This window comes from Rhinolophus sinicus, chromosome 14 (assembly GCF_057876585.1).
Source record: "Rhinolophus sinicus isolate RSI-liver-muscle chromosome 14, RSI-T2T, whole genome shotgun sequence".
NCBI lineage: Eukaryota > Metazoa > Chordata > Mammalia > Chiroptera > Rhinolophidae > Rhinolophus > Rhinolophus sinicus.
Window position 1 is genome coordinate 177,489,559 of NC_142514.1, and position 133,991 is coordinate 177,623,549.

General features: G+C 49.2%; 6 protein-coding genes and 2 long non-coding RNA genes across 29 annotated transcripts; 3 read left to right on the plus strand and 5 right to left on the minus strand.

The window, feature by feature from the left end:
- Positions 1 to 541: 541 nt before the first annotated feature.
- On the minus strand, positions 542 to 10,581 carry LOC141572465 (uncharacterized). Its single transcript, XR_012497815.2, has 3 exons — positions 7,682 to 10,581; positions 3,525 to 3,614; positions 542 to 1,927 (listed from the first exon to the last, which is right to left on the minus strand). It is a non-coding gene; the product is annotated as an uncharacterized LOC141572465 (long non-coding RNA).
- Positions 10,582 to 13,801: 3,220 nt separating this feature from the next.
- On the plus strand, positions 13,802 to 28,970 carry RTN4RL2 (reticulon 4 receptor like 2). Its single transcript, XM_019715424.3, has 3 exons — positions 13,802 to 14,216; positions 19,892 to 20,373; positions 27,619 to 28,970. The coding sequence occupies exons 1-3, from the start codon at positions 14,186 to 14,188 to the stop codon at positions 28,366 to 28,368; spliced, it is 1,263 nt and encodes a 420-aa protein (XP_019570983.3). The 5' UTR covers positions 13,802 to 14,185; the 3' UTR covers positions 28,369 to 28,970.
- A 6,648-nt stretch (positions 28,971 to 35,618) lies between these two features.
- Positions 35,619 to 60,780, minus strand: SLC43A1 (solute carrier family 43 member 1). Of its 5 annotated transcripts, none has more exons than XM_019715405.3 (15): positions 60,641 to 60,780; positions 59,196 to 59,362; positions 50,932 to 51,109; positions 50,767 to 50,822; positions 50,561 to 50,637; positions 48,051 to 48,143; positions 45,929 to 46,062; positions 44,826 to 45,001; positions 43,527 to 43,673; positions 43,400 to 43,435; positions 43,041 to 43,191; positions 40,921 to 41,062; positions 40,618 to 40,691; positions 38,575 to 38,698; positions 35,619 to 36,322 (listed from the first exon to the last, which is right to left on the minus strand). In XM_019715405.3, the coding sequence occupies exons 2-15, from the start codon at positions 59,347 to 59,349 to the stop codon at positions 36,182 to 36,184; spliced, it is 1,683 nt and encodes a 560-aa protein (XP_019570964.3). In that variant the 5' UTR covers positions 59,350 to 59,362; positions 60,641 to 60,780; the 3' UTR covers positions 35,619 to 36,181. The 5 variants fall into 5 exon arrangements, with proteins under 5 accessions (XP_019570964.3, XP_019570967.3, XP_088645718.1 ...); XM_019715408.3 differs by lacking the exon at positions 60,641 to 60,780 and adding an exon at positions 60,027 to 60,160; XM_074336407.2 differs by lacking the exon at positions 35,619 to 36,322 and adding an exon at positions 37,627 to 38,266.
- Positions 60,781 to 60,835: 55 nt separating this feature from the next.
- Positions 60,836 to 86,234, plus strand: SMTNL1 (smoothelin like 1). Of its 5 annotated transcripts, none has more exons than XM_074336409.2 (10): positions 60,836 to 60,975; positions 61,110 to 62,609; positions 63,041 to 63,289; positions 79,905 to 80,557; positions 80,816 to 80,948; positions 81,061 to 81,112; positions 82,180 to 82,335; positions 82,538 to 82,652; positions 82,784 to 82,935; positions 85,936 to 86,234. In XM_074336409.2, exons 4-10 carry the CDS (start codon positions 79,907 to 79,909, stop codon positions 86,078 to 86,080), a joined length of 1,404 nt encoding a protein of 467 aa, XP_074192510.2. In that variant the 5' UTR covers positions 60,836 to 60,975; positions 61,110 to 62,609; positions 63,041 to 63,289; positions 79,905 to 79,906; the 3' UTR covers positions 86,081 to 86,234. The 5 variants fall into 5 exon arrangements, with proteins under 5 accessions (XP_074192510.2, XP_074192511.2, XP_019570970.3 ...); XM_074336410.2 differs by having other exon boundaries at positions 60,837 to 60,975; positions 62,435 to 62,609; XM_074336411.2 differs by having other exon boundaries at positions 60,842 to 60,975; positions 62,044 to 62,609.
- LOC109436667 (uncharacterized) lies at positions 64,234 to 66,926 on the minus strand. Its single transcript, XR_002136142.3, has 2 exons — positions 65,319 to 66,926; positions 64,234 to 65,091 (listed from the first exon to the last, which is right to left on the minus strand). It is a non-coding gene; the product is annotated as an uncharacterized LOC109436667 (long non-coding RNA).
- On the minus strand, positions 68,098 to 73,775 carry TIMM10 (translocase of inner mitochondrial membrane 10). 3 transcript variants are annotated; one of them, XM_019715416.3, is made up of 3 exons: positions 73,624 to 73,775; positions 69,641 to 69,753; positions 68,098 to 68,533 (listed from the first exon to the last, which is right to left on the minus strand). In XM_019715416.3, exons 2-3 carry the CDS (start codon positions 69,709 to 69,711, stop codon positions 68,332 to 68,334), a joined length of 273 nt encoding a protein of 90 aa, XP_019570975.1. In that variant the 5' UTR covers positions 69,712 to 69,753; positions 73,624 to 73,775; the 3' UTR covers positions 68,098 to 68,331. The 3 variants fall into 3 exon arrangements, with proteins under 3 accessions (XP_019570975.1, XP_019570973.1, XP_019570976.1); XM_019715414.3 differs by lacking the exon at positions 73,624 to 73,775 and adding an exon at positions 70,242 to 70,397; XM_019715417.3 differs by lacking the exon at positions 73,624 to 73,775 and adding an exon at positions 70,098 to 70,219.
- Positions 86,235 to 87,268: 1,034 nt separating the features above from the next.
- Positions 87,269 to 98,403, minus strand: UBE2L6 (ubiquitin conjugating enzyme E2 L6). 11 transcript variants are annotated; one of them, XM_088789593.1, is made up of 5 exons: positions 97,671 to 98,084; positions 93,369 to 93,464; positions 92,226 to 92,259; positions 89,545 to 89,731; positions 87,269 to 88,150 (listed from the first exon to the last, which is right to left on the minus strand). In XM_088789593.1, exons 1-5 carry the CDS (start codon positions 97,922 to 97,924, stop codon positions 87,999 to 88,001), a joined length of 723 nt encoding a protein of 240 aa, XP_088645719.1. In that variant the 5' UTR covers positions 97,925 to 98,084; the 3' UTR covers positions 87,269 to 87,998. The 11 variants fall into 11 exon arrangements, 8 of the variants coding, with proteins under 8 accessions (XP_088645719.1, XP_074192514.2, XP_088645720.1 ...); XM_074336413.2 differs by lacking the exon at positions 97,671 to 98,084 and adding an exon at positions 97,527 to 97,654; XM_088789594.1 differs by lacking the exon at positions 97,671 to 98,084 and adding an exon at positions 97,527 to 97,624 and having other exon boundaries at positions 93,369 to 93,562.
- A 19,551-nt stretch (positions 98,404 to 117,954) lies between these two features.
- Positions 117,955 to 127,957, plus strand: SERPING1 (serpin family G member 1). 2 transcript variants are annotated; one of them, XM_019715418.3, is made up of 8 exons: positions 117,955 to 118,038; positions 118,515 to 118,592; positions 120,119 to 120,617; positions 122,132 to 122,266; positions 123,712 to 123,915; positions 124,087 to 124,226; positions 126,315 to 126,534; positions 127,442 to 127,957. In XM_019715418.3, exons 2-8 carry the CDS (start codon positions 118,539 to 118,541, stop codon positions 127,693 to 127,695), a joined length of 1,506 nt encoding a protein of 501 aa, XP_019570977.3. In that variant the 5' UTR covers positions 117,955 to 118,038; positions 118,515 to 118,538; the 3' UTR covers positions 127,696 to 127,957. The 2 variants fall into 2 exon arrangements, with proteins under 2 accessions (XP_019570977.3, XP_019570978.3); XM_019715419.3 differs by having other exon boundaries at positions 117,957 to 118,038; positions 120,134 to 120,617.
- The last annotated feature ends 6,034 nt before the right edge of the window (positions 127,958 to 133,991 follow it).

A 133,991-nucleotide genomic window follows, 5' to 3' on the forward strand; every position in this document is an offset into this window, starting at 1 on the left:
GACACCAGAATCCAATTTGCAACTCCCTTGCAGTTTTACTGGTGACGCATAAAGCCCCAGGCAGAGTCCGAGAGTCCAGAGTCCGGAGATAACATTATCTTAAAACAGACCAGACCCCAGGAAGCGATGTCAGCCCTGGGACCTGCCTGACCGACTCCCCTTCTCCCTTGTTGTTCTTGTGTACCTACAAACCTTCTGACTGGTTTAGGAACAGGGAGATGGCCTTTGGACAGGAGCCCACCACCCTCCCAGAGTGCCGGCATTCTGAATAAACCTGCTTTTCTTTCTACCAACCTGGTCCCTCGATTTCTAACTTTTTAAAGCAGCAGGCAGCCAGACCTTAGCACGGTGTCACTCTCTCTGTCCTCTTTGGTCTCACAGCATAGCTTTCCATACCACACGTTGGGCATCTCTTATACTACCATGACGGTGTTTCCTCCCCAGCTTCCCCGTGAGAGCTCAGCTGTTGTGATTAGGGAAATGACCTACAGCAAACAAACTCACAAGAGACTGATTGATAAACCTGAAATGCAATTTCTTAATTTACACTGAGAAATGAAACCACCCAGCAGACAGGAATCCTGAGGTTGACTGGCCAGCACAATCTCTTTCAGGAAGGATTGACTTTGGGGAAAGGAAATCAATACCAGGAGGTTCTTTGTTCAGTACAAAGTCAGAGTCAAGGGAATTGAAGGGTTGACACTTAGGTGAATCCTGACACCCCTCTGTGAAGCCTGCTACCTGCCAAGAGGCTGAAATAGCCAAAGCAGGGGCCATATGGGTGTCCTCTTCTCTGGATAACGCCCGCTTTTTCTAGATCCTATGAAGATCCTTTCTGGCTGCATGTATCATGACGGTGGTTGGCCTTTTTGTTTGCTTTTTGTTTAGATTAATTTCTGCATATTTGATAGACCTGAAAGGCAATTTCCCATCAGGATCCACTGAAGGAGAATCAGTATGTAGTAGCTGGACCGCCCTGGGCAGAGCCTTCACCCCCATGTTATCATTTCATCTTCACACTGCCTTGCTGTCCTGCGGGAGACCCTGCTCGCTGGGCCATTTGTCATGCAGGGCGGCATGCGGAGTCTCTGGTCCTGCTCCCCACGCAAGAACACAGGATATGGTGAGGCCAAATAGGAACACCCACGGAGCCATAGGTAGGGGAGTCATACCACTATGGTCTCACTGGAGGCTGGATTCACACGCCATGTGACCTGCTATCCGCTTTTCTGCCAACGGACAGGCTCCCCATTTGCTAGCTGCAATCCGCCTCTGCAGTCCGCAATCCACACTCCGCTGCTTGCTTGCTCAGCCACCATCTTCTTGCTGGCCCCCATTTTTCTGCTAGTGTATCCATGGCAGTTATATTAGTGGCCAATGGGTCACTAGTTGCAGCTGATGGCCAACTAGCCACAGCTGATGGCCATCCAATCACAGTTGATGGCCATTTACTACCCGAGTGAGCACCTTTCCATGGAGGGCGAGGGCCTGGAAACCGCATTCCTGGTTCTGTCCCCACACTTGCAGTGGAGGGATGGCAGACGGTGAAAACGTGGAAGCCAGACTGCCTGGGTTTGAATGCCAGTAGGTCGTTTCCTGATCTCAAAATTGAAGATAATACTAGCACCCACCTCATCATTTTTCAAAAGAATTCAATGAGTTAATATGCATAAAGTGCTTAGAACAGTGTCTGGCATCTGGTGAGCACTCAATACTTGTTAGTGATGATTAATAATTCATTTATAGATGAAAAAACTGAAGCCCAGGGAGATGAAAAGTCAACGAAGATCATACAGCCAGAAAGTGGTGAAGATATAATTCCAAATCAAACTGGCTTCCTTCAAGTGCCGTGGTCTTTCCTCAAACCAGCTTCTTATCTGTTATCCTTCGCAAAAACCCCAAGGAGAGCTTGTTTAAAAATGCAGATCTGCACCCACCCGATGGGTAACAAAACAAAACAAAAATTATCAGTTTCAGGTGGGTAAAATTTTAAAGGATGGAAATAACTAGGTCTAAGGATGCAGAACAACTGGAGGGAGAAAGTAGGAATAGCCACTTTGGAAACGTGTTTGGCAGTTTCGAATTCAGTTAAACAAACACCTACAATACTAGCCAGGTTCAACCAGGGGAGCAGAGCCACTGTTTGTATGGATCTGGCAGGGGATTGAGCTGGTTCAACAGTCTCACAAGGCGACGGATGTCTTTGCTTCCCAACTTCCTCAGCTCAGGCAGTGAGGAGTGAAAGTGAATGGAACTTATGGAGATCAAGAATAGGCCAGTTTGAACTGGAGTGGAGGAGAGGGAGGCGGAAGGGGGGGGAAGAACAGGCTGGACCCCACAAGCCTCCCTAGAACCCCACCAGGATAAACTGAATCCTTGAAACTCATGTCAGTTTTTCTTGCCTCTGTCACTGATGATGGGAGTGTTTTGCAGAAGCCAGGATTTTTTACCACCAAATTGAACAAACACACACTTGTCTGGGGAGGGGGTGCGGGCAGGAGAAGCCAAAGGAGGAACCAGCTGCTTCTTGCCAATATCGCGAGGCAGTTGATTAGCCACGAGGTGTCTGAGTCACAAAAATGGCTGCTGCTTCTCTTCTGCCCTCGAGCCCCACGTGGCCCACCCTAATCAGAAACACTTGAGAAAGGGAATGCAGCCTAGCCAAGCTGGTACTTCCTACAAAGCCACCACACCTACCCTATGATCATGCCGTTCCACCCTAGGTATTTGCCCCAGAGAAGTAGGTGCATATATTCACCAAAAGACATCTACAGGCATGAACAGCCTTTGGGGTGCCTTTGAAGTATGTACAACTTGATCTGGATGGAAGTTACACAGCCTTATTCATATGTAAAAATTCACCGGACTATGCACTTAGGGTTCGTGCCCTTTATTATATGTATGTTATACCTTCATTTAAAATGAAATGCAGGTTCCTGGGCTCCACCCTCACACATATCTGATGATTTTGACACAGTTCAGGTACCATGCTGGGGGAAAACTCTGGCCTGAGCCCCATTTCTTCTTGAATGTGCTCCCCATTCTACATAGTCAGTCATTCCTGAATTCACCCTAAAACCAACGTTTTCAAGGAGAAAGAACACCCAACTTTAATGTTACTTCTCTGAGACTTGAAAAAGCTAATGCCAGTTCCAAAAGTGACCCTGACCGTGGGATTTAGACAAAGCTCCATCGTAGTCACGGTGTTGGAAGGTAGGTTAACAATCTCTGAAATTGAATTGCTTTCGGTTTTTCGATGCCAACGAGCTTACTGGTTTCCCACTTTCACGGATCATTCCTTTGGGAACTGCTAGGAATTGGCACTGCTCTGTTTTCATAATACTTTCCCACATCCCAAACACAACTCAGCCGCCCTCTCCTGGTGTGAACAGACCAAGCGCAGCCATCCCGTCTTGAGAGGCTGAGTCTTTTAGGCACTAGAGGCTCTGCAAGAAAGCTCTTGAAGGTCATCGTAAGAGTCTGCACAGCTTGAAATGACCATAATTCCCTTAACACGGACGTACCTGTGGAGGAGAGGACGGCACCAACGTGTAGCCCTTTCCCAGCCTGTTTCCATCCCTCATAGCTGAACAGGGGCTGTGGGGTGCTGCTTCCTGGTGGAGGAAAAGGAAGAGAGAGAACACTCACGCGTATTTACACTGTTCTCTACAATTTGCCACACACGGCACTTCCCCAGACGCTCCCTGATCACCTGCCCCACCAGCCAGGAGGAATACAGACAGAGCCCTTGGGGAACGGTTAGGCTTCAGAGTCTCCAGGAAGAAGCCGCTATCTCCCCGCTTGTAACTGCAGCGATGTTATCAGCTGTTCATCAGCCCACACCTGATAGGTATCTGGGCTCAGACTAAGTGACTGGGCTCAGGCCCATCTCCTGAGTAGCGGAGAGAGGCAGGGGTGGGGCAGTGACACCCAGACTCCATTTTGCAATTGGAGGCCTGAGGCTTCTGGAAGAGCAGACCAGGCTGAGTGTATTTTCTGCGCAGTCTTACAAGTCAGCCACAGACCCTCCTTTCCATCTGTCCAAGCCAGGGAGCCAGGGCAGCCGTAGGGCCTGCACTGAGGGGTAAGGACGCTGCCTGTGCTCTTGCCTCCCTCACAGGTCTCCTCCAGCCCTCGCTGCCCTCCATCCACTGTGGCTGCTGGGGCTACTTGTAACTGACCTGCCTCATCCTACAACTTGAGCACTTCAGAGTCGGGGCTCATCATAGTTTTCCCCCGAGGGTCAGCCTTTAAGCCCTATTAAGGTGGGAAGGAGAGACCTGGAGACAAATCTGAAAACAAAGAGGTCCAAAGCAAGTGATGGGATTGGAGGAATGCTGACAAAAGGGGCTCCAAGAAGCAGGGCTGGTGTCTGGAAAGGGCAACTGGAGGGAACTGACCCCACTGAGCTCTGTGTGTGGCTCTGTCGACACCTGGTCATGCTGACGGATTGGGAACACTCAGGATCTGGGGCGTCTGCAGGTTCCCTGTGATTGGGGACTGGGAGGGCCCAGAGCTGTGAAGGATCTAGGGCAGGTTACAAGACTCTGGAGTGAAAATGATCATACAGGAGTTGGGATTAAGGCTGCCTCACACCTGGGGGGAGTGCCTGGGAGGCTGGAAACTAATCCTGAGGCAAGACTGGGGTTGCTTGGGGCCACTCGTGGGAGCACTGGCTTAACAAACACTTTTGAGACAGAAGCAAAGTCGGGGCTACTTTTGACCTAGTCCTGAGTCACTTATCCTGAGGCCTCAAGACAGGGAACTTCAAGAAAATGGCAAGAACAAAAATGCCTTGGGACTTTTCCTAAAGAGCGCAATACAGTAAGCACAGAACCCTTCCCCTCTCAGCCAGGACAGGAGACAGCTGGCAGGAAGGGGCAGTGAGCATCAGCAGAAGACACACACACAGGACACCCTGGCCCGGTGTATCTGGGAGGGCTTTGCCCTGAAGGGGTTCAGAACAGGCCTCCTCACGTTGTGCCACTTTGACACGTGGATTACTCTGAGCTGAAGGCAGTGGAGACCCTGTGGGCTCATGAGAAACTTTCACCTTTCCCTTAAAGAATTTAAATTGGTGGCCTTGCCCATAATAAGAGTTATCACCAGAAATAACTGTTTGTGAGCTATCTGTAGGACATGGAAAACTTCTAACTGCTGGACCTCTGCTCTTCTTCTTGTCCTGCTTCCTCCCTTCTGAAGCCCTGGGTTCCTTACTTCATCCTTGGCTCAAAATGCTGTAAATACCCCATTTTAACTTTCTGACTCTGAACCTCGTATGTATGTGGGGTTCCCATATGTATGTATGTAATTAAATTTGGTAATTTTCTCTTGTTTGTCTGTCTCATGTCAACTTAATTATTAGACCAGCCCGAAGAATCTAGAAGGGTAGAGAAAAATGTCTTCCATCCCCACAGTTCCCACTAAGTCTACAGAATTGAGGCTTAGGAGTCAAAGGTCCTTATGATCTTTGTCCAAGGACAGGGTGGCCACCCCTCACCCACAAGCCTCCCTTGGGCTCTGAGACACTCTCCCTGTGTGTCCTTGAATGCATCCCTCCTCTGCTGAGCCCCTCCTAAGCTGGAAAAGAGGAATGCAACTGCACTGAGCTCCCTCCGGGGGATGAGAGCATTGAGTGAGATTTGGAAACCCTGGCTCTGAATCTGCCTAGCACCATCCTCACACCCTCCACCACCATCATCATCACCATCCCCAGGAAACAAGCACTTGGCAGACAGCTGCCAGTCACTGCTAAACTTTCAGCCCCTGGCCCCGTGCTTGGCCCCCCGGTTGTCATTTACTAAATCAGTAAAGAGATCAATGAATCTCTTGATTCCTTGGATGAATGAATGAATGACCTTCCTTTAGCTATATTTACTATCCAGCTAAGACACTGTTACCTGGACCTAGGGGGCCGTGACGGTCGGTCGTTGTGGTTGACCCCTCTTCCTACACATCTCTTCTCCCTCCCCACTGTTCAGCAGTACATAATGTGGCTCAGGGTCTGATCCCATCTGCAGGGCTGCCCTGAGGAGTCCAAGATACTCATGGAGGTATCATGCTCCTTGCCAGAGACTGATTCAGGAAATCCCACTTAAGTCAGTCGATGTATATCATCCTCCAGGGGACAATTATTTGTCTCAAGTGGGGTTTGATCTACGACTTTTATCCCATGACTGGGAAAGGCTTGCTTTTTCCTCCTGAACATGGACATGGAGGCATGCTTCACCAGTGTGGGTGGGGGGTTCTATAACTTGCACCCCAAAGCACTGTAACTGATGAGGGCATTCCTTCTACTCCCACAGGTTTGACCTCCCACAGTCAACTTTTTTTCCCTTTTTGCCAAGGTCGTAGAGGGGTCTCCCCACTGTCCTGTCCCATCTCTATGTACCATCCAGTACCAGCTTCTTCACTTTCAAGACCACCCTGTGAGGTATATATTATCCCCATCTTACAAACAGGGAGATAAAGCCCTAGAGAGGTGATGTAACTCGGGCTCAGCGAAGCTACTGAAATCAACCTGCCTTGGAAGCCATCACCAGGTGCTGGTGGGAGAAGGGAGAGGGTAAAATCTTTCACTGAGAAAAGATCAAGAGAGAGGGTCCCCAGATCCTGCACATGCTGTGGAATCTGGCATCTCGACTCCCCTCACCTGGATCCACCAGCAGCCTGGGGAGTCCCCATTTCTTAGGTGGGTCTTGCCTGAGGCAGGACATTCCTCTTTTTTTAATTTTAAATTTTAAATTATTAAAGAGGTAATACATGCACAGTGTTTTTTAAAAATAAAAAATAAAAACAGTACAAAAGGTTACAGAGTAAAAAATAAGTCTCCTTTGATCTGGGGCAGAGCCTGGGGTGGCTGTGTGGGCAAGGAGGCAGGGAGAGCTCTACTACTCACACCCCCAAGCCCCTAGAATTACTCTGAGACTTCAGTACAGTGTGCTGGCTGGATAAACACTCCGGCAAAACCAGCACCACCACAACCCCACACCACTGCCATCTCAATCAGAGTCCTTCCAATACAAAATTCTGGGCAGCTACTGTTACCTGTATTGTTTATGTCCTTTCAGAGACTGCCTATGCATGTATCAGTATATGTGTATATTTCATCCCACAGGGTTTTGACACAAATAGTAATATACTACTACATTGTTCTGCATCTTGCTTTGTCAACTTAGTATCTTTGATGTTCTTCCACATAAGAAGGTACAGACCTTCATTCTTTTTAACGGCTGTTTATGGCTGTACTAAACTTTATATAACTAATCCCCTACTGACGATATTTAGGTTGTGTCTACTATATCATACGCTGCTACGAGCAAGGCTGCATTAACTATAAATCCACAGATGTCTTTCTGTACAAGAACAACTGCAGGATAATTTCCTAAAAGAGCGAATTTGGGGGTCAGCGAGCATGTGCATTTTAAATTTAATAGCTGTTGTCAAATTGTCTTTCAAAGTGGTGGTACCAATTAAGACCCTCACCCATAATGAATGAGTGCCTCTTTTCCCCATTCCCTGGAGAGGCAAGAAATTCATAGGCTCACTTTGCAGGGCATTGAGGAGGGCGCTGTTGGCGTTATAGACCCCTCATCATTTGTAAAGCCGAGGACCCGAGTGGTAAGATGAAGAACTCTGGGGTCAAACAGGACTAGACTTGAATCCGGGCTCTGTTACTTACCCACCGTGGGACTTGAGCAAATGCCTTAACCCCTGTCATTGAAACGTCAGTTTCCTGACATATAAAGTAGCAATTAAAAATCATATCCATGGAGTGGCCGGTTAGCTCAGTTGATTAGAGTGCGGTGCTCTTAACAACAAGGTTGCTGGTTCGATCCTCACATGGGCCACTGTGAGCTGCACCCTCCACAACTAGGTTGAAGCAACTACTTGACTTGGAGCAGATGGGTCCTGGAATAACACACTTAAAATAAATAAAAGTTAAAAAAAAAAAGTCAAGGTCATGAAAAACTAATTTAAAAAAAATCATATCCATTTCACATGGTCTCTATAAGGAATCAATCAAAGCTTTAGTTATGCAAAATGAGTAAGTTCTAGAGATCTGCCGTACATTGTTGTGCCAATAGATAATAATTCTGCACTGCACCTTTAAAAATCTGTCGGGCAGATGACTCAATGGGTCATACAAAGTTAAAGAAAACATGGACCCTGCCCTCAGCAGATTTACAGTATAGTGAGGCGATGAGGTTCTCTTTCACTGAGAAGGGAACTCCAGCAGATACAACCCAACTTTCTAATACACCTCTAGGGAGCCAAAATTCTAACTTTTGGTCAAGACTGTCATGGAGCGTCATAAAAGAAGGAAGTATTCACATGTCCCTGGATTCAGAGCCTGGCTCTACAGCTCCCTGGCCATGTCACCTTTGATGAGGTCATTTGTAGGGCTGGGGTACAAATGAAGGAGCTGTCACCATAGGCTGGGAGCTTTCTCCTCTACACCAGTCATAAGGTACCTCTTGCCTCCTACCACACCGGCATTGCTCTTTTGTATTGTTCAACGGAACCTGATGTTGGAAAGCTAGGTTCAGGTTTAGAATGAATGACCTGACTCCTTGGAGGTCTATACAGAAATACAGCCATCGCCTGTTCTCTTGCCAAACATGGCTCCATTCCAAACAACAAGGGGTCTCGTGTACCTAAATAGGAATATCCCACCCACATGTCCAAGCTTCAGTCACACCGTCTCCAAACAGCTGCCCCTCAGCCATCCTTTGGCCAGGAGGTGCACGCACTGGCCGAAAGGTAAGCGGGAGAGGACGCACACACAGGCCCTGGAAATACACTTGGACCATTTGAGCAAGAGAATCCCGTGTCCTGGATCTCCCAAAGTGTCATCTAGAAGGGGAATGCAGGCTCCCAGAGGGCACATCCCCTTGGTCGTAGGGACTTTTCACCCCATGGAGGGACGCTGGCTGGAGGAAGACCATAGCAAAACCCTCTGAAGTACGGGACCCAGGCGAAGATCCTTCTTGTCTAGATGTCAGAGCAGTAGTACCTCTCTGAGTTTATTGCTCCATCTGTACAAAGGGGGTATTAATAGACCTTCCCCCATAGAGGTGCTCTGAATGTTAAATGAGTCAATACAAGCAAGTTCATAACACGAAGGAAGGGGTTAATAAATGCTAGTTATTTTCGTAAAGAATATAAATGGACAGAGACTCTACAAACTAAGCTGGGAAGGAGAAAGCATCTTCTGACACCCTTGCTCTTTCAACTAATCTAGTTTAGGTTTTCTTCCCTATTTTAGAAAGGACCTGGAAAGGAGCCATGTCCCCATCAAGCTGAGCAAAGTAGGACATGGAACTCACTGAGAGAAAGGTTCTGGTGACAAGTGTAGGGCCAGCCTCTTTCCCCTCCCTCCAAGTATTCAGTCACTGTCAGGCTCAAGGGCAAGGCTGGTGGCCAATGGGAGGGTTGAGGAGCCCAGAGTCGGGTCTGGGGGATCCCTAGAAATTCTGCTCTTTCCCTGGGATCCTCATCACACCCTCAGCATTGGGAAGGTGGGGGCACCATGGGATCTAGCTGAGATGCTCCATTTTTGGTAGCTTCCAATTCCAGAGCCACAGAGAAACAAGGATGGCACAAAGTCATGACTTTATGAGATTTTTAAGAGAGTCAAATCCAAGGTGTTCCTTTCAGTGACGGGGAACCTGAGCCCACAGAAGAGAGAGGCCTATCCCTGGTTACACAGCCATTCAGAGGCAGCATCCAGGCTAGAACTCAAGACTTCTAATTCAGTGGGGGGATTGTTGTCATCACACTGGGCAGCCTGGTCTGTGCCAGGGGAAGGTGGAGAAGTGGAGGCCAGCAGAGGGGTCAGACACATGCAGGGTAGAAAGTTATAACTAAGAACTGACTCCCAGAATCAGCTCTGCCACTCACGACTTATGAGACCTCAGGTCATAAGTGTGCTTTCTGGCCCTGGATTACATCATCTATTTCTGCAGGTGTTGTTAAGCTAAAGGAGGAAATCAGTAATATTATTACTGTTTATTGAGCACAGGGTCAGCTATTCTTTCATGCTTTACCTCATTGAATCCTCAAACAACCCTATGGGCTGGGAACCAGTATTGCCTGCATTCCATTTTTGGGATGAGAAAACCGGGGCTTAGAAAAGTGAAACACCTTGACAAAGGTCATCTAGCTAGTGAGCAGCAGAGCCAGACCATGAACCTGAAAAGCCTGTGCTCCTGACCATTGAGCAACCCCACGTGGTACACGAACTGCCAGGTGTCCTACACATGAGGTTGCCAAATAGGGGGAGAAAAGTTCTGTGGACTCACTACGTGGGGTCCCCCAGAGGGAAGAGGAGCTCCGGGTGTCACGTGGAGAGAAGGGGTGCTTTAAGAAGTGGGAACTTATAGAGGAAGTCAAGACTCCTCTCGTGTGTGCCAACATCATGCTTCTTCAACATGACTTCCTTTCCAAAGCCCATTGTTCTGCACAGACCAGGTCCTCCCCCTTCTCGGGGAAAATCTATCCACCCGCCCGCCCATTTCTGGAGATCCTCGGCTTTCCGTGGGGCTGCAGATCCATACATAGCCACCAGAGGGCGGGCCAGCTCTGTGGCCAAATCCTAAGGACTCAGTACCCGGTCCCTCCCCCGCCCCTCAGCCCCGCCAAGTGTCCAGCCAGGGATGGACTTAGATGCCCTATCGCACAGCCCTCGGTTACCCTTGGCCATCAACCTACTCCCTCAGATCGCAAAACGTCTAACCGCAGAAGTTCAACTCGTGTTCACACACGCTGTCTACTTCTACTGGGATAAAAGATCTTAAGAATTACCACCAAAAGAGTAATGACAACAGCTACCACCACAGACACTGGTCAGAACTTCATTTTACGAAGCCCTTTCTCATAGCTTGAGTGGCTGGAGATTTACCAGAGTCTTATGCGTGAGTGGCATAGTCCCACTGTACAGATGAAGAAACTGAGAAGAAACTTACTTAAGGTCACGTAGAGAACTCTGAGTTTCAAACTCCAGGGAGAGCTCTTTCCAATTCCCCACCTGTCTGGAGGTAGGGGTGGGGGTGGGGGGACTTCAAATGTGATCAGGGAGAGGAAAAGGGGGTCAGAACGATCTACAGGGAAAACCAAATGCGTTGTGGTATTTCCTGTAAACTGAGACCAGCCATCCACCCAGCCACCATCCATCCGTCGCAGAGTGTTCATGGAGCACCTGCTGGAGACACAAAGATGGATGAGAGGAGTCTCCTGTCCTCAAAAAGCTGGCAATCTAGTGTGGGGAACGTGGTGAATCCGCAGGTAATTACAGGAAAACGACGCCTGTATAATAAGGTATGAGTAGAGGGGTTCGTGACCGTCTGGGATACACCCGAGTTGGGGGTGTCCTCTGGGGCTCCCAGGCCTGAAGAAGAGGCTTGAAGCCCAGGACTATTGGCAGAGGCACCCCCTTCCCTGAAGCTCACCCCGGGATGGGGGCTCCCCTCCTAGCTTCGGGTGCCCGCCTGCAGTGGGGGCTCGGGGTTCCCCCACCCCTCTCATATGAGCGCGGGCCGGGGGAGCTGATGACAGCACACCTGAGTCAGTCCGCCGCCCACCCGCCCCTCAGCGTCTGTCTCCGCATCTTGTGATATTTCGCTACCCGGGAGCCAGCCCCACTGCGCTCCGGAGGCAGCTCGGCAAACAAACCCAGCGACAGATTGTGCCGCGGCTCATTCCGGGGAAGGACGCCAAATCCCACCCTGCTACCCTCAAAACTCCCTCCCCGCCACCCTCTCTAGGCCCTCCTTCCAGGCGGGGGCCCTCAGCAGAGTGGGTCCAGGGAAACACAGAGGCCTATTCCTGCCTTCTAGAGATGGGAGGGGAATCGGAGCCCCCCGAGACGTCCCTTTCTGCTTCTACCTCACCTGATCGCGACGAGGGCAGGAAAGGAAATTTAGGGGCTGAGAGGGCATGGGAGCCGGGGAAGGGCAGACGACGGCACCACCAGGGGGCGCCCGAGCGTCAAGGTGCAAGCGGGCCAAGAGCCTGTTAATAGCGTAGAAAGGAAGATAACGGCAGAGAGAGACACGAGACACAGATGGAGAGATAGCGAGGCAGGGAGCCACAGGACAGAAGGGAAGCGACAGAGACAGAGAGACAATGAGAGAGACAGAGAAGATAGTGACAGAAAGAGACACATGCATAAAGGAAGGAAATGACAGGGAGGAAGGGAGGGAGAAGAGATGGAGAGCATAAAATATGAATAAGAGTAGGGGAAGAAATAGAATGAGAACGAGGGAAGAATGAGACTATGGATGGAGCAGAGAATGAATGAGAAAATTACACCAGCATTTATACGGCGCCTACTGTATGCCGGGAGCTGCGTCGGACTCGGGCACAGACTAGAGAGGCGGAGCCAGAGAAAGGCGGCGCCGCAAGGGGTTCCTTTTTTTAGCTTTGGAGACCCACCACCCTGGCTCCCGCGCTTCCGCGGGCGGGGCCGGGCTGCGCGCAGATGGCCCTGGCACACCAGCTGTACGCGCGGTTTCGGCATCACAGCTCGGCCAGCGCCTCTGGGCCAAGGTCCCCGAAGCAGATCCCCCGAGGGCCCCGCGCCTATGCCGCGCCGGGGCAGCCTCCGGACGCTGTGGACTGGGTCCAGGGTGAGCCGCATCGCCACCTTTATCAGAGGACGGTTAGGTCACAGGTCGACTGGTATCCCAACGCCCGCAACTCCCAACACCGCTACGAAGGATGCGAGGGGCCCTGATGAGGCCAGAATGCACTCTTTAAAAGGAAGTAGAGGGAGGCCGCCAGTTATCTCAGTTGGTTAGAGGGCGTAGCTCTTAACAACAAGGTTGCCGGGCGGATCCCCACATGGGCCAGTGTGAGCGGCGCCCTCGCCCTCTACAACTAGATTGAAACAACTACTTGACTTGGAGCCGATGGGTCCTGGAAAAACAAATACATAAAAGTTTTTTTTTAAGGAAATAGAAGCAGCTCACGTGCATCCGTCGCTACCCTCCCCATCCTTGAGTCTTCTATCCCCCCTCGGAAGATGAGATATCCTCTTTAGGACACATCACACATACACATAAAAACGCGCCCACTTACATGCTACCCAAACTTGCACCGGCTCGCAAATGAATCAAAGGGCATACACATACCCGGACACAAGTACCCTGGCCACCCAGCCCCAGGTTGGCTCCACCAAACTCTCACACAGCCTCACATTTCCCACCAGCGCAGACACTCACGCGGGCAGGCACTCGGCGGCCTCAACCATTCGCACACTCGCGTGCCCCTCCTCCCTACTTCCCCGGGTGTATAAAAGATATCGTGCAAGCACTCAAGAGTCACACCTGCACAAGCGTCCTTGAGCGCGCGTGCACGCTTCTATGCACTCCATCTTGCACACACAAACTCTTGCATATACTACTATTCTTATGCGTTGCACACTGTCAGGGCTTGGGGTCTAGGAAAGGAAAGGAGAGCGGAATCTTGGAGCTCTCCCAGGGGAGAGAAATATTGGAGACCTGGACCTTGGCGCCCGGGACGCTGCGAGGAGGGGGAGGTGACCCGAGACCCCATCTCCTGCGGGAAAGTTGGGAGGGGGGACCTGGACACGTCTGCGGCGTTCCTTCACACTACTTCACCCCCTCTGGAAGGGATTTCTCTAGATGCGTGGAGCCGCGAAGGCGATAGGACACAGTCCTCGGGGTTCCCCAAGGAGGGGTGGGGGCCAGAATAGAGGGGGCTAAAGAGCCGCTCCCGCCTCCTGGTGGCCGGGAAAGGGTTAAGTCGGCAAGCTTGGAAGCGAGGGCGGAGCCAGCGAGTGCGGGAAGGAGTGGGGGTGGTTGGGAAGGGCTTCCTCGCTGTCCCCACTCTCCCTCGGCGCGCAGCCGGGGCGCACGGACCCACGGACTGACTGACTCTCGCGCCGCCTGAGCTGCTGGGGGCGCCGACACTCGGCGTCGACCGCCAGCTCCAGCCCTCCCCGCCCCATTGCGCCCCGCCCTGTCCCGTCGGGGCCGATGGCTCCTCCCGAGGCCCGCAGCCCGGGGGGCGCAGGGTAGAGCGCCGCGGCCCTGCCTCACAGCCCGGGGACCCCCGGGCCCTCCCGGAGCCCCGCGGAGTCCCTGCCGTCTGTCTGGCGGGCTCAGGGAGCGAGTGGGAGCGCCCACCCCCCTCGGCCCCCTCCCCCGAGCGTCGAGACAAGATGCTGCCCGGGCTCAGGCGCCTGCTGCAAGGTAGGGAACCCAGACCTCCGAAGGGCTGAGGGCATCCTGGGGAGAGCCGCGAGCCCCGGCCCCCAGAGGGGGAGGGTGGGGCAGCTGTGGGGTGTGGGGATAGCCTGGCGAGGGGGGAAAGGCTCAGCTCCGGGGCCCCGCCCCCCCGGGTCCCCCCCCCAACCCGGGCTGCAGGCTGGAAGAGTGCACCCGGCTCGGAGCCTGCCGGGATGTGCGGGGAGCTCGTGACCGAGGGGGACTCAGGGGGCAGGCGGACCGGGCCCGGAATGGGGGGAGGGAGGCTCAGGTTCCGCTGTCCGGGCTCCACCTGCTCCTGGGGACGCTGAGGACTCGGGCCGGCTGTGGAAGCGCCGACTCAGCAACTCCTAGTGCCCCGTGCCTCAGCACTTTCCAGTCAGCTGGGAGGACAGGGGATGTGGGTAGGGGGCTGTCTGGGAAAGCAGGGGGCGCAGAGGGAAATCCAAATCCCCCCTATTGCACAGATGGAGGGCACGGGAAAGGGGACAGTTCCACAGATTGGGTAACAGCCAAGGGTGTGGGCCAGAGATTGGGGGTGGGGTGCCAAAGGGGTGGGAGGGAAGAGGATAGGAGGGGGCAGACAAAGACAGAGAAAGTGGTTAGGGGAGGAGGGCAGACAGGGAGGGGGAGGAGGAAGAGGAGGAAAGATTCGAGAGGAAAAGCTGGAGAGAAGTGGGACCCAGGTGAGGACCTAGGAAGAGGAAAGGAGAGGGAAGACCAGATTAGTGGAGGGGTGGAATGAAGACTAGAGAGAAGCACACAGAATCTGGGCTTAGGGGTAATGGGAAAGTGCATGAGGGCTAGGACGCTGGAAGGCAAGGCGAGTGAGAAGATCAGAAACCAGAGGGTGGGGATGGTGGATAGTGCTGGAGTGCCAGGAACAAGGGAAGAGGGTCCGGATGAGTGCTAGGGTTGGGAACGGAACCATAGGTGGGAGAGGGGCTGGGGAATGATCAGGGTGGGGATGGGGGCTGGAAAGATAGAAAGGGGAGGAGAAAGAGAAAGGGAGGGGAGAGAGGGACTGGTGGGGGGGGGGGCTTGCTGCCTGGGGATGAGACAAAGAGGCTTCTGGTAGCCACTTCCACGTGGGAAGCCCTCCATTCCCAAAGCACCTGCCAGTCACATCCCTTCTCTCAGGGAGTGGTCGGTGGCCAGACCTGGGGCTCAAGAGCTCAGGGCCTTGTGGGATGGCTGTGAGAGGAAGAGGGGAAGACATGCAAGTGGGGTGGCAGCCTCTGAGGGTGGGCACCCTGGCTGGCTCCATGCTGCCATTTATATCTCTGGGCCCCACGTCGGATCCTGCCACTACCTGCTTATTTTGGGGTGTCACATTCTGGCAGAGTGAGAAGCTGTTTGCAGCAGTCTAAACCTCCGTCACCGTCAGTGCCTCCCCAGGCCCCTGCGTCACCGGCATCGCCACCACCTCCATTCTGCTCCCGGCTCCCACCCCCTCAGCCCCGGCCCCCTCAGCATCTGTCGGTAGGCCCCAGACCTTCCCCATCCTTTTGGGTGTGGAGCTGTTGCTTCTCATCTGGGACCCTGTGCTCCTCCTTCAAAGACAGAGGCCTTGACTCCCTGTCCAGGGAGCACCCTTTCCTGGGGCTATTCTTACCAGCCACTCTGTCCTGTGGGTTCGCACCCTGGCTCCTGCCCTCTACCCTGGGCCCTTCTGCCTCTTCTTCAAGTTTCTTCTTTCACTGGGGCCTCGGAACCGAAGTGTGGCTCCAGGGATGAGAACTTTGTTTCTGAGCATTCAGAGTGATAGCCCAGCGTCCTTGACAATGGTCCCTCAGTGAACAGATACTTTTTGGCTCTGGGTACCTCAGCCTTCTGGGGTGGCATCTCTCCACTCCCTCCCCTGCTCAGTTCTGGCCATATCTTCTGGACACTGGTCATCTCTCCTTGACTCCCAACAGCCCCCACCCCCACCAAGAGTAGCCCCAACCTGGGGCCCAGGAGAGGAAAGTGCAGTGAGCCTGGATCCCTTCCTTGTCTTGACCCTGAACAGCCAAACAGACCCAGAGTCATGGCTAGCCCAAGCCTGTACACTTGGGCACAATTTCTCTTCCCTCTTTACCTAGAGGGCAACGTCTCTCGCACTCGGGTGGTTTCTGTGGATGATATGAGTTCTCCCAAAGAAGGCCAGGGAGTCCCTTCGGACACACGCTTGTCCATTCTGGGTTCTACCTGTAATACTGCATAACCTGAGGCAATTCATTTCCTGTTTCTGAGCCTCCCAACCCTCATCTGCAAACTAGGGGCCATAACATTGATCTTAGAGGGTTTCTGTTATGTTGTATTCTATGCGTAAAGACATATACAAATACAGTGCCTGGCACACAGTAGGTGCATAATAACAGATGGTTTCTGCCCATCTCTGCTGTATTCTCCCCTGCAACTCTAGCCGTTACCTGCTATCTTTAGAAAGAAAAGGAGAAGAGGAAAGGGAAAGGATGGGGTGAGCGGAGAGGTGGGGAAGCTGTTGGGAAGGGCTTTCCTTGGCCCATATAGGAGTGGGGAGATGGCAGGAAGGCTTTGAGAAAAGTATTGAAGACAGACTGTCAGCTTTGTGTCAGGAGACCTGGGCTGCTCACTCAGAAACTGACCTTTCCCCTTTCCAGCCCTCAGTGGTGTTACCTGGGAAATAAGGGGTTTGCTCGGATGGCCACTGAGGTACCCCGCTTCTAGTTCTGATACCCTGTTCATCTGGCCTCAGTCTGCTGCAGATTCACAAAGGGTGGGGGGAGTGGAACCGTGGTCCTGAAGAGAGAGGGAGGACACAGGCCTGAAGGGAAGGAGTGATGATGAAGAGCCCTGAAAAGGAGGGGGTGGGGCGGGGACCGTGGTGAGAAGGAAAAGGGCACAGACTGGGCAGGGAAGGAGGGCGGAGGAGGGAGAGAAAGGCACAGCTCACCAGCCCCTGCTGCCTCAGCCCAGGAGCTCTCCATCCAGGCCTGGGGGCAGAGAAACCCAGAGCCCCCCACCTTCCCCTCCTCCTTGCCTTCAGTGAGAGCCGCAGCCTGAATTATGGATGAGGCTCCTTGGGTTACAGCTGCTTTAAACGGCAGTGAGGGCCAGAAATGGCAACAAAGTCACTGTTACGCAGCAGCTGTCATGGAGGGGCCAGTGCTTGGGGGCCCCTCCTCAAAGAGCCTGCAGGGAACACCATCTCGGGCTTGAGGAGGTGGGCCGTGATGGGGGATATGGTGACAAGCAGGAGAGGGTGTGGGGAAAGAAGAGAGGAGACCCCCTAATGTGGGCAAATAGGGGGCCGGGGAGCTGTGGGTAAGAGATGCTGGCTCCTGCCAAGCTCAGCCTCCAGGCTAGAAGAGACCCTGGTGCCAAGGGAGTGGTCCCTAACTCTGGAGCACTCTGGGATTGCATATCCTTCCCTCTGTCTCTCCTGGGGTACCAGTCAGCCCTAGAGGCTGGGGGAAGAGCTTCAGTCTTCCCCAGGGCTGGCAGCCTTCAGTGCTCACACTCTTGTGAGCTTGTGGATAAGGGGTGGGATTAAGGGATCAGAGAAGGATTTGGCTCCCTCTGGTGCCAAATCCTTGGGGAAGCGAGCTCAGAGGGTGACTCTGCCAGAAAGGGAAGTGCCTGGCTGGGCATCAGGAGACTCCTTTCTAGTCCATGCCCTCTTAACCACTTTGCTGTGTGACCTTGGGCAAGTCACTTGCCCTCTCTGAGCCCCAGTTGTGACCTCAGTAGAACAAGAGCTTGAACCAGATGAACCTGGAGGACATTTCCAGCTCTGAAATCTGTTCTAAGCCCCAAACATCAGCCCTGCTGAAACCCACCCAGGATTCCCTATCTGTTCCAGCACCCCACCCCTGCCAGGTTCAGATAAGGGGTGAGAGACATGCTCCTCCACCCCACGTGGTTCTGAAAAACTCAGGAGGAGAAAGTAATCGTGAAACGCCGCACGGGGGAGGGGTGAGAAGGGCCGAGAAACGCGGAGGTGGTGTGAACGAATGGAACAGCAGCCGCTGTGTCACTGAGTATTACATCACACCCAGCCTACACACGCACGGGGCCGGCACTCACACACACGCGGGGGACAGCCGGCACACGCTCGTGCAGGCCCGTGATGCTCGTGGTGGGGCCCAAAATCGAGGAGCAGGGCGTACCACACGCAGGGAGTATGGGGTCCCCCTACTCTCACCTTTGTGTTCCCCCACAGGAGGAGGCATACCACAGCACCCATGTCTAGATCACACTTGGGATCTGTGGGTGCCACGTGCACAGCCCGGCCTCAGCAGCTCTTCATGTAGTGAGCACCGGGCTCAGACACAGGCATTCACACTCAGCACTTATGGGGCACCGGTACCATGCACAGTCATGGGTCCCTCAGTCTTCCCCCAGGTCTCTGAACCCCAGGGAGCTCCAGAGCTGAGGTCCTTGGGTGCACAGCCCCAGTCTCCCTCCCCTCTGCTTTCATAAGCATAACACACTGCTTGGGGCAGAAAGTGCTCAGTGGATGACTGCTCAGCTTCTGGGGTGCAGGCTCCTCTTCTCCCCAGGCAAACCTGCCAGAAGAAACTCCCAGGACTCATCTGGAAGTCATGATAAAGGGTACAGGTCAAAGCTAGTTCTGGCCCAGACCTTTATCAGCTGCAGTAAGGGCCAGAAGGCCAGGGGCAGGGATGGATGATACCCCCCCCCCAGTACAGAAATACAGGGTCCTAGACACACCTCTTTAGCCCCCTGGCCCTTGGGCCTCCCTGGACTTGCTTCTCCATCTGCATCATAAGAAGGGTGGACCACATCCAACTTCAAAAGTTACCTTGAAAAAAAAAATTTCTAAGTGACATTGAATGAAAAGAGCCTGGGGTGTGGAATGCAGATTCCCTGGTTCTTGCCCAGGAATTTTGATTCTGCACAGGTAGGGCTCAGGAGGCTGCATTCTTTCCGGGACTCCCAGCTGATTCTGTTGCAGGTGACTGGTGGCCCCAGTTAGAGACCCACCGCCCCCTTGTCCCTAACGCCCCTCCTGCATAGAGACTCTGAAGGTGAAAGCTGCAGGAAGGTGTGTGTGGCTTGGGGTGTGGGGGTATGTGGTCACCAGTAGGGTCAGCAAGGCGGGACCCCAGGGCCACCAGCATGGGGCTTGGATTCACAACGGGTCTCAATTTTGTTCTGGCTGTTCTTAAATGGGGGCGATTTTGCTCCCCTGGGACATTTGGCAATGTCTGGAGACATTTTGGTTGTCATAACTAGGGGGAAGGTGTTACTGGCATCTAGTGGGATGCTAGATGCTGCTAAACACCCTAAATAGGACATCATATAGGTCTGTCCCCCACAACAAAGAAGGACCCGCCCAACTCTCAATACCGAGGTTCAGAAGCCTGACAATTAACATGGTCAAACCTACCAGAGTGAAAACAGGAATGAAAAGGCGACCACTCGTGAAACAACTTACAACATATCACAGTGCTTTCTACAGTGTCCTCTTGGCATTTCTTTATTTTTAGTCTACCAGGAGCCTCAAAAAGTGGAAGTGGCCAGGGCCTCTTGCGACTCTGAGGTGCTTCACCCAGAACCCCGCTACCTCGGAGCTTCAGGCTCCTGGCCGTTAGGGGTGGGTGGGCAGGCCCCTGGCTGGCACTCCTGCCCTTGCAGCCCGCCCAGCAAAGCCTCCCCACCTCTCCCTGCAGGTCCCGCCTCCGCCTGCCTCCTGCTGATGCTCCTGGCCCTGCCCCCAGCAGCCCCCAGCTGCCCCATGCTCTGTACCTGCTACTCGTCCCCGCCCACCGTGAGCTGCCAGGCCAACAACTTCTCCTCCGTGCCGCTGTCCCTGCCGCCCAGCACCCAGCGACTCTTCCTTCAGAACAACCTCATCCGCACGCTGCGGCCGGGCACCTTCGGGCCCAACCTGCTCACCCTGTGGCTCTTCTCCAACAACCTCTCCACCATCTACCCGGGCACCTTCCGCCACCTGCAGGCCCTGGAGGAGCTGGACCTCGGGGACAACCGGCACCTGCGCTCTCTGGAGCCCGACACCTTCCAGGGCCTGGAGCGGCTGCAGTCGCTGCATCTGTACCGCTGCCAGCTCAGCAGCCTGCCCGGCAACATCTTCCGCGGCCTGGTCAGCCTGCAGTACCTCTACCTCCAGGAGAACAGCCTGCTCCACCTACAGGTGAGCCGACCACCCGGCGCGCGCGCGCGCGCACGCACACAGGGTCCTCTGCGGCTTTCCTGTCGGCTCCTCTGTCCTGTGTGCGTCCCTCCTCTCTCCCCAGGCCCCCCTTCCTCCCTCAGCATCTCGGCATCTCTCTCCATTTCTCTGTCCTTGTTCTAGGAGGGTCCCTCTCACTTTCTCCCGAGGTTTCTTCTTTATTTTGTCTCTTCTATCTTCCCCTGTCAGTCGGTCTGTCTATGCCTGTTGGGCTCCCTCGCTGCCTCTCTCTCTCTCATTCCCCAACCCGTGTTCCCCCCTCTGCCCCTGTCTGTCTGTCTATCCCTTTCTGTCCCTCTCTCACTAACTTGCCTCCCCCATCTGTCTTCTGCCTCTTCTGTCTGTCTCCCTTCACACACCCACTCCTCACACACCCCCATGTCTGTCTGGGTGTATGTATGTGTTTCTTTCTGTGATCTTCTCCTTTCCCCCTTGTTTGCCTTCAGGGGGGCTCTGCCTTTCCGCTGTCACCCTGGCTTTTCTCACCCACCCCCATGCCTTCCCACTTCAGGGAAAGGTGAGGCAAGAGGGCAGAGCCACTGCAGCTAGGGTCCCACAGACAGTTCCGAGTCTCTCCAACTCACTGGATAATGGGACAAGGGGAAACCCTACCCTTTCTAGATTTCCAGTCCCCAAACCTTTTGTTGTCTCAGTGAAAGGGAAGAAGGGGTGGGGGGAAGGGTAAATAGCTGTTAAATAGCTAAAGAGGGTGCTCTGAAAACGGAAGGAATAACAGTAATTGCTATTTATTGTTATTATTATTGATCTAAATGTTGTTTATTGTTGTTGTTAAGCTGACTGTTTGACAGTCAAGTCCTCCCATTCTATTTCCCCAGGAAGCAATAACACACCCTCCAAACCAGTCTGGGAGAAAACCCTCCCTGGCCTCCACAGCCCCTGGCTGGAAAGAGGCAAGGCTATCCAAATTGTCCCGTCTCCCCACGGAGACCTGGAAAGCACTTCCTCCTCCCACTCGGGTTGGTGCCTAGCTGGTCACCAATGTGCTGATTTGAAAATCAGGTCAGAGTCGATGCTGATAACGATAATAACGATAGCAATAATAATTTAACAAACACGTGTTGTGTACCCACTATGTGCTAGGTGCTGAGAATACAGCAGTTAACACAACAGGCAACTCTCTGCCTTCACAGAGATAGCACTCTAATGGGAGAGACAGGAAGTAAAATACAGCAGTTCTCCCTCATCCACCGGGGTACATTCCAAGACCCCCAGTGGATGTCTGAAATCACAGATAGTATGAAACCCTGTGTGTACTATGTTTTTCCTATGCATACACACCTATGATAAAGTTTAATTCATAAATTAGGCACAGTAAGAGATTAACAATAACTAATAATAAGATAGAACAATTATAACAATATACTGTAATAAAAGTGATGTGAAGACTTTGGGGCCATTATTAAGCAAAATGAGGGTGACTTGAACATAAGCATGATGGCAGTTGATCTGATAACCAACGTGGCTATTAAGTGACTAATGGAAGGGGAGACTGCAGCATGGAGAGTGTGAAGCGTGGACAGTTGAAGCATGGAGTCGCTGCACACTCTGTCTGGGCGGGATATTGCGAGATTTCATTATGCTACTCAGAACAGCATGCAATTTAAAACTTATGAATTATTTCTGGAATTTTTCCATTTAACATTTTCAGACTGTGGTTAACCGCGGGTAACTGAAACCATGGAAAGCAAAACCGTGGATAAGGGAGGGCTACTGCACATAGTATGTTTGAAAAACACGTCATGGTTATTATTGCATCAATAATGATAATAATAGCACAACCACTCAGCAGGTACACTATATGTTGGGCGCTGTTCTAAGGACTTTACAGGTATCAACTCTGCTATTTACAAATGTGTGACATTTTTTGATCCCCTGAGCCTCAGTTTTTCCATCTGTAAAATGGGGGTAGCACCAGCACCTGCCTCCAAGGGATTTCATAAGTGTTGAATGCATGAATAATTTGTAAAGCACTTAGAATAGTGTTTGGCATATGACAAGGACTATATAAATGCTTGTTAAAATACTATTTTAAAAAGAGAAACAAGCCTCATTTAACAGTGGTCTCAGGGAAATGGCCCATCTCGAATCTCATCCTGGAGATTTGGATCAACTTCAAGGATGATGCTGAGGCTATGGGTGGGTACCAGAACACTCCCTCCGTTTTCTTTCCTTCCTAAATTTACCTAGCACCTCATGGTTTCAGAAGCATGCTCAGTCGCCTCATCTCATTTCTACAGCCCTGTTGGGAGATATTTACACCTCCTCACAGTTGAGGATGCTGAGGCTGAGGGTCCCAAGACTTTGTAGATATAAGCAAGGCCTCTGCACATGAAGTCTCTTAAACCATTGTGCATGTAACTGGGGCTCACGTGTTCTCACCATCACGTTGAACCTCACAACAGCCTGGCAACAGGGACAGTTAGGGGCAGTAGGAACATGGAATGAAGTGCCTGAGGCCACACAACCAGGAAGCGCTGGGCGTAGTGAGACGGCGTGGGCTGAGGACCTTTCAGGCCGTTTGCATCACTCTCCTCTAGAGTCTGTCTGGGTGGAGGGGGATGGTCCACACAAGTACAGCAGCGTGGGCTCATTTTGGAAGGCACTTGCTTTCGAGTCTACCAGACATAGGTTCACAACCTGGCTCTTATAATGACTGTGGACGACTTACCAAACCTCTTCCAATCTCCATTGCCTCATCTATAAAATGGCACTCCTGATACTACTTAATAATGACACTGACTAAGAAGTTTTGTGAGGATCCAGATTTGGCACAGAGCCACCCTCACTGTACGGGCGCTATGGTCACTGTTACTACTACTGAGAGTACGACCACTGAGACCCTGGCCTCCTGATCACTCTTAGTTGTTCAGAATGAGAAATCTGGGCTGAGAGGGCCCGAGCTTGAAGCCCTGCTCTGCTATTTGTTGACTTATTTAACTTTAGGCACATTACCTCTCCTCTCTAAACCTCAGTTTCCTCCTCTTTAAAATGGGAATAGTAAAAATACCTTCCACAAAGAATGGCAGTAAAGAGTACATGCGTTTGTGTATATAAGGCACATAGGGCACATAGTACGGTGCTGAATAAGTCATGTCATGATGACCTGATTGTCCATCGACTCTCAGGCCAGGGCCTGGGGATAGGAAAGTCTTGGGCAAAGGGGTCCTCGAGTGGACATTGGGGTTTCCTGCAATGGGAAGTGTTTGTTCTGCACACCCCTAGCATGAAGGGTACAGGGCACCATGGGAAGGAAGCATCTTCTCACCTGGCCCTTCATAGAAAAGAAAGACACAGCCTCTGCCTGTGAACTGCCTGGAGGAACTAGGCTGGGAGATGCCACAGGCAGGTGAAAAAGACATGCGGGCTGGGGTGAGATGCACAGAAGCAGGTGTGACCCACTGTGGAACTGGGCCTGCCCTGAGAAGGGTGCTTCGGAGGAGGCAAGAGGACCACAGCTTTGCAGGATGAGGAGGGTGGAACTGGAAAGGGGGTGGGGTGGAGGTTCTCACAGACTGTCTTCTGTATGCCAGGCACTGGGCCAGGTGGGTTCCTGCATCAGCAGACATTTGTTGACAACCTACTACATGCCAGGCAGTGTTCTGGGTGCCAGGGACTCAGGAGTGAACAAAAACAGTGTCTCTGCTGTCCTGGAGCGAATTCCCTACTTGAGTGGAACCTAGAGTCGCCCGTTCTCCCTTTTAACCATCACAGCAGCCTGCGTGGTATATAAGAGCAGTCTTTATACTCAGGCAGATCTGAGTTTGAATGCCAGCCCCACCTCTGATTTGCTCTGTGGCTTTGGGCAAGTTACTTAACCACTTTAAGCCTCAATGGACCCATCTGTAACATGGGGGAAATGACCTGTATCTTGGGGGTTTGTTATGAAGACTAAGAGAGATGGAAAGTGCTCCGCAGGATGTCTGGTTCAGAGTAAGCATCATTTCCCCCATTTAACAGCTGAGGAAAGTGAGGCACAGTGAAGTTAAGGCACTAGTCCAAGGTCATGCAACTAGTAAGGGGCACAGCCTAGAATTGGCCCAGGTCTGTCTGACTTAAGTGCAGCTGTTCAGAGCGCTGTCTCCAGAGTTCACATCCGCATTCCACCACATGTTAGCTGTTTAACCCTAGGCAGTCGCTTGCCTTCTCTGAGCCTCCCAATCCTAATCTCTGATAGTGGGGGTAACATTATCTGCTTCATAAGGTTGTGACGATCAGGTTACTACATGGGACATGTGTAGCACAGAGCTTGGCCCGTGGTTAAAGCTCAGTAATTCAGCTGCTTGCCAATGCTGACATGAACCATGACGATGGCACCCGGCATAGATTGGTGAGCCCTGTGAGTGGGGGTGCCCGGCACCACCTAGACACTCAATACAGCTTTGTTGAATGAATGAGGTACATGCCAGGACTCACTCACTCATAAATATCAGATGAGGATGGCTCTCAAGTCCCTTGTTTCACAGATAAAAAACAGACTCAGAGAGGTGCCTGGAGCTGCCCACGGTCACACAGTCCAGCAGCTAGTGCCAAAAAAACGAGCTTGGGAGGTTGGAAAGAGGCAAGGTTAAGAACAGGATGCTGTCCGGGGAAAGGGGGCAGGGATGCTGCCTTGAGATTCCATATGGATGCAGAGAGCTGTGAACTGGCTGGGGGAGGTGAGGGAAATGTGGTTTTGGAAATGGAAGAAGATGACTTTAGCAGACGCTCTCAGCCCAGAGGGAGGGGATGATAGGGAGGGTGGTGGGGGAGGGCCAGGGCTGTGAAAGTCAAGAGCTTATTAATGCACAGAGAACAGTTTTAACAGTGGAGAGAGGAGGAAGGAGGATTTGAGAGCTGCAGCCGAGGAAGTGGCAACAGGATCTGGCAACAGCTTGGATGCGGGGAGGGGGAATGGACCCCGAGGCTGAGGCTCAGAGAGGAAAGGGGCAGGACTTTTGCAGAGGGAAAACAGGGAAGGACAGAAGGTTGGAATCAAGAAATTCTGTAGCCCCAAAATTGGGGGTGTGGGCCAATGAGCCTGACTCCCCTAGGGGCTCTGCACCTTTAGTCTTCCCTTCCTAACCTCCCCAAGTCCCAAGGTGCCATTATCTGTGCTTTCCTTCTATGCACCCACCCCCATTTGATCCCCTGACCACGGGGTTTCTGGGTGTGTCCTACTCTTACTGATATTTCATAAAAAAGACAAACCCCAACTAGGAAGGGACTCAGAACCCACTCCCTGGGTGGCCCAGAAAGAGAAGGACAAGGACACCAAGCCAAGTTGGGCCAGGCAAAGGCCACAGAGGTGCAGGGAGCCCGGCAGAGACCGGGGGTGAGCATGAGTGGGGGGTGGCACAGGGGGCCAAGAATGCTGGTGTCAGAGGCAGCCCGAGAAGGTTGAGGGGGACGGATCTCAATGTGGCCAAGAGAAGGGTTCTTGGCAGGCTCAGTTCCTGTAGCGGAGAGGGCGGAAGCCAGATGGGAGGGGGCGAAAACACGCAGGAGCACAGGAAGGTGGAGGCTGTGGGTGTGGGCTGGGAGTCAAGGCCCTCCCCCCACCTGAGAGCCTGTGACCAGGCTCCTGGGTCGGCTGGGGGCATCATGTCCCCACAGGGAAAGGTGGAGAGCCACAACCAGGAAACAGGACCCCAGGGTGAGCAGGCTTGAGTATAGCGAATGCTCACGTCTCTGAGAACCAGACTTCCTGGGCCTACTGACCACCATGATGCCCTGTTTCACTGTGTGAGGACCTCAGTCCTGGGGCTCTGGTGCCCTCTCTGCCAAGCCCTCCCTCTCTCTTGGTCTCAGTGCACACCTCTGCAAAAAGTGGCCTGGGCTGGTGCACCCAGAACACTCACTGCCCTCTAGCTGATCATCGCCACTACTTTGGTGAGCTGCTTAAAATGCTGGTCCTGCCCGTCCCCTCCCACCCACGGAGCATACCCACTCCCCCACACCCACACCCCATCGTTCTGAACCACACAGTCCAGGGTCCTTCCAGCATTAACACTGCCTGATTTGGGGACTCCCCAGGCCCAGACAAGTGGGACAGCCCCTCTAAAGGGGACAGTGATGCAGGAAATCTGGCAGCAGGCTTCCATCCCTCCCCCCCACCCCACCCCCAGCTGCTTCTGGGGGAAGGGGGTGGTGGAGCTGACACGTGGTCCCCTTAATATCCCAGCCTAGGAGCAGAACTTTTGGACCTCTGGGATCTCCTCTGTCCCTCTGTCAGGACAAATGCGATGTCAGTTATCTAGCTGAGTCCCTTTGTCATAATCACCACCATTTCGTGACAGTGATCTATGTGCCCACCAGGTACTGTATTCTTACAGCATGATCTCATCTAACCCTCCCTCAGCCAGCTTGTGGGGGGGTAAGGGGGCGGGTTTCTTTGAGTTACACAGACTGAGGAAACTGAGGCTCTAGGAGGCTCAATGACTTGTCGGAAGTGACACAACTAGGAAGAGGGCAAGGTGGACTGGCACCAGGGCTGTGACTCCTGAGCCTGTGTGCTTCATCCCTGGCCCGGCTCCCGGTGTGCCAGGCACTGTGCCCAACACTTCACCATCTGATCTGTGTGTGGATCATCTTTAATCCTCAGGACAAACCCCTGAGGAGGTATGCTCATCCCCATTTTATAGATGAGGCAACAGGCTTAGTGAGATTAATGGCCAGCACGTAGAATGCCTTCCCCGTGGCAACCTGTTCTAAGCGCCTTAATACATGTTGCTTCACTGAATCTCCACATTTTACAGATGAACAAACTGAGTCACAGGATAGTCAAGGTGGCACAGTCAGTTAATGACAGATCAGGATTTGAAATCAGGAAACCAGTGTGCATGCTTAAACAAACTTCTTCTTCTCCAAGTGCGGTCCTCTGAACAGCAGTCAGCATCACCTGGGATCTTGTAAACACAGACAGATGCTCGGGCCTCACTTGCTGCACACAAACTCTGGTGGCAGCACTGAGGGATCTGCAGGGGATTCTGATGCACCCTAAGTTTAAGAACCACTGACTTCAATTATATTGCTTTTCCCACATTAACTTCTAACTAGGTTTGAGGCAGGATTCAAACCCAGGACTCCGACAAGGACAGGTCAAATACTTTCTCTTCCCCAGCTCTAGGCCCTAGGGGAGAAATCCCCACCTGTCTCACGACCACTCTCTTCTTCTCTCCCCATACTTCTTCCCCCCTTCCCCCCAAGGATGACCTGTTCGCGGACCTGGCCAACCTGAGCCACCTCTTCCTGCACGGGAACCGCCTGCGGTTGCTGACGGAGCACGTGTTCCGCGGCCTGGGCGGCCTGGACCGGCTGCTGCTGCACGGGAACCGGCTGCAGGGCGTGCACCGCGCGGCCTTCCGCGGCCTCAGCCGCCTCACCATCCTCTACCTGTTCAACAACAGCCTGGCCTCGCTGCCTGGCGAGGCGCTGGCCGACCTGCCGGCGCTCGAGTTCCTGCGGCTCAACGCCAACCCCTGGGCGTGCGACTGCCGCGCACGGCCGCTCTGGGCCTGGTTCCAGCGCGCGCGCGTGTCCAGCTCCGACGTGACCTGCGCCACCCCCCCGGAGCGCCAGGGCCGGGACCTGCGCGCGCTCCGGGAGGCCGACTTCCAGACCTGCCCGCCCGCGGCGCCCACGCGGCCCGGCAGCCGCGCCCGCGGCAACAGCTCCTCCAACCACCTGTACGGGGTGGCGGAGGCCGGGGCACCCCCCGCCGACCCCTCCACCCTCTACCGAGACCTGCCCGCTGAAGACCCGCGGGGGCGCCAGGGCGGGGACGCGCCCACTGAGGACGACTACTGGGGGGGCTACGAGGGCGAGGACCAGCGAGGGGAGCAGACGTGCCCCGGCGCCGCCTGCCAGGCGCCCCCGGACTCCCGCGGCCCGGCGCTCTCGGCCGGGCTCCCCACGCCCCTGCTTTGCCTCCTGCTCCTGGCGCCCCACCACCTCTGACTGCGGTGCTGAGACTGCAGAGGCCGGGTGGCCTCCCGCCCCAGCGCCAGCCCCCAGCTGCGGCCGGGCCCAATCCCCCGCCCCTGGCCTTTCCTCTCCCGGCTCCTCTCTCCCCTGGGACCAGGCCACCTCTTCCTGCCACCTGAGCTGCTGGCTTAAGGCAGCTCCAAGAGGGCGTGTCTGGTGGCTCAGCCCGATTCTCCCCAACTCTGGCCATTAATTCGTTCCCATCCCAAAGCTGGGGTGGGGCACACCAGACAGCTGCTGACCCCCTTCTCCCAGTGCCCACAGTGGACTCGAGAGGAGCTCTTGTGTGCAAAACATCTTCCACCAGCAGAGCCTTCGGAAACTCCGGGAAGGGAGCCCCGCCCAGGAGCCCCGTGAATGATGGATGCCGCAGTCGGGCCAGGCTGACCCTAGGCCCCTGCTTCTCCTAGCCCCCCTCAACCTCCCGACACTGGAGGAATACTTTTCTCCTAAGTCTACCCTGGACACTTTTTAGGGTGCCTGAAGAGAACTTTTCTCTCCACGAGGCCCCTGTGTGGTGAAGATCAACAGACATTGTTTGGGGAAAAAATTTATTAAAAATTCTATTATTTTAACTTCTTCTGCAAGAATTGTTGGCTCAGGACCTCAAAAGTGGGAGGAGGGCTTAGAACGATCAGGATTTTAGAGCAGAAGGGTTAGAGAAAAGGGGAGGCCAGTCCCTGCCGGCAAAGCACTTCTTGCTGCTCCCCCCATGACCAGAAGCTGCAGCCTGGGGAAGAGGGGTGTGACCCAGGAGTCCCAGGCAGGCGGAGTGAAACCTGACAGCTAAGATGGGTGCTGACAGCACCTCAGCTCCTCATGGGTCTAGGAGGAGAAGCCAACCCTGAGTTGTCTGGTGCTTGAGGAGCTAAGCCTGGGGAAGGTCTCCAGTCTGGCTGGCTGATGGCTTCCTCCCAGGCCCTGACTCTTCAGGAAAGCAGAGCAGATCCCATGTTCTCCTGCAAGGAGGAGTCACATAGCCATCCATGGTCACAGCCAGTCCAGACATGGCTTTGGGCAAATCTGATCAAGGCACCTCTTCCTCAGGGGAATCAGCTGGACAGCAGAGCAAATACCTCAACAAGCAGAACCTAAGGTTGGATTTCAGCTCACAGTGGGCCCCTCTGCTGAGTGCCCTAGTGCACAGCTGTACATAGCAACCCTGTAGACAAATGATCTCTTTCCCTTGTCTCCTGTGAAACAGAAGGCACCAGGAATGGACCAGATCAGAGAAGCAGTTCTCTAGGAAGGTTAGAGGAGAGACCAAGGAGCGAGGGTGTCCAAGGCAACAAGAATCCCAAGTTGGGGTGCCTTGCTGGCTTGAGGTATGATCAAAAGCTTCATCTTTCCAGTGTCTGGAGGAGAGGCTGGGGAAAGGGAAGAGCTTGGGCTAAGAAGGACCTGGGATGGACGTTAGGGGTGAGTCTCATCAGACAGAAGAAACTGGGGAGAAGTTTCATTGTTTATATTTAGGGTTAAGAATCTAACTTGGGAGATGGGAATGGAAAGAGAGAGGACATGGATTCCAGGGCTCATGGAGGAGGGATGCTGAGATTCTGTGACTCAGGCCAGGCAAGTCAGAAGGATGGTGAGAAGAGGAGGCAGAAAAGGGAAGGCGTCAACATCCAAGGCCTAAGGCAGGTGGACTTTGGATAAAGGTATGGGGCGAATAGGGGATCGTGAAAGCAGCTAGCTAGTCAGGAACCAGGGAGCTCTGAGGCTGGGGTCTCACAGGGACCTATGTCGGGCTGCCCTTGAGAAGGCTAGTGGGTGGGACTAGGGGGTCAGCCAGACAAGAGCTCTGATGGAGGAGGGGCTGCTGCAGCCTGGGCAGGGGGAGGGAGGATGCTGGTAAATCAGCAGCAGGCTGTCCAGGTCACAGAATTATCGTTGTGAAATATTCATGGGCCTTCGGTCTAGATGCTATTTCAGAACAGTGAAAGCAAGAGGAGTGTGTGAGCCTTAGGAAGAAGCCGACAGCGATGCTGCTTCCCACCCCCCACCCCCACCAGCCCAGAGAGACCCACTGGTGCCCATCACGTGCACGCCCATGCTTGCACACTCGCTCACACATATTCCCACAAAGCGGGGCTACAGAGCACGTGCAGGCACTCCAACACCCACAGGTCCCACAAACAGGCAGATGCACCCCAAATACTGACATGCACACGCAGCTGCTCAAACAGGATCCCATACAGAGACCACCCCCAGACATCTCACACATAGATCACCCAGCCTCTCCAAAGCACCCAGATTCACAACCTTGAGCCACACACTCTGAAATTAGAGGGGCTTTCAAGGCCATCCAGTCCAACCCCCGCCAATGTTCTGGGGAAACCAAGGCCCAAAGAGGAGAAGGGACATGTCCAAGACTGCCCATCCCTGGAAAAAACAAAACCCATTCACCTCCTGCATTCTGTGGGTATAACCGCATTCTGCATTCTCTTGTCTGCCTGACACCCAACCTAAATGTAATTAACTCCTCCCTTCTCTAATCTCTTATATCTACTCACATGCCCCATCCCCTCCCAGCCCCAATCTATTCTTTTCCATTCCCCCAGCCACCTAACCTGCTCCATCTCCTCATTACCTCATGCCTAGAACATAGAAGAAAATAGCAATAACCTCCTCTCTGGTTTTCCTGTGTTTAATCTCTCTCTCCCTCCCACCCAGCCTGCCCATGACAGCCAGATTCAGGCTGACCAAAATTTGCATTATGTCATTATGTGACTCAGGAACCTACATGGCTCCCTATTGCCTACAGGTTAAAGATAAAACACCTCTGTAGGCAAAACATCAAAGATCCTTCAGAGTCTGGTACCAATGGCCTTTCTAGCTTTTTCTCTCATGGCCTCATCTCAAACCTCAACTCCCCCTAGAATGATAGTAGTATGCTGGCCATCCATTATTATGCATTTGAAACCTATAACTTACGTTGAACTCTCCCTAAAGTTTCTTAATTGCCCCCAAATTAGGAACCTCTCCCCCTCTCCTCAGATAACAGACTCCAGAGCCCTCTCCCAAGGCCAAAACTGCATTTTTGTGACCTTATCAATGGGGATTCTTTTTTTTGGGGGGGGGGGGATTCTTTTACTGTTTGTCAAAGCTGCGAGAAGAGGCTCAAACGGGCTGCCTCCAAGCAGATGGCTGCCCCCCACTGGCCATCTTGGGAATCACAGCCAGGCTTCAGTTATCCTAAACTAAGAGTGAGCACTACATGGGGACAGGAATGGACGGACACCAGATGACATGGATTATAAACCTTTAAGCCTCCAAGGTTCTTACACTAGGAGTGGGGGGAGCTCCCTTATCCATGAGAGAACCCCTCGCCTATGAAATACAAAGACTTGGGGCTTCCAGGACACTGCTGAAAGGAAATTCACCCACCAGGCTATGAGAGGCCACAAGGCCAGGGACAGTCCAGGTGGCAGGCCCAAGGTCCAGTTGGGGTCAAGTTTCTACATGAATTTTTAATGATTCCAGCCAGACCTGTCAGATGTTCCGAAACCTGAGCATCTCCTTTCATCTCTGTACAGGATGCCCTTCCCCATTCCCATTGCCCCTGGGGAGTGAGGCAGGGAGAGCAGGCCTGGGGCACCTATCTAGCAGCCTCAGGAGAAATGATTGTGGGGAAACAGAAGAATGAATGACTGTGTTATTCTCCCACTTACTGTGTGACATTGAGCAAGCTCCTTAGCCTCTCTGAACATCTGTGTTTCCTTTTACTTTTTTTTTTTTTTATTTGTAACCTGGGGGCAATAGCCTATCTAAATGGAGTTGTTGTAGAAAGTAAGTGCATAGCCCATGGAAAGGTGACCTACATGACTGCGGTTATTATCTTTCCACAAGTCCTGCCTCCCTCCTTCTGTTTTCTTCCAACCCCAGAGGTGCCTCTGCCTCTTTCTTTTGGAGGTGGGAACTTGGGTTGGTTCTGCCATTACCTGCTAAGATCCAAACTGCCCACCCCAAGATTTTCTGGCCTTGCTAGAAACTTCCCATGAGGATAAGGAAGGGAAACAAAGTGAGGCAAGACCGGTGGAGTGAGAAAGAAAGATGGAGCAGCTGGGGAGAGGGGGGAAGCAGGCAGCAGAGAGAGGAAGGGTAAGACCCTGCTCAGAGAGAGAAGAACTAGCTGCAGACTCAGTTTCTTTCTCTTTCTCCTCCCTTCCTCCCTTCTTCCCTTCCTTCCCTCCTTCCTGGCACTTCCTCCACCCCTGGTCCTATCACAGCTGAAGCAGAGATGGCCACACAAAGCAGAGGTCAGGAGCATGCAGGAAGGGTTGGGAGTGGGGGGCTGTTGAAGGAAGCATGCCCAGTCTTTCCAGCCACCAATTAATTCCCTGCAAGGTGTTTCTAAAAACCAGAGCCTTTTACATCTAACTTAGGTGGGAAGCTGCTAAATGCAGCTCCCTGAGCCCCTCAGACCTGCTGAATCAGATCTCTAAGGCGGTCCTGGAATCTGCATTTTAACAAGTGGGGTGGGTTACAAAGCACTCTAAAGGTTGAGAAACACCTCAAAGGTAGGTTGTCCATGGGGGGTGGGGTGGCACAGGAGAAAGCAAAAGGAGAAAAGTTAGACACCCCAACTCACCCTTGATGGAAGTTATAGACAATACTCCTGTGTGGAGAGGGTGATGCCAGGGATGGGGAATAGAGCATGCAAGACACAGAGGGGGAGTGAATGTGACACCCAGGGTAAGCAGCCCCAGAGAAAACAGACACTCGTAGGGCGCAGCCCCCTCCTCGTGGCGATCTGAGAGCCTGAACTTCTGGTCGCTGCATGTGGAGACCCTGGATGAGCCCCACACCTCGTTTCTGGGGAGGAGGGTCAGGGAGGAAACCTCCCAACCCCAGGGACCAGCGGCCCTCTCCGGAGGTTCAACGCACAGATAAATGGATACACACCTGCCCCTCTCTGGCCAGGGCCCTCCAGCCCTCCCCTCGGAACTGGCTCGGTCCCGCACCAGTCTGACCTCCCTCCCTCTACCCCCAACCACCATCCCAGCTCATCTGCATAAAGTTCCAATTAATGCGTTTTCCCCACAGCTATTTAGGATCCCTGAACACGCTCCAAGCTCGGGAGCCCTCTTCCTGCCGCCCCCTCTCCCCTCAGAGTGCGGCCCCATTAACCCACGCGACCCCGGCGGCTCCCTTCGGCCTTGACCCCGCCGGCCTGGAGGCGCCAGGGATCCTAGGGGGTGAGGGGCGCGCCCCAGGGCGGGCGACTGCGCAGCAGTGTCTGTCGTAGGCCAGAGGCCAGGGCAGTTCGAGGAAAAGGCTGGCGCTGTCCCCCTCCCTTCTGGGAAAAGATGGGGAGGGGGGCTTCTCCTGGGAGATTCGGGCCGTCGAAATTCTTGGTTCCTCATCCGCCAGCCCCCGCACCCCTCCTCCTACCGCCACGTACCCTCTCCCCTCCCCAGCCATCTGTTCCATTCGGCGCTGCGACAAACACGGCTCCAGCTCGCTTCCGCCCCTGCCCAGCCCCCTCCCCAAGCTCCCTACCCCGAGCGGGGGAGTGAGGAGACACCAACACCCTCCCCCAGAAAGGCCGAGGTTTCTGCCTGCATCGCCCACCCGGTCCCAAGCCCCAGCTGGGCAGGGGTCAGCACCGAGATCCCCGCCTTGCGTCGCAAGCGTCGGTGGGGCTGGAGGTACCGCTTGAAAGGGTAAGGGTTGGGTAGGGCGTGAGGAGATCTCAAAGGAGGGCAGAGTAAGCCAGTGTAGGAGGCTGGAAGTCGAGACCAAGGCGTGGGGCAGACTCGTGGGTAGGGGATATACACAAGGGTGTGGGGGTTCCCTTCCAGGCTCGCAGCCCCCTTTCACCCCCCCACCCTGTTCCAGCCGTAACCACGCAGCGCCGCCTGCTGGGCACACCACGTCTCCGGAGCACTCGCCGGGCTTCCCCTCGCCCCTTACCCCGAATCTATTGGAATCGCAATTCCATTCTTCGCTCTGCCATTCATCAGTCACGATCAACCTCCACCAGACTTCGGAAAGTCAAGGTCCGGGACAGAGAGCAGAGTGAAACTGGGGCAGGCCCTCTGGGAAACCACCCAACCCGACAGTTGGTGGGTGCTGTCCAATTCTGATCTTTTATTTTGCGCAAAGGGCACTGTGTTGGAAACCAGGAGACTGGGGCTCAGATCTGCTATGACTTTGCCAAGTCTCCAGACCCCTCTGGACATGTTTTTTCATCTGTAAAATGGGTGGGTCAATCTCTTTCATTAACTTCAAAAGAGAGTTTAAAACAAAGGAATACTGTCTTCTAGCTATCTGTAATGCTGTCTTCTAGCGCTAACATTTGGGGGTTTTCCAAGGTTTTTTGGGGGGAGGGTGGGTAAGGCCTTTGACGTCACTCTCATCCCTGAGAGGACAGCCGAGAGCTGGCTGAGAAACTTGGGACCTCCCTTCTGCTCCTGACTGCCCTGGGAAACCTGTAGTTAGGGCTCAGTAGTCAGACGGCCCAAGTTCCAAGTTCAGCTCCACCACTTGCAAGATGTGTCCTTGGTCTTGTGCCCTAACCTCTCAGCATGATGTTAAGGCCCTCTTGGACTATAATTAGGATGAAATGAGATACCTGTAGAGCACAGGCAGGTCCTCAGCAAATGGTAGTGCCCCTTCTTACCCCATCCCTCCATTCTGTGCCTTACACTAGCCTCTAAGGCTTGTGTCCCAGGGACCCAAACAGGTGTAAGAGTGGGATAAATAAGGTATATCTTCCTGGAACGTCCCTTGTCCTCAAAGATGGTGCCATCAATTACCTTGATGAAGGTAATGTTAAAGCCTTATTTTAGTGTTAAAAGTAAATACAAATATAATACAAAGTGAAGCTCAAGTTTTGCATGACATTTTGAGATGAAACAGGAGACTATAAAAAAGTTACTTTCAACAGGCCCCCAGGGATGGTTTGGTAGGAAAGTCTGAGAGTCATCCATTCTTTTTAAAGCATTCTGCCCTGATCTCCTGTATGGAAAAAGGCCAGCCTCCCGGATATACCCCAAACCCTGGGAAATGAGGGGCAGGAACAGAGGGCAGGATCTGGGTGCAGACATTAAGGGCAGGGCACAGTTGAGAACAGGGAGGTGAGCCAACCAGCCAGAGGTGGACAGGCTTGCACTTTCGGCATCCTACGCAAAACCCAGCTGAGCCTGGGTGAAGAAGAGGGGTAGGGGTGTGGGAAGACACCCCCACCCCCTCAAGACACAGAAACACACTAGCCAGTCTCTCACTTCCCTTTTTATTTCCACTAAGATCTGCAAGAAGCAGCACCAGGGAGGGGACCTGCCCTCCGGCCCCTGGAAGGGGCTTACCCCCCCACACCCCATCCAGGACACAGCAAGCACCTCAGGCCCCTTTCCTCTGAGGGGAAGGTTGTTTCATACACACACACACACACACACACACACACACGTATGCACACTCTGGGCATTGAACAGGGACCTCAGGGGAAGCATATTTGCTGATCGCACAAGCCCCCAGGAGGCACCAGGAGGCAGGCCCCTGGGACAAAGCCCAGAGAAAGGGCAGCCTCGCACCCTGGTCTCCTCCAATCTGAGGAGGAAGAGCCCCCATCCTTCTAGCACAGGGGCCGTCTCCAGTCAAGGGGATTTTTTTCTTTTAGGGTGTATTTTTTGCCTTTTAGCAAGTCCCTACAAAAATAGAACTTCTCTTGGTATTTATAAATCCACGGCCCCTGGCTCTGCCTGTGTTACAGGTAGAAAAGCCATATGAGGCATTCCCTTTGGTTGCTCAGGCCTTAGCTGCCTGTTATCCAGGCCTCTCGGCCTCAGAGGTCTACGCTGCCAGGTGACTTCAGGGGGCCCTCCCAGTCAGAGGTGTGCTCCCTCTGGAGCCGGGCACGGTAGTAGAAGAGGTAGGAAGGTAGCAGGAATCCCAGGAGTGAGACTAGCAGGAGGCCCAGATTCACCTTCAGAACAAAGAGAGAGAGAGACAGAGTCAGGTAGGTTCCTATTCTCCCGCATCTCCCTTGGGGACCCACCATGGCCTCCAACAGGGAGGAGAAGGCAGCCGTTTCACTCCAGGTCCTATTCCAGAATAATAAGCATAGCTAGAACTTATTGTGCTCAATCACTGTTCCAACAGTATCTTATTTAATATTAAGCAGCCTTGTAAAGTGGCAGAGTCTGGTGTGAACCCTGGCTAATGCCAGTGTGCCAGTGCCTACATGCTCTGGCACCCTCCAGGTAGACATGAGGAAGCGGGTAGAACCAAAGGAGTCTGGGCTGGCCAGGCAGCTCCTAAAATGGGGCCTTCCAGGCTGGGAACCTGGACCTCTGAGGATGCTGACAGTGGGATTATTTGAGGTGGTGGGAAGAGCTCCCAGGCAGTTAAAGGAGTTGGAACATATAGCCCAGAGGACAGAAGGCTTGGGGGTGCCCAGCACAGTGGCCTCCCATGGGCTTGGACTCAGTTCACACCCCTTATTACTCGCTCTGTGACTCTGGGCAAGTCATCTCAACTCTAAGTGCCTCCTTCTTAGCACAAAGATGAAGTGATAGAAGTAGATGGTATTATGTGCCAATGATACATCTGATAAGGGCTTAATATCCAAAATTTATAAAGAACTCCCACAACTCAACACCAAAAAAACCCAAACAATCCAATTTAAAAAATGGGCAAAGGACCTGAAGAGACATTTCTCCAAAGAGGACATAGAAATGGCCAATAGACATGAAAAGAGGCTCAGCGTCACTAATCATCACAGAAAGGCAAATTAAACCATAGTGAGATATCACTTCACACCTGTCAGGATGGCCATTATCAATACATCAACAAACAACAAGTGTTGGCGAGGATGTGGAAAAAAGGGAACCCTTGTGCATGTGGTGGGATTGCAAATTGGTACAGCCACTATGGAAAATAGCATGGAGGTTCCTCCAAAAATTAAAAATAGAACTACTTTATCACCCAGCAATCCACTTCTGGGTATGTATCTGAAGAAATCCAAAAAAACTAATTTGAAAAGATATATGCACTGCTATGTTTACTGCAGTGTTATTTACAATAGCCAAGATAGGGAACCAACCTAAGTGCCAATCAATAGGCAATTGGATAAAGAAGATGTGGCATGCATATATATATATATATATATATATATATATATATATATATATAATATGATATATATGTAAATATTACTCAGCCATAAAAAAGAATGAAATCTTATCACTTGCAACAACATGAATGAACCTAGAAGGTATTATGCTAAGTGAAATAAGTCAAACAGAGAAAGACAAATACCATATAATCTCACTTATATGTGGACTCTAAAGAACAAAATAAATGAACAAACAAAACAGAAATAGATTCATAGCTACAGAGAACAAACTGATGGTCACCAGATGGGAGGGGGCTTGGGGCACTGGATGAAAAAGGTGAAGAGATTAAGAAGTATAAATTGGTAGTTAAAAAATAGTCATGGGGACGTGAAGTGCAGCATAGGGAATATAGTCAATAACGTACCAACTATGTATGGTGCCAGGTGGGTACTAGACTAATCGGGAGAATCACTCCATAAATTATATAAATGTCTAACCACTATGCAGTACACCTGAAACTAATACAAAATAATATTGAATGTTAACTATAATTGAAAAGAAAGTACACAGTGTCCTTAGCACCCAGCGAGCGCTCTGTAAATGGCACCTGTCACTTCGTCATCATTCTTATGGGAGAAGGGTTTATGGGGAGTGGGTGGCCGGGGCAGAGAGACCAGCTTTCGGGAGGCAGATGTCAGTTCAATGTAAGGAAGCCTTTCTGACAGTACCAGTGGCTGCTGCCTTGTGCAGGAGAGGTGTTGTCACTGAGAGGGTTTGGAGGAACCCCTTCTCAGGGGTGCTGGAGAAGGTCCCTGCATATGGTGGAAATGGATCAGATCAGAACTGGGCCACTTCACATGTCACCTGGGAGCTTATGAAAAACAGACTCCTGGACCTAGGCCAAGAGACGGTGACTCAGAAGCCTGGAGAATGTGTGTCTTTAACACTCTGTGAGGGGCTCTGTTGGGCAGCCAGCTTGGGAACCCCCAGATTAGAGACTCCCAAAGGCATCTCCTGGCTGAGAGAGGGGCGAGGGATTCTAGCACATACAAGCCTCCAGCTCCCAGACTGCACCTACGAAAAGGGCTCCTGTTCCCCCCAGGACACCCCCAGTTCTTACCCAGAAGGAATTTCCTTTCAAGGGCCCCACCATGGCCTTGAAGAGCGGCTGCTGGAGCAGGGCGGACACAGCACTGATGAGGGACTGCAGGCCTGTCAGTGTCCCAAAGTGGTTGGACGGGAACCTGTTGATGAGAGGGGGTCCAAACATGAAGGCGTGTGGCCCTCCAGCCTGACATGCCTCCTGCGCCCCTCCCTGGACACCACGTTATGTTAGCCAGGCAGCATAGGGCTTACGAATTCATACTCTTCACATGTGCTCTTTGGTCCCTGGCCTAGCGGGTATATATGCCATGACTTCAGGGCCACCAAGGAGGCTTGTGACGCCTCCTGTCTATGTGATAATAGCAAGTAACTCAAGCTCTCTGAGTCTGACTTCCTCCACTGAAAACAGGGATAGCCCTAACTTCACTGGGCTCTTCGTTTATTCTTAACAAATATTTATTGAGCTCCTACTATGTGCCAGCTGCCAGTCTAGGTGCAGGGAGATTCAGCCATGAACCAGACAAAGATCCCTGTCCTCATGGAGGTGGCATTCTGGTGGGGCCGGTGGTAGTCACCCAATAAGCAAGATAAAAACAGTGTCTTCGATGGTGATAAGTGCTAAGAAGTTAAGTAGAGAAACGGGGTGAGGGTGTTAAGAAAGTTGCAATTGTAGATAGGATGGCCAGGGGACGCCTCACTGAGTAGAGGACAGCTGGGTGAAGACCTGGAGAAGGTGAGACACCTGCGAGCCTTGCAAATAGCTGGAGGAAGAATGTTCTAGGAAGAGGGAACAGCAACTACACAGATCCCAAGTAGAGAACATGCTTGGGGTATCTGAGGCACTGAGGTGGTCATAGGAGGAGGGGAGTGTGTGAGCTGGGGAGAGGAAGAAGGGGTAGAGAGCTCCCATGGCCTTGTAAGTCACAATAAAACCTTTGGCTTTTTCTTTGAGTGAGACAAAACGGGAAGCCATGGAATGCCATGAAGAGACTTATGTTCTAACAGGTGTCTCTAGCTCCTGTGTTAAAAATAGCCCAAGGGAAGGCAAGGGCAGCTGAGGGGAGACCATCCAGAGGCTGCTGCAACAATCTAGGACAGAGGTGGTGGAGATGATAAGAAGGGTTAGATTTGGGCTGTGTGGAATGGGCAGCTGACACCAACATTTCAGCTCGAGCAAATGAAGGAAGCAGAACTGAGACGGCTGTAGTGAGGTTTAGATAAGGGGGTGCTGGCCAAGTGTCTCACATTGCCTGCCACGGAATAAGTACTCAGTAACAGTTAGGATATTTCACCACTATTGTAATACCCTATATTGCTCCATCATGTACACAAGGGAGAGCCCCTTGGCAGTGCCTGGCAGTGGGAACCGGAAGAGAAAAGAGAAAGGGAAATGGGGGCCATTCAACCCAAAGCCGGAAAATCGCTGTCTGGACATTTCTACAGGGCTGACGTATGGAAAGGCCAGTTTGGGAGCCATTCCACAGAGCAAACATAGGACCATAGTGTCATCAAATCAGGTATTTCAGCTTCCTCTAAGGCAGGGGTGTCAATATTGCGGCCCGCGGGCCAACTGCAGTCCGCAATCCATTGTTAATTGGCCCGCAACAAATTCCAAAAATGTATTTAGTTGACTTAAATAAACCAGGTGAGGCAATACGTACCTCACCTCGAGTGAGTGGCCCGGCTGTTTGTGTATTTTACCGCATATGGCCCTTGGTGAAAAACGTAAAAAGTTTGGACACCCCTGCTCTAAGGGAAGCCTTTCTGACAGTGGAATTCTCCTGCAGTAAAATGGGCTGCCTCTGAGGAAGGGAGCTTCCCGTCATTAGAGGAACTTGGAGAGGGCCGTGGACCAGATGGCCTCGCAGATCCCCACCAATCCTCTCCACCCACCCCATCCTCTGAGACATCAGCATTCCAGGGAGGCTGGGGAGGCCATGCCTACCAGCAGTGGGAGGGGTGCCTTAAGGGGTATCTGGGGCCCTTGTGACTGCTCTGGGGTCCTCTAGTTATGAGGGGAGGGGTGCTCAGGAAGGCAGTTAACCCCGGGCTGACTCACACTGCAGCGTAAAGGCCTCCACAGGCCGAGTGGTAGAAACCTCGAACTATCGTGTGCAGGACAAAGGTCACAAACTGAAACCAAAAAGAGAGGGAAGAGGTTAAGAGCGGGTGTGGGAGCAGGATGGAGGATGGATGAGGTGAAGAGGCCCATCTCCATCTGCCTATCTCTCAGCCACCCAACTTACTATAAACACTTCCTGGAAAACCCAGAAGACAAGAACCGTGCTTCCTGGAAGGCAGGTTCCATCTCTTTGGAGGAGTCCTGGGAGGCAGACAGAGTGGGGCGGACGGAGGTGGGTACCTGGAGGTGTAAGTTGTTAATGAGGCAGGTGATGCCAAAGGCCACAAGCAGAAAGTTGGTCAGGGTGAAGGCGTTGATGGCATTGGTGAGTTTCTGGATCTTGCGGTAGCGTGGTCGGGCAGACTTGGTGGCAACCCCATCCCTGAGGAGAACAGACCGTCACTGGCTGCTGCCTCTACCTCCTGGGGAGCTCCCTGGTTCTCAGCCTTGGCTTCTCCCCCTCCTGCTGTTCCTTTGCTATCAGGGCAGCAGGAAAGGGAGAACACCGTTTCTCAAAGTATGGCTCCCCACCAACTATACCAGCATCCCCTGGGGCCTTCCTTAAAAATACAGATTCCAAGGCCTCACTACAAACCTCAGACTCTCCAGAGTGGGGCCCAGGAATCTGCATTTAGACAAAGATCCCAAGCTTTCACACGCACACTGAAGTCTGAGACTCAAGGATGGGAAGGAAGGTGGAGAATGGGGAGCTCTCACACCATTTCTCACTGGAAGCCCTAGGAAAGTGTCTCTGCCCACCAGCCTGGACAAATGTGACTACCCAGCAAGCCCCTCTCTGCAGCAAGGTCAAGGGCTCTGAGGCTGGCCCAGGGGAGAGCTCAGGAGGCTGGGATGAGGGCAGGCTGCCCATCCGTCCTAGATAGAAGGGCCCTGCTAATGGAACGTGGCCACCAGCAGCAGAGGGCAGAGGAGGAAGGCTGGGTACCAGGGCAGGGGCACCGCCAGGGGGGAGGGAAGCCACTGTGTGTTCCTTAGACATTTTCTCTCCTAGTCTCCCTCTCCCAGCCTCTCAGGACAAACAGGGACTATGGGATTAGCAGAAAAAGAGCACAGCAGTCAGAAGACGTCAGTTCAAGACCCAACAGTGGTCTCCAGCCAACAAGTTGGCCCCAAAGACCCCTGCCTCCTGGTGTTCGTACCCCGTGGGCCCCCCTGCACACTGTACCAGTTACGCTGTGTAACCAATAGAACACAACAGGAGTGATGGTGTGTCACTTCTGAGATCGCATTACGAAAGACACTGCAAATTCTGTCTTGGTCCCGCTCCCTTAGATGTCGCTCTGGGGGAAGCCAGCTGCCTCGTGGTGAGCAGCCCTGTGGAGAGGCCCAGGTGGGGAGGAACGGAACCTCCTGCCAACAGCCACATGAGTGAGTTTAGGAGCAGACTCTTCAACCCCAGTCAACACTTCAGATGACTGCAGCCCTACGAGAGACCCTGCTATGGTCTGAATGTTTGTATCCACCTCCCACTCCAACTTCATCTGTTGAAATGCTAAGGCCCAAGGGGGTGGTATTAGGAGGTGGGGCCTTTGGGAGGTGATTAGATCATGGCGGCAGACCCCTCATCATGGGATTAGTGCCCTTAGAAAAGAGGCCCCACGGAGCTCCCTAGTTCCTCTGTCACAGGAGGACACAGCAAGGAGCCTACCACCCAGAACGGCCTCACTCAACCACCCTGATCTCAGACTGCCAGCTCCAGAACTGTGAGAAATAAATTACTTTTGTTGAGAAGCCACCAGCCTGTGGTGTTTGGTTAGAGCAGCCCGAACAGACATAGAATCTGACAGAACCTTCCAGCTAAGTCAGTCCCAGATTCCTGACTCTCAGAAATTACATGGGACAATAAATGTTTAAATGTTTGTCGTTTAAAGATGCCAAGTTTGGGGGAAATTTATTATACAGCAATAGATATCCAATATACCAACGCTATCTCTTCCTAGCCTTAAGGAGGCTTTAGAGTATACCCTTTAGAGTATACCCTTTATAACATGGGTTCTAGAGCCTGCTGCTAAAAGCTGTGTGACCTTGGGTAAGTTACTTAACCTTTCTGTGTCTCAGCTTCCTCATCTGTGAAATGAGGATAATGTAGCTACCTCAGAGAGCTTTTGCAGGACTAAATAAGACAATGCAAGTTGCCTAGCGCACTTGATGGCAGCTATATTTACTATCAAGCAAGTCATGTTCCCTCTTAGCCTCAGTTTCCTCATCTGTAAAATGGGGAGGTACCTCTGTTCTCCCAGGGCTCTTAGGAAAATGAATCAAGATGCTGGATATGAAAGCACATAGAAAATGAAAAGCACCATCTGACTACTTGCTGTCACCATCCCTGTGTGGGTCACCTGGCATCTCCAAGGGCAATGCCCTCAGTGCCACCACTGAGTCCTTCATCCACGCAGTCCTTGATCCGCCAGTCCATGATATAGCCGATGAGAGGGCAGGTGAGAAGGCACAGCAGCTGCAGGCCCCCAAAGATGGAGGTGTAGAACGCAACTGGGCAGGGTGGGAAGGGAAGTGGGGTCAGGAGCTGGCATCACCACCCACTTCCAGCGGAGAAGAGGGAGTGCCAAAATAGCCTTCCTCTGACCCCAGATTCTTAGATCCCCCAAATGCCCAGGGTGATAAGGTGGGTCCAGGCTTCCTTCAAAGCAAGCAGTGGCAAGGTGGGTGCGGGCCAGGGCCCCAACTTTCATCCCCTTACCTGTCTCTGCTGCCTTTTGTTTCAGGACAACTGTCTCTGTTGGGAGAGGCAGGGGGAGAAGTCAGGGTGAGAGGAGCTCAGCCAGAGTGACCGTCCTGGGTCCCCAGTGGGCTCAGCAGCACCTCACCATGTTCCGGGCCCCCAGTCACGATGTACTCCAGCATCTTGTTCATGGCGGCCATGTAGAAGATGACCCGCAGCTGGGTTATGCCCATGGTGAGGAGGCTCCACAGGAAAATGGGGGAGCAGAGGCTCTTGCGTAAGGGGACAGACTCTGGGGAGACAGCAGGGGGCACCTCTGAGCCCCAGACCTTCCATTTCCCTCTGAATGTCCTAGCTGTTGCAGTTCTGTGTGACTTTGGAGAGACCGGGTTCTTCAAAAACAAGGGTTTGGACTTACTAGACTCCAAGTTCTTGCCCAGTTCTGTAACTATCTCAGCAGAATATTTTTCAGGTGACCTCTGTACACCCTATGTTTGGTGTGGTAATAATAACTCCAGCTACTATTTATTAAGTACTTACTATGTACAGCATTCTTGACACATATTATCCCATTTAATCCAATCATACATCTGTCTTTACCACATTTTACAGATGGGGAAACTGTGGCTCAGGCAGTTCAATGACTTGCCCAAGCTCACGGGGCTGGAAGCTGTAGGTCAGCCTGACTCAGCTCACCCCCATACGTCGGCCACGGGAGGACCAGCAGCGGGGATAACACCTTCGTAACTGCACAGTGTTCTGCAGTTTACAAAGAGCTTCTGCTTTCATGACTTCATTCAACCCTCACAACCAACTTCCCTGTGAGGTGGGTGTTATTAGTGCTCATTTAAGAAATGAGGGAAGCGAGAGCAGGGTTAAGTGATCTACCCAAGTCACCTCACCTGTAACTGAGGAGCGGGACTCAAACCCTCATGTCCTGACTCCAAGACCGGTGCTCCTTCACTAATCTCAAAGTTGACACTTTGGGAAGTGGCCCCGGCAGGAGGCGGGTTGCAGCTCTTCCTGCGACCAGCAGGGGGCGCCAGCCAGCCAGGCATTGGCGGGCCTTAGCCCGGAAGCTGGCTCACCTGGCGCTATGCACCTGATGCAAGAAGCTCAGAGGTTGCAGGAAGTCCTGATGAAACCAGCTTCTCCACAGGCCTGCAGACCCTGCCCCATTCTGGAAGCTCCTCTCTCCATCACCCCAGGAATCCAGCAGAGTACTCCTGAATCTGAACTTCCCAGAGTTCTATGAGCTCTGATTCCCGTTCCCCCACCACCACCGCCCGTTCCCCAATTCTGTAAATGTGGATTACCCACCTACATCCTGGGGTGTTATGAGAACTGAAGAGGGGAGAGGTGAGCCCTTGGGCATGAGTGCTCACCAGGCGTGAGGACCCACCTTCCCCATCCCCCAAGACTGGCACCTTGACCAGACACTCACTCTCACGAGGGTTTTCTGAGGTACCACGACCGTCCTGGGAGGAAAGATAGAGGTCATTCTCCTCCAAGCTGGAGGCCTTCTGGTTCAGCCTCTGGCCCACGTTGGTCACATGTGTGTAGAAGCGGTCACCTGTGATCTTGTGATCCAGGGCCAGCCCAGTGATCTTGATCGTTTTCCTGCGAGCAGCCAGGTGGGAACAAGTGGGAACCAGCCCCACAGAGCCCACCCTCAACAGCCTGCCTCCAGGGACCTGTCCCAGTCATCCCGGGGGTACCGAGCACCCCTTTACCCAGCTTTGACATGCCATTGCTAAGCTCCATAGTGCAGGGGTCATGTCTAGGTCCCTCAGAGCCCGGCCCAGGGACCAGCTTAGTGCCCAGGAAGTAAAGAGTGGATGAATCATTTTCCACTGGGGTTGTTGCCATAGAGGCAGCATCGAGAACTCTGATTGGAGTCAGAGAGCCTGGTTCCAACCTCAGATTCACCCTCCTTTCAATGGTATGACCTTAGGAAAGTCACTTTGTTCCCTGCACCTGTATTATTAAGGGAGTTAACAGAATCCACGTCATAGGGCTGTTTGAGAAGTATATGAGGGCTAAGCAGTGCCTGGCATACAGGAGACACTTGATAAATACCAGCTGTTTGATAGGCACCCTATGTGCTTTGTAGTGGAGCAACACACACACACACACACACACACACACACACACACACATTCCCCTGGTAAACTGATAGGGGGTTGGAAAAAGTTGGCGTTCAGGCTGCCCCACAAAGTGTGGGGTATTTGATTCCTTTGTATCTCCCCTCTGGGTCCACATAGCACGTGGCACTATTGCTGGGGTCCCTTCTACTCTGAATTCCATCCTTGAAACCCAGAAAGGAACAGTCACCACGTTTTGACCTATAATGTGCCAGGTCTATTCCAAACACCCATGGGTGGGTAAGGATGAAAAAGCAGACCTCAGAGAACTCAGGTGATTTGCAAATCTAGGTCTCTCTGACTCTAAAGCTGTTTCTGTCCATCACATCATCACACCTCTGGCTTCCCCCTCTGCAACAGGGGGTCCCCCCTCCCACCCCAGCGCCCCCATCGAGCCACTCACGTGTAGCTGCTTTCCTCAGGAGCAGGAAAGGCTTCGCTGGGCCAGTTGAGGGCACAGTTAAGAAAGATGAGGCAGGCCAGGCCCGACCAGGTGAACATGATGACCATGAAGGACACACCGGCATCGTAGATCAGCTGTGGGAGGAGAGGGCAGGTCCATGAGGGAGGCCACCTGGCCCCAGACCCACCTCTTCCAGCCAGAGGTAGAACCCAGGCCTCAGAGGCCTTAGAGAAAGTCTCTTCTACCTCATTCCTTGTGTCCAATGCAGATGAGGAAACCAAGACCAGAAGATAAGAGTCAGACCTAGAAGCCCCACCATCCTCTTCCTTTTTCACTGCAGTCTCCCTAAAGTAGGGTGAAGTAGTTCCCATAAGGTGCTGACGTTGCTGGCCACAAGCTCAAAATGTCTTTGAAATTTCAATTATCTTAAAAAGACACACAAACTTTGCCTATGACTCCATACATGTTTGTTTTTACACAAAAACATCATTTCATTTTAGGTATAAAAGAGGAAAATTAAGGCTCTAAGTTTACCAGGCCAAACAGTGTTTATCCTGCCTGTTCCTGGCCTGTTCCCTCGGGGAAAGACAAACCAAAGCGGACTAAGCCTTATTTCACTTTTCACAGGTGCTCCCAGATGCGACACTGAGAGGGGAGGGGAGGTGTGCAATGCTCAGCTCAAGGCCTCCTAACCCAGGACTACTAGTAGCTTCTGAATTGATTGGGATTCTGTGCCAATGTGTCAGCCCCTCTACTGGGGAAGCAGGTATGTGAGATGGTGTCACTCCTTTTGTCCTCTCTGCCATCCTCTGCCTAGAATGACTGACGTCTATCCTCCCCCTCAAACTACTGCTCAGAGCTCCAGTGCTGCCCAGGAAAACTGCTCCTCCTGGGGGCTCCCTGGGCCTTGGGGCTCTTTCTTCCCTGTGGGCAGGACAGAGCTTCAGAGGACCATACTCCCTAATGAGTAGGGGTAAGATCTGGCTCCTCAAACCCCACTTAGTTGCCTTAGTTGAAGAGAAGGGAGAACTGCCATCTTCCATGCCTGCTGCTACCTGACTAATTGACGGCCACCCCGCCAATACACACTCTCAAACTCATTTGTACACGCTGAGCAAGTGCCTTCCAAACTAACAAATTAACTGCCCAAGGCGGAATGTGAGGGGCATGCTGTGGCCCAGCTGAAAGAGCACTTTGTTACCATTTGATATCAAAGGAAGAAATGAGGCCCCAGGCTTGCCCAGAACCAAAACTCAGGCCTTTGGGCTCTAGGTCCACCACACTGACCTGTCTAGGATCTGGCCTGGCATGGACTAGCTTTGTGACCTTGGACCCAAGTTACCCAGCCTCTCTAGGCCCAGGGAAGATGTGGCTGGAAAGGTTGGGTAAGGTCAGAGAACCAAAGGTCTTGAATGCATGAGAAGAGGATGAACTTGATTCTGTAGGCAAAGCGGGTGTGTGAGCAAATCCTCCATCTAAGATCATTCCGGAAGTCATATGAATGACAGATGGGAGAAGTGAAAGATCAGAGGCAAGGAGACCAGCTGAGAAAGCCTGCACCGGCCCAGAAGAGAGGATGAAGGCCTGGACTGAGGCAACGGTAAAGGAAAGGAGGAGAGAAAAAAAATCAGGCCCACTGGTCGGCAGCAGGGTGTAGTCTCTTCCCATGATGCCTCAGTGCTTTTCCCCCCAGAGATGGTGGGAAGTGTCCTTGAGTGGCTGGAACTGAGTCACCAGACACTAGCCACTATGTACCCAGCCCCACCCAGTCCTTGCGTAAAGGCAAAAGAAAACCCAGGGAGGGGTGGCCAGATAGCTCAGTTGGTTAGAGTGCAAGCTCTGAACAACAGGGTAGCCAGTTCGATTGCCACATGGGCCAGTGAGCTGTGCCATCCACAACTAGATTGAAGACAACGAGCTGCCACTGAGTCTGGGGAGGGGGGGAAGGGGGCAACGGCGGTTTGGAGCTGAGCTGTGCCCTCCACAGCTAGATTGAGGGACGACTTGGAGCTGATGGGCCCTGGAGAGAAACACAGTTCCCCAATATTCCCCAATAAAAATTAAAAACAACAACAACAAGAAAACCCAGTGACCTCACTGTACCCCCCAGGCAGCTCCATACCTTGATTCCTGGGAACGTGATGGCAGAAGAGGCATAGGAGCCGATCAGGAGGGCCATGATAGTGGAGCGCAGGTTCCCAAACATGTTGGGTAACTGAGGGAAGAAGACACTGCCAGTGAGCAGGGGAGACCCCCAACATCAGCCCAGGGCTCCCCCTTCCCAGCCCCGCCTGAAAAACTTGGAAGCATCCAGCCCAGCTATCTGCACAGCGAGCTCCAGGAGCAGTAGCCCCCTGAGACGCCACAGAAAAGTTCTAAGGCAAATCAATGTCAGAAATTGCTCCAACCACCCTCCTATAGACTCCCAAGGCACTTTAGCATCTAAAAGGCTCCCAGAAGCGCCCTCAAAGAGAAATTTTGTCAATTTTGTTTAACCCCAGGGTTTCCTAAGTTAGTTGCATATGGAGCCCTTTATTGTGTGATGCCTCTTTATAACCCATGGAATGGGTGTTTAAGAAACACTGATCTACTTTGTGTGGTATAGAAATGTCTAATCACTGTGTTGTACTCCTGAAACTAATATGATACTGTATGTCAGCTGTCATCGAAAAATATATTACTTTTTTTTAAAAAAAGAAACACTGATCTAGTGCAACTTATTTGACTGGTAAGAAAATTGAGGCCCAGAGACAGAAGGAACTGTATTCAAGTTCACAGAGCATGTTAATGACTTTCTCCCCTGTCTGGCCATTCTAGTCCTGAGACTCAAGGCTGTGACCATGGCTGACTCTGTAACAGGATGGTGCCCCTTAACCTTCCCAGTGGCCCCAAAGGACCCTGTTCACAGTTTCTGCTGAGCCAGGACAAGTCATGGGACAGACTAGGGAGGTGAGGGTGGGATGAAGGGAGGCCAGGTTTCCAGGAGAGGTGGTGGCTCTGACGTGCACAAAACTCCCACCAGTAGAGAATTAATTGGTCTTATGTTCTGCTCACTGGCCTGAACCAAACCCTCAGGGGAGGGGAAAGCAAAGTCATGCCGCCCTCTCTGACCCCATCATCCTCCCCAGGTCAACAGATCCCATAGCTGGGAAGGGCCTTAGAGGCTTAAACCCTCTCCACAAAAGGGAAAACCCAAGCCCAGAAGGGAACCTCAAATAACTCTGAAAAGGAAGATGGATAAACAGAGAACTGAGTCCCCCACCAACCTCCCAGTAGCTATGAAAACGGTGTGGGGCCAGGCTGACCTCCTACTCGGGGAGAGGTTTCCCTGGAACCCTGTATCTCCAAGGCACGCTGCCAAGGCCACCAGGGAAAGTGCCAGCGCTGAGAGCGTCCAGGCCCTTGTGCCGCCCTGCCACACCGCCCCATAACCCATGGGTCCCAGAGCGCTGTCTCCACCCAGAACGGCGCAGGGCCAGCCTGGCTAACCCTGGGCTGACAGGCTGGGCAGCACTGGACGTCCTGGTTGGGAACCGAGCTACCACAGAGGCCCGCGGGGCGGGGCCGGGGCTGGCGCCGGGCCCTGCCATTGGTTGGAGATTACTGGCGGCGGGCAGGGGAGGAGAGGCGGCCGGTCTGCAGGCCGAGCCCCCTAAGCCTGTCCTCTAGGCCTGCCAGGACAGGGTCCAAGGTTAGGCTTCCCGCCACGCCGCGCAGGGCAGAGCAAAGCAAAAGGGATTTAGGGCCCCGAGCCAAGTTGCACAGCGTGGAGAAGACGCTGCGGAAGGGGGCGGAGAGGAAGGGATCTGCTTCCTTAAGAGAGTTGTGAAATGTCCTGTGCTGGAATGAAGGGCTGAGGTGAAATTCGGCCAAAAACACCCAGTTTGGTGGTGAGGCGGCCCTCATCAGAGATAAACAGCCCAGCCAGAGATAAACAGCCAGTTCCAGAGGCTGGTCCACACAGAAACCGCTTACCCCATCACACACTCATAAGCCTTGAACGCTTATACTGATTCACCCACGTACATAAACATACACGGTCAGAGTGACACACACAAAAAACTGACACATATGCATAAGAGGGCGAGACCTGTGAAAAAGCCATTTTTGTAGGTCAAGTAAGATCAACATCAGCAATTTTATACGGTTTGATAGAATATACTCACAAATACATTTGCCTTCTCACGCCCTTTCTGGTGGACAGCACCACACACACTAGGCAAACACACACATTGTCCCAAGCTGCTCTCTTCCTGTCACTATCGCATTACCCAGTTTTATTTTCTTTCCAGCACTTACGACTACAGACAAAATTGATTAGTTTACTTATTGGGGGGATTGCCTGTTCCCCCAAACCCTGAATGCAAGCTCCAGCAAGGTGCAGGAGTTCAGTTCTGTTTGTGCTATAGCCCCAGTGTCTAGAACAGAACTCAATAGACAGTATGGGCTCGACACACACACACAGTCACACACACACACACACACTCACACACACACACACACACACAGTCACACACACACACACACATTTGACCTGTGTCCACTGGCCCTTCTCCACTCTCACCTTCACTCTCTCCTACCCCCACCCCATTCCTGGTGCCCCGCTGCCAAGCCGGAGCCTGTCATACTCACCGTGAGTGAAGAGAACGTTAGGCAGATGCCACCAAAGCCATTCAGGGACAGTGCCAGGAATATCAACGGAGAGAGAACTGGGAATGGGAGAGGGGTGAATGAGGGCATTTGGGAGCTGTGGGAGGCCAAGGGCAGGAGCTGGGGTAAACATCACCTTTATCCCACTCATTCTTTTCCATGGGGGTATGAGAGGCCAGACCTCTCACCTTTGGTGTCCCAAGAGGCCAGGGCCATGAGGGTGCAGGATGCCGCGAAGGTGGCACTGTGGAGATGTGGGGGGGGGGTTGACTGTTAACACTCGAAGCCTCCCCTCCCCCTGCAGCACCAGTCCCTGCCCTCCAGCTCCCCAAGGCCTGGCCCCACCACCTCACCTGCCAACCAGCCGTGTGGGCCGGGGGCCAAAACGGTCCATGAGGATCCCCAGTGGCAGGGTGGTGGCGCTGAGCACAAAGGAGCCAATGGTGAAGCCCAGGTTGAGCATCTCTTCCTGGGAGTCACAGCTGGGCCACCGGAGCTGTGCATCCTGGGTAGCATTGGTGGTGTTCTCAGCTGAAGAGGAGGAAGGGAGGGCTCAGCACATGACAGCAGGAGCAGCTGGGCACAGGAGAGAGTGGCCTGGCATCAGGGGTCCTGCACTCAAATCCCATGCCTCTGATTTACTGCCAACCAGGTGGGGACGGGGCTCCAGAGATGGCAGTGACCAGTATATGACCCCAGGGCTGCCAGACACCCAATCAGAGGCCTCAGCTAGCTCAAATGTGCTCACGGACACCACAGTATTTACCAAGTTGTAACATTCACTCAATGGCCAAGCCTAGTGGGTCATAGACCCCCAACAGGAAGCACCCTCGAATCCAGGGACAAGTCAGTGAGTGATGCTCAGTTGATGTAACAAGATTCACTTAAAACCTACAGGAAGCTCGCCCCATAAATGACATTCTGATAAAATAATAGCTAATATTTATTGAGCACTCAACTATGTACTAGGCACTGTTTTCAACAATCACTGTATTAGCCCACAGCAGCCCCAGGAGTCAGCTAACAAAGTATCTCCAGTCTCCAGATGATGAAACTGAGGTGCAGAATTAGGACCGTAGCACTGCCCTCCAATACCCCTTGGAAGTTCACTTGGAGGACGTGTCCTCCAGGTAAACTGCCAACTTGGAGTTGAGACAAGTTAATGAAAAAGGCTAGTGGGGGAAGGAGGGTGATTTCACTTCACTCAAAGCTCAGTGAGCCATGAGGTAGCTGCACCCTGCCTCCTATTTGTTACTTAGCCATCATTGCCAAGGGCAAACTCAGGGTGCACCTGGAAGGCAGAGCGGTCAGGGTCTGAATTCCCACCACCATCCTTACTAGCTGTGCAACCTCAGACATGTAACGTCCTCTCTTTGATCCTCAGGCCCCTTGCCTGTAAAAGGGAGCAGGGAATGTCTAACCCTCAGGCTCTTCAGGAGATCAGTTGGAGAAGGTGAACAGAGACCTTTGTACAGGGCCTGGCCCAGAGAGGGAGCTCCCGAAATGGCTGATGAAGGGGAGATGATGGCCCCCCTGGAGGGTCACAATGTGATCAGCCTCTTCTCTAGGTGCTGAGGATCCTACAGTGAATAAGACAGGAGGATCTCAGCTCTTGTGAGGCTTATATTAGTGCACAAGGAAAAGAGCAGATGCTGATTTAAAGAATTACAGGTGCTGTGACAGGAAGATGTAACAGTGCCTGGTTTCTGGGAGGGGGATGGTATCTGCCCTCAGTGGTGACAATGACCCCTGACTTCAGATATCTGAAGGGCATGCATTTGGCAGAAGGGTGAAGTGATCTCACAAAGAAGACTTTCACATCATAAGTGCTGGCCAACCAGGTGAAAAGCTGCATTGGGCCATGGGGAGTTTCCATCCATAGGTACCAGCTGCCAAGTGCTCAGGCACCTGGAAGAAGTGATTAGCAGTTGAGACCACACAACTTAGGGGTTCAGGCGAGCCCCATAATTTAGTGATTTTATGATCACTGTTCATTTCTCCACCAGGTTTGTCTGCACCCATTTATTATTCCATCTACTCACACTAACTGGATATCTGCTATATGACAGGCACTGTGTTGGGACAGTGGGTAATGCAGGAAGAAACACAAAGATCATTTAGGCCAGAGGCTGCACACGGCGGACCAGCAATGGCCCACACACAAGTTTTGCTTGGCTTGGAAATTTTAATTGAGTGCCAGTTTAAAATCAGGAGTTATCACATAAAAAATCCAGAAGCCTGGCTTCTCTTTAAGAAGTCAGAAGATCTGGCCATTGCTGAAGCTGAGTAGAGGGCACCCCTTTTCGCCAGGGCTTGCCTTCTCTAGGTCACCCAAGTCTTCACCTCACTTTTAACTCTCAGACATTAGGCATCTTACATCTGTCCTGATTTGCCAATTATTAACTGCCTGGCCTCTGTTGGCCTTTTAGTTTGCAGCCCATGAATTAGACACTGTCCCTCCTTCGAAGTCTCTGACCGTCAAATGACCCTTGTCTCTCACGAACAGTCCTACTACCTCTCAATTAATTAACACCTACTTTGTGCCAGGCTTTTTTTGTGTAGCATCTCATTGAATCCTCACAACCATAAAAAGCGAGTATATGATCCCCATTTTATAGCTGATGAGGCTCCAAGAAGCAAAGCAGCTCACAGCCACACAGCCCCTTACAGGCAGTCTCAGATTCAAACTCAAGACAATTTCCAGCACCAACGCTTCTCCATTGTATCACAGAACCTCTCTGTCCTGTACAGGGCAGCTTAGCAAGTTGCCAAGCAGATGCGTGAGCTGGCAAAGAAATCCATTCTTCCACTGGTGCAGAATTCCAGCCCCCGGGGTTGCTAATAGCTCCAGGTCAATTAACACATTCGTTTCTCTGGTTTATCGATCAGCCTCTTGTGAGTTTGACTAATACGAGCTAGTTCCTGAGACCTGATCACTCTGTGTGCTTGAATAAAGCCAGACTTCTGAGGCAAGAGGGATGCAGGCCAAGAAGCAAAGACCTCTTAGACCTCTAGCTATGTCAAGACAATAGAAGAGGTCTTTGAAATCCAGCCCAACTCTCTCACTTTGACAGACAAGTCAAGTGAGGCATAGGGTGGGACAGAGAAAACATACTTGGTAAGTGACAGAGTTAAGCTTAGACGCCAGGGAAAACTGTGTTTCCCCAAGTGTGGTATACACAACAGATGGGGTGGGTGCTCAGGATGGGTTTAGGAGGCACATGGAATGGTTTTGGGTGTTTCATAGCTATTAGCTATTTGAATCAGTATCAAAACACACACATATATACATACACACATACAAGTACGTGTTGTTAGGGATATATATGTATGTATGTTAGAAACATACGTGTACAAATGTGTATGATGTGTATGTATGTTTGTAAGTAACATCAAACCCAAGATTCCAAGAATATTACACTTTAAAATGAGGTTTATTTTTTTTAAGTGGGTTGATTTAAAAGGAAGTACTAAGTAAATAATAGCACCTATAGCACATAGAAATAGTGAGGTCATGGAGGTGAACTACAAATGACTAGGTCTGGGAAACAATGGAAAACAGGATCATCGTTCATCCATCTGCCTGTGGAGTCCAGAGCATGGCTAAACGCTGGCTCCATTAGCTGTGCTGCTGAAACCGAGGCTCTGGTAGCCCATCTGTGAAATGGGGGGAGTGGTGGCAGCCACTTGTGAGGCTGGCTCTGAGGGTTGCTGCATAAACACTCACAAGACGATCCTATTTTCTTGGTCTCCCTGATCAGTGAGCCCTTCCTCATCCCCTGTTTCTTTGCTTTCCTGCAAATGACACAGTCACATTCACCAAAACTCCCAAAGGATTGGGCTCTAGCTAGTAATCTTGTCTATGTCTGGACTCCCCCAAGCTTAAGGAGGTCAGAGAAGGAGGTCTACACTAGTCCCACGAGGCCAAGAAGAAAGGTTCCAAAGTCAGATTTGGGGTTGAATGTTTGCTCTGCTCCCTGTTTATTACCTGTGTGACCTCAGGCAAGTTACTTAGCATCTCTGAGCTTCAGCTTTCTCTTCTATAAATAGGGTCAATAATAATACCTACATCACAGATTTGTTGTAAGGACTAAAGATCTAATTAGCAAATAGAAAATGCTCAATGAACTTCAGTCACTGTTTTCTTATTTCGGCACTTATGTGGGATATACAGTAGTGTATGATAAACTGAACTGCCCCTGCCTAAATTCTGAGTCACACAGCCCTCTTTCTATGTGATGCCCCTACAGGTGGGTTACCACCCACCCCAGGGTGAACTTCAACAGAGGGACAGCAGAAAGCACTGAGAAGACAGAGGGCGCGGCCCCAAAGACAACTTAAGTGAGGCATGGGGTGGGACAGAGAAAACATACTTGGTAAGTTAGTGACAGAGTCAAGCTTAGAAGCCAGGGAAAACCCCAAAGCTGACACTAATGAACTCCACATTTGTTAAATGACATCATTTGGTCCTCACATCACTGCTCTGCGGCAAGGAGGATGAGGGTTTTCCACTCCACTGCACAGACTTAGAAGTGGAGATCCAGAGAAAATAGGTGATTTGCCTAAGGTCACACAGCAAAGGCTGGCAAAGGGGGGATCCAGAGCCACCAGTTGTCTGAATTTTGCAATTTTGCTCTCATTTCATTTTTACAACAGCCCTGCAGTAGGGGTTATTGGTTCCTTTTTGCATATGGGGTAACTGAGACATTAAGAAAGTTAAGTAACTGGCTCACATCAGCCAACCGTCACATAGGAGAGTTGGAAGTCATGCTGTCTGCTTCACACATTATGGGGACACAGTTTCCTGGGCTGATTTTGTGTTCTTGGGACCATATAGAGGGAGGCCAAGATCACAGCGAATGAGGCTTCAAGAAGCAGAAAATAGGCACTTTTGATAGGGCAGCATGACTGAGATAGAATGGGATATAGCACCCCCAATCAGCCTGATGTCTTAAGGACTGAGGCTGGAGTCCCTTGAATGAAAGAGTGGTGGGGGAAGAGAGACATGTGGTGGCCTGCTTTCCAAAAACAGGCAAATAAGTTCTGAGAATAGGAGGAAGGTTCACGTTGGTCACCTCTAGAGACTCCAAACAACCAGGCTCAGACACACACTTACTTCTGGGCAACTCAAAACCCCACCCAGGTGGATATCACACACCACATACAAAACTTAACTCCCCATGGACCGAAGATCTAAATGTAAGCTAAAATAGAAAACTCTTAGGAGAAAACATAAGCACAAATCTTTGCAACCTTAGCTTAGGCAATGGTTTCTTAAACAGGACACCAAAACACAAATGGTAAAAGAAAAAATACATAGATTAGGCTTCATCAATATTGAAAACTTTTGTGCCCCTAAAGTGTTGTGCTTTTCACGTGAAGAATGTGAAAAGACAACTCACAGTGGGAGAAAAATTTTGCAAATCACTATCTGATAAGGGACTAGTATCTAGAATATAAAGTACTCTTACAGCTCAAAAATAAAAAGGCAAACAACCCAATTTTAAAATTGGCAAATGCTCTGAACAGACATTTCTACAAAGAAGATATACCAAAGGCCGAGAAGTACACAAAAGATTTCCAACATCATTAGCCATTAAGGAAATGCAAATCAAAAACCACAAAAAGATAATACTTTATGTCCACTAGATGGCTATAATACAAAAGATGAGCAATGACAAGTGTTGTCTAGGGTATGGAGAAACTGGAACCCTCAATACACCGCTGGTGGGAATGCAAAATAGTGCAGCCACTTTGGAAAACACTCTAGCCATTCCTCAAAATGTTAAACATAGAGTTACCCTTATGGTCCAGCACTTCCATTCCTAGACATATACCTAAGTGGAAAGGAAGCATATGTCCAAAGAAAAACTTTATGTGAATAGGAGCCTTTTTCATAAGAGCCAAAAAGTGGAAACAACCCACATGGCCATCACTGATGAATGGATAAATAAAATGTGATAGATCCAGTCAATGGAATATTAGAAACTAAGGCCTAACACATGCTACAACCTGGAGGAACCTTGAAAACACCATGCTAAGTGAGAGAAGCCTGTCACTAAAGACCACATATTATAAGATGCCATTTAGATGAAATGTTCAGAAATCTATTTTTGTCATAGGCAGACCTATGACAGAAAGTAGATGGGTGATTTCCTAGTTCTTGGGGGTGAAGGGATGAGTGGGGAGAGTAGGTATTGATAATGGGTACAGGGTTACTTTTTGGGATCAAGAAAATGTTCCAAAATTGATTGTGGTGATGGTTGCACAACTATGAATATGCTAAAACCATTAAATTGTATACTTTATTTTTTGTTTTGTTTTTCTTTTCACGCATTAGGTACATTTATTCAACTGCAACTACTTTTTTTTTTTTTTTTAGTTTCAGGCAACTGCAACTATTTCTTCAAAGACCATTTCTTTATTTATTTTTAATCGTTTTTTAATTTTAGTTTTGAATTTTTCAATTACAGTTAACATACCATATTATACTAGTTGCAGGTGTAAACTTAGTGATTAGACATTTATATAACTTTCAAAGTGATCACCCTGAAAAGTCCAGTATCCTTATAACATCATATATAGTTATTACAGTATTATTGACTATATTCCTTGTTCTGTACTTTATATTCCTATAACTATTATTAAGTTGTATACTTTAAATGGGTGAATTGTAAGATATGTGACTTATATCTTAATAAAGCTCTTGTCCATATTTTTAAGAAGCACAGGTGGAGGGATGGGCAGTAAAAGGGAAGCAGGAGTTTGGGGGGGGTGATGGAAATATTCTCAATACTGACTATGGTGATGGTTCCTGAGGTGTATAAATTTGTCAAACCTCCTCAAAATGTGTGATGTAAAGTAGTTTTCAATAAAGTTGATTAAAAAAAAAACATGTGGAGAAGGCAGGAAGAAGCTATTGGATTGGCAGGGGTTGGCATCAAAGCCACTAGGACAAGTCCTCTCCAGTCTTGAGGGTAAACAACTCAGATGGGACCTGAACTCCCCACCTCCATTTGCAAATGGGGCTCCCCAAAGTCCTCCTAGCTCTCTGCCTGGTTCTCTTAGTCACCCTGAAACACCTATCATTTCATCCCAAACCTAATCCTCCTGACCCAACCAACCTCCCCAGGCCAGCTACCAACTCTAATCTCCACCTGCTGGGGCCCCCATCACCCTGTAATTGGGCCATTCCTCCACGACACCAGCTGTTTCCTTACAGATAACCTTGGCATGGGCGGAGCAGCCTCCAAGGCCTCAGCTTTCTTCCCACAACCAAGGCAGGTGCCTGCAGGGAATTGAGTTGAGGACCCCCCGCCCCCTGCCCCGTAAAGCCAGGAACTGAATGATACTAATGTTTATCAACCACCATGGACTCTCACAGCACCCTTGTGGGATAAATACAGAGGGCGCCAAACAAATGCATACACATTTTAAGAAAGGACATAACTATCAAAATTGTAATACTAAATATATACCGATAACAAAAGATGAATACAAGTCACATTTGACTTCTGCAATTACAAGAGGTGCTCAAAGTGGTAACCATCAGTGACCAGACACTTGTGATTACAGCGAACTACTGCTTGAGCAGCATTGACCAAAGTGTCCACTTGTATACATTTTTTTGGCACCCCCAGTATTATTATAATATTATTCCCATTTTGCAGACCAGGCAAATGAGGCTCAATGTTTTAAGGAACTCGCTGATATCACTCAGCTGGTAAAACTCGTGGAAGCTGGGATTGGAACCCAAGCTGGCCTTACCCCAAGACCCTGTTCCACAATATGGAAGTTGGAGGAACAGAATAAGCAGGGGGAGGACCAAAATCCACATCCATCCAGCTCCTTAGGCTGAGCTTGCCAGCACAGCTCTCCTTCCCAGAAAAGGAAGATAACCCTTCCAGCAGACAGCCCAGGGCAGTTATTGGTCAGATATGGTTAGGTTATCTTACATATGGAATATTAGAATTTCCACACACTCACTGGGGGTCACACACAGTCCAGGTTATTGAAATAGAAAATGGGAATACTCCTGGATGCCTGAGACTAAAAGTTAATAGTCTCATTTCATTAGACTATCGATGAAATGAGTTAATAGTCTCATTTCATCAATAGTCTAATGAAATGAGACTATTAATTTTGTACAAACAGGTGATTTGAAGATCTGGGGGTTCAAGGTCCTGAAAAAGGCATGCAGGCCCTTTACATGCAACCCACTCTGTAGGTTCTCCTGCGCCTTATTTATTCTTCCAGAAATCCTTCACCAGCGAGGTGTACCGGCAGCACTTCCCTTCTAGAAGTCTTCATTTTGCTCTAGACCTGAGGCTGCCAAGGGCTTAGGACTCTGCTGGTCCATCCAGCATCTGGATACCCAGCAGGATACCTGGCATTCAGTGAAGACTGGATTAGATAAAGGAGGCAGAGTGGGCAGAGTGCTGCCCATTCTCTAGATGAAGTTTGAAGAGGTCAAGAAGTGGCCTCTCCAACTCCCTGCCCAATGCCCGGGTTTAAGGAGCCCTGCTTCCTGTCCACTCAGCCACCTGTCCTTCTCTGGTGTCCACCTTCCCCCTCTGCTTCCCCTCCTCCAGCCTGGCGGGCCCCTTCTCTGGCGTACCTGGGCACATGCTGGAATAGAAGCCCTCGCTCTTGAGCATGATCAGCAGGGAGGCCCAGCCCAGGAGCACGGCAGAGAAGAAGAGGTTCTCCAGCACGGCCGTGCAGGCCATCCACCAGCGCCGCCGGTACGCCTGCTGCAGCGTGGGGGCCATGCTGGCCACGAGCCTGCACAGGAACAGAGCGCTGAGCGAAGGGCCCCCCAGCGGCCCCTGGCTAGGGTCCTGCATCATGGTGACTGCTGAGCCAGCCCACGAGGGGGCATTCATGGAGGCCCCATACAGCCCTGGGCTTCCCAGCGGGTGCCGCCGAGCTGCCTCAGGGCGTACTGGCAGTGCCAGGGGCGCACGTGGCATTGAGTTCCCGCCGGGCCACTATCAAGACAACGAAGGTCCTGTCTTAGCTCAACAGCTTGCTGGCGCGCTGCCGGGCTCTTCCACCCAGGCCAGGACCGGCAGAGCCCCGTTTCCGGGGGCCAAACCCGCACTTTCCCAAGTCCCCAGAAGTCAGCAAGGGGCAGAGGGCACTCTGAAGCCACCGCTGGCCAGTATCCTGCCTCCCGCGCCAGAAGGGACCCCCAGAAGCTAGCGGGAGGAGGAAAGGGAAGTCTGAGGCTGGCCTAAGACACCGCTGCCCCCACCCCACTCCCTTCCTGTGGCCTTTTAGACCACTCCTCTCCTCTGGGACTGGGCGACAGCAAGCCCTCCCCCTTTCCGCGCCAGGCGACCAGGGTCCCTACGGTCTCTCGATGCAAGCCAACAGCTGCCACGTGGACTGAGACCTAGACCCGGCCCTCCTGCTCCCCTGGTGCCCCGGGGCACCCCTCACTCACTCCGTAGGGCGCAGAGCTACACGCTGCGAGCCTCGGAGCCCTCCCGCCGGCTCCAGCCAGGGGAGGGGGCTCCCGCTCCGGCAGGAAGTCCGGCGGCCGCTGACTTTATAAGGGCAGTGGCAGCGGACCGGCTGGCGGGTGTGTTTACCAGAAGGGAAAGAGCCCGAGCTCCCCCCGCTGCCGCCGCGGCGCGGGTGTGTGGAGCGGCCAGAAGGGTGAGACCGAGCAAAACAGAGAGGAGCGGGTCAAGGAAGGGCAAGAGGGAGGAAAGCATGAATCCGTTCTCCCCCTCCGGGGGAGGGGGGCCCTCAGTACCCTCGTCTGTGAAATGGGGCTTTGGATTCAGGCACTTCCGCGGGTCCGTTGGACACCCCCAAGAGTGTCGTTCTGAACAGAGAAGTGCGGCCAGAGGGGGCCGAGAGGAAGAGGGGAGTCGGAAGGAACAGAGTAAAGGGGAGGAAGGACGCGCGGGGAGAGACTGGACAAGGCGCTGCGGGACCCAAGGGCTCAGGTAACGGGTTTTTTTGTAGAGCCTAGGAGTGTCGGTGGCAGCGGACCCAGGTGGCTCCCGGCGCATGTGCAGCCCGGGACCCCGACCCCCACCCTCTGCTCACCTCGGGTGGGGGGCAGACGCCCCTCCTGCAGCCGCGGACGCCTCTGGGAGCGCAGCGCCTAGGCGGCGCGTCCGCACTCTCGGTGTCCCTTGTCGGGCGGGCCCAGCCTTAACCAGCACCCGCGCTCAGCACTTTGCTGCGCGCCGGATCCCGGCAGCTTTGGAGGTTCAGCCCGACAGCTTGGTGATATTCTCGCCCACTGTCACCCCCTCGGAACACGTCCGGGAGCTGGGGACCCTCCTCCGGGCGACACCAGTCCCCGAAGCGAGACAGGGACGAAGTAGACCTACGGCGTTGATAGTTGTATTTATACCCGTCCGGAGCTGCACCCCGAGGTAAGGGCGGGGGCTCCCTTCCCCTCCTCCTAGATCGAGTTTCACGCGCACGTGACTCGCCCTCTGGTCCCCGGCACACGACCCAGCACCTAAAATTTCCACCCTTACCTCCTTCTCTCTCCCTCGGCCCCCAGACCAATCAGGCAGCACCCTCTGTATCCTTGATGAAAACAACCAGATTGGGCTGCAGCAGACAGATCGCGACAAAAGGCAGGCTTGGGTGGGGTTTTAAACTGTGCAGTTGGGAGCAATGTTTTTTAAGAGGCAGAACGACACAGGTTTCTTAGGAGTTTGTCAAATAGAGGTCTGAGTCTTGCTTTTCAAATTGACTGGCCTGGGTTACCTCGGGCAACTTGCTTTACTTCTTTGGGCCTCGAGTTTCTCCTCTGTAAATTCGAATAACAATATAGTAGTACCCGCCTACCTGTGGGGATGTGGGGTGGAATTGGGTGTTAAGCTACTGGTAAAATGCTCTGCACAGCACCTGCTACCTAGTAAGCATAGTAAATGTTCATTATCGTTGCAGCTGTCGTCATTATAATTTTTTCAGAAGACCTGGTGGTGGGGAGTTTCTAGACACTTATTAACTGATTGATTCCTGGTACATTTCTCCACATCCTGGGGGCTGTTTCCTCATCTGTAAGAGGGGAGGTGTCATTACGTGGACTGGGGTATGGATTAATAAGATGACAAAGGCAAATCGATAGAGAGGTGAGTTTAAAACAGCGTGTGGAAAGCAATGTTAGTGATACGGTAGCCACAACGCTCTGGGCATGTGAGCAACTGCCCAGGAAGTTCCAAGAGGACATCAAACAAGAGGGCATCTCTGAACAGCTGAGCCACCAAGCCAAGAGAAGAACTGAAATTTGCTGAGTGGCTACTATATGCTGGGCACTTTCCAAACAAAAATTATCATTAAATCCTCAAAACATCATGGTCTCATTTGAACCTCACAACTTTTCACAGAGGAAGAAGACAGGCAGCTAGCAGCTGGAACACGGTGGGTGGAGGCAGGATGCAAACTCAGATCTGCCTGGCTTTTAAGTGTGGCCCTTTCCATTCCTCCAGGTCCAGAGTGAAGGTATAGAAGTGGAAAAGGCACAGGGAGTTCTCTCTGACAAGAGCACAGTGTCAGGCTCTGATGGTTTCACTTCTTAAATTTCATACTATCTCCCAGAATTTCCAGGTCAAGGTCAAACTCCTTAGCTTAGCACAAGGGGTCCTAGAGTAAGGGATCTAACCCAAGATGGTCATGGATCCCTTTGAAAATATAATAAAGTGCTCTGCTTCCACTCCCTGTGAAAATGCATGTGTGCTCACACACACACACACATTGAAATTTCAGTTATTGTGGACACCCTCCACAGGCGCCAGGGGTCCAGGGACCGCCACGGCTGTAATGCTTGCCCTTCCTCATCCCCAACCCTCATTTCCATGTTTTCCCCTCCTGAACTATCAGCTCCCTGAGGGCAAGGGCCTGGTCTGTTGTGTTCACTGCTGTATCTCCAGCACCTAGAACAGCCCTTGGTACCGAAGAGGTATTCAGGAATCACCTGTGGAAGGAAGTGTGACGCCAGCTGCTTTTGCACCTCTTCCTTCTTATGGGGTGACAGAGTCCCTTCTTCATTTCTAAGGTACTCATCCTTCATAATTCACCTCAAGTTTCACCTCTTTCTGGAAGATGTCTGATCTAGGTTGGTGTAGGGGCCCTGTCCACCTACTCTCCCAAAACAGTAATCTCTATTGAAGCCATCACACTGATCTAGAATCATCAGTGTAATTGCCTGCTTCCCTCCTCATGCTATATATAACTCTCTTGGGGGCAGGAACCACATTGGAGGTGGTTTGTACACCTGCTATCTATCACGGGGCCTGGCACGTAACAAGCCCATGGTAAACATTTGTTGAATAAATAAAACGAGTGGTGGGAAATGGAACTGAAAAGGCAGGCTGGGGTCAGTTTGGAATGCCCTCTGCGAGGCCGACTCCCAATGTTGTGAGACAGGTGACTGGAAACTCTTAGATTTTGTTTTCTTGTTTTCTTTTGGCTTTGTTTGTTTTGAAGGAAAGGGACAGATATGGCCTGGTGTGTGAGTTTAACAAATGGAGGATACATGGGAAAGGAGAGAGACTCTGATCCCCTGAGACTACCCACTGCTTGAGTAGAACAGTGTTATCACCTTGGATCTCCTGCGGGCTCCTGGCTGGAAGCTGCTTCACAGCTGAGTGGACAGGAGTGCTGGCTCTGCGGCTGATTAGTCACGCAGTTTTGCTCAAGTCACTTTCACTTCCTGAGCCTCACTCCTCTAGTCTGGTAAGTGCCAGAAATAAAAGTAAATTGGGTTCCTGGACCCAATTCCAATGTTGAGGGGGCAAGGTTTCCCCAATATTGAGAATTCTCAGGACACCAGCAGGGTTTCAGAGAATTCGACTCAATTCTGACACTATCTACCCAGAGATAACACAAGATTCCACAAGTTAAGGGTTCAGTCCTACATGACTGCCCCACCCCTCCAAACAGCCACAAGCCCAGACTCTCTGGCCTTCTGACCAACTGGCTCCAATAACCCCCTCCAACTCAGAATGCCAATTGCAAGTCCAAGTTGTCACCAGCACTTCTGACCAACTGGCTATACTATCAGAGGGTCCCACATTCCCCTCCTTGGGTTCGATTAATTTGCTAGAGTGGCTCACAGAACTCAGAGAAACATATTACTTACTAGATCACTACTTTACTGTAAAAAGAATATAACTCAGGAACAGCCAGATGGAAGAGATGCACGGGGTAAAGTGTGTGGGAAGGAGCAGAGCTTCCATGCCCTCTAGGCACCCACTCTCCCTGCATCTCCACATGTTCACCAACCAGAAGCTCCCCAAACCTCGTCCATCCTCTTGGGTTTTTTAAGGAGGCCTCATTACACAGAAATGATTGACTAAATCATAGGGCTTTGGCAACTGATTCGACCTCCAGCCCCTCTCCCTTCCCTGGGGGTCAGAAGTCAGAGGCGCAGGCAGGGTAGGGCTGAAAGTTCCAACCCTCTCATTGGTTGGTTCTCCTGGCAACCAGCCCCCATCCTTTGGTGCTTCTGAAAATCACCTCATTTACATAACCGAAGACACCTTTATCACTTTCAATACTTAGGAAATTCCAAGCGTTTAGGGAGCTGTAAGACAGGAACTGTGGATTAAGACCCAATATACTCGTATATGAGAAATACATATTTGGTCATCTGAATGACCAAATATATATTTCTTACAACATCTCACATTCCTTTATATAGCCCCACAGCTCCCTGAAAATCCCTTGTAGCACTTAGTACAACTGTAAAAGCCACTGATTTTATCGTCTTCCCCCATTGGACCTTCTATCTTGTTTCTCTTTGCCCCAGTGCCTAAAGCTATGCTCTTTGCAAGACTGCTCTCAGGTCAGACCACAAGAATTCTTATGAAAATACCTAAAGTTGTATGCAAAGTTCTGTGTGCACATACATTTTTCTAAAACAACAACAACAACAAACCCCAAAAAACAGTCTGTAGCTTTTGTTGGAGTTTCAAAGGGGTTTAAAACCTGAAAGAGGTTGAACTCTCCCAAGGAGTTGAAGGAGCTGTCTTGCGTTCAGAATAGTACTGCCACCCCAGATGGCCACTACGTGAAACCATCCTCACCAGAATGTGAGTTCCAAGAGGGCAAGGGTCTTTATCCATTTTGTTCATTGATGTATTGCAAATGCGCAGAATGGTGCCTGGCTCATCCTCAATGTAGCTGTAGAAGGACCATGGTCTCAGACAACTGTAACAGCTCTGAGAATTGTATGTGTATTGGTTCCTTATTGCTGCATCCCAAATTACCCCCAAATGTAATAGCTTAAAACAATTGTTTCTCTAGGTCAGGAGTCAGGGTGCATCATCAATGGGTCCTTTATCTCAGGGTCTCTCACAAGGCATTCAGGCCTGTGGTCACCTGAAAGCTTGACTGGAGAAGGATTTGCTTCCGAGCTCACTCATTCATGTGGCTGTTGGCAGGATTTGGCTCCTCGCTGGCTGTTGGCTGGAGGCTGCCCTCAGTTCCTGACCACATGGGCCTCCGCATAGGGCAGCTCACCAGGGGGAAGCTTGCTTCATCACAGTGAGCAAGAGGAGAGGGAGAGAGAGAGAATAAGACGGCCATTACAATCTTTTGTACCTTAACCACGGACGCGTCATCCCATCACCTTCCCTGTTCTGTTAGAAGCAAGTCTCTAGGTCTTGCACACATTTAAGGGAAGGGGAGTATGGGGCGGATGACAAGCAGCAGACGAGATATTGGGGGTCACCTTAGAAGCTGCCTACACCAGGACATTTACCGTGGTTTCTCATACAGTGGCCACCTCGTCTGAACACCCAGAGTGGAAGGCACAGACCAAATGCCGACAGGTCAAGCAGACGGTGAGGAGGGAAGAAATGAGCGGTGGGAGGCTTGGTGGACAGCCGAGGCTCTGCCCGTCCTCTGCCCGTCCTCTAGCAGACTGCCACCAAGCAGGAATGCAGGCTGACTCGTCACATCTAAATTTGGAAAAGAAGCTAAAGTCCAGATTTTTATGAGACAGTTCCTGGTTTTTAAAATCGTGACAATCTAGCAAAAACACAACTGAGAATTAGGAGTTTTTGACTCTTCTTCATGGCACAAAGGGCCTAAGCCATTGTAATACCTTTTGTATGTTTGTTCCATCTCTCCTGTACTCACCTTCCCATCCCTTGCACTTAATTCACTGAGGGCAGAGACCTAGCTAATTCACTTTGGACAGTTTTTATAGCTCTTTGCATGTAACAGGCCAACAATAAATATTGTTGAATGAATTATGACATCGCTGACATATGTCTCACTAGGGAGCATTCCCCCCCCCCCCCATCCTAGAGGACTGGTTAAAAGCTGGTGCTAGTGTCTAAATACGTTGGAATCCTGGCTCTGCCACTTGCCCGATGTGTGACCTTCAGCAAGTTACTAACGTTTCAGAGCGTCAGCTTCTTCATCTATAAAATGAGAATAATCATCTGCCTCAGTTGCTATAAGGAGGGATTAACTGAAATATACTTGTTAGCACACTGTCGCAACTCAATAGCTGTGCTTACTCTCTTCATTCCTTCTTTTCTCCCCGGCTCCCTGGCATGGCTCCTCTTTCTCCATTAAACCATCGTCTACCACTATCCACCTGGCTGGCAGCTAGAGGGAGCCTCTAAAATGATAGATCTGTCATTTTCACTGCCAGAGTTTACATCCTTCAACAGTTTGCTGATCCCCTTAGTAGGAGAAAATCCGAACTCTTTAACAGCTCCCCAGGCTCCTTTGGAGCTGTGCCTGCCCAGCCCTCCTCTCATCTCTCACCACTACCTCCCATCACACTCAGCACTCCAGGCACACCCAAGCTTTGTTTCCTGAGTGCTCCACACTTTCTGCCACTTCAAAGCAAGTGTTATTCTCTCCAGCTGGAACCTCTTCTTCCACTCCTACCTTCCCTTCTGGATATTCCAGCTATGTGCTCAGAGAATTTTTGATGTTCCTTGATAAATCTGAGGGCAGGTACATCAATTTTCCTCACCACTCCCCTCTTCCTAGCCGGCATAGAACAAGCAAACACAGTCACAGACTTAGTCACAGCCGTTCTGATCCTGTGAGCAGACAGCGCCACCTGTTGACCCAAACTTGCACTTCAGTACCTAGAAAGGAGCCTTAGCTCTGCCCACGGCTAAGGTAGACAGATGGACAATGGTTTTGCTGTCACCTCACACCAAACTTAGCAATTACAATAAACAAAAAACACAGAGCTAACATTATTGAGTACTTAATGTGAGAGCGAGGCACTCTCCTAAATGCTTTAGTTATTAACATATTTAATTTTCACAACCAGTAAGAGGTTGGTACCTTGCCATTTTGTTGATGCAGTAACTGAGGCACAGGGCTGTTAAATGCCTCATCCAACATCACACTGCTAGAAAACTTCACCTCTTTAAAACTGGCTTGAACCTGCCCCTTTAAGCCTGAAAGTCACTGCCTCTATTCTGTTTCCTTCACTCCATGCCCGTGACCAGGTGAGGTTACATCCCAGACACCACCCTCTATTGTGAAGGCCCACTGCAAAGGTACTGCTACCACAGTGGCATTGCTGTCAACCAAAATCCCACGTGGAGTGACCCACACATTCTGAAAGTTGCACAACTCTCCAAGGGCACTCCTCAGGACAGGAATTAGATGCGGCAGCCTCTCCTCGGTGAGATGCAAATGCAAGTCAGCCCCGGACTCCATGTTCCTGCTCTACCTGTATGACCTCCAGCAAGCAACTTCTTCGCTGAGCCTCCAGTTCCTAAGAGGACACTCAGCCCAGATGGGTGGGTCAGATTGGATGCATAGTGTGGGAAGAATGAGGTGTGCAGTCCCTGATTCAGCTGAACGCTAAATGGTCGTGATCACATCAGTCCCCTCCCTGGATTGCTCACATCACACACGAGGTTAGGTCCCTTCACGTGTTTGATATTGCCGTTTAGAACCAAAAGGTTGGCCACTTCCTTCTCAAATTCCATCGACTTTTCACTCGTTCCTCTCAATATTATTTTATAGCATTTGTGAAAATGCCTGCCTTCACTTAATTTTATTTAAATATTTATCTACGTATATCATTAATTACTTATTTTGTTAATGATTTTATAATTAATTTTTATTAATCATTAATTTATAATGATATAAATTTAATATAAAGATAAATATGTATTTTATAAATTATATAATATAAACAAATATATAGTAGGTAACAATATATATTATTTAAATATGTATATTTAAATATATAACACATATAGCTATACATATGGCTAATACTTAGAATACTTCCTATGCCCCAGTCTTTCTTTTAAATACTTTACACGTATTAACTCATTTAATCTTCATAATAGCCCTATCATTATAGGGCTAGTCCCATTTTACAATGAGGAAACTAAAGCACAGTGCAATGACACATTCATGGTCATGCATCTAGTGGCTGGCCAGGAGTGCAAACCCAGGTCACTGTACCAGTCTATACTTTTAAATACTACATTAGATTCCCTCTGCTGCCTTTCCTCCGAAGTGCCAGGCACACTGCTTCGCACATAGTAGGTGTCAACAAACTTGTTTTAATACAGATATATATACACAAACACACATACACAGTCACACTTCCGTGTGACAGATACCCATACTTCGACCAGGGGAGAGTTCTACCAAACTCCTGGCTCCCAGAGACAGCCTAGGCCTGGCAGTCTTCACAGATGACACCCAATGGGGGCACTTTAATTAGACACGTGGGAAGGGGCAGGGTGCACCTCGGGTGTATCCTGTCTGGGGCCTCACACAGGCCCAGAACTCTGCTGCACCCTCTTCATCAGCTCTTCATCCTGCATAGACAACTCTGTCAACTTTTTGCCCATCCGCTCATGGATGTCCAGGTACTTGGAGACACACCGGTCCAGGCACACAGATTCGCCCTTGGACAGTTCTGCTTCCTTGTAGTGGGGAGGCACACACTTCCGGTGGCAGGCACTGGTCATTCTGGGGGAAAGGAAGGGCAAAGTTATGTGAGCAGTCCTGTGGCACACCAGGAACTCTCAACTATCCCTGCCCTACTCTACTTATTTCACCTCCCAGGAAGGCAGTGTAAATCCTCACTTTGCACCTCAACCATCTGGGAAGGTCCTTGAGAGCAGTAACCTTGCCTGTGCCCATGTTTACGACTAATTAAAGAGGAACCATTAGTTGAGTACTGGCTATGTTCCAGGCATCACGCTAAGTGCTTGATTCTGTTATGCAATTCGATGAGGTCGGCACAGTCATTATTCTCATTTTACAGATAAGGAAATGAAGGCACAGAGAGCCTCAGGACCACACAGGTGGTCTGACTTCACAGCCTACATTTAAAAATTATTCTAACATATAGCCTCCAAGATAAACCAACTAATCAGGAAAGGATACCAGAGAGCTTAAGCCAATAAAAATAGCATACATTTAGTGACTGCTTACTACATGTTGGACTTGATGCAAAGACCCTGTCGTACAATTTTACATTTAGTATTTATAATGTCTATATGAGGTAGGTACTGGTATTACCTCCATTTGCTAGATGGGGCAACTACCGGTCAAATAGTTCAAGTAACATGCCCAAAGCCATACCAGTAGTGATTGGCGGAGCTATGAATTGTTCCCAAATTTACCAGGCGGTAATGGGCACTAGTTTGGAGTCAGACTGAGGTACTGTACCTGACATTGCTACTGACCACCTGTGGATCCTGAGAAACTTATTTACCTCCGGAAGCCTCAATGTCTTCATCATAAAATTAATCCGATAGATTATTCTGAAGATTAAAAAAGTTAATGCGTGTAAAATGCTAAGTGCCTGAGGTGGAGTAAGACTTTAAGAAATGTTAATTACGTGGGCTATTCGTCAAAAGGCAAATGTTCACCTGTTCTTGGAACCTAACCATACCCTGAACTGGAGTTTCTGAGGAGGGTTGGTGGGTGTGGGAACAGGAGGTAAGTACAGGCCTCTGACTCCTTTAGATTGAAGAAAGCGTTTTTCAAAAGTCATCCACCTCTACCCTTGAAAAGGGTGACCTAGGGTCGTTCTCTAAGACAAACAAGTGGTGCAGAGTAGGCCCTTACCTGTTGTACATGTCAGCCATCATCTCTACCTCCAGCTCTGCAGCCAGCTGCTGGGCCCTGAGCGGATCCATCTCAGCCTTGCACTGTGGAGATTTCCTTCTGGCCTCCTAGTCCTAGGAGCAGACGTCACCGTCAGCACCCAGCCCTCCCACTCAGTTTCCCCTCACAGGGACTAGAGGATACGGAGACACAATAGAACATCAGACTGACAGAAGCCACTGAGTTCAACCACCCCGTTTGACAGATGTGGGAACTGAGGCCCCGAAAGGAACACTGCTTAGCCCAAGGTCACACAGCACGTCAAGAGCGGGGCTGCAAATCGAGCCCAGGGACCCTGAGGTCCATTGCCTCTAGGTCACCGCAAGAACAAGATCGAGAGACGGGAACAAAACACTCTAAACCGCGGGCCTGAACCTCCGGGGCCCTGCGAATTCGATCATACGCAGAAATAACGCGCCTGGGCCCCGGCCCAGGGACTGAAACTCTGAAATGGAGGCGCCATCATCAGGGTCACCCTAAGGTCAGAGGTCACTCATCTTGGCCTGGAACCAGTCACAATGCCCCCGGTGTCCCCAACTTCGGGCAAACGGTAGAAACTCACCCAGTGCCCAAGCAGGCAAGACGGAAGCACGTGGGCCACTTCCGGGAGGGAAGTCCCGCCTCTTTGATCCGGACTCGCTTCCGGAACGAGCTACCAATGAGGCGGCGCGGGGAAATCCGCTACCCTGGAGAGAGAGCTGCCAGCTCTGGCTGAAGGCGAAAGAGACTTGCAAATGCTAGAGAGGACGCCCACATACCATAGAGGCTTGGGCGGGGTGCAGAGCGCCCGCAGCCTGCTTGTCAAGTCCCTGGGATTGTCACCGAGAGGTTTGAGTGTATTGGTCAGAGCTCAGTGAACCTCGCCCCCGCCCCCGAGAGTAGACGCCTGAGCACAAATAAGGCGCGGAGGAGGAAGAACGCCCCCAAACAACAGTTGTTTGTGCTTCACATTAAGGTCACCCCTGCGACGCTTTAAAAAATCCCGATGCCCAGGCTTCACCAAATACCAATTATATCAGCATCTCTGGGAGTGGGACCCAGGCATCAGTAATTTTTTAAATTCCCAGGTGAATTAAATGTGCATTAATGTGCATTAGATGACATTAAGAAATTACTATAATTTTGAGGCTGTGAAAATTGCACTGTGGAGAAAAGACTATCTGTTAGAGATTAAAAAATAGATGAGTAAAATACAGCTAAATGTTAGCGATTGTTAAATCCTAGTCATGGGTATGTGGAAGTTCAGTATATTGTGCTCTCCAGTTTTCTGTACATTTTAAATTTGGCCTAATAGAAGTCTAAAAATTAAAAAAATATATTACTAACAATTGTCACCCCAATGAACTTTAATAAAAAAACATAAGAACAATGATTTCTTTTTATTGAGCGTCTGCCATGAACTAGGGGCTTTAATTACATTGTCTTTTTTGTTTGTTTTTCTTTTTTGTAATGATTTTTAAAACTTTTCATTTTGAAATAATTGTAGGTTTATAGAAAGTTGCATAAGTAGTACATACTTTCCTTTGTGCAACCAAGTTTGGGAACCAGTGCTCCAAGAAACTTTGTGTGTAAATACAGGTGCATGTGTACAGGTCACTACACTTTCTCTGGGGTTACAAAGATAAGCAAGGCACTGTTCCTGCTCGCAGACGTGTATACTTATGTTTTATTCAACTTCTGTTAGGTGCACAATTAAGAGAAGAATAAGAGTAATTTTGACTGCCACTAAAGCTAAGCTAGTGTGTTCAGTCATAGGAAAAGGTACTTGTGAACTCTTTATCTTTCAAGACTTAATGTTTTCCTCCATCTGTATCACCATCCACAAGAACAACAAAAAAGCCCCATCTCAATCCCTTGATTTTTCAAAGGATTTTCCAGTAAATGAAATTTAGAAGATGCAAATTAATGATGTTAGGGTACACTGCCCATTGGAGAAGGTGGGCTGATCACTTTATACGGTTTCCTAATTGGGTTCCTAATAGGGAACCATATGCTTCCCTAATTGTCCAAGAAAGTCTGGATTTTCAACACTGGGCCTCATTACGGCTCTAAGGACTCATCTTTGTCAAACCCTGTGCGCTGATATTTTAAATTTGTGGTATTACATTCATACAGTAAAGTGTGTAAAACACACAAATCTTAAGCTTAATTTTAAAATAATGTATTCATTCTTATAAGCACCATTCTGATCAAGATACAAAATACTTTCCAGAATCCTAAAAAGTTATTTCATGTCCCTTCCAATTACTACCTCCCTCTCCTGCAATTGACCACTATTCTGATTTCTATCACCATCAGTTCTGCGTATTCTTGAACTTCACGTAAGTGGAATTATACATTATTTTGTTTTGTGCCTGGCTTCTTTAGCTCAGTGTAATGTCTGTAAGATTTCATCCATATTGTTTTATCTGTTATTCATTTTTTTTATTGCTGTCTAGCATTTGATTGTATGAACAAGCCACAATTCATTTATTCATTCTCCTATTGATGGACTTTGGAACTGTGTCCAGTGTGGGGCTATTATGAATAATACTGTTGTGAATATTATTGTCTATATGTTTTAGTGGGCATATGTTGCCCTGGTTTTGCTTTTGAAAATATAGTCAATATGTTACGGCATATTAAGAAATTATATGGAAAAAGGAGATGGGTTCTTACAAAAGGAATCTGTTTCTAGATAAGGTTTTTATCAGGTGTAATGAAAAGTTAAATGTTATATAATCTCATTTAAATAACAGTCTCAAAATGAAAAATTATAGAGATGGAGAAGAGAGTAATGGTTGCCTGGAGATAGAGTTGGGCAGGGGGAGCGGAACACCTATAAAGGCATAGCACAACGGAGATCTTTGTAGTGATAGAATGGTTCTCTATCCTGATTGTGAGGGAGGTTACACGCATCTACACATGTGATCAGATATCATAGAACTATACACACCATTGTGTCAGTGTCAATTTCCTGGCTTTGCTATTGCAAGGTTATCAAGATTTAACCTTTAGTGGAAGCTATGTGAAGGGTACCCAAGAACCTCTCTGTACTATTTATGCAACTTCCCATAAATCTATAATTATTTCAAAATAAAAAGTTTTTTCAAAATCACTACAAAAAGAAACAAACAAAAAAGACAATGTAATTAAAGTCCTTAGTCCATGGCAGGTTCTCAATAAGTAAGAAACCATTGTTCTTATTTTTTCAGTTTTTAGACTTTTTTTAGGCCAAATTTAAAATGTACAGAAAAGTGGGGAGCACAGTATGTTGAACTACTGTATACCCATGACCAGGATTTAACAATTGTTAACATTTAACCACGTTTTCTTCATCTGTTTTTATCCCTAACAAATAAAGTCTTTTTTCCACAATGCTATTTTCATACTGTCAAAATTATATTAATTTCTTAATGTCATCTAATGCACATATTCAAATTCCCCCAATTTCTTTTTTAAAATGCCTCTTTTTTTAAATTATGGCAAAAACACAACGTGAGATCTACCCTCAACATTTGTAAGTGCATTATACAGTATTGTTAGCTATAGATTCGATATCGTACAGCAGCTCTCTAGAACTTATTCATCTTGAATAACTGAAACTATACCCATTAAAGAGCAACTCCACATTTTCCCCTCCTCCCAAAACCTGGGAGATTATTGTTCTAATTAATGATGATGTTATTATCTTCTATGAGACTGTGCCTCTTCTTTCCTATACTTATACAGTTGGGAATTCAGGACCTATAAGTAGGAATTTCCAATTGTCTCTGTCAAGTTTCTTTTTGTAAAAGGCAGTTTATATAGCTCCAGTCTTCCGAGTTTTCTGGAATCCAGATATGTCTTCCAAAACTGCTGACCTCTGTCAACAGCATGCTGAAACTCTGGCCCCTCACTTTATCCAACAGTCAGCGTCCCAGCTTCCCAGCCACCCAGAGGGGAGCTGTACATATGCTACTCACCATGGTCAGTATTGTCTTCTTGGATGGGACCTCAACCTCGAGGAAGGGATGCAGGGTTGTCACCCAAGATCTCCCCAAGTGGACCCTGACCACTCATGAGTGGTGTGGAGAGTACAAAGGCAGCCTCGTTGGACTCCCCACCTCTCCAGATGAGCAGAAGCTGAGAGAATAAGAACGTCAAGCGCTTGAACGGAATGGTAGTTCTACGACCTTGAAGAGAAAGCCAGCGCAGTCTTAATCGCTGTTCTCCATTGTCACCATTCCTCACCACTTCTCACCTCCACTGCTGACAATCTGGTCCAAGCCACCACCATCTTGCACTTGAGTCACTGTAGTACTGTCCTGACCGGTGCGCCCACTTTGGTCCATGTTTCCCCCTTCGGGCCATTCTCAGAACAGCAGTCAGAGTGATCTTTCAAAAAACTAAGAAGTTAGATCAAGTCACTTCACAGCCCAAAACGCTCCAAGGTCTTCCAATTACAGAGCAAAAGTCAAAGTCCTTAAAATGGACTATAAGGCCCCGCATGATTGGGCCCCCCCACTGCCTTTTATCTCCTACTATTCTCAGGTCCATCACTCTGCCCCAGCCATGCTGGCCTCCTTTCTATTAATCAAACACACCAAGCACACTCCTATCTTTCCACTTGCTGTCCCCTCTGCCTGGAATGCTTCCTCCCCAGATTGCTGCATGCCTCACTCACTTCCTTCAGATCTTTGCTCCAATGTCACCTTTTCAGTGATGCCTTCCTTGACAGCTCTAAGTATATCACACACACACACACACCCCCCAAATAAACCACTTCCTCTTCTCTGCTTAATTTTCTCCTATAGAACATATCATTATCTAATATAACATATTCTCTTTATTGATTTGCTTGCTGTCTATCTCCCCGCACTAAAATGTAACTGTAATGATCTGATTTTGCCTAATTTTTTTGTTGTGTTCACTGCTGTATTCCCAGCACATGCCAGGTGTTCAAAAAACATTTGATCAATGAATACATTAATTGTCTAAGGAAGTTTTAATGAGTGATACAATGATCTTATATTTTGCTGTTTGCAATACCGAATGGCAGTAGGGAAAGAAGAGAAGTGAGTTTTAATTTTAAAAAAGGACAGCAGGTCAGAGAGCTATAAAGAAAAGCTCACCAATCTTGGACAGATAAATTCTAGACAGATGAAGGAGATATTTTAATACTAGAGGTATTAATATTCACCAATATTGGACTGTTCAACCATTGGTAACCAAACCTTGCTTTCAGACCATCCCAAGCATGGGCCCCCATGTTCCAACTCCACATTTCTATTAACTAATTCATTTATCCCATATATAGTTATTGAGCACCTCATATGAACCAGGCAATTTGCTAGTTCCTGGCCATATAGCCATGAGTCGAGTAGATAAAGTCCCTGCCTCGTGGAGCTTAGATCTAGTGAGAGAGTCAGATGATAAGGAAATGAATAAGGTTATTTTTGATTCAGATGAATATTATGAAGGAAATAAAACAGGCAGAAGTGATGGAGAGGAACTGAAGGTCATAGAGCCCTCTCTGAGGAAATGAAATTTGAGCTGAGAAGAATGAGGAGGAGCCAGTCTTGCAAAGAGCAGAATCCAAAAGGTTACAGTCCTGAGTGTGGAAAGGAATCGATGTATTAGGCACAGGAGGGAGGACAGTGAGGCTGAAGTTGTGGGGACTGGAGGAGGAGCTGGAGGAGTCACAAGCATCCTTCCTAATGGGGTGTGGCCTGTACACATTCTCCAAAAGTAGTGCCTTTCTTAGATCACAGGACACAGAGAAGGTAAAGATTTGTTTGGTTTTTCTGAGTGAAATCTCAATTCAGTACAAAAATCTGTACAGAACCTACTGTGTACTAGTCACTTCCGTCAAAATAAAACTCAGCTTTGTATTTGCTAGTCTCTAAACCCAATGGGTCAGCATCAGCTTGGCCTATCAATTTTCTCCCCTTTGCCCCGCCCCCTCCACATCTCCGTCCAATAGGAGCCCAGAGACACATCCTCCCGAGTCCCCTTCAGCAGCTGTCCCATTCACTCCCTCCTTAACCCACCCTTCAGCAGCTGCTTTTGTCTGAGGAGGAGTAAAAGGAATTATTTAAAGAAACAAGGTGGCGTGGGGGGAAGCAAAAGAGGCTTAGCCTGGGCTCTGGATGAACAGTGGAGGCCAGAGGGCTGGTACCCGTCCAAATGGGCCTGCAAATGGTTTTTCAGGTCACCAGGGCCAGGCAAGTACATTGGGAAGAAAGATGACCACAGAGTGCGTGCTGCTGGGGTCAAGGCAGGAGGGACACACTGTGATTGAAAGGTGCCACCTGTCAGATCTTCACGGGAAATCTGAGCCTTCCAGGCCAGGGGAAAGTGTTGTACCAACAGAACAGTAAACAATGCTCTTCAGAGGCCCAAGGCTCTTGAAGTGGGGGTGGGGTGGCTGAAGGAGGGAGGAAGTTGGAGGGGGACAGGGACAGAAGAACTGGGGGCTAGAGGCCTCTGGGGCTTGAAGGCAGCCCAGGAGTGAGGCCACTCAGCTCGAAGAAGGAGACAGCTCCCAAGTCCCGTGCACAGCCTCCACAGGTAGGAGAAGCTCTGGGACCCTTTCTAAGGACCCCCATGTGCTAACCCCTCTCCCACGTTCCAGGGGTGGCAGCCTCCAAGCAGGGCCCCACAGTTGGAGAAATCCAGGCTTTTTTCTAACTCTCTCCACCATTGTGCCAACTCTCTTTAGATGCCCGAGCTCAGGGACTCACCCCAGGGTGCTGGGCAACCTGAGACCACCTACAGAGCAGGCTGCAGGTGGCCATTCTTGCAGAGGACCTGATGAGTAAAGTGTCTCACCAGTTCAGTCTCACCAGTTCGGCAAGGCAGACTCTTGAAGCAGTTGAGTGGCCTTTCCAAGAGAGGGTCCCTGGCTGGGGTGGAGGAGGGGAAAAGCCTCAGGACCACCTGAAGACAGACGGAGTGACAGTGGGTCTGGAGGTATCAGCAGAACCACCAAATACCATCTATACTATTTGGGGCTCCTGGGTCCTTTTCCTGTGGTTCCGCCAAGAGCCCCAGAGGAAGAGGGAGAGGGTAGCTGTCTGCAGTGCTGCTTTGGCCACAAAACAGGGATGATGTGAAGGTTTCCTGGGGAAGGAAGGAGAAGGAAAGTGGAGAGGAAGGAAAGTGAGGACCTACTGTGCCCTTAGAAAAGAGAAAGCTGAACTCCTCGGCCATATCAGACTGTTCTCCCCCACCCGTGGGGGGCCCCTCACTCTGGGCTGGTGCCTTTGAAGGGACACTGGCTGAGAACCTGGTGGGAGCAGCATCTTTGGCACAGGCTCCAGACTGGTAGTCAGGAGACCTGGGTTCTAGGTACGGTTTGACCATTTGATCGTCCTATGACTTTAGTCAGGGACTTCAACTCCCCCAGCTTCAAACTCTTAATCTGTAAGATTGGGGCCATTCACACCCATTCCCAAGGGTTAGTGAGTGGGGAACAGCAGGAAAAGCAGGCACTGGGTGTGAGCTGTAAACTGCTCTAGAGTTGTTAATTCTGGGGGTGGGGGAGGTGTTATCCTGGGTCCTGAGCTTTGTGAGTGTCTTCACTCCTTGTCTATTTATGCCAAGCTGGATGGCAGAAAGCTGAGGTGACGAACACACAGGATGGCTGAGGTGTGTGTGTGCGCGCGCGTGTGCGTGCGTGCGTGTGTGTGTGTGTGTGTACACGCCTGCCCTTCCCCTCCATCACCCTGAGTGTGTGGCATAGACGAAGGAAAAGATGGTTGCCGTACTCCGCTGTGTCTTAACCGATGACTACCACACTTTGAGGTATAAAAAAAGGCTTATCAACTTGCTGGTGTTCAGTTCTCTTTGCTTTGTCTTACCAACTGAACGCCCTCCTGGCTGGGTCAGGGCCTTAGTCTGGCACAGGGCTGGGCAGAGGCCAACCTACACCGTAAGAGCTCAGGTGTGCTGAGTGCACCCCCCCCCCCACGTCAGGCACGCTTCAAAGCACTTTCTATGCATTGGCTCCCTTAACCTTCCACCATCCCTGTGCAGTGAGACCTATTTTTACCTCCAGAAATCAAAACACCGGGAGGGCCAGTAGCTTGCTCAAGGTCACACAATTAATCAACAGTGGGAGCTGGGAATCCATTGTAGGAAGACACCCGAAGTAATGATTTTTCCCGCTGCCCTATAGCACCTTCCAAACCAGAGTACAGGGCAGGAAGAGGTTGTGTGGCTCCTTCAGACCAGTATTTGCCATGCTTTCTTCTGGTAAACACAGCACAACTCAAGGTGTGTGTGGGGGTGGGGTAGGGGAGAAGAGAGAGGGGCTCCTCAGGAAAAACAACAAATAAGAAAAAAGAGCAAGAAAAAAAAATCCCTGGTCAAATAGGTTTGGGGAAAAGTGAGTTAAATAAGGCTAAGCAAAGTTAAGATTTCTTTACTATAGGGTATCTACCATGTTTCCCTGAAAATAAGACCTAACTGGCAAATAAGCCCTAGCATGATTTTTCAGGATGACATCCCCTGAACACAAGCCCTAATATATCTATTGGAGAAAAAATTAATATAAGACCTGGTCTTATTTTCAGGGAATTATGGTATTTAAGTGCTAATGAAGAATATTTCTAAAAGGGTAAAGAGTAGGTTCTTTCTGGAACAACATTAGCCAGAGAATAAATCCACCCCACTCCGACCCCACCCCCCCAGCCTCTATTAATGTCTTAGGAGACCCTGGTTGTCTACAGTTTGGAAAACCTGATCTAGACCAATCCTGTCATTTGCAGTGGAAACTGAGGCCCAGAGAGGGACTTGCTCAGGTCTCAGAGTGAGTGACTAGGAGGTGGGGGTCAAGGCCAGCTCCATGGTCTCCTGGCTCCCTGCTGATGTTCATTCCATGTCCCGGCTCCTTTGTTCCCCACTCCGGAACTCTAGTACACGAAGGAGCTGCTGAACCATGAAGAGGCTCTGGCAGGAGCGTGGGACTGGAGTACAGTGCAAGCGTCTTTGCAAATCCCAGCCTGCTTCCTAGGAAATGGTGGGGGCACCAAATCCAGGGACCCCGGGACTCTGGTCTGGGGGCAGTAAGATCCAAGTAGGTGGCAAGAACAGAGCCCTGGCCCTCTTCTGCCTGTCCTCCTGCCTCTGTCCCAATTACCCAGGTGCCCTGGATACTATCACCTAGAATGATAGCACTGCAGAGGGCAGGAGGTATTTTTAGCCAGAGACAGGAGTGTCTACTTTTCTTTCTGCCTGAGTCATGTCCTGAAAACTATTTGGGGATTGTTTTCTTGGTAAACAGACCCCCAAGAAGGGCAAGGGGATGAAGGAGCTGGCCCTGTGCCCCCACCCACCTGTTTTCGGAGATCCTAGAGTATATAATAGTACTTGAATAGGAAACCCCAAGTTAAAGTGTCATAATCTTGGCCCCACCCCCCACCCCCTCCAAGCAGTTGGAGGGTCAGGTTTCTCTGCAAAAGTTAGGGAGAGTACATTTCTATTCTTCACCAAAGGAAACTCTTCCATGCCCAGGTCTACCTTCTCCAAGAACCAGAGGCTGGCACAGCGGGCAGAGACCCAAAGACCAGCTGGCCCAGGGTTTCCCAAATTTCGGGCATTTTTACACCATCTCCGTGATTTAGCTACATCTGTACCACCTGTATTCTGCTTTCCGGAATGTCTTTCTCTGAATTATTTTTAAATTCAATACATGTATTTTTAAAAGAAACTTTATATCACTTTGGAAATGGGAACTCAATTAGCATTGGCCAAAAATAGAAAGTAACAATAAAAATAAATACAATGGAGACAAAACAGTATTATTAAGTTCTGTCTAGAAGCTCCTGCCTGCTTTTGGGCTCTGAGCCAGAGGCTAGCTACCTCCATTAAAAGGGGAGAGTAGCACCTGCTCCACAGGTGTTCCTGGATGCTAGTATCGAAGTGTAGCTGCCTCATTGCCTTAATCAAAAAGAGGCAAAATCACTGAAAGGGCATTATGTGACCTAACATTCTTTAAAGCCCAAGCTATAGCCAGCAGAGGGCTGGCAAGTGAACAGCACCCAACATCAAGTAGGCATGGCCCCCACTCTACCTCTGGGGAAACAGTGCTCTGCCTCTTCATTTCACCCCGGGAAAGTGGATGCTCGGGTCATATGTCCAAGGAGGGGCCCCCAGGACTGAGGCGCCGGCCTCCAGACTCCGGGCCAGTGCAGTCTGAGGGCAGGCCTTCACCTCAGGCAGAGATGGGACATAAGCAGGCCTGATTGTCTTCTCTTTCCAGAGATGGAGCAGAAGGAAGAAAAGTCCTCTGAGGATGGGACCACTGTCTCCCCAACTGCAGAGGCCCCGGGAACGCTGGGAGGTGGAGCCTCTGCAGAGGAGAAGGCCAAAGGCACAGCGGGGAGCACTGATACAGAGGGGCCTCCCAATGGGGCAGGAGAGCAGGAACGAGCTTCAGCCATGGGCAAGGTTTCAGCTGAGTTCCAGGGGGAAGGTAACGGGCTGGATGAGGGCAAGGCGGAGGCCACAGTAGAGTCTGAACTTCCAGAGGAGGATGGTGGGAAGGAGACGACAGCCGCTGCTCAGGAGCTGACTGATGGGAAAGCAGAGACTAAATCTGAGTCCAAGGAGGCTGAGGGAAAAGAGGAGACGACGCTGGCCTCTGAGAAGGAGAAGGCTGACGAGAAAGCAGCCAAACCAGAGTCCCGGGAGAAAGCTGGAGTTGATGACGAGGCAAAGGCTGAGCCAAAGCAGGCGGCTGGGGAGCAGGAGGCCCCCACAGCCTCTCAGAAGGAGAGCAGCAAAACAGATGGGCCCAAGGCTGAAGCCCAGGAGAAAGCTGCTGCCCCCGAGGTCAAGTCAGACTCTGAGAAGCCTGCTCCAGAAGATACGGCCAAGGCCGAACCGCAGGAGGGTGACCGGAAGGAGCAGGTGGTGAGTGAGGCAGAGCCGAGGGGAGAGGAGGCCCCACACCTTTCTGGAGTCCCCTGCCCCCTGGGGAAGCAGCCCCCCCTCCCCTCCCACTTTATTGCCTAGGAACGTCCAGTCTTCCTCCCACTGATATCAAGAGCCTGGAGCAGGGGGTGCAGCACTGTGGTCCCAGGCTGCCTTCCAGATCTTTCTGAAGTCCTCGCAAAGCCTTGCGCAGGTACTGGTGTGACTGTGAGCTCACACAGATCGTGTTGGTTCCAGGAGCCAGGCAGTCCCAGTGAAGAGCAGGACCAGGGTGTGGAGAGAGAGTCGGAGGAAGGGGCTGGGCTAACTCCCAGCTCCCCCGAGGAGTGGCCTGAGAGCCCCACGGAGGAGAGCCACGGCCTCAGCCCAGGTGAGTGAGAGCCCAGGAGCCCACAGGCTGCTGCAGGGGCTACCGTGAGGGGGTGTGCAGGGAGAGCATCACGGGTAGCCCCACTTCTCTCCCTCCTGCTTCTTTCCTGCAGATGGGTTGGGCCCAGACAACGAAGCTTCCACAGAGACCAGTCCTTCAGCCAGGTAACATCCAACCCCAGGGCACTGGCTCCAGCTCCTCCTACCACATGCTCCCTTCAAAATCTACCCTCACCTGGGCCTGGGCCTCCCCAACTCCTGATCTCTAGACATTGCAGAATTCCTGGCATTTAGCCCCTTCCCCAGGGCAAAGTTCAAGAAACCGAAGGAGCCAGAGTGTGGAGCCAAGGCAGTATGAGCACACCTGGTTCACCTCCCACTCACTGCTGAGGCATCTTATGGGGCCCTCGTCTTGCCCTCAGCGTGTTCCCATGGTGTCAGCACCATCCGTAGCGCATGAGCAGGAAGCCTGAGTTTGGACGACGACTCTGCCACTTACCAGTTGTGTGACCTTAGCCATGTCACTTTCCTCTCCTTATCTGTGAAGTGGGTGCAGTAATCGTACCTCCCTCATAGGATTATTGTGAGGCTTAAACGACATAATGTGTGCAAAGCACTTAGCACAATGCCTGGTGCCTGGTGGGTGCTGGGTAAAACGAGAGATTTACTCTTGCCATTGCCCAACTTTAGTCATTAGAATAATCTTCCTTTATTTTGACCTATAATCCACCTCTGAGTCACTTTCTTGGGGAAAGATAACTAGTGAATATTAACTGAGCACTAAGGCAGTTATGGGGCAGGCACAGCTGGGGGCTCTACATTCCCCTTCTTATTCAAGCCTTGGAACCATCTTGTCAGATAGGTATTGTTGTCCCCATTTTACAGATGAGGAAGCTGAGGCTCAGAGAAGTGACATGACAGTCCAAAGATCACACAGCAAATAAGAGGCAAAGCCAGGATTCCAACCAGGTCAGACCTCAGACTTGTCCTAGTTCTGCCCACACATCCCACCAGACCATGAGCTTCCTAAGTTAGATTGAGCCTCATTATTCCTTCTCAGCCCCCTCCCAGTGCCGGACACAGAGGAAATGTGTGCAAGAGTGGCTGCCACACTGTGCATGTCCCTCCACACTGCAGGGACTCCCCCCACTCCAGCCAGCCCCCTTCCCCTCCCTGTACCCTGTACTGGCTGGTCCAGCCCCTCTCACATGTCTCTGAACCTTTCCATGTAGTGAGTCTTCGCCCAGCGAGGTGCCCCAGAGTCCCACGGAGCCCCCTCCCCCACAGGAGAAGAAGGAGAAGGCCCCAGAACGCAGGGTGTCAGCCCCTGCCCGGCCCCGGGGGGCCCGTGCACAGAACCGCAAAGCCATCGTGGACAAGTTTGGCGGGTAGGAGGCAGGCGAGGAGGTGGCTGGGCTGGGCTGGGCTTTCCTCAGGAACCGTGGTTGGTCTGGGGGAGGCCTGATGGCCGGTGGTAACAGCCCAGGCCACGGTGGGAGGGCTGACACTGGGTCTGGGGCTTCTCCCTGATGGGGCCCTCGGTGGCCTCCCCCCATCTCTGGCCTGGCCTCCTCCATCCCTTCCTCACAGGGCAGCCTCGGGCCCCACGGCCCTGTTCCGGAACACGAAGGCCGCGGGGGCAGCCATCGGCGGTGTCAAGAACATGCTCTTAGAGTGGTGCCGAGCCATGACAAGAAACTACGAGGTGGGCACGGGACAGGGACCCTTCCCCAGGCGGCAGTACTGCCAAGGCTCTGAGAGGGTGGGAGGCTCAGAGGGGGCCATCCAGGCCCTGTGGCCCGAGGCTCACTGCGGCTCCGGCCTGCTCGCCCACAGCATGTGGACATCCAGAACTTCTCCTCAAGCTGGAGCAGCGGCATGGCCTTCTGCGCCCTCATCCACAAGTTCTTCCCCGATGCCTTTGACTACGCCGCGCTGGACCCCGCAAAACGCCGGCATAACTTCACCCTGGCCTTCTCCACAGCAGAGTAAGCCACGGCCACCTATGCAGAGCGGGTGGGGGTCTCAGGGCGTGTGAGGCCAGTGCTGTACTCACAGGGGATGGGAAGCCCGGAGGCCACAACGTTTGTGTTTGATCAGCAGTGTTTGAGCTCCAGGAACTGTTTCAGAACAAAGCAGTGGCTGAAACCGGCAAAATCCCTGCTTCTATTCCATGCTTATAGTCCAAAGGGCGACACAGATCATAAACACACACATATGAATATAGTGCCAGGGGACAGGTGCCATGAAGACAATGCTGGCAGGGTGAGGGACGCAGGGTGAGGGACACAGGAGAGGCGGGGCAGGTCTGCTCTCAGAAATTGGGGTCAGATTCAGACTCAGCCATTTGTGGGCTATGTGAGGGGAAGGATCCCTGTCCCATGCCCCCCTCATAGTTTCTTCTCCTGGCCCGGCACCACTCTAAGGACAGGTTCCTTTACCTGTCTGAGCCTCCATATGCTGGTCTTTCAAATGGGCATGAGGTTTCCTCTTTTGCAGTGTGAGAGGAAACCTAGTGTGAGAAGTAATAAGTAACTAAGTAAGGTCCCTATAACAGTGCCTAACAAAAAGCAAACGCTTCAAAAAAAATCTTAGCTGCTGTTACTGTTTTATAATGAATGACGTCACAGCTGTTAGGATTTGAGTAGTGTTTGAGCAGTGTTTGAGCTCCAGGAACTGTTTCAGAACAAAGCAGTGGCTGAAACCGGCAAAATCCCTGCTTCTATTCCATGCTTATAGTCCAAAGGGCGACACAGATCATAAACACTGGGCTGACAGATTAAGGGGGGACCTTTTTAGGTTTGGCGGGGTTCCTGGAGCTCAGAGCCCAACCTCCCTTCCCAAGATGGTCCCTGAAACATGTCTAAAGGGCCCCAGGGAAAAGGGGTGACATTTGGTAACCACCAGACTTGATGTTCCAGAAGATTCACATTATGCCGCCAAGGGAAGGGGTGAGTGCCCTGGGATGGGGGCTGAGGGGGTCAGGAACACCGTGTCCTGGACTGAGAAACACCTTTAATGATGATGACAAGCCACATGAATAGAGAGGGATAGCTGCCAGGCATTCTGCTAAGTGCTGTCCTTGGATGGCCCAGCCGGTCCCGCAGAGATCCCTGAGTGTGGATACAAGTACAGAGGTGGCGTGACACACTAGGCTCACACAGGAGTTTGGGGCAGAACCAGGATTTGAAAGTAAACTAGTCGGGACTGAGAGCTCCCAGTGAACATCAGATGGGCGTACAGCTCCGCAGTGACTAGATGTCCCTGGCCTGTGGGACACAGGTCATTGTCCTCCTGCAGCAGCCTTGCCTTGGTTCCAAGCCAGACAGAGCCACAGGAAGGCGGAAGTCATGACGCCGGGCTGACAGGAGGCATCAGGCAGCAACGAAAAGGGGAGGATGTGCTGGGACCGTGGGGATTGAGGGTGGAGGATACAAGTTGAGGTGCTGAGTTTGAATCCTGCTGCCTCCTCCTCAGCTCTGTGACCCTCACAACTGACTTACCCTCTCTTGTGGGTTGGTGTGAAGATTAAGTGTACAAAGTAAGGGGGCCCCTGCCTCGGCCATCACACCCCACTGCCCCCGTTCTAGAACTTCCCTCTGATTCCTGCGGAGTCCTGGGATGAGAGGGGGGAGCAGCCAGTGCTGAAGCCCCTGTGGACTTGATCAGCTGTGCTGCTGCAGGAGCCTGATTCGGCTGGCCAGGCCCAATGGGAATGAAGCTCTTGCCTCTCCTGTGTAGAGGCACAGGACCCACACCCAGGAGCCCCGCCCACTGCATTGGCTGCAGGGAGCTTGTCCCATTCTTCGAAATCCTCTAGTTGGTGCTCCTCCCCCAGCGCACAGGATAGCCCGGCTTAGGTTTCGGCCCAGCTGTCTCAGCCCCAAGAGAGAATGTCCGCTGGGACCCTGGTTTCTCCTACTGCCAGCACCGATGGCGGTTTGGCAGGCTGAGGCTGCTAAGACCTGGCTTCAGGGCAAGGATGCCAGAGGTGTCAGGCCTGCCTGGGTTGAGTCCCAGCTTTGTCACTCACTTTGACCTTGGGCAGATCACCAAACCACTCTGAGTCTCCAGTTCCTCTTCTGAGGGGAGGCGTAAATGAGACCATTCAAAGGGAAGCACTTGCTAAAGCACCTGGCACACAGTAAGTAGTAGGAGGCCCCAACAGTGGTTAGCTCAGATTATCAGCCTTAGCAAAGCCAGAAGTGGCACGTCACCCCAAAGAGCAGCTGGGAAGTTAGAAAAAGAGGACTTGCTGCTAACTTCCATGCAGTTCTTCAAATACATCTTGCACGCCTACCTCAGGGCCTTTGCACGTGCTATTTCCTCTTCCCCCAGATATGTATATGATTTACTCACTTTGACCTTCCCTGAGCACCCTGTTAAAAATACCGACACAGGAATGTACTCTGCCTGCCTCCCTATTCTGCCTTCTCTCTCTCCAGAGCACCTCTCACCATCTGATGTACCATCTATTTCATGTGTTTGATTACTGTCTGCTTTCCACCATGAGAATATCAGTGATATGAGAGTGGAGAAGTTTCGGTTTTGTTCAGTGCTGAATTCTCTCAGTAAATACACGGAGACTGAATGAACATGGAGATGGGGCAGCTGCAAGCCAACACTCTGGCTAGGATTGGGGTTCTGTCCTTTAAACTCTTCCTGAGGGGCCTGGCTTTCCAGAGGACAAATATAGGAGTAGGTGGAAGGGGTGGGTTAATGTAGAACTAGAGACTAGAGGATCTCGCTCCCACATGAGGACAGTGTGATGAAAATGTGGGCTTTGGAATCGGACCAAGCTGAGTGTGAGTTTTCACTGTCAGGGCCTCAGTTACCTTATCTGTACAATGGGATGGTTGGCCTAGATGGCCTCCCAGCTCCAACACATACAATTCGTCCTTGCTGGGCTGCCCCACCCCTCCCCCTAACTCCCATGTCCTTCACCTTTGGCTATCTGCTCCTCACCCCACCACACCCCTGCCTCTCAGGAAACTGGCCGACTGTGCCCAGCTGCTGGAGGTGGATGACATGGTGCGATTCGCAGTACCCGACTCCAAGTGCGTCTACACCTACATCCAAGAGCTGTATCGCAGCCTCGTGCAGAAGGGACTTGTGAAGACCAAGAAGAAATGAGCTGCCCGACCCTGTGGCAGAGGTGAGCAGGATGCCCAGCTGACCAGCCATGGCCCCAAGGCTCTCACTTCTGCTCCATGGAGACCAGAGAGTTGGGCCTCAGGCAAAGGCAGGTGGCACCTGTCTTAATTGCATTAAAAGTATTTTTGTAAAATCCTGTGTGGCCCCTCAGTGTTCCCTCCCTGTCCTACCCAGGAACCTCTCTCACTCTGGGATAATAAACTCTGGCTGCTGGGTTTCCCACCTGACCCAGTTCCTCACCTGACACAATCATTTCAACAGCCACATAAGGCATTTGGAAAAGGACAATGGCCTGGGTCCCAGCATTAACCCGCTGTGTGACCTTAGGCCAGTGAGTTAACTTCTCTGAATGGGAATAGTAGGAGTTCAAACCTCATGGAGGTGTTTGAGGGTTGAATGAGATAATGAAATAAGCAAAAAGTCTTGCCTGGTACCTGTACTTAGTGTTCGGTAAGGAGTGGCCAAAAGTCAAAGCAAATCTTACATTTTGAGCCATTGGTGGCACTTCTCCCAATTCTCTTCCCTCTTCCCACACTTCTCCCAGATTAGCGAACCCCAGGGCAGGGGCTGGAGTAGCAGCTTCTCTAGAAATGTCATCCAAACGAGGCTAGTGGGGCCTATGGTGATTCCTTTGACTCAAGATACCCCACATTCTGTCTCAAAAACGTGGTTTTCCAGTAGCTTAGAACCACTGCACCCAGAAAGTTCTTCCTTTGGGTTAAGTTAATCCCTCCAACTCTGGCTGACGTTTGGGCTGGTTTTTGTTTTTCCATTGCTCATTAGCGATGAATCACTGAGCTGGTTATAACACTCCTGTCTGGCTTTATCAGTCACTTGGAGAATGTGTGCTGATGAGAACAGCCTATCACAAAAACACAAAAACAAAATAAGCCAGCTTGGCCATGCGGCAGGAGGTGTGGACTCTGAGGGGACCTGGCAATCCACTGAAGTGCCCTGTGCCTCGCTTGCCTCATCCACAAAATGGGGATATTACCCCTGTGGATGTGTCGACAGCCCCTCTGGCCAGGATGGCCCCAAGTTTGGGGTCACACGAAGCTTGAGGCATGGGAGGCAGGGTCACCACACCTTTTAGCAGATGGCAGCTAAATCCCCAGCCTCCTCTTCTGATGAAACCACCCTACCCCCTCAATGAACACTGAGCCAGACTCCACGATTCATCTGTGACTTTAATGCCTGGACAAACACATGATTTCCATGACTCCCTGTGGACTAGAAGCTGAGGGGTCACTCCTCCCAGCCTAAAGCCTGGCCCCCAGGAAGGGGCAACCTACTGGGACTGTATGTAGTTAGATTCCCAGAATGGAGATCAGATTCGTCACTTAGTGATTCATTAGTAGAAAAGAAAGATTTAGTCCCTAAATCTATACACATCTATCAGCAGCCTGGCTGATTTCAATCACGGGATCGACCAATCACCCAAACATGACTGCCTCCCACTGCTACCGCCCACTTCCCCTCTGACCCCGATGCCTGGGCTCCAGGGGCATTCTGGTTGGCTCCCGGCCTCATTTCTGGGAGCCGGCCTGGAAGGTGCCCTGGGTCTCTAAGATGGAGCAACTAATGAGCCCAGGATCCCCACATCAGACGGTGCTGGAGAGCTGGCCTGTGACTCTGCAAACCTCAAATGCCTCGCTCAACTGCCTGGCTCTGGGGCAGAGAAAGGGAGTGAGAAAGCACACCTGTGGCCAGGTGAACCTGGGACTAGGTCCTCACACACCACACACGTACACAACTAACAACAAACAACCTAAGAAGGAAAAAAAAAAAAGGAAAAAATGAGCAGGGAATGGGCCATCAAGGGACTCTACTCCCCAGTCCATGAGGTCTGTGTGTCCATCACACAGAGAGGATCCAGTGAGGAGGAGCAGAAGCAGAGTTAGGAGGGCCGGGGCTCTCCAAAGTTGAGGGTGAAGTCTTCCGCATTCTTGTGGAACAGCAATGGGTCCTGTATCAGGAGGTCTGCAAGCTCCAAACGTACGGGCTGGTCCAGGTCTGGTTTATTCACCAGCATGTTGAGGGCCTCCAAGACTGGGGAGAGGCCAGATCAGGGCATCAGCATGGACAGAAAAATCTGGGAAGGGGGCGACGGCTACCCACTCCCGGAAGCCCCTGAAACTTCATGCTCACTCTTTCAGGGAACTCCCAAGGAGCTTCCTCAGGATGACGCCACAACCAAAACAAATGCCCCTCACGTTCCCGGCTGATGCTGCCCAAAGCCCTGACTGGTTTAATCAGTGGTTTTCCAACTACATTCCATGGCTTCAGAGATGCTTCCCATCATGGGGGTCGGTGAGATAAGGGGAGTAGCTGAGTCCAGATCCCTTTTTAACAAGAACCACTCCTCTGTTTGGTATAAGGATTCTAAATAAACTTATACTTGGGAAAAAGGGTTGAGGCTAAAAACTGGAAACCATGAGTGCCCCGTGGCTCTCAATCTTTCACAGGTGCCTTTGGGAACCTGTGAAGGCAGTGGTCCCCTTCCCCAGGCATGTGCGCGCACACACACACATGCAGTTCTGAGTTAAGAGCCTTCACAGACCCCCTGAAGCTCATCAAAGGACCACTCTGCCTCTCTCTCCCGGGATCCTTATTCCCGGGTTAAAAACTCCTGAGCTGGTCCAGAGGCAGGACGGGCAGTGCACGTTGATTATGCTCAAAGGCTCTGGAGCCACACTGTCCAATATGGTAGCCACCAGCCATGGGTGGGAGTCTGTGTTTAAGTCAATTAAACTGAACTACAATTAGGAATTCAGTTCCTCAGTTGCATCAGCCACACTTCAAGTGTGCAAGAGCCACACATGGTTAGTGACTACAGAATTGGACAGTGCAAGTGACAGGACAGTCCCATTACAGCAGACAGTTCTGCTGGACGAGCCTGGCTTCACCTCCCCGCTGTGCCGCACACCATCTGTATGACCTCATATGCCCAAGTGTCCTCATCTATTAAATGGGGCCAATGAGAGCTCTATTTCATGGGGTTGCTGGGGGGGATCAAACGAAGTTGGCGTGTGAAGCTCTTTGCACAATGCCGAAAGTGCTTAATTGAGTGTCTTATCATTTGGGGGCCAATCCCCTTAACTGTCGTTTAGGGCAATGAGCCCTGGCCAGGAGCAATCCTTCACCAGGGTCCACAGATTGAGCAGCCGGCCTTCCTCTCCCAAGCCCTTCCCTCTACAACGCAGCTGCTTCTCTCTCCCATGAACTGGGTACCATTGCTCTGTCACACCTACCCAGGTGTAAGAACAGAGGCAGGAGCAGGTCAGCCAGCCCAGGATCTCAGGAGGCATCCCTTCTGTCTGACAACAGGTGCAGCTGAGACCCACAACTTTTATCTCCTCTCTTTCAGGCTTTTCTAACTCAAAATCAGCCCAGTAGCCCCCATCCAGCATCAGCCCCTCCCTTCAGGCAAGGCCCAGCCTCACCTTGGTAGGCCTTGGTGTAAGGCTTCCAGTTCTCTTTGCTGGTGATGGGCAGGCAAACCTGGCCGTCGATGTCCACATTGGGGTGGTAGATCCTGGTTGTGAATGTCACCGTGGGGGGCTTCAACGGGTAGTCCTTGGGGAAGCTGATGCGCAGGTTGAAGGCCCTGTGGTTGTAGGGCGCCTCCTCCTGTATAACAGAAGGGTCCGTTCTGTTCCGAGGCAGCGATGCTCTGAACAGAGGGTTCTCCTTCTCAATTCCCCTCCCTGCCCTCAGCCCAGGTTCCAGGCATCCCCTGCTCCACTTGTACAAGCATCATGAATGGGGACAGATGGATCTGCTTTCATTTGGCAACTGGGCCATGGACTTGTGGAAGACTGGAATCACACAAGAACACTGGCCTGGGAGTCACAAATGTCAGATCTGGACTTTTGCGGTGCGACCATGGGCCAGCACCTCCCATCTTTCGGCCTCAGTTTCTTCATCTGAAAAATGGGTAGTTTGACTAGGTGAGCTATAAGGACCATCTCAGCTATTTTTTTTTACATTGACAATTAACTTTTTTTCCAGTTTTGTTAAAAAATAAATGACATATATCACCGTATAAGTGTAAGGCGTATAGCATGATGGTTTCAGTTACATGTATTGTGAAATGATCACAACAGGCTCAGCTAATGCCCATTTCCTCATATAGATCCAATAAAAAGAAAGGAAAGAAGGAAAATAAATTTCCTCCTTGTGATAAGAACTCTTAGGATTTACTCTTATGACCACTTGGCTACATATCATGCATCCCTAGTACTTAATTATCTTATAACTGGAACTTTGTATCTTTTTTTCTAATTTTTTTAAATTTTCAATTACAATTGACATTCAATATTATTTTATATTAGTTTCAAGAGGACAGTATAGTGGTTAGACATTTGGAACTTCGTATCTTTAGACCACCTTCCTCATTTCTCCCCCCTCCCAACACTCTGCCTCTGGTAACCAGAAGTCTGACCTCTTTTTCTAGAAGTTCTTGTTTTGTTTCAGATTCCCCATATAAGTGAGATCATACAGTATTTGCCTTTCTTGGTCTGCCTTCAAGGTCCACCCATGTTGTCACAAATGGTCATCGCAGCTTTAAAGTCTTCCTGAGAATTACGGAAGAGGAGAAAGACAGATATCCTCTGTTGGGAGCTGTTAGCAACTGCAGGAGAACATAATTATTGGGGGCAAGGAATGGACAAAATTTAGGAAATCATAAGAACTCAGGGGGTTGGGAATGCAAAATGGTGCTGCCGCTGTGGAAAACCATATGGTGGTTCCTCAAAAAATTAAACACAGAATTACCACATGACCCAGGAATTCCACTTCTGGGTATCTACCCAAAAGAACTGAAAGCAGGGTCTCAAGGAGATATTCATACACCCATGTTCATAGCAGCATTATTCACAATAGCCAAAAGGGTGAAACAACCCAAATGTCCACCGACGAATGACTGCATAAGCACAACGCGGCATATACATACAACAGAATATTATTCAGCTTTAAAAAGGAAGGAAATTCCGATACATGCCACAACACAGATGAAATCTGAAGACACGATGCTAAGTGAAATAAGCAAGACAAAAAAGAAAATATTTTGTATGAGTCCACTTATGTGAGGTACCTAGAACAGTCAAATTCATAGACAGAAAATAGAAGATTCATTTCCAGGGGCTGGTGGGGAGGAGGAATGGGAAGCGAGTGTTTAATGGGGACAGTTTCAGTTCAGGAAGACGACAAAGTTCTGAAGATGGAGGGTGGTAATGGGCGCACAACAATGTGGACGTGCTTAGGCCACTGGACCGTACATTTAAAAATGGTTAAAATGGTAAATACTGTGTATTTTACCATGATATAAATAAATAACTCACTCAGGGGCTGGAGTGACCAAGGGGTGGGGGCTGCCAGGACCCAGCAGGAAACTCTCCAAACTTTGAACACCTACTCTGTGCTAAGGGTATGACACACAGCTCATGAGGCCGTGTGGTTACAGGGGTTATAGGGACTTTGGAGCCACCTTCCCTGGGTGTGAATCTTGTCCCTGCCACTCACTAGCTGTGTGACCTTAGGCAAGTAACCTAACCTCTCTGTACTCTTGTATGGGAATAATAACAGACTTCTGCACGGGGCTTATGTGTGGATTAAATGAGTTAATTTATGCTAAGGGCTTAGAACAGGGCCTGGCACATGGCAAGCACTACATATATGTCAGCTATGATGACAACTATTAGGAAAACTTACAACTATCAGCATCTCCATTTTCAGATGAAGAAACTCAAATTCAATGTATGTAAGTGACTTGCCCAGGGCCACAGTGACAGTGCTGGGATAGGAACCCAGCGCTGTGGACTTCACGTCCCCACCCATGAGCACTACACTACACACTAGAAGGGAGGAACCCCAGAAATTGGGTGACCCAGAACAGACCACAGTGGCCTCCAGGCTGGTTGTAAAGTTCCAGATCGTTTCAGAACCTTTGTTACTGAGAAGACAGGAAAAAGACAGCCAGAATGACATGCATTTAAGCACGGAGTCAAGGTTTTAAGAGAATGCCTCTTCCTTAGCAGAAGGCAAAACAGAAACCGTTATGGTCTTGGGTGTGTCTGAAATAAGAGACGGGGCAACCACTGCAAAGATAAATAAAACATCTCACCTTCTTGTCCCTGATAACCAGAAGGGGCTGGGACCTGGGAAGCAGAGACAAGGCCAAGGGTGCAGCCTCAGAAAAAGCTAAAAGATTTTTGCATCTTATCTGTGAGCTTTGACATTTGAACAGCACTACTCCAATATAATGAAGCACTAATATCATTGGAGAATCCCCTCTTGAAGAAAATATTCTCAGTTCAGTTCACTCATTTTTGTGTTCGTTATCCCTGACCCCTTCAGGGTATGGGATGAAATACGCTATATTCTAACAAACTTTTTTTTAAAATTTATCAAGTCTTTATTTTCTGATAGCATAAACGCAATAGATTCTTATATAATAAATTTTGTTTCCCAGTAGTCCATTTTCTTGCTTTCAATTTGTGGCCCAGAAGGTATTCAGATTAGCACTGAATTCACAACAACTGTACTTGGCTGAGGAACACTGTGCAATATTACTCTTAAATTTGTGACTATGTAGGTCTAGGTGCAATGTGGGTAGCATAATTCCAATGGACACTGAATGCTAAAATTGCAAATAATTTTTATAAACATATGTCACAAGAGTCAACCAAATGATAACTCAGCTCTCGTAAAATAATTTTAATCTTAAAATTTGATGTTTATTATTTATCATTTATATTTTGCCTTTTTCATTTTTTATTTTAAATATTTAAGAAAAATAACTTTTTTTGAAAACATGATTATTTTGACAACCTTTTACTGATGCCTCTCATGTTCAAGAGCTCGGCATCACAATGGTCTTGACATAACGAATGTCTGGATAACACTTCAAGGTTGGCATAATTCGGGAAGCTACTCTTTACCCTCTACCAACTGTGGGAAAAAGGAAGTTTATCCTTCTCCCTTCACAAAGATCCAAAAGATCTTTTTTCTTTTTTTGTTTTTGGATGCCGTTTGTCTGCTGAAGCTTCTGTGGTGGGTTTGGCAGCTACCCGTTTGAGGAAGGAATCTCCTGCTAAGTCCAAAAGTCTTTTAGTTTTTTCGTCAGTTGGCCTCAACCTCAGAAGCAATCACTCCAGAGAGAGACACCCTCTGCCAATGACAGACGCAGCGCCCATCCTAACCCTCCCTGCCCAGGCCCCTGGCCTCAGTCACCTCGACCCAAGGCCATGATCCTGGGGACACTCACGGGAAGGAGGAGTGTGTGCCACTCCAGGACGTTGGCGTCCTCGCTGACCAGGTTCCGCAGGTACCCGGGAAGCTCATTTTGCAGATCTTCCAGCTCCTGTGGGGGCACAGTGAGGGGCAACTGGCTAGTCTCCCCTACTTCAGCCACCGTCCCCTGCCCCAGCACAAGCTGTGCCAAGTCCCACACAGGACACCCTAGGAGACAGAAGCCAGCAAAGTCAGAGCCCCCATTCCTGGAGCACTCAGTATGTGTCATGCCTGGTGCCGAGTGCTGTAAGTGACGTCTCCGATGTCAGCCTCAGCACAGCTCTGGAGGTACGGGGATACAGAAGGTGAAGGACTTGAAAGTCAACTCTCCTTGGAGCCTTTTCTCTTGATACCAAGGCACTTAACCTCTGTCCTCTAGTCCTTTTCCTAGCGAGTCACAAGGTCCTAATACCCTCCCTCTTTCCTTCCTTCCATAGCATCCACTGAGTGCCCAGCATGATGACATGCCCTTACAGTGCTCATGGCAGCAGAGACATCAACCATGCCTGTCAGACTCCTCCCGTCCAGGGCTGGGGAAGGACAATGACTCAGATGCACCACAGCAGAGCAGAACTCTATACACCAAGCAGAGAAACAAGGGGACAGGAGTGACCCACCTTCCCAGAAATGTGGCCCAATCACCTGGAATTCTCCCATCAGCCCTTTCCTGAGCATCCTCTATGGACACTTGACTAAGGCAGAGCCCAGCTCTCAGAAACTTCATTGGAGTAATGGTGGAAACAGGAATGTGGTTATGCGGACAATGTGTGCAGACATAATGGGGAAGGAAAGGAGAAGGCAACAAGAAGGCTTCGTGGAGGGTGACAATGAGCTGGGCCACGCGGAATAAAGAAAAGCCCACCATGCAGAAATGGGAGAGGAACCAAGACAAAGGGCCCGGTCAGAGTAAATGTGCATAAGTGTGTACTATACAGGCAAGGTTAATAGTTATTACAGGAAAAGGGTCCCATGGTCAAGTACATTGGGAAACATTAGCTAAACAGCTTTCTTTACTATAGGACTTTCCAAAGTCTTTATTTAACATGCTATTGTGTATCATGAATCTCCCAGACGTGAGCCCACAGCATGCGGTACTTCCCAAACGTATTTGACTAAGGAGCCCTTCCAGAGTCCATCCTGTGGAACAACAGGCCTCTTTTTATTGACGGGGGGCAATTACAAAATTAAAAGATATTCAAGGGCAGGTCTTATCCTCTGAAACACCAAATAGTTGTAAACCAGTGGATCTCTACTGGGGGCAATTTTACCCCCACAGGGGACACTTGGCACTATCTAGAAGCATTTTTGGTTGTCACAAATGGGAGCATGCTACTAGCATCTAGTGGGTAGAGGCCAGGGATGCTCATAAACATCCTACAACAAATTATCTGGCCCAAAATGTCAATGGTGATGAGGTTGAGGGACACTGGTATAAACAAAGGCAAAGACGAAGCTTCCCACAGCCGTTCCGTGGTTGGGGAGGGGTCCTTTAACACTGTGGACCGCCTAAACTTTCTCTACGGCCCCACATATAAACACACCCTGTCCCCCGTTCCTAGCTTCTAGCACATACTCCATCTCTGTTCATACCAACAAACTGCTTCTTGCGTCTTCTGCCCAGAGTATATTCTATGACCCTCATTTATCTTTTTTTTCCTCAATTACAGGTGACATTCAATAGTATGTGTGGGGACAGAGCCCCAGAAAGCAGTTTCCAGGCTCTCGGCCTCACGTGGACAGGTGCTGGCTCAGGTGGTGGATGGCCATCAACTGTGATTGGATGGCCATCAGCTGTGGCTTGTTGGCCATCAGCTGTAACCAGTGAGCCACTGGTCACTAGTGTAACTGCTGTGGCTATGCTGGCAGAGAATGGGGGCTAGCAAGAAGATGGTGGCTGAATCTGCAAGCGGTGCAGTGAGGGTTGAGAATTGTATGGCTCCTGTTTCCTGTTTCTCCAACCCAGCCGCCAGTGAGAATGTAGTGGTATGACTCCCCTATCTATGGCTCCGTGGGTGTTCCTTTTTGGCCTCACCATGTCCTGCGTTCTTATGTGGGGAGTGGGACCAGAGACCCCGCAGGACGCCCCTCAAGACAAATGGCGCAGCGAGCAGGGTGCCCCGCCTGACTCCCCGCACGACAGTATGTTAGTTTCGGGGCAGCCAAGTGGCTCAGTTGGTTAGAGCACGAGCTCTGAACAACAGGGTTGCCCATTCAATTCCCACATGGGGCAGTGAGCTGTGCCCTCCACAACTAGATTGAAGACAATGAGCTGCCGCTGAGTTTCCAGAGGGGCGGCCGGATGGCTCAGTTGGTTAGAGCGTGAGCTCTCAACAACAAAGTTGCCAGTTCAATTCACATATGGGATGGTGGGCTGTGCCCCCTGCAACTAAGATTGAAAACAGCAACTGGATTTGGAGCTGAGCTGCGCCCTCCACAACTACCTTGAAGGACAACAACTTGGAGTTGATGGCTCCTGGAGAAACACACTGTCCCCCAGTATTCCCCAAAAAATTAAAAAAAAAAAAATACTATGTTAGTTTCAGGTGTACAGCATAGAGGTTAGACATTACCCTCATTTATCTTTACCCCAAACTAGAAGCATCTGCTACTTCAAGTCCTAGTTCCAATATCACCTGCGTCTCTTTGGCAAGGCCAAGGTTGAATGAAGCAGCTGTGGGATGAACACTTCCCGATTTTACTGTAACAGGGAACACTTGGACTTTATCAGTTACAGATGTGTTCTGCCAACTTTTCCCCAAGCCTGAGGATGTTGAAACCCCAGTGAGGACACACAGTTCTTTCCTGAGGCCTGTGAGGAAATCACCTGACTCAGAGGAACAGAAAATGAAAGTAGAGAGGCCACTCAAATCCCAGCTCCCTCACTCCCTACTGGCTGACCATGACATCTAACTCATTCTCTCTGAGCCTCAATTTCCTCATCCGTAAAATGGGGGTATATGACTTATCTCACAGGGTTGCTGTGAGAGTAAGATGAAATAAGTAATGTAAATGGCTTGTCACTTAATTGTGCCAGTGGGATAAATACCAAATACTGGCTCCTAGCTCTTTCCAGTTTGACTGGAAAGACTCTCTGCCCTGTTTTGCTGCCAGCCTCCAGTTCTGGATTGCGCCTGCGCTGGGTGCCCCAGTATGGGACCATCTTCTTCTCAGAGGCTGAGGACAGCAGGCACTCCCTTTTACCCCCCTCACTCTGTCCCCAGCACCCTGCACATTGGAGGGGCACTTTTCAGAGATTCAAAGTCTGGGGGACGTCAGACCCACTTCACTAAGATTGCTCTTCCTTCCCCATCTAGCTCCATCTGCTCGGTATACCCCAGCCCTGCAAACACCCTGGGTTTTCCCACCTCCTGGGGAAAATCCTCCCCTCCCCATCCTTCCAAACCTCACTTCAAATTGTGTCCCTATTTGGAAAGAAAGCTCAGCGAGGGCAGGATTTTTGCTAATCTCTGCCTAGAATAGGAGCCAGCACACAGTAGGCAGGCATTCAACACTTGTAGAATGAATGAATACACACACCTACTCCGGGACACCTTCCTGGTCTGCCTTGGCAGCTTTTCCTCCCTGGAAAACCCCGGGAACTTTTCTCCTGACTCCTACTCAGCATCCAGACTTCTCAGGATTCTATAATGTAGGTACCAAATTAAAGGGTGGGTCCTCGGCCATTCCAAGGCAAGGACCTTGTCCTGGTTATCTCTGTTCATAACCCACCCACCTTCGCCCCCCACCCACTCCTACCCCCACCCCCACCCCCAGTAGAAAGCCTGGCTCCTGAAACCCTTGATCCCCTGAGACGCAAGCAATTGTTATCACAAGTTTCTGGCAGGAGAAAAGAAACTGAAACCAGTTTGAGGGAACGGGCTCATCCGCATCCCCAGCGTAGCTCCGGGAGCCAACGACACCCCCGCCGGACATGCCCTCGCCCCCCAAAACTCCAGCTCTGGCCCCCCTGGAAGACCCACTCCTCCTCTGGGAGGGGCCGGGGATTACAGGGTTCAGCCAGCCCCGCAACCCGGACAAACAAATGCTGAAGCGGAGTCCGGGAGAGCGAGGAGGGAGGAGGAGGTGGGAAAAGCGAGAGGAGCCGGGAGAAAGGGGTCGTCCACACAGTTACCTTCGCCACCCGCTTGCTCGCCGTCATCTCGGCGCGGAGTGTGGGACCCAGCGACTCCAGCGACACTGTACTCCGGCCGGCAGCTTGGTGGCGCCCCGCCCCCCGAGACCCCACCTCCCGGGGCCCCGCCCGCGCGCCGCTCACCGGTGCGCACGCCGGGGCAGAACGGACCTGATCCCCGCCTTCTTGACTGACACTGGGAGCCGCCGAGGGCTGGACCGTACCGGCCCCGGCCCGGTCCGCGGCGCGGTGGGCTTGGGTCCCCAGATCTCGCGCTTTTTGTCGGAGGACCCCGAAGGCGTAGGAGCGCGCGACACGGCCGGATCCCTGTATCCCACTGGGGGGCACTGTGCACCAGGATGTGAGCGCTCGGAGGCGCAGGGCTGGGGTCTACGCATCCGGGTTCTGGTTCCAGCGCGGGTTCTGGTTCACGCTCCACCGCCGGACGCCGTGCAGGGAGACTTCATTCTCCCCGACGCCCCAAACACACAGTCTCCCTAAGTCAGTACAGGATGTTGGCTATGCAAACGTAGCTCCCGGACTGTTCGTTCGGCTGCCTCCACCATCAGTCCGCGGCCCAAAGACACACACACACACACACACACACACACACACGCCAGCGGCCAGCGAATTTCCGGAGCCCCCTCGACAAGTTATTTCCCCTCTCTGGGCCTAATGCCCCATCTCTAAAAATGGGTAGGGACGACGTAGACTATACGCCCTCCAAGCACTCCTCCCCTGGCAGCTTGAGATCCTTTGTGAGGTTCAGCCTTCGGTGGCCCAAATGCAAGGACGTTTCTTTCTCCCAGGTGGTTTGCTTGGTGAAGAGCACCGCAAGGAGGCGCTGTTGGACCCATTCGCTCTTGCTTTAGTGTTTGGGTTCTTCATTAGATTTAATAGTCAAGTGTCTATTATGTGAGGATTGGAAAAACAGTTGGGGGGGGGCATTAGCATGCATGTACTATACTGAGTGTCAGGCACTGACTTTCGTGAACAGCACGATGAGAAAGTGGGCTCCTTGTCCTTGAGGATGGATGCATTTTTCATGCAAAGTGGTAAGCACAGGATACATACAGGGAAACATCTGATGCTGTGGGAGCCTGGAGGAGGGTCACCTGATGCAGCCTCAGAGGGGGGCAAAAGTATCCTGGGAGAGAAAAAATCCAAGTGAATTGCAAAGCATAGTGAGTTAGCTAGAGTAAACACGTGGGATGAGGGTTGTCCCAGATGAGGGGACAGCACAAGCAAACGTGCAATGTATGGAAACTGAAAGCAGTTCCATAATGTGGAACAAAGTCTGTCCAGCACCTTCCTTTCTCGTACAGAAATCCTGCATCCCCAGAGTAAATTCAAAGTCATGGATTTAGCCCAGCCTCCCCATCCTGGGATGGATCCTAACCCCCCACACAGCTGGGTGGCCCATGGGCGTGGCCTTCATATTCTTACACAGTGCAGACCTCTGTGTGTAAGAATGAGTCCCAAAGAGCCCTGGACTCTTGTTAGTTCTACATCTGCACCCCAGTGCCACATGGCCTTGGGTGGGCTGTGGAACCTCCCACCTGCTTCCCAGGGCCACTGCCAGGCTCAGCTCACAGAAGTGGAGGAACTTTGAAAATTGTAATTCCCAGATATAAATAATCAGGATTCAGTCCCAGCTCGACTATTATTGGCTGAGTAACTTGAGCAAATTACTTAACCAGTCGGTGCCTCCATCCCCTCATCTGTAAAATGGAGCTAATAATAATGAATGGGAGGAGTAATGAATTGATGTTTGGACAATAAGTGATAGTCATAATAATATAGTATTTGCCTCTGTGTGCCTGTAGCATGTCTGGAAGGATACGAGATACTGTGAGGGTCTTTGGGGAGGGTAACTAGGTGACTGGGTATGGGATGGGGAGGAACACTTTTCACTATAATCCCATTTCCTTTAAAAAAAAATTTTAAAGATTTTATTGGGGAAGGAAAACAGGACTTTATTGGGGAACAGTGTGTACTTCCAGTTCTTTTCCAAGTCAAGTTGTCCTTTCAGTCTTAGTTGTGGAGGGCGCAGCTCAGCTCCAGGTCCAGCTGCTATTGTTAGTTGCAGGGGGGAACAGCCACCATCCCTTGCGGGAGTCGAGGAGTGGAACTGGCAACCTTGAGGTTGAGAGCCCACTGGTCTATGTGGGAATCGAACCAGCAGCCTTCGGCATTAGCACTGGAGCTCCAACTGCCTGAGCCACCCGGTCAGCCCCCTCTTTTCAAATTTTTGAACCATGTAAATAAACTACCTCTTCAAAAATCAATAACATTTAAATTTTACAATATTCTTTCTTTAAAACTGAAAGGTTTTTGCATGAAAATTTGTATTCCTGTTTTCTCTAAAAACAGGAGACTTGGCAATGACCCCTCACGGCAATGGTTGGCTGGAGCCTAGTCAGGGTTGCTCCTTTAGAGCAGGAATGCAGGTCCCAGTTTGCCACCATCCTCACCACTGTGTTTTTCCTGGACTGCCCAGCCTCATCTGTTTTTTTAGCTGCCTAACCTGTAAGGATCCCCGGCTCTGGAGTCTCTTTGCACTTACTAACTTCCTATCTCTCAAACCCTTTCTTTTCCTTTCTTCCCCAGGGTAGGGCTTTTTCATGCCCCATGATGGCTGTGGCCTTTGCAAACAGGGAAGTGTACCTGGCTGGAAGGTGTGACAGTGCTTTGTTCCTGGTCAGGACCCTTCCAGGGACTTCACAGGGAAAAATTGTTCTTCTACTCTTGGTGAGGCAGGACTTTCCTTTTTGACAGCTCTTGTTGTTGCCAGAGGTGACAGAGACCATCTGAAAAAGAGTTGGGGAAAAAATACTTTTCAGACACCATAGACAATATGGCACCTCAGCTGTGTGTTTATAGACTCCAGTATATACCGTGGGTGCCAAAAAAATGTATACAAGTGGACACTTTGGTCAACGTTGCTCAAGCAGTAGTTCGCTGTAATCAGAAGTGCCTGGACGCTGATGGTAACCACTTTGAGTACCTCTTGTAATTGCAGAAGTCAAACGTGACTTGTATTCATCTTTTGTTATGGTATCTATTATTACAATGTTAATAGTTTTCCTTTCCTAAAATGTGTATACATTTTTTGGGCACCTTCTGTACATTTATGTTTGCATGTTAGAGACTAACCTGGAGGATACCTAAGAACCTGATAAAGTAGTTATCGGTTTGGGAGGGAAAAAATGTTGCCCTACATACAGTACACCTTTTTCAGATTGTCTGCCTTTCATCATCTTTGAGTTATTATACAAGTCCATAAATTGTAGTAACTGATAGCATGCAAAATAATTCTCATAGACATTCAAATTCTTTCTGTCCAACAGAAGTTTAATTGACTTCCTTTTCCCCACCCCGTGGAAAAACCAGTTTTGCTTTTATTTACATGTTTATTTCAATATTCTTGATCTTCAAATGTGTCTGTTTTCAGATTCTCTTTAATTCTGACATCTGCCTGGTTCCCTTGTTGATTAATGAGTAAAATGAAGTCTTGAACATGTGTCCATTTTATATCTGTACGAGAGGCATGATTTTGCCTTTTTCTGAAAATGATCTTTAATGAGTTGTAGACTCATCTGGACGGATGCTTAAGAAACTAAAGAATGGTTTATCCATTCTGTGTGTCCTAGGATGGGGTAGGAAGGAGACCTCCTTTCCACTGTTTTGTACTTTTAAAATTCCCTACCATGTGAATAACTATCCATTCAAAACCATAAATGAATACAATGTGTTTTTCAAAGAAAATTAAAAGAGGGGGAAAAAATAGGAAGCATAACCTAGAGATAAATAACATGGAATTCAGGGTAAATCAGACCTGGATTAAAGCACTGGATTTTCTAAGCGATTTGGGGCAAGTTACTTACGTCTCTAAGCTTTAGTTTACCTATAAAATGGAGATAATAATACCTCGTTCCCAAAGGCCTTGTCAGGATTACGTGAGCTTTTAATACGCAAAATTTTATCCCAAGGCCTGACATAGAGTGAGCACTCATAAAAAATCTGGACCACAATAATATAATAATCAACATTATCATCGTCGTCTCCATCACCAACAAATCCGGTGTCCCCCAGATATGGGATGAACCCACTGAAGGGGTGTCAAGCAATTTTAGGTGGTACTAAATCACAATAAATCACAGATTGAAGAAGCTTTTTCTTCTTTAGTGTCCTCTGATCCTTCTTGATTTCTCAAGGACAAACTGTCAGTTTGGTGCTAGTCAGTCTTTCATACCTAACACATGTTAATTTCCCTTTTTCACAAGGAATGTGGAGGCACAGAAGGAAGGAGGTACTGAGATTTCAGCAGGCAGAATCAACTAGAATTTAGTAACATCATTCTATTTTCATGAGGTTTCTTTCTTCCTTTTTTTGCCACTTAAATTATATTTATTGTATTAAGAGGTCCTACAACTTGATATATATATATAAAAAAAAACTCCAATAGTTACTATAAAGACAAAGGGCATCAATATTTGATCAAAGAGGAAACACAGCTACTCAAAAAAGACAAGTATTTAACCTCATCAACAATCAAGGAAATGACTGGGATGCCATTGCTTTCTTCGTCAATGCAGTAGGTTAACAGCAACTTCTCCTTTTTCTATTTTCTCAATGTACTCAAATGTGCTATTTTTTAATAATAAAAAATTGAGTCATTTAAAAAACAAACACAGAAAGTATGAAAATTTCTGCCAATGCAGAAATCATAAAAAGCATGGAAATGAACCAACACTCGTATGAGCAGAAAGGTTCGGGTCCCTGGAAGCCAATTCCTATTGTCTTGTTTCCTGAGTTTTATTACAAGATTGTCACTAACGAGAAGGCAGTTCCTAATTTACATTATGACAATCTCCCAAGTATAGGGAGATATATATATATATATATATATATATATATATATATATATATATGTAAATATCTGTATGTAAACTTTGTTTTCAGGTAGACTATTATTCCAGGAAAGGATTGCTTCAGAATTACTCACTACAGAGGACTCCTCTGATTCCATTCACTGAGAAGGTCCCATTAAGATCTCTCCATGTGGATCTCAACTTGCAGGGATGGCCTTGGTATTGAAGAGGCTGAAAATCTACTTTAGTGCTGCCTGCAAGACAGCAGTGTCCTAAGCTTTCTGTAGCTGGCTCCTTAGGGAACCTAAAGTTGGTCCTGTCCTTTAGACATAGCCAAAAGGAACTTTTCCTGACGTGATACAGAACAGAGTGTATCTCCTGCTTGCCCAGATCATAACCTTGAGGCAGATCACACAAAGCTCAGGACGCAGCACCAGGGCAACCACCTCACATCGAATAATTGTGTTAGAATGACTAAGTTAGGGGACTGAACTTAATTAAAATCCGATAGCTTTGTTCAGAATATTTCTTTCTTGGCTTTTATAATACCATAAATTTTATTGATAGAAAGGTGGAAAACAGCAGAACCTAAATGTATTGAGCCAAAACAATTCTCTGAAACCTGAACTTCACGAAATAACCTGTATAAAAACAATTCTACAGAAAACAATATACAGAAGGAAAAGTAAAACAAGTTTCATCTGAAGTAATCATAAAAATGATGTTGGATCTGTTGACAGTTTCTGGGTGTGGGCCGGGATCGTGTCTCCTGAAGCCAAGAATGGACACACGGACCCAGGAGAGGCAAAAAGTTGTAAAGGAAGATCGTTTATTAGAGGCAGGAGAAGAGGTTGCAGCTCCCAGCGGGAGGGGTACCCGAAACTGGGAAGCCCGGTGACTGAGGCAAAAGTTCTTACTTTTATACCTTCCCCTGGCTGCTTGGGGAAGGGGGCTGGAGCCTTCTAATGGAATTCTTCTATCAGGTTTGTCCTGTTTGCTCATCCTGAAGGGATTAAGAAGTAACTTATCTATCAGATCTGCTCCTTTGTCCGGCCAAAAGGGATTTGAGATAATTTATTAACCTCAAGGTGCAGTCTCATATCTTTGTCCTGGAGTGAAGGAGATATTCCAGAACCTGGAATTTCAAGATATGGCTGTTTTTTGCTTATTCCACCAGGGACCTTCCTGTCTAAATAACCACATGCTAACTCACCTGTTTCAGTAACAATGTAGTCAAATGACAAATTTGGTTATCAATTTTAATATGCTGTCGTCCTTCTCTATCTCAATTCAGTGTGACTATTAGACTTTCTGCTCCAGTACTGAACTCCTCCTGGCGTTTCTTTTATAGGTACATTCATTCCAGGGCTGCATTCTGACTTTCAGGGGCCCTAGGCACTTTTACCTTGGGGGCCCCTTCCTTCATTTAAAAAAAAAAAGATTAAAAATTACATTTCATGACTGTATTGGTATAAATATGAATAAAATCCGGATGAATTCATTATTGTAGTTTTTCTTCTGTAAATGTTTAAAGAAATTAAAATTAAAGCATTTTTCATAGGCCCCTAAAAATATTCTGCGCTTGAGGCCCTGTGTCTGGGGGGTCTTGATTCATTCTATTGATAGTGAGGGCTCCCGATTTTCCATCTCCAGAGGTGATGTCAAGTTTCCTTTTTATACTATAAGTGTATTTAAGTAAACAAAATGAGTCCGTTAAACAATATTGCATTAGTCAGCTCGGACGGCCATAACACAATACCATAAAGTAGGTGACTTAAACAATAGAAAATTATTTTCTTACAGTTCTAGAGACTGTAATGTAGGTGATGTTGGATCTGCCGGCAGTTTCTGAGTGTGGGCCTGGATCGTGTCTCGTGAAGCCGAAGAATGGAAACACGGACCAGGGAGACGCAAACAGTTTTAAAAAGAGGATAGTTTATTAGAGGCAGGAGAAGAGGTTGCAGTTTCCGAGCGGGAAGGGGTCGAATGGGGGTTGCCCCATGACTGAGGCAAAAGCTCTTACTTTTATACCTTTTCTTGCCTGCTTGGGGAAGGGGAGCTGTTTGAAGAAGGGAACTGGCACCTTCTAATGAAATTCGTCTACAAGGTTTGTTCTGCTTGCCCATCCTAAAGGAATTAGCAAAGTAACCCCCTCTTATCTATCAGATCTGCTCCATTTGTCAGGCCAAAAGGAATTTTATGATTAATCTCAGGGCCTTATTACATTATGTCCTGGAGCGAAGGAGTGATTTCTAAACTTGAAGTTTTAGGATATGGTTCTCTTTTCTTTATTCCACTAGGTACCTCCCTGTCTACTTAGGGACATGCTAACTATCCTGTATCAACTGGAAGTCTGAGTAGCATAGCCAAGTTCTGGGGAGGCCGGTCTTCCGGGCTTGCAGACAGCCTCTTCTCTTGGTGTCCTCACATGGATGGGGTGTGCGTGCGTGTGTGTGTGTGTGTGTGTGTGTGTGTGTGTGTGTGTGTCTTCCTCTTATTATAAAGCCACAGTCCTATTGGATCAGGGCCCCACCCTTACAACCTCAATAAACCTTAATTACCTCCTAAAAACCCTATTCCAGACACAATCACATTGCAGGTTAGGACTTCATCATATGACTGGGAGGGGCGGGGAATGGACACAACTCAGTCCACAGCAAATATGAAAGTACATAATAGTACAGGGGTGTGTGAGAATATAGCAAAAATGAAAGCTGTCTATTTTACAGAAGAGGAGACTGAGGTCTAGGAATATAAAACCTCGTGAAGCCAGGACTGGAATTCCTAAACCTTCAGGATCCTTCAGGACATTTTGTAATGAGGCACCTGAGCTCCTCCAGGACACTCCTGGGAATGGAAGGTCCCTTTCCCTACTGGCCTTAGACATGCACAGAGATGTGGGACTTACCCCACAGTCCACTGCTGCCAAGCTTTGAGGCCTAGGGAGTCGACTTCCCACAGGACCCAGGAGGAAATGACTTCAGAACTGGGTTTTGTTTGCATTAGAACACTGCCTTAAAAACCATTCAGAAAGGCCACGAAATTACAAAGTCCCTTTAAATCCACGTGGCAGCACCTTGTTAATAATAATAAAGAAATGAGGGAGCTTTGAAGAAAAGTAAATTAGTCTTCTGTCTCAGGGGCCTCTTCAAAGGCCTAAGGACTGAATCCTGTTACCCAGGTAACCATATCCTGATCAGAGGACACATCCTGAGGTGAAAAGAAGGGGCCCTGGCTACTCCATCCCCCCAGGGTTTTGTTCTCTCACACTTTTCCATTCTTGCCTAATAGAGAAGAGGCTGAGGAGAGAGTCCAGAGACCTCGCAGGAGAACTGATTCCACTAATGTGCCAGCTTTTCCCATCAGCTTTCAGGGTCAGTTATCTGGATGGGAAATTAGAATGGCGATGGAAGATGAAAGTGTAGTTCTGTGAGGTAGGATCTTCTGCCACTAGCCCTAGCTGCACTGTGGCCTGAAGCGTGGCCCACAAAGGCCCACAAAAGCCCTAGGGAGCTTCTGACTAAATGAAAAGGCCAGGTTTTGTAAACAGACCAGACGGAATCTGAATGCTCAGTAGTTGCCAGCCAAGAGACAACTCCAAGATGGTTTTATGAGAAGGCACTTTACTGCAAGCCAGCAACAAGGACACGCTAGGGTTCCAGAGCAGTATGTCCCCAATCAAAACATGGAACCCATCTTTTTTATTTTTATTTTTTAAGGAGGGCGCAGCTCACAACGGTCCACGTGGGGATCGAACCAGCAAATTTGGCGCTACCAGCAACACGCTCTAACCAACTGAGCTAACTGACCACTCTGGAATCCATCTTTACTAGGGGAAACCATGTATAAACATCAAGGTAGACTTCATGACAGCATGTATAGGTGGGGACATTTCAGCACATGTGCAGTCAGGAAACATGGCTATACATGTATCGCATGTTCAAAAATGGCGGGAATTTTCACTACAGGTGGAGATTTTCATATTATAATGAGGGTATAATGAGGAAAGTTCATGTGAAGGTCACTGGAGGGTCTTTCAGGCTGCTCCAACTGGTCCTAAGCGTTTTCAGCTGGTTTATCTCCTGGTCCTGCAAAACATCCTGGGCTTATTGCTGAAAAACAGTTCTAGTGTTTTCCATCAATATCAGGGGTGGTGTAGGTATGGATAAACATCTGACTAAGTTTTGGTCTTTCCGTGAAATTTTCAGCAAATTACAAGATAACATTACACAAATCTTATAAATCTTAGAACGATCTAAGTGGGTTTACAGGTTATTGGAGGCAAAGTTATAAACTCTAAACAAGGGTTAATCTATGCTAGGTAACCCACTAGTCTACATGTATAGGTTAAGTTACAGTTTGAATCCCAAAGGAATACTGGGCTGACTGAGTTAACCCAGGGGTGAAGTTAAAGCAATGATAGAATACATTTGGGTTGGATAGAATGCATCAATCCAACCCTGGTTGTAATATTTAGAAATTTTTACTAAAAGATCATTTTCTTGTAGCACTCATATAAATGTAGGCAACTAATGTTCATGTTTAAATTTCTATTTATTTAATAAAATAAAACAGTACTTTTAGTAGGAAAATGAGAGTAACCCTGGGCTAACAGTAACAAAAAAACATGGCTGAAATATAGGGGGTGCGGGGCTGGGGCTGGGATGAAGGACAGGCCCTAGACTTGAATTACTGTGCTCCTGGCACAGCTGTTTCTCTGCAATTTGAGGGAGAGCTTTCTCTCCCCTACCTCACCCCTACCTCCATAGAACACTTTTCTGTCTCTCCTCTCTTAGCCTGATCAGTTCTTTAGAGGAATTTAACAGGCACCACCAGTACCCTGGTAGCAGCTGTCAGAAGTGCCTGTAGGAAGGGATGTGTAGGAGAAAACAACTGCTAGGAGGCACAGTGCGATGATTTCATCTGTGTCCTTCATGGCCAACATCAAAGGACCTTGCTCATTCAACAAGTATCTATTGAGTTTCTGCTGTGTGTCAAGTGGTGGGCTAAAAGGAAATTGCATGGACCAAAAGTGGAATCTGAGCCTTTCACATGGCAGGCGAGAATTCTGATGCTAAACCACAAGGACATCCCTATATTACCCCACGTTAGCCCCCGGCCACACAGAAGTTTGCAGGAGACCAAGTTTGCAATTGGTGTGCTTCTTTTAACACCCACTCTTCCTGTTTGTGAGTATTCTTATTCTTTTCACTTACTCAGATGCAAGGTGGAGAGGGATCCAAAAGATAGAATTGTTAAGGGACCAACTGATGGGAATTCTGAGTTGCCTCTAAGTGTTTGAAGAACTTTTGTACTGGGTTCATTCCCGAGTAATTCACCTGTCTCCTCTCCCAGATAGGTACAACATGTACACGTTGTCACTACTCATTACTCAATCACTTGAGATTCTCAGTGGTTCATCTAGGAGTCCCTGCTCTCAGACTTCTGTCTTTTAGCTTAGGCAGGATGCATCCATTTATTCAATGAATATTATCGAATATCTTCTAGATGGTGAGCATAGTACAGTGTGCGGGTGAAATCAAGGGTCATTAGGAATTTGATTCAATTTAGTTTTAAATCCTAGCTCTAGAAATCATATCCCTCTCCCTCTCTCTATACTCACAGTGACCTAGCCTGTCTCCCACATAATCAGCAACCCCCAGGGCAGCAGAAAACAGTAGCCCTGACTTAACTAATGGTCACAAGGTCCAGACCTCTGGCAGCTAATGGTAACATCTTGACCTACCGTGTTTCCCTGAAAATAAGACCTAGCCGGACAATCAGCTCTAATGCGTCTTTTGCAGCAAAAATTAATATAAGACCGGTCTTATTTTACTATAAGACCCAATCATATAATAATATAATATAATATAATATAATATAATATAATATAATATAACATAATATAACAATATAATACGAGATCTTATATTAAATTTTGCTCCAAAAGACGCATTAGTGCTGATTGTCTGGCTAGGTCTTATTTTCAGGGAAACACGGTAAGTTATGTTTCAGCTTCTGAACCCTAAGGTGGAACAACCCTGTGGTTACTTTCTCTTGAGACCGGAAAAGACCTCAGAACTGTCCTGAAGATTTGAAGAAATGATTCATTACCCTTACCTCACCTCCAACCAATCAGCTCCCAACATGACCCCAAACCCCTAACCCACAGTGTCTTGTGACTTTGCCCCGTAGAATCTGTAACCTACACACCATCAGAGAGCCGGAGAGGCGGGTCTGAACACCGGCTTACCTGTGTCTAGGCCTTGGTACCTGTTCCTTAAATAAACCTTGACTTTCTTTGCTGCAAACCCTTGTTTGTGTGGCATTTGGCTTTAAAGCACTCAGGCATATGAACCCCTCTTAGTTTGGTAACACCAGGGATAGAATGGTGAAGAAGACAAACATGGTCTCTTACCCTAGTGTGGTTCACAGTCTAGTGGGGAAGACAAATAATAATCAAGTGAACAATAAGCAAACAAAACGATTGTCACTTTGTGATAAATGTGATGAGGAAAACCAAAGGGACACTCTGGTAGAGAAAAATAGGGAGGGTGGTCAGAAAGTCTTCTCTGAGGAGGCACATTTAAAGGCTCAAACCTAAAGGATGAACCAGACAAGCAGAAAGTCAGTGAAGGAGCAATCCCGACACAGGGAAGAGCAAGAGCAAAGGCAGGAAAGAGCGTACATCTTCTATAAACTGTCAAAGGCAGGGAGATGGAACAAGGGAGGTTGAACAATACAAGAGGAGGTTGGATGGAGGCAGAGGTTGGCTTGGATCAATCTCATCGGCCAGGCTAGAGAGTTTAGATTTTATTATAAGTGTGGAGAAAAAGCCCACGGAAAACTAACTTATACTTTTGCAGCTCTGGCTGTGAAATGGAGAATGCATGGAAAGGGCAGAGTGGAAGCACAGAAACCAGTTAGGAAGCTATTCAGTGGTTCAGGTGAGAGACGAATGTGGCTAGACTGGAGTCGTGCCCAAGAGAGGGAGAGAAGTAAGTGGATTCTGGATATATTCTGGAGATATTACTGAAATACCTGCTAATCGCCTGGATATAGGGAAAGATCTATCTTCTCTAGACTCTCTGGATGAACAGGTAATCTAGCACCTTCAGCCCTCACACACTGAACCTTAATGGAAATAGAGGGTTCAAATTATTAATAGGATCTAAGATTGAAGACCCAAACCTAACCAAATTCAGGGTACCTGGAACTAAAAAGTACATACAACATCTAAGACTGCTAGGACAGTGATAAAACGAGGCATTGATACACAAACAGAAGAAAGGGGAAAGTGGGCACAAAATGATTTTTAATAATATACATATATAGAAGTAAAATATAAATTGTGTTTAATAACATAAAATATATCAAGTACCAGGAATAAAAATGAACAAAAACAAGTGGAATACAGCTGCAGAGAAAACTGTACAACTATATCGAGAGATGTTAAAGAAGATTCAAATAACTGGAAAGCTATAATCTAGTCATTTATTAAAAGATTTGCTATTGTGAAGTTGTCAAGTCTTTCCCTCCTCCAAATCTATAGATGTAAAGTATTACCAGTCAAGATCCCAACAGTATTTTTGTTTGTTTTAGTTTGTGGAACCTGACAAACTGATTCTAAAATACATATAGAAATGCAGGGATCAAAAAGACCAAAATACTCTTGAAGAAGAAAAAAGTGGAGGGATTTGGTGTACCAGATATCAAAACTTATAAATGATGCTGTCACAATTTGATATCCACACAGAAATGAAAAAGAAAAAAAAAGTTGTACCCCCTACTTCACCCACACACAAAAATCAGGTCCAGGTGGATTATGAACCTAACTAGGAAAGCCCTTCCCCCAAAATAAGTTTAGGTGACAAAACAAGAGAATACGTTCTTAACCACAGATGGAAAAGCTTTATGAACAAACGCAAAATTATACCAATCATAAAGGAAAAGAGTGATAAATTTGACTATATTGCAATGAGAAATTTTTGTTCTTCAAAAGAAAGCATTTAGAATAGAATGAAAAGGCAAACCACAGGATAGAATATATTTGCAACATATATAACTGATAAAAGACTTATATCCAAAAAGAATTCTAAATCAAAAGAAAAGTCCCAATGGAGAAATATCAGCTAAGGTAGACTAAAGCTATAGCAAACAACTCCCAAATATCAGTGCCACATACAATGGAAGTTGTAAGAGTTTATTTCTTGCTCAGGTAAAATCCAAAATTGATGTTTCCCATCAGAAGAGGCTCTGCTCCACAATGTCACTCAGGCACCCAGGCTGACAAACACTCACCTATCTTTAACATGTGGCCTCCAAAGGCATCCTGGACATCCACATCCAGCGAGGAGACGGAGGAAAAAAGAGAGTTTCTATGTGTGGGAGTATTTTCAAGGTCTGGCGTTGAAATGGCCCATGCCACCTCCACCCACACTCCATTAGCTAGATCTCAGCCACATACTCACATAACTGCAAGGGAAGATGGGAAATGCAGTCTAACTGTATGGCCAGGAGAAAAAGGAAACCACTTTGATGAACACAGCTAATCGGTTTCTGCCACAAGGTATTTCACCAAAGAAAAACTCCAAATGGACAATGAGCATGAGAAAGTGCTTAATTTCATTAGTAATCAAGGAAATAAAAATTTAAGGAAAAAAAGGAAATAAAAATTAAGACCATAGTGAGATATCAATAGGTTGGCTAAAGTTTAAATTATGGCAATACCAGGTATTGGGAGAATTGGATGGAATAGTAACTTTTCGTTTTAAAGACCTCTTATTCATTCTATGGGTGAGGGAGGGATTCCTTTCCCGGAGTTAGGAGGATGTCTGAATGCACTACACCTGACACTAGACAGAGGCAATCAACAGCAGCGTATTAGTCACACAAACTCATCCTGATGGAGGAGGACATCAACATGCCATGCAGGGCCACATGGAGGTTGCGCTCAGGAACAGAGTGAGCAACCAGGGCTGTGGGATGCAGGCTTTCTAGTGGCCCCTCACTCCCATGGGAGGATGCACGTGATGGGCTTGTTTGAATAATTCTGCAGGCTGGCAGGGAACCAAAACCCACGGAGCAGAGGTAAGCAGGAGCTCTGCCTGGTCCTCTAGATAAGGAGTGTTGTTTGGCTGGGGACCTTATCCAAGGGAGCAAAGTGGGGAGGGACTTGCAGTGAGGTTATTCAAGGCCCTTCTGGTTTCACTGGTTTCACTGGTTGTCAAGGCAGCACAATAGTACTGAGCCTTCAGTTTAGGGCTGTATTAGGGATACCCAGCAAAGCAGAACCAACGGGGTGTGTGTGTGTGTGTGTGTGTGTGTGTGTGTGCGCGCACGCGAGTGTACGTACATATATACATATAAATCAGTGAACTTTGAATAATGCCATCTATAATTAGATGGCCTGACGAGAACAAAAACTGACCTTTGTTTTTCTCTCTCTCTTTTTCAAGATAGATAGATAGATAGATAGATAGATAGATAGATAGATAGATAAATAGATATCTCAAAACAAGATTCAAAACAAGAAATCACAATCTGAAGGGGACCACATTCACAGCTGAGTAAATAGTCCAAACCTGGGTTTTCTATCCAAAGAGGTGGCAACAGAGAGCTGGAATCAAAGGTCAGAGACAGAAATGTGGCAGAGAATCCAGGTAAGTTCTGAGTGAGAAGTATGGACTTAGGCAGGCAAAAGGCAGTTTTCTGGAACCTGCATGGAGTTAGGGGGCTTGGAAATCAACCTAAATATCTCTCACTGTGAGATCAAAGAAATACTTTGTGATACAGCCATACAATGGAACACTAGGCAGCTATTAGGAAGAATGTCCTGTAATGACATGGAACAATGCCTGTGATACTTAATTAAGTAAGAAAAGAAATTGTGGAAGAGTAATAATTCTGTGTATGGGAGAAGCATATACGGTTTTATAAATGGAGAAGAGAGTTTGGAAGAATACACTTGCAACTATTACCAGCAGTTCTATTTGGAATAACTTTCATTTCATAAATGTCTGGGTTGTCTGAAAATTTTTACAAAACATGTATGTGACATTGTAGTGATAACGCTGACAGAATAATATTAAATTTCCTTAAATAAAATTAGCCCATTTAGAACACTCATAAGGAGTCATTGCACGTTTATGATCTACCCAGAAGAGTTTGGTATTCCTTGGCCTTCCAGGGTCTTCAAATAGGCTGTGAGTGTGGGTTTCAGGGTGTTTGTGTCTGAAAAGTTATTTCAATCTAATTCCTGTCTTTGTCTCCCATTGCCACCCGCCTCCTACTGGGAGACTGAGGGAAGATGAAAAGAAGAGGGACAGTTTTATTTTATTTTGATAAGAACACAACATGAGATTTATCTTCTTAACAAATTTTAATCGTACATTATTGTGGACTATAGGTACAATATTGTACAGCAGATCTCTAGAATTTGTTCATCTTATTTAACTAAAACTGTATGCCTGTTGATTAATAACTCCCCAGAACTCCCCTCCCCCACAGCCTCTGGTAACCACCATTCCAATCTTTGATTTTATGAATTTGACTATTTTAGGTATCTCATATGAGTGGAATCATATAGTGTTTGTCTTCCTGTGTCTGGCTTATTTCATTTAGCGTAATGTCCTCAAGGTCCAATATGTTGTCTCATATTGCAGAATTTCCTTCTTTCTTAAGGCTGAATAGTACTCCATTGTATATACGTATCACATTCTTTCTACCCATCCATCTGTCGACGGACATTTAGGTTGTTTCCACATCTTAGCTATTGTGAATAGTGCTATAATGGACATGGGAGTGCTAATGTCTGAGAAGAGGGTCTTTAGCAGAAAGGTCCTGTGAATGTAGATTTTCTAGTGGGTTCCCAGGAAGGCTAGGTCACTGGAAAGTTGAGCAGGAAAGAGCCCATGTGAGACAGGCTGGTGAGAAAAGCAATGAGTGAAGATGTCAGGGGTGCAAGAACCCCCACAGCTCCTTCACTCCTGGCTTCCAAACCTGTGCCTTCCCCCAGAGAGGACTATGTTTGTTGGAAATAGGAGACAAGGTTCAGTGCATCTTTACTTACAAAGCATCCATAAACCCACAAAAGGGAAAGCCAAACCACAGTTCTCAGAATGGCAGAAACATTCTCACACAAATACACAGTGAGAACATTGAGACAAACATCAGGATGGCAAAGCTGGTTCAAAGAATGATGCAAGAAACTGGTGTGTGTGCATGTGTGTGAGTGTGTGTGCGTGTGTGTGCGTGTGTGTGTGTGTGTACTCAGGGAAAAAAGAATGCTAGAATAACAAAGCTAAATTAACTACTAAATTGGCTACCGCCCAATAAGACCATAAATTCGTGGTTATCATTATCCTCTCTTCCAAATGTTTCCATTTCACTCTCATCTCTACCAGACAAAAAATATTTTCATCTTACCTGTTTTGTATCGACTCTGGGCCCGGATCCATAGTAAGTAAGAAGTAAAAAAAATTATTCCTCTAGAATGGTATTTCTCAGCCAGGGTACTAAAAAGAGGATTGGGCCCTAATGCCTGACGAGAACCAAAACTTTTCCACCCTGAAGCTGCTTTTTGGGATATTGATTTTAAGCTGTTTATTAAGAAACAAAAGACTCAGAAAGAACCTTTGACCTTCTCTGTCTTTCCTGCCCAAAAGATTCAGACAGAAAAACCTGCCTTAGGAAGGGAGCCTGGGCTCACCACCTGAAGAAAATTCACCCCAGCATTAGTCAGGAAGACTCCAGGCCTGTTAACTAGATACCCCCTGTGTCCTATTGTTTCTGAGTTGCCCCAAAGAATTTGCCTGCAGCCATGTATGTTCTGCTTTTCCTCAACTACCTGTAAACCACCCATTCTCACTTCTGAAATCTAATACCCTGTCCCCCACTTTTCTCCTTTGTCCAAAAATGTCATATGTACCCAATGTTGCCTCAGTGCCTTTGGAATTTTCATGCCTATGTGAATTCCCCATGCACATGTATTAAATATTTGATTTCCTCCTGTTAATCTGTCTCTGTTAATTTGATTATTAGCCCAGCTAGAAGAACTTAGAAGGTGGGAGGAGAACTATTATTTTTTTTAGCCCCCACATGCCCAAGGCATTCTTTCTAACTAATCAACTTCTCTCTGCATCCAGGGTGGTACCAGAGTCCTGTCTGTGGGGGAACTGAGAACATCAGCACTTGAATGACGGTCTGTGTTCTGAAAACCAGTTGCCCCTGATTCTTTTGCCTGATTTCCAAGTTTTGTATAATTTTTCTTCAGAGGATAAACTGTAGGTATACAGATTGACCCACAGTCACGCGTATCTCTCAGTATCTGAGGACACACGTGGGAGAAAAACCTGATAAAATGCTCTGAGTACAGAAAAGAGCTTTAGTGAGAACTTGAACCTTGTCCAACACCAGGAAAGTCACAGAGGGGAGAAGCCATGTACACATACAACATAGGGGAAGAGGTCCCTGTGGGCTCATCATCCCCCCTCATCCACCAGAGGGAAGGTTCTCATGGCACAGAAACCCTAGACCTGTCCCCAGGGGTGGGGGAAGGACTGAATTCACATCCCGAAGCTGATTGACTATCTGAACATCCACACGAGGGAGAAATTCTCCACACACTTCAATTAAGTCAACCTCCAGCAGAAAAGTGCTAGTGTCTCAGTCAGGGAGACCCTCAGCTTCAGCTCCAGCTCTTCAGGCAGGAGAGTCTGCACAAAGCAGAGAACCTTCCAAATATCGAGAGAGCAGAGATGGCTTTGGCCAGAGAGCAAAGATGGCTGGTGGAGGTAGAACCACAGGCTGGGAAAACCTCCCAATTGGGCCTTGTCCACCTTGAGATTTTGGTCCATACAGCGTCAGACTCCTGCAGCTGGGCACAGGATGCTCACTCTGCTGCCTGCTTTAGGCTAACCTTTGGCATATGCCAGTAATTTATAGAGGTAAATACAGGATTGCAGGTTCAAACAGACTTGGTCCATATCCTGGCTCTGTCACTTACTAGCTGTGTTGGGTGAGTGAATCAGTTAATTTCTGTGAATCTCATTTTAAAAAAAAATCATTTAAAATGGGACTCATGTTAGCACCCACTTCATAGGTGCCATGAGAATTAATAAGAGGATAAGTGAGGTTGTTTTCCACCACCTTCTTTTTCTTTGGCTGACCCATTATCCAGAACCTACAAGCTCAATGTGCCTTTGAGGCCCTCAACTTGGGCCCTGGAGATAGAGAAGTGGTATTGTGTCTGCAGCTGCTCCAACCATGTGTCAAATGAACCCAAAAAGAGTCTGGAAGCTTTGGCTAGAAATAAATGATAAAGATTTATTTAAGGATCTTAGAGTTTGCACTCTGGACTCACAGCTAGGCAAAACCCCAGAAGTGTTCTGAAGGAAAAAGAAAAGTTGAGTTCTTATAGTAAAAAGTGCCTTCTTGAGAATAATCAGTCCTGCTTTTAAAAAAAAAAAAAAACTTCTTATGTATTTAAGTGTGTTTTTCCAGGACCCATCAGCTCCAAGTCAAGTAGTTGTTTCAATTAGTTGTGGAGGGCGCAGCTCTGCCATGTGGGGATCGAACCAGCAACCTTGTTGTTAAGAGCACTGAGCTCTAACCAACTGAGCTAACTGGCCGCCTCCAGACCTGCATTCTTAGCCCTAGGATTGGTCCAGGACAGTTGTCAGTCTGGATGATGGATGCCAGGTGATCTGGAAACGTGAGTCCTTTGGGGGATAATCAGGTTATCTGGAGGTTTGATGTATCTCCAGGCATTGACACAGGACTGGCAAGTTCAAAAATTTAAGTTCCCAGGCTGGTTAAAACAAGAATAGAATCATTTCCTTTTACCTCATCCTACTTGATTTTAGTAACTTAGCAGCTTGACTATAGTGACTCCATTTTATTTCGTCCCTCTATTCCTCACACGGCGCTGGTGTGAAAAAACTTCCCCACAGGTTAGGAGGTTCCCAAGTGGCCACCGGGAATGAAGCACCGCAAAGCAGGTGTCGAGTCTTTATGGGTCTCTTCCAAAGACCCCCCAAGGAGACATACAAACATCCTGTCTCACTTCTGTCCTTTGTCAGTACCTTAGAGTAGCAGTGCTAGCAGCCAACTTTCCTGAATGTCCCAAACAGGACAGGCCCAGCAGTGAGAAGATCACAAACATTAGAGCTGTGTTAGGTCATCAGAGACTGTCTTGTTTTTCAAAGGAGTTATGATGGACAGATTTAGTAAATCAGATACTGAATGCCCAGTTAAATTTGAATTTCAGGTAAATGACAAAAAAAATGTTTTTTTGTGTGTATGTCCCAATATTGCATGGAACATACTTCAAAAAAATTATTTTTTATTTATCTAAAATTCAAATTTCATTGGGCTCCCTGTATTTTATCTGGCAACCCTGAGAGGAGAGGTGCCGAGAGGAAAAGGAACTTGCCAGGGTCACACAGGAGGCCAGGTTTCACAGCCAGGTGTGTTGGTTCCCAGACCACTGCTACTTCTCCCTCCAACACACATACCCCAGCTTTCTGGATTTTTGTTTTGTTTTGTTTTGTTTGTTACTTAAGGCTAATGCTTGCTGGGCTGGGTGCTTGGGACTCGCGTATATTACAGGGAAAGAACCACAATTCGAGGAGGCCCAGAGGAGAAGCAGCACACCCACAGAGCATACAAGGGAGAGCAGGGACCAGGTTAGGCCCTCAGGAGATTTAGGTCCAATCCAGGCTTATCTCCACGTGACTGTGATCATGAACCTGACACGAAATGCTCCAAGGCTTGGTTTCTTAAGTATCAAATGGGCACAATGGGGCCTTGTTGTGCAGGAGACCCTGCTCGCTGCGCCATTTGTCGTGCAGGGTGTCATGGTGGGGTCTCAGCTCCTGCTCCCCACATAAGAACGCAGGACACTGTGAGGCCAAAAAGGAACACCCACGGAGCCATAAGTAGGGGAGTCATATCACTATATTCTCCCTGGCAGCATCCGCCTCTCTGCAATCTGCTCTTGCTAGCTCAGCCACCATCTTCTTGCTAGCCCCCATTTCTTCTGCTTGCGTAGTCACAGCAGTTATATCAGTGGCCAATGGCTCACTGGTTACAGCTGACGGCCAACTAGCCACAGTTGATGGCCATTTACTACCCGAGCCAACACCTTTCTATGTGAGGCCGAGAGCCTGGAAACTGCTTTCTGGGGCTCTGTCCCCACAGGCCTATTTCCAAAGGGTTACTTGGAAAATCATCAGAGATGAGCAAATCCCGAAAAGCTGGCTGCTTGTGTGCTGTGGAGCACTTTGTGCCTGTGCTGTTTTTTATCACGGCCCATGAAGACGGGGGATAAGTTTCCTTGTGTAAAGCTGAGAGTTTCACCCAAGCTTCCCCACCCTGCCGACTCAGGGCTAAATCCCAGGCCCGACCCCCAAAGCCCCACTAACGGATCTGACCCATCATGATTTACGGGAACTCACACCAGTGATCAATCATCCTTAATTTGTAACTGGGCAGTGTCCTAGGCCAGCCAATAGCGAAGACCAACAACCGCCCCCCCCCTCGCCCAGCCACACACACACACCCCACCCTCCCTGACCCCGTGGGACTATCCACTCAGTCTGCCCTGAAGCTGCTCAGTGACCAGGAGTTGGGAGCAGGTTTGGTTCTTGGGGGGGTGGGGGTGGCGGTCTCCTCATCTCTCTCTTTCCCTCCCCCAGTTTCCCGCCCCGTTTTATCTCTGCAGTCTCTATAGGCTTGCTTCCACTTGAGACTTCTGTCCCCCCTCCCCTCTCCTGTCCCCTCTCCCCTCCAAGGTTGTCGTGCCCAACCCCCTCTGGACCACCTCTTCTCCCCCAGCCTCTGGCCTCATTGTTTGGCTAAAGCAGGACCCCCTGGATGGAACAGATGGACGGAGACCGGGCCTGGGGGGAGAGGCAGGGCCAGCGGGTGCCGGGAAAGGGAAGCGGTTTGGAGAAAACAAAACAGAGGGAGGAGCCAGGGAGGAGGTGGCTGGGAGAGGGAGGAGGACGGCATTCGCTGAGAGGGTCTAGGGCCTGGAATGGAATGGGGGCGGGCCCCGGGGTGGGGGCCCGCCGAGCCCCGGAGCTGGCTTCCACGCAGGCTTGCTCCGCAGGTCCGGGCTGACGTCGCCGCCCAGATGGCCTCCAGGCTGACCCCGCTGACCCTCCTGCTGCTGCTGCTGCTGGCCGGGGTGAGTGGCCCCTTCGTGGGGTGGGGGGTGGGGGGGCTGAGGGTTAACCCTTTAGGCTCCGGAGCCTGAGAAGAGTTATGAGCAAGCGACATTCGTAGAGAGCGTGGAAAGAGCAGGGGTGGGGGTGGGGGTAGGGACTCAGATGGAAGCAGGTTCGAATCCTAGCCCGCTACGCACCAGCCGTGGTGGCCTTAGCAAGTCACTTCTCCGAGACTACCTGCCCTGATGTGTAAAGTGGAGAATAAAAGAGAAGGACCAAAGAGGGCAAAGAGGTGGACTGCGTTTTGTGATATAAAAGCAAGGGGTTGTTGTGGACGCTGAGCTGCGAGGTAGGATGTTGGCTGCCGAGACACAGGCTCTCCCAAGGCTGGAGCCTGTGAAAAGCCGAGGGGGAGTGGCAGCAGACACACCTGGGCCTGAGTGGGGGTTAATCGCAATGCGAGGTCCCGGTGGTCTGGGAGGTCATCGGTAAGGGCTGAGCCTAGTGCTTGGGTGCTTACTTGGATGCTTACTTTGGCCTATGTGTTCAAGTGTGTGGAAGGTGGCACCGTAGTGCCCTTTGAGATTCAGCAGGTGATGTAGTGATGAGCCGGGACCTAGAATCAGACCGAAGTTTGACTCCTACTTCTTCCTCCCGCTTCTGTGAGACCCTGGGCTAGTTACTTAATATGCCTCAGCATAGGTTTCTTTGATCAGTGAAATGGAATAATACATGATTTCTCAGCCTGGAACTGTGGACATTTGGGGCTGGATAATTCCTCTTTATGATGCGCTGTCTGTGCATCTTAGGATGTGTTGCAGTGTCCCTGGCCTCTATCCACTAGATTCCGGTAGCGTCTCCGCCCTCCCCCCATCTCTTTCCCTCCCTTATGACAACCAAAAATGCCTCCAGATATTGCCACATGTCCTCTGGGGTCAAAATTGTCTCTGAGAGCCATTGGTCTATACTATTTCTTCTTCCCCTTTTCCTTCCTTTCTTCCGCCTTCCTCTCCTCCCATCTCCTCTTCACTTCCTCTCCCCTTTTCCTTCCTTCCTTCCTTCCTTCCTTTTGGAATGACTGTTGTTTTCAATACCCACTAATGGGTTGCAACCTACAATATGAAAAATCATTGTTTTAAAGCAAAGGCCACAAGCTCAAATAACTATACTGGCCAGGTAGGTTAGCCAAGACGGGCAAATATTTTAAAAAATATTTTAATAATTGCAAGAACATAGATAAATGGCTGTTGACACTCAGCTCCAAAGTTTGGGAAACAACTTTCTATATGGCAGTAATTGCTCAGCAATAACAGACTCCCTGCGTAGTCCTCGTCTTCCACAGAGAATATCCCTGCGCCCACCCCCACCCTGCTCCTGCCTTGCCCTCTCTCTGAAGGAATTAGTAGTGGTGGCTTCAGGACACACCTTTTACCCTCCAGGCTTTTTCAGGAATTATTTTCAGGTACAGGCTATTGTCCACATCCCACCGTCTCTTCTTGCTTTGAGTGTTTGAGGGGACTGTGCCTCAGAGAAAAATGGAACTCAGTTTCTTGAACCACAGGCTAGAGCCTCCTCAAATCTGAATGGTACCAGCAACAGCTCCATGGATCCAGAGAGCCTGCCAGGGGAAAGCAAAGAAAACACCTCAGAGGATGAGAACCCCAGGAATGTATCCATTCAGCACAGCGTGGAGAGCCCCAAGAATCTACCCACGCAACACACCGTGGACTCTTCCACCATGCCGACAACCAACTCAACCATCCTAACAGCCAATACCACTTTGCCACCCACCTCCCAGTCCTGCAACCAGTCCACCACTGAACCCATTCAACCAACTACCCAGCCCACTACTGGGCCCCTCTGCCCGGGGCCTATCATTTCCTGCCCTGACTCGGAGAGTCATTCAGCAGACACCATATTGAGGGAGGCTTTGATGGATTTCTCCCTGAAGCTCTACCACGCCTTCTCGTCAGTGAAGAAAGCTGAGACCAACATGGCTTTTTCCCCTTTCAGCATCGCTAGCCTGCTCACTCAGGTCCTGCTTGGTAAGAACCTGACTGAGTTCTCTCCAGGCTGTATGTTCTCCCCAACCCAGATACAAAGCTATGCCTCTGTGAGGAAGCTGTAAAAATGGGCCACGTGTGGGGGGAGGAGTAATCTTTTTATTCTTCAACACTCATTTATTTCATTTAACAATGATTTAATAGGCACTATTGCTTATAAAACCCTATAGACTATACGAGAACATATAAAACAAGGTCCCAGCCGCCACCCATTGTTCAAGGTAAGGCAATAAGGGAGCTGCAACTGAAAGTGATAGACGTAGAGTAGAGTAGAATTGTGATAACGCTGCTTCCTAGCTGTGGGGCCTTGGGTAAATCACGTAACTTTTTTTTTTTTTTTTTAATTTATTGGGGTGACAATTGTTAGTAAAATTACATAGATTTCAGGTGTACAATTCTGTAATACATCATCTATAAATCCCATTGTGTGTTCACCACCCAGAGTCAGTTCTCCTTCCAATCACCACAGACTTAGCTTTTTGAGCCTGAGTCCTCATGTGTAAAAATGGAGATGGTTGTATTTACCTCTGAAAGTTAAGCAGATAGCCCAGTGCGGCTTGGTGGGAGGTCAAAAAAATGTTAATCTCTGTGCCTTCCTGAGGGATCAGTGTCAAGTCCTCAGGGGTAATTACCCTAGGAATGGCACAAATTGCTACAAGCCCTGGAGACAGTCACTGCAAGGGGGAAATTCCAGGCAGGCTACTAGAGCCAATAATACAATGAGCATAAGAACCCTTCTGGAATCCCAGAATCCTAACATCCTTATCCTCTACCCACTAGATGCTGCTAGCAACCCTCCACCCCGCTCCATTCATGACAACCAAAGTGTTTTTAGACATTGCCAAATGTCCCCTAGGAGGCACATTTCAGTTGATGGGTTTGGGTTAATTTCTTTATTGCCCAAAAGATGCGGCTTGAATCCTGTTTCAATCCTCCACTTATTAACTCTGTGGTCTTAAACTGAGTAGATCACTTAATCCCTTAAAACCTCAGTTTCCTCATCCGCACAATGGGGATAGTAATTATCCTTATGTAAAAGGGTTATTATGATTCAATGACATCATACTGGGGAAACACTTTAATGCCTGGAACCAAGTAAGTGCTCAATCAATTTTATCTATTACTGTACAGAAGATGTGTACAATAAATATTTAATAATGAATACCTGAAAGGGTATTGCGCATCCATCGTCTTTTATAATTCTCTGATGTCTCCTTTTAATAGTGATCTAGCGTCCCTGCCTACAGGGTGAACCTGTGTAAACCCAAACCAACTAAATAATAGTTAATGTGAAATAGTGATTGGACCAGGCTTTGAATGATGAGGGGAATAAAAATCAGTCTTCCAAGACCATGTTTCCATCTGTGGGGATAATGTGATTCCCCTCCAGAGCAGGCAACAACCCCCCATTCCAGCCTGGTCCCTCAAAACTGGTCCTGAATGGTGGGGCCCCCACGCCTCCTGCAGTTGCCCCTCATCTCTACCCTTTGTTGTAGGGGCTGGGAGCAGCACCAAGGAAAACCTGGAGACCGTCCTCTCGTACCCCAAGGACTTTACCTGTGTCCATGAGGCCCTGAAGGCCTTCACTTCCAAAGGCTTTACCTCAGTCTCTCAGATCTTCCACAGTCCAGGTGAGTGCCCAGGGCGGGGTCGCAGCTGCTGAGCAGGGGGTCCTGAGGGGATTCTGAGGGGACCCAGCACTACGGAAAGAGGACAGAGGGAGTTAAGGCTAATACATTTTGATGGACTGCAGAGCAGGTAAGGGCCTCAGCAGACATATCAAGTGGCTCCAGGAGCTGGGTAGTTCCCCTGGTGAGACTCTGGGCAAGTCATTTGCATTCATCAACTCTGTTTAGTGTACGAGTTCATGAATAGATCGAGTTCAGGCTAGAGAGCTATAGATAAAAAATTTTTCTTTGCTAATCTGGGTTGGGGGAGTCTTGGGGCTCCTAGTCTTTGTACGTTTTTTGGTATTATATCAATTTGTTGTCATTTACATGGGTTAGATTATTAAGTAGGTAATAAGAGCAATAAACTTCCCAAATGATCTAATGCAGTTATTTTCAAATTTTGTTCCCCAGAGCCCTAGGGTTCTGAGGCTGAGCTGCTTCGGGAGTCATGCATGGTGGGAGTGGGGGATTAGGGAGGCTGGGGGGGGGGGGGGCACCACTTCCTGTGAAAGGGAGATGGAGCCAGTTAGGCTCTGAGCTCCTGCCCAGCCTCAACCAGAGCCCTTTTATATTATGGGCTTCAGACATGACTTCATTTGAAAACATAGTTCTGCTGCTTAATAAGGTTTGAAACCTACAGATCTAGTCTGACCCTCTGTTTAAATAAGGGGAAACATTTTTTTCCTGTCTATTTTTTTTAACTTAGGAAAACAATACTCCTTCATTGTAGACACTGAGAAAATACAGAAAAGCAAAGAGAAAGAAAATTCACCTATCACCCCATTATCTTAAAAAGCAAACAAACGAAAAAAACACCCTCTTTTTAGGGTTGAGAAAATATGGCTCAGATGTATTTGATTAACATTGGCATTTACTTATTTGCTATAAATCAACTTTGTCCTCTGTCTTGCTAGGTTGGTGGAAAATACAGCTGCATTCAATATTAGTTATTTAGTCCAGGAAAAGTTTCTCTTTCAAACACTATTGTCTTTAGTGGACCTGGGCTTTGGAGAGCAAAAGCCAGGAAGTCTGGTTACAAACTTCTGCTGAGGCCAGGAAGCGGACTCTGTTCCCTCTTTAATGAAGGGAAGAAAAGAGGAAATATACAGGCAAACGGAAGTTCAGCTCTCAGAGTTATCTAGCTGAGCTATGGCCACATGGCAAGCAGCAGCAGCAAGAGCCTAGGATGGGCATGTCTTCTGTCCCAGTTCAGGATTTGCCTTCTTTGGGCCTCATTGCCATGGCAATGAGGGGTGGGCTGGACCTCTGCTCCAATGTGCTGTGTTCATTGGAGTGAGCAGCAAGTGACAGGAAACAAGCTCCCTCTCAAAGCCTGCTTTTGGAAGGGGAGAGGGTGTTCAAGGGACTCATGCCTCCTTCTCTCCACCTGTCCCCCGCCCCCCCAGACGTGGCCATAAGGGATGCCTTTGTGAACGCCTCTCGGAGCCTGTATGGCAGCAGTCCCAGAGTCCTGGGAAATGACAGTAGTGACAATTTGGACCTCATCAACACCTGGGTGGCAGAGAAGACCAACCACAGGATCAAACAGATACTAGACAACCTGCCCTCCGACACCCAGTTTGTCCTCCTCAACGCGATCTACCTGAGTGGTAAGTGAGCCCTGGACCAGATCATCTTCCCTTCCTGAGTCCTTCCTCCCCTCCTGCCTTCAAGTTCCAGGACTGGATCCCATGGTACCTGTCCCACCCCTTGCTAACAAGTATTTCAGCTCTCCATCCTCTCTTCACCTGCATTAGAGTAACCACCCCCCTTCCCTCCAGCCAAGTGGAAGACAACATTCGATCACACAAAAACCACGACAGAGCCCTTTTACCACAAATCCTCTGCGATAAAAGTGCCCATGATGACCAGCAAGAAGTACCCGGTGGCCCATTTCACTGACCCGACTTTGAAGGCCAAGGTAAGTTCTTGGCTCTTGCCACTCTTGAGTGTCCTGATTTCTCTCTGCTATGGCCCCATCACTTTGGGGTGCACCCTTGCTAATTCATCATTTCTACTCCTTCCCTCTGTATTTCCACCCTGTCTTTTCTCTTTCTCCCTTCTTCAGCCTAGGCCGAGGCAGACGTTGTATATTTTAGGCTGGAAAGCAGGATTCTAAAGTTTCTTCATTCATCTCTGCTGTGTTGAATGGCAAAAAGTGAGTTGTGTTTCTCTGCTGTGCATCTAATGTATGCATGCATATACAGCATGCATGCGTATGTGTACATGTGTATATCTGTGTGTATACATGTGGTAAGCATGCGTGAGCACATGTATTAAATGGCTTAAATTCCTTAGCAGAAATTGAACAGTGTAATTTCAGTGGATGGGGAGGGAGGAGGGAAGACAGAATATGCAGCCCAGAGGATTCTACTTAGTAAATTGTCTCATGCCCAGTGATCAGATATTTCGCCTCATTAGGAGAGCAAGACGCAGACCTATGAGACAGAAAACAATGGGAGACACACGTGTGACTTCGTTCTAGGCTGAGAAGTAAAGGATATGTCTGGGAACTCCAGGCTTGTTTCCACTTGGGGGCTGTCCTTCGCTTTTCCTCTGCCTAGATCCTCCTTTCCTCAGATTTTCACTTGTTACTTCTGTTCATCCAGGTCTGCTCAGAGGTCACCTTGGTGGAGGGGCCTTCCCCCTCCTTAAAGGAGCCCCCCCTTCTCACCCTGTAACATCACCCTGTTTTAGTATATTCATGGTTTTTATCACTATCTGAAATTATGTTATTTGCAATTATTTGATTACAATATTATCTATCTCCCTGAAATACTCTCTCTCTCCTTGGGAACAGAGACCTTACATGTCTTGTTTTTACAACAATATCCCCAGCACTCAGAACAATGCCACATGTAATAAGTGCTCATGATATGTTTGCTGAATGAATGAATGAAGGAATTCATTGGAGGTATGAGAAGCTGGGAAGACTTCATGGAGGAGGTGGCTTTTCACCATTCCTGCACTTTTCTGCCCGCTCATCCATCCCTATTCAATGAATTGACCATTCATAACTGTTGAACAAAACCAGAATAGCACATGTGTAAGGCAGAGGACAGTGAATATATATGGCATGTTTAGTCCATCATGGCATGTTTAGAGTGCTAAATCAGAGTATATGGAGGGAGAGTATCAATGTGATGTCTTTTTCATCACCCAATTGAATTCTGTAGTCTAGATTCTTCTCAGCCATCTCAACGTCTACCATAATGTTCTTTTCATGATAGTCTCATATCCTGTTAGTCTAAGATTTCTCAACGTTGGCACAATTGACATTTTGGGTTAGAGAATTCTTTGTTATGGGGTACTATACTGGGCATTGGAGGATTTAGCAGCATCCCTGGCTTCTTCCCACTAGATGCCAGTAGCACTGTGGCCCCCCTGTTCTACCCACCCACAGCTATGACAACCAAAATGTCTCTGGACATTGCCAAATGTCCCCTGGGGGCAAATTCGCCCTGGGTTGAGAACCCCTATATTAGACCCATGGGTCCTGCACTTCTCACACTTTTGTTTGGCCATCAGGGAAAGTCATTCTAATCGCAAACTGGAAAAGTAAGCTGGGATCGGCTTGTACACAATCTTGAATGTCACACTAAGAGATATATACTTAATCTCATAGGCAGTGAAGAGCCATCAAAAGTCTTAGAAAAGGACTGACCCAGTAACTCTGGTGACACCTTTCACACGTTATGTACTTCATGCACAAGACACTTGAGAGGAAGGGAATGGCTCGCAGAGCTCACATCACGTGCCTGTATTACATAGCTGGTCAGTAGCAGAGTCAGTGTGTGAGCAGAAACTTGTGTTCATGCTCTGCACCTCACCAGCGCAGAGTCAGACCGGCACTGTTCACCCAGCTGGCATCCCCATTTCATGGCAAAGCCCGGGAGCCGAGGTCTGGCTGCTGCTTGCTGAAGTAGTACAGACTAGGGCAGCGGACTGAAGGTCAGCCTTGGCCGGACTCACAGGGTAGGAAGACTGAGGTGCATCTCTTATTCTCCAGGTGGGGCAGCTGCAGCTCACCCACAACCTGAGCTTGGTGATCCTGGTGCCCCAGAACATGAAACACCGTCTTGAAGACATGGAGCGGGCTCTCACCACGTCTGTGTTCAAGGCGATCATGAGGAAGCTGGAGATGACCAAGCCCCAGCCCACTCTCCTGATGATGCCCCGCATCAAAGTGAAGAGCAAGCAGGACATGCTGTCAGTCATGGAGAAGCTGGGTGAGCCCTGGCAGCCCGGGCTTGCTCCCAGACCATCGGGGGGGGGGGGGGGTCCCTAAAAGACAGTTAGCACTGTTAGAGTATTTTTCACATCCGTAATCTCAGGTTGTCCCTCAGTCCTGTGAGTTAGAAGGGCAGGTGCTATTATCCCATGAGAGCATTGAGGAAGTGACTCAGAAAATGTACATGACCTAGCCAAGGTCCCTGGAGCTCGTTAGCAGTGAGCCAGAACACCAATCCAGGTCTCCAGCTCCCTCGACTGTTTCCACTGTGGTTCATTGTGGCAGAGACTGGAACAGGTGACTAAGGTGGGCCACGGGTGCTTCTCCCCGAGACATTTCACAACACTCAGCCACTCCAAGGAATATGCAAGAGGCAATCTGGGCAAGAGGCTCTGGAGGCTTCTGAGTTTAGGAGAGGCAACAGAGACTCCGTTCCTTAACCTTTGGCCTCACTTCCTGATCTTTGACTTCATGTCCAGATATATCACTTCATTTTCTGTTAAAGAACTTGACCTTCTAGTAGATGCTCTTGTTTCCAGTATATGATATCACACTCTTGTATATGACCTCATGTGATGACAAATGACCTCTTTCCGATACAGTACCTCATTCCAAGGTCATTGTTGACAAGCAGAGACATCACTTTCCTGGTTTAGGTGTGGGGGTGAGAGCAAGGCCGCTCACCACTTGAAAGAAGGTGGTGGTTGGAGTGAAGATGGGCCCACTGGCAGAGGAACCCATGAACTGGACCAGAAGTCGTGATATATATTTTTGATAAGCAAGGAGGAGGAAGAAGAGAGTACTGGGACTTGGGACCGACCGAGAAAATTCAGGACAAATGTCTCCAGCAGCTGAGGGTTCCAGGCTGGTCATTGACTCATTGTTTTTCTCTGGTTATGCCCTAGAATTCTTTGATTTCTCTTACGACCTCAACCTGTGCCGGCTGACAGAGAACTTGGATCTTCAGGTTTCTGCAATGCAGCACCAGACGGTGCTGGAGCTGACAGAGAGTGGGGTGGAGGCGGCTGCAGCCTCGGCTATCTCTGTGGCCCGCAATTTGCTGCTCTTCGAAGTACAGCAACCCTTCCTCTTCCTGCTCTGGGACACACAGCACAGGTTCCCTGTCTTCATGGGGCGGGTGTATGACCCCAGGGCCTGAGACCTGCAGGGGCCAGGCTAGGGCCAGCCCTACCCCTCAGGCCTCAGCTCCCCCATTACAGCCCTGCTACTGCCTGCCTGGACTTGTCTCCAACCACCACCCACCTTAAGTGTCCTCAGTTTTCCACCTGAAGGGCTCCCGCAGGGTCTGGTGAAGGGACCTGCTTCTAGTGTCCCTTCCCTGTGACTCTCCAAACCACTTTTTGCAGCTTTCTCTGGTTCAAGTTCACTAGACTCTACAAATAAAACTTGGCAGACCATTACTTTCTCTCTCATTTGTCCTTCAGTTTTTAAGGACAAGGGCTACCATGCCCCTGTGTCAGCTAGCTATTGCTTTGTAACAAGTCACTCTGACTTAGTGACTTAAGACAGCAATCATTTATTTCACCTAAGCCTCTGGGTTGGCTGAGTGGTCTTACGGAACCGGGGTGGACCTGGCTGATATCCCTGGGGCTCACTTACATATCTGTGACGGTTGCCAGGTTGGTGGTGACGTGGCTAATCGACAGTGGCCTCAGCTGGGATCCTCCATGTCTCCTACATCCTTCCAGCAGGCTAGCCTCCATTGGCAGTGTTTCAAGAAAGGAGTCAGAAACAGGCCGTCTTTTTCACATCTCGGCACCTCTGCTTGCATCAAGTTTACTAGTGTCCCATCAGCCAATGCAAGCATGTTGCATGGCCAGACCTGGAGCTGAACGGAAAGGCACTACAGTGACTGAGCAGTTAATCGGAGGCTATTCATGCAGTCCCTGTCTCCCTTGTCTGTGACAACAGTAATAACAGTAACTATCATTGTTGGGAACTTGCACAGGTGGCCTGCTAAGAGCTTTGCAGACATTCATCCTCACGACACCTTTATATGGTAAACTCTCAACTGGGAGAGAGTGTGTTCCTCAAAGCCATGCAGTTAGGAAACGGCAGAACGGGGTTCGAAAGCATGACTACGTCTAAGTTCATGGTCTTTATCTTCTATGTCTCTGCCCTCTTATCTTAAAAGTCCTGCCTGTATTTGTTCAACAAACACAGTGCCCATGTGTCGGTGGCACTAAGCGCAGAGGATGTAAAGATGACTTAAACTAGTGCCTGCCTTCAAAACCTACAGCTTGATGGCAGAGACAGGAAGACAAAATTTTAACCCAGCATGCTCTGTTCATCTCTGAATATGCCTCCTAATGTGTGTTTTCCCATTTCTAGTTTATCCTCAGACTCACGTTTTAGTCCTTCTACCTCCCATTTTGCCTTTCTCCCTCCTAATCCCATCTTTTTGTCTCCGTCCCGTCTCTGCTTCTCCCTTTGTCTCCATCCTCCACTGTCTCTCCCTTCTCTCCTTGGTACAGTGTTGGCCACCCAAACGTGCTGACTGATTTCTGACTTCAGTCCTTTCAGCTGCAGGTCAGGTCATCCTTGCCCTCTCCCAGCTCTCATTCAGATATTCCGGTTGGCAGCCACAAGCAGCCTAGAGGTACGCATACCCCCCTCCCATGACAACACATAGGGATTTGGCCATCAATCCACAGACATTTCTCAAGCATCTGCCCTATAGGGTCTCAACTTAGATCAAACTAGTCCTGCCCGAGATGTTTCTTTTTCTTTTTTTTAATTACATTTATTGGGGTGACAATGGTTAGTAACCAGGATGTTTCTATGAGGTGTTTTCCTTAAGGCCATCAGAGCCCCCACTCGAGAGACATCTGCTGCCTGCAGAATCTGGCTTCCCCATCTGCCTCTCACAGAGTACCCTGGTGATAAGGAGAAACTGAGGCATGGGGGCAATGCGGTAACTGACTAGTTGGGTTCTGCAGCCAGGCAGTAGCTCTCAGCTTTTCGGGCTGGTCCCCTTCTCTGTGGCCTGCGCTGGGTGCCAAATTCCAGGCTGAAATGCAAGATGAGAGCTGACCCAAGCTTCCGGTGTGCTCTTTCTAGTTCATGCACACTCTGGTCGAGGTCGGGCCTGTCTGAGAGGGGAAAAAAGGCTGGATTTGATCATTCTTTTTCAGCATAGCCCCTACCCTGTCGGTCATCTACTACCACTTGCTTCCTACTTCAGGACCTGGCTCCCCAGGTGGACAGAACCTCAGAATGCCAGGTCAGAGGCATTCCTTGCAACTCAGACTCCCAGCCAAGGCTGAGAACCAAACAAGAGTCACTCTGATGTGACTTGTAGCTCTGGGGGCATGGAGAGATCACCACTTCACATCAGTCTTGATTGGCAGCGTGATCTCTACATGCCCTACCCAAAAGACAGTCTCTCAGGCTGATAGGAAGATGGCAAATTCCCATGTGGGCTGGTCCCACACTGATTCTTCTATGAGCAACGGTTGAAAGCAATGGAACCTCCCAAATTAAGGAAGATTCCCCACTCCTGGAGGAGATACTGACCTGATTACAGCAAAGTCAGGAGGTGGGAAGCGATTCTGACCCATGGGAACAGAACTTTGCAAATTTTTGACCCTACCCCCACCCCGTGCTGTAAGCCAGGTATTATTCCTGTTTGTGAGATAAGGAAGCTAAAACTCAGAAAGGTTAAGTAACTATCCAAAGGTCATACAGTTGTAAAGTGATCCCATGTCTGAATTCAAATGTATTCGGTGACTTATTTGGCCAGGCTATTTCCTTTCTGCCCAAACCAGACTATAAATCAGTTCTGTGTTTTCTTATGCCCTGTACCATGTGCCCCCACCAAGCCTATCAAAGTGCCTTACACTAAAAAGAAACAAAAAAAAGAACATTGAGTGAATGAATAAAACACCACATCCAGGTGGTGGGGGAAGAGAAGATTCGTATTCATCTGGAAGAATAGAAAATCTGGAAGTGAAGAGAATTTAAATATTTTCTGTTCTGAGGCTTTTCTTATGAGAGGCTTTGTGTCACCTTTTTGTTTGTTTGTTTGTTTAAAACAATTAACATTTATTTAGCTCATGAGTCACTGAGTCTGTGTGGGCCTCAGGTTTATGGGGGTGTGGGGACAGAGCCAGGAGTGCAGTTTCCAGGCTCTCAGCCTCATGTGGAAGGTGCTCACTCGGGTAGTCAATGGCCATCAACTGTGATTGAATGGCCATCAGCTGTGGCTAGTTGGCCGTCAGCTGTAACCAATGAGCCATTGGCCACTAATATAACTGCTGTGGCTATGCTAGCAGCAAATGGGGGCTAGCAAGAAGATGGTGGCTGAGCTAGCAAGCACGGATTGCAGTTAGCATGGCAGATTGCAGCTAGCAAGTGAGGTTGATTGGCAGAGAGAAGCGAAGGGCAGGCTGCGGATAGTGTGGCTCCTGCTTCCTGTGTCTCCAACCCAGCCACCAGCGAGACTATAGTGGTATGACTCCCCTACCTATGGCTCCGTGGGTGTTCCTTTTTGGTCTCACCATGTCCTGTGTTCTTATGTGGGGAGCGGGAGCTGAGACCCTGCATGACACCCTGCATGACAGGGGGCTTTGGTTATGTGGCTGCTGCAGTCAGCTGGAGGATAACTGGAAGGTCTGATGAGGTTTAGCTTTGCTGAGCTTGTATGGGTTCTTTCACAGGTCGTGGGCCTTGGCTGGGATGAATCAGCTATCAGGTCTCTCGTCTTCCATTTGGTCTCCCATCTTCCAGGGGGCTAGTCTGGTCTTACTCGTATTCATATGGAAGTGTCAGGGGTCTAACAAAGTGAGCAGAGGCACCCAAGAGGCACTTCCCTCTTGAGTCTGAAGCTAGGCGGTAATATAACATCACTCTGCCTCACTCTATTGCCCAAAAGCAAGTCACCAGACCGGCTTAGATTCAAAAAGTAGGGGAAAAAGTCTCCACTTTTTTTTTCCTAGTCATATTGTATTATTCCATTTATGTGAAGTTCAAGAACAGGCAAAACAAATCAACCGTTACAGAAGGAGCTGGAATAGCTATTACCTCTTGTTGTGGGAGACGTTGCCTGGGAAGGGGACAAGGGAGCATTCTACATGCTGACAATGTGTGTCTTACACAGGTGGAAGTTGTGTCCCAGTCAAAACAACTAAAAGTCTCCACTTTTAAAGAAAAGACCTGCAAAGGCACTTTGCAAAAGGCATGGATATAAAAAAACATGAATAATTGTGATCACTTTTCCAATCTGCCATAATGGTCTTACAGATTTGTAGGGAAGTATTAGCAACTTTCCCCAGCAACTTGCTGCTTTGAGATTTTCCTTAAAGAGCTTTTTTGTCTGTATCATAATGTTAGAAACAATTTATCATGTGAAGTTTCAAGTTGCTTGCATGTAATTTTACTCTTTTCTGCTTTCTCTGGCATACTTAACCGTCTCTTCCCCCGGCCGTGTGTCACTTTTGAGAAAGTAAGAGGGCCATACACTCATAGACAGACACACACACACACATCTAAGACCCGCCCCCCACCCTTCCGCCCTGCCCTGCAGTAGTAACCTGGGATAGAAAAAGTTCCAGTGATCTGCTTTCCCTCCCCAAGGACACAATCCTCCTCACATGGTTTGGTTGAGGCTGTTCTGAGAAAGAACCTTAAGTGTAAGGGTCCGCTGCAGTTAGTCCTCGCTGCCACAAGGTGTCGCTGTTGAAACTTTGTCTGGCATAGCCTTTTGGACACTTGCAACGTCCTGGGAGGTTCCAGGTTCTTAAACAACCACTATAGGGATTTCAACTTTCATTCCAAAGTTTACAGTTCACCCTCATTCAGCCACTGTTTCCCAAAGATCAATACCTTCAGGTTCTGCCTGGATTCAGATGGCTTCTGACCTGAGCCACACTGTGTCAGACCAGCCTGGTCCCTACAAACCCTTAGGGCCAAGGTTGAGAACCACAACAGCCCAAAACTAACGCGCATTGAGCGCTTACCAAACTGTCAAGTGGGGCTGTGTTGAGAATTTCATGGGTTATATAATTTCATTTAAGGGGAGATGACACCTTACAGAAAGGACATGTTACTTAAGACATCAAATAATTCAAGACTCACGCATACATAATTGGACACTATATTTTCCAGAAGAATAGTTGTAAAAGGTAGGGAGAGGAATTTTCAACCTCTGTAGAATATTTTTGTCTTTGTGCTAGTTCTTATTTACCAGATACTAAAATCTCTATGTTTCACAGAGTAGACACTCCTAAGGTAACTGCTTGGCATGTTATGACAGTTATTTAGGCTTTTTCATAGTGTCTTATCATATCTAACTTCCATTACAAAGTTATTGATTTTGGAGAATGTTTTTTGGCACTCACACCACTTAATGAACTCTAAGATAGCATCATTCTAGGATACAGAAAATATTTTAAATGATAATGTTGAAAATTAAAATAACAGCACATTAGTCATTAATGTCACTATCAGAAGTGATGATGAACATAAACAATAGCTTGATTCATAGGACATGAACATTGATGGCAGTTACTTACTTTTGCAGCTCAAGTGATGCTGTCACGCGGCAATAGTCGTAAACAGCCTACACCCCACTCGGTGCACCAATTATGAAATCAAGCAATGCTGATGATTTTTTAAAATTTAGGGGGACTTGAAGTTTTTCACATTTGCATAATTCAAATTTGCATAATGTATGATAGCACCACGCCATTTTCATCTCCTTTTTGTGGGTGAAAAACGAAGCGTTAGAGAGCAATTAATCTACTCCTTCAAGGTCTCATCGATGGTGAACAGTGGAGTTGGGAGTCGACCCCAATGCTTAGGAACCTAGATTCCATTTCTCTGAAGGTAATTTTATGTTAGAGAAGTTACTGATATTCTTTGTCCTAAGTCTTGGTTGAAATTATTCTCATCCTTCCCAAAAGCTCTCTACAATTTTGAATCTCTGCAAGAAATGTTGGGGAAATATGAATTCCCCTTATCCAGAAAAACCTGTATGCAAATTGGGACTCCTCCTCCTGAGCTGCTTTGGCTATCAGGGACCTCAGGGAGTGCTATTTCTTCCCTCAGGACGGGCGGTCTGCCATTTGGAAAACTAAGAGGGGCCAGTCAAGTGACTTCTTGAAACTGAAAGTCTGCTTCAAGTGACCCAGACAAAAGTCTAGCATTTTACATATTCCTCTCATTGCATATTTAATCTTTGTCTTGACAAGCAACTTAGCACCCATGCATGCTCATATACAAGTTAGTACACACAAACATACATATATGCAGACATGTTCTCACACTGATATAGAAGTCACAAATATGCGTATATACTCACATGCACACACACGTACAAAAGCACACGCACACTAGCCTCTGAGAGTTTATGCCATTTTCAGGGCAAACTTTACATTCAGCCCAGCCCCCATCCCTGAGGGAGGCTTCCTGGCATGGAGGAGCAGGGAACATTCA

Bases quoted from the DNA above. Each gene is read 5' to 3' on its own strand.
- RTN4RL2 (XM_019715424.3), top strand. From the start codon at position 14,186: ATGCTGCCCGGGCTCAGGCGCCTGCTGCAAG. The intron at 14,217-19,891 runs GTAGGGAACCCA...CTCTCCCTGCAG, and splicing joins GCTCAGGCGCCTGCTGCAAG to GTCCCGCCTCCGCCTGCCTC. The intron at 20,374-27,618 runs GTGAGCCGACCA...CTTCCCCCCAAG, and splicing joins ACAGCCTGCTCCACCTACAG to GATGACCTGTTCGCGGACCT.
- SLC43A1 (XM_088789592.1), bottom strand. From the start codon at position 59,550: ATGCCACGTGCGCCCCTGGCACTGCCAGTACGCCCTGAGGCAGCTCGG. The intron at 50,638-50,766 runs GTGAGAGGTCTG...TCCCATTCCCAG, and splicing joins GGCCTCTTGGGACACCAAAG to TTCTCTCTCCGTTGATATTC. The intron at 48,144-50,560 runs GTGAGTATGACA...TTCTTCCCTCAG, and splicing joins TAACGTTCTCTTCACTCACG to TTACCCAACATGTTTGGGAA.
- TIMM10 (XM_019715416.3), bottom strand. From the start codon at position 69,711: ATGGATCCGCTCAGGGCCCAGCAGCTGGCTGCAGAGCTGGAGGTAGAG. The intron at 68,534-69,640 runs GTAAGGGCCTAC...CCTTTCCCCCAG, and splicing joins ATGGCTGACATGTACAACAG to AATGACCAGTGCCTGCCACC.
- SMTNL1 (XM_074336409.2), top strand. From the start codon at position 79,907: ATGGAGCAGAAGGAAGAAAAGTCCTCTGAGGATGGGACCACTGTCTCC. The intron at 81,113-82,179 runs GTAACATCCAAC...CTTTCCATGTAG, and splicing joins GAGACCAGTCCTTCAGCCAG to TGAGTCTTCGCCCAGCGAGG. The intron at 82,936-85,935 runs GTAAGCCACGGC...CCTGCCTCTCAG, and splicing joins CTGGCCTTCTCCACAGCAGA to GAAACTGGCCGACTGTGCCC.
- UBE2L6 (XM_088789593.1), bottom strand. From the start codon at position 97,924: ATGCGTAGACCCCAGCCCTGCGCCTCCGAGCGCTCACATCCTGGTGCA. The intron at 89,732-92,225 runs GTGAGATGTTTT...TCTGTTATACAG, and splicing joins TGGTTATCAGGGACAAGAAG to GAGGAGGCGCCCTACAACCA. The intron at 88,151-89,544 runs GTGAGGCTGGGC...GCCTCTCCCCAG, and splicing joins TTACACCAAGGCCTACCAAG to TCTTGGAGGCCCTCAACATG.
- SERPING1 (XM_019715418.3), top strand. From the start codon at position 118,539: ATGGCCTCCAGGCTGACCCCGCTGACCCTCCTGCTGCTGCTGCTGCTG. The intron at 118,593-120,118 runs GTGAGTGGCCCC...AATGGAACTCAG, and splicing joins TGCTGCTGCTGCTGGCCGGG to TTTCTTGAACCACAGGCTAG. The intron at 122,267-123,711 runs GTGAGTGCCCAG...CCGCCCCCCCAG, and splicing joins TCAGATCTTCCACAGTCCAG to ACGTGGCCATAAGGGATGCC.